Raw genomic sequence first — 134,422 nt, 5'->3', positions numbered from 1 at the left:
CAATTTTAGAGGGTAAAAATCTTATCTGAAATTTGAAATTCATATGAAATTTGAAATTCAGATTAAATTTATCTGAATTTTGAAATTCAGATGAAATTTATTGGAAATTTGAAATTCAGATTAAATTTATCGGAAATTTGAAATTCATATGAAATTTCACATTGAAATTTGAAATTCATATGAAATTTCATTGAAATTTGAAATTTATCTGAAATTTGAAACCGAAAATTTTATCCGATTATGAGATATGAATAGTATTGACACGTAGGAACCCGAAAATATTGTCCAAATTAATTATTTAGGTAAACAAATTTGTGAAAAAGGAAAAAAAAAAAAAAAGAATAGTGTTTGCCCTTTGCCATGGCAACTGCTGGAAACCAACATTGCTTTTTGTAAGGGCAGCTACTGTTCACCTGAATTGTAGCTGCCCTAGCCCCCCTTTGCCGTGGCAAGGGGCTAGCTGCTGGAAGTGCTCTTATGGAACACTTTCACGTCAACCTCTGTGTAGGGACACAGCCCGTATCTATTCTGTTAGGTTTGGACATTAGGCCCACATAGTTTGGGCTTGTAGTTTTGAAATCTTAAGGCCTGTTTGATAATCATTTCTTCATTTTTCAAAAACTGCAAATTTGTTGGGTAACTAATTTCAATTTTCAAAAAAATTTGAAATAATGAAAACTAAACACAAGTTGTTTAGTAACTAATTTCAATTTTTAGTTTTATAAGTAACTTGGAAATTAAAGTTTTTCGGGTCACATTGTGAATTTGAGATCATAAAATGAAAGTGCATGTTACAAAGATTTCGTAGTATTTTTTTGTGAATTTTTGGAATTGGAATGATTTTTTGTGAATTTTGGAGATGGAGTTCCCGAGGCTTGGATTAGGTCTATAGAACACAAGAATCGAGCGACCAGGTCCAAGTCGGGAGGTCCCAAATACAAAATTATGATGACTGTAGTGCGTTTCATGTGTCGTGATGTAAAATTAATGAATGAATTAGGAGTGCAACAAAAACAAAAACAAAAACTGAAAAATGAAAAACACTTTCAACTTGTTTTTAAAAAAAGGGTGATTTTGAAAACTATATTTCACTTTTTTGAAAATTGAAAATGAAATTTGTTACCAAACATGTTTTTAGTTTTCAGGTTTCAAACAACTAAAAATGAAAATGGTTATCAAACAACCCCTTAAGTTAACGTGTGGACGTTTATAACTAGTTTGATTGGTGTTACAATCCATTCATGTCATGATACCTCACTCATTATAATAAGTGAATTTTAAAATTTCCATTATGGCTCGTTTGATTATCATTTCAATATTTGGTTTCTAGTTTTCTATTTTAATTTTTAAGAAATTGAAAACTAAAAACCAAGTTTAGTTTTCTTTATTATAAAAAAATAAATAAATAAATAAAAAGGTTTAAAAGTTGTTTGGTAACTAATTTCAGTTTTATGTGGACCATGGAAATTGAATTCTTTGGAGTCAAATTGTGAATTTGAGATCATAGAATGAAAATGCATTTTACGAAGAGTTCGTAGTATTTTTAGTAGGGGTGGACATTCAAACCAACGAACCGGAAATTCGAGCCGAACCGCACCGATCCAAACCGGAAAAAAACCAAGTTGACCAAAAAGTCAAAAATCGGTCAAAAACCGAACCGGATTGGTTTGGACCGATTTTGATTCCGGTTCTGTCTTCAAAAATCGGACCGAGCCGAACGGAACCGGTCAATTAAAAAATATATAATTTTAATATTTATTTATATTCAATGCTATATTTTTAATCTCATAACTAATATTTATCCAAGTTCAATTTCAAAATATCTTTCTTTTCTAGTTTTAATATTTATTTTTATATGAAATTGAATAATTGTTAATTTTCAAGTAATAAAATAAAATTTCAGTTGAAAATTGTATTAAAAAATCATTTTTTAAAAATATTTTTATAATTCGGTTCAAAATCGAACCGGAACCAATTCAACCCGAACCAAATAGTTTTTGAAATTTTTTTTATTAAAATCGAACTGATCCAAACCGGATGAATAATACCAGATCGATTCTAATTTGAGGCAAAAACCGGTCCAAACCGAACCGTGCCCACCCCTAATTTTTAAGTGAATTTTTTGGAGTAATGATGACTCTTTTTTGTGAATTTTGGATATGGAGGTCTCGAAGCTTGAACTGGATCTTTGGCTGAACGCAAGAATCAAGAGGCCGGGTCCAAGTCAGGAGGTCGCAAATACCAAGTTTTGGTAGCTATAGTGCATTGCATGTGTGGTGATAAAAAATTGGTGAATGAAAAAGGAGTGGGAAAAAAAAAACTAAAATTGAAAACACTTTCAAGTTGTTTTTTAAAAAAAGGGTGATTTTGAAAACTATAGTCCACTTTTTTTAAAACTGAAAACAAAATATGCTACCAAACATGATTTTGAAAACTATAAAACTGAAAAGTGAAAATGAAATGGTTAGCAAACAAGCCCTTAACAATTTGAGTGACAAACATATGAAAATATTCCCACTTTAAATTCGTCATTATGGTAATCTTACTTATTTTCAAAGCCAATGAAAAAGAAAAAGAGAGTGTTAATAATGCCTAAAAGATAAATAAAACTAAGACAAACATGATATAATTCATTACATTTAAAACTAAAATTTCGGGTTCAGGCTTAAACATTTATAACTACTAGAGATTCTTCGGTCATGTTACAACTCATCTATATCATAACACTTGACTAATAAAAGAACTCAAAAAGTTTTCCTCAACAAATATTCCCACTTTGAATTTGGATATAAGGTGATGAGTTTATTGTTTTGACCAATCGACTTAACTTCTTTTGTAAATAAAGATGTTAATAATGTGTAAATAATAGATAAAACTAAGACAAACATAATATAATTCAGTATCTTTAAAAAAGAAATATAAGAAAAATAAAAGTCATTAGTTATGGGTACATAAAAGCCTAAAACAAAAGTATGTGGTGCCAACGAGGGTTGGTTCAGTTGGTAAAGTTCGTGCACTGTGTTGTACCCCCACCAGTGTTTGAGTTCCGTTGCTAGCAGTCATCGTTGGTGCGCGATCTGTAATTTCCAACTAAATCCATATCAGTTGTAGCTGGCAGTTAGGTGCCACCCATAAGTCCTTCCGATTTGAGATTATGGATTTACCCTAACGCTGGTGATGAGAGCAGCCAAACTCCCCCTAAACTTTCTTCATTAAAAACAAAGATACGTGGTCCCAGAGACATAAAGAGAGATTCCACAAAGTGGAATTCCAACTTCCATTTCCACCCTTCGGACGTCACTCCGATGACGCAAACACCTCTCAATGATATGGCATCAGTCAGCCTAGCCATGCCATCTTTGATTCTTATTTTATAAAACAAAAACAAAAACACAAAGAATAATCTAAAGTCAAATCACGCTGTCCAATATAAACACTCTCAACCGTTTGTATGCAAAATACACAGAGCCATCCACAAACAATAAACTTACGCAAAGCAACCTTGTCTCGCGTTGTCGGCAGCGCTGGTACGGCGTCGTATTGCCAGATTATCAGACCATGGATGGTGAAAAGCGAAAGCAGGATGACAGGAGCGGAGTAGAGGCGAAGAAAGCGAAAGTGGAGGGAGATCATCGGGAGACGGTAACGGAGGAGGAGGTGGAGGAGTTCTTTGCCATACTGAGGAGGATACACGTGGCAGCCAAGCACTTGGGCAAAACCAACGACAGATTGACGTCATCAATGAAATGGAGGCCCTCTTTCGAAGTGCAGGATTTTGAGGAAGATAACATTAATCTTATTAAAGATCATAAGGATGGAGAGAAAAAAGCGGAGGGGGATTTCAGTTTGGATCTCAACTCACATCCTGAAACTGAAAGCATCGGTTGAGTTTTTTCTTTATATTTGAAATTTAGTGGTTATTATGTTATTACAAGGAAAATTGAGATCGGAAATGGAGAAAATGTGGGATTTAATGTGATCTGTGATGCGTGTTCATCCCAAATTTACGAAAATAACCGATTGGAATCGGAGTTTTTGCATCTGAATTAACGTGTATGTTGTTTTTTTGTTTTTATTTTATTTTTGGGTATTTTATTTTAGAGATTTTCTATTTAAACCTCACACTTCTCTTAGTTCACCCCATGTTCTAAGTTCACCCCATCTTTTAATTTAAATTTTCACAATTTCTAAGAAAACCCCACTATCTTCCCAAACTACCCTTAAATACACCCCAAACTGAAAAAATAAAAAATAAAAGAGATTTTCTATTTAAACGCCACAATTTTCTTTGTTCCCAGCAAAAAAAACACAAACAAATAGAACTCTAAACCCGAAATTTAATACTTTCTAGAGAAAAAGAACAACTTTACCTCTCTCCAAGAACTGTAACTGGAATTCCAACACTTGGGTATTGTTGAGTTGATAATCAACAAGCCTTTCCATCAACTCTCACGCACATTTAAAGAGTAATATGGAAATAAGATGTAGAGGAGTTTGTATTTTTCTAAAACTTGATCTGAAGAGTTGTCGGGTGTGTTGGGTGTGGGGTGTGTGTATAGATGTACTAGGGTTAATTATTAAGTTGGATGACCTTTTTTGTCTTTTTACACAATAATAAAATTTACAGTTTAATGATTTAAGTATTGGGGTGAACAAAGAGAAATGCGGGGTTTAAATAAAAAATCTCTTTATTTTATCCATGTGAATTGTGAAGCTTTATTATTATTTTATAGTAATTTTCTTTTGTTTATGGCAGACTGGGGTTGACTGGACCCCTCAATTTGTCGCTTGGGAAAGAAAATAAATTTGAGTTGTTAGGCAAAGACTTAATAATTTTGCCTTATTTACCGGGGCACCCTGACTTATGCTTGGGTGGTTGGTGATTCTTAGGGTTTTCGACCGAAATGGTCCCCCAAAACTCAAGAGCGAGGGACCCTAACACACTTTATTTCTTTGATTTGGTTTTCATCCAATCTTGTCCCCAAAGTACATCAAAACCAGCAAGCAAAACAAGGCGTATCGCAAATGCTCGACCACTCTAATGCCTTTGGGTTAGGATTGAGTCTCTGTTTCAAGCCGGTCCCCTAGGATGTTGAGAACCCATTTGCAGGCCCCACCAAGTGAGGTTGCAGCTGAGGAGGCGCCACATGGGACCGTAGACAACGGAGAAAACAAAAAAAAAAACATATTATGAAATATAAAAAACATAAGGAAAAAAAACCATAAGAAAATAAAAAATTGGAAAAAAAAATTATTCATTCAAACTTGGAGAATATGGATGGATTTGCAGCAAGATTCAAGAGCACACAAAGCTTCGTCAAGAATCAAGACTTCAACGCAAGGCATCCCCTTGGTTAAATGGATTCCAACTTGGACTCCAAGACCACGCTCTTCCGTTCAGGTTTCATCTCTCTCTTTTCTCTTCTTTTTTTTTTTTTTTTTTTTTTTTGTTGCCAAAACAACGTCATTTGGTCAGGACTTTAAAAAGGAAAACACTCTCAGCACATCATCACAACAAAGAAGGGAACATGTCGTTGGGTTGCTTGCTGAGGCATTTATTCGAACAGGTGGTGGGCACCTCAAAGGCATGGCAAAGGGGCTTACTTCGGGGACTCCAAGGCTTTTTCCAGCGAGGGGAGGTGAAGTTGTTCCTCCTTGCGTCTCTGTAGATCCGTTACTGTGGACAGGTGTCAAGATTTTAAGATGATGGTGATGGCATGCCTCAATAAATTTCTTTTTGTTTTATTTTATTTTTTTCTGGTGGAATTTAGGTAAGACTGTATGTTGTAATCTTCAAATAAGATGAAGCAACACTTTCGTATGAAAACAAAACAAAAATAAAACTTTCGTGGGTATGTGACATGGATGTGATAATTATTATAAGAAGGGTAGCTCTGAGAAAGCAGATGAATGAAAGGGCCCCTAAGTACATTATCTGGGCTAACATCCAATGTATTGGGCTAACTCTACCCAATAGATAACCCCCATTTTTGTTTCCTTTGCGTTGTGCATGGCCCAAAAGCTATCGGCATGTTGAATTGAAAGGGTTGGTTAATTAGGGTATAACAACTTAGGCCCCGGCGGCTCTACAATCATTGCCTCCACTCCACAACCATCCCACAACCATCGATGCCGCCTTCCCCCGATGACAATCGCCACCCCCATTATCACTTTAACACTAGCAATCCTATTAATTGCTCTGTAATGACAGACGTTAAATTTTGTATCTAAGTTCCATTATACTTTTAGGTTAGTTAAACAATATACTTCACAGTTTCTAGAACTCTAAATTCTGTAGTACTCTTAATCTCCCCTGTCCAATAACATGGTTACTAATTAAACTTTTATTAAACTTTTATTTGATAATTAAGTAAATTGAACTCTACCCAGCAGACAAAATAATTAAGAAGTATATCTTAAGAAACAAATGAAGGAAAGGATTATGCTTTGCCGTAGTCACTCCCCAAGTTATGGTGTGGAATCACCACTAAAGTTTAAAGAGGTTTTGTATCACTAGTACTAAAGTCTAAAGTCCAAAGAGGTTTAGTATCAATTGGTAAGGTCCTTCACTAGTGTTCGAGTCTTCATTGGTGCGCGATATGTAATCTCTTACATAAATCCATACCAGTGGCAGCTGGTAGTTGGTGCCACGCATAATTCATTTCGGGCTCGAGATTGTGGGTTTACCCTTGCGCTAGTAGTGAGAGTAGTCAATCTCCTCCTAAACTTTTTTTTAACCCAAAAAAGAAAAGAAAAAGGGTTTATTACCAAATATGTAATTTATAGGGAAAAAGAAAGATTAGCCCACCAGTCCACTACAACAAATGCTTGTTTTGACACTTCCACAAAAACAAACTTTACCAATTAGAATGTCGACAGATGCACAGCTAGATAGCGTAAAAGTCAGATCATGTATCCATTGTTCTCTCCGATGTTTGGTTTGTTGTCTCATATCTAAAAATCATACAAAACAATCCATTAATATATATATGTAATTTGCCAGTTATTGAGACAGTTGTATATAAAATAGTATAATTGTACCTTTCGATCTCTGTCTGCACGTTTTATACAAAACAAATGGAAATGGAACATCACAGAGAGAAGCTTTGTGTGGAAAACGCTTTGCTATGCTATATACGTTGAAGAATTAGATAATACATTATACATGTAAGCTAAGCATGCACCCACTTGAAGGATGACGACGACGACTCCTTTAGCAATCCTTTCCTTGTACGGATCTGGTATGGCCAAAACACGATAAGGAAGGAAATTAATTTATTAATGAGATGAGAGACGTACACAGCTACAAAACTGCAGCCAGTACAGCTAATTTAGTGAATTTTGCTACCTAACAAGGACGATGCTTTAAGCAGTACGCGCGTCTAACTTTTGTCCCTGCATTGCATGTGATGCTCCATGTGGTGGTGGGGACTTTATGCTCAAGGCATGTTTATCTTACATGACCTAAGTTTGATCCTTTTCTTTTCTAGCTAGTGGTTCGTGTCTACATTATATTATTCATTGATTGGGTTGGGCGATCTGCTTTTTTAGGTTTCCCATTTATTTTCCAAGAGTGAGCTTGATGCAGACCTCAACCAATATTTTCTACACGTTTTCATGAAGCAAGAGTAGGTGGTGGGAAGAACGAAGAAAGGGGCCTCTCTTTTTTACATTTATAACTTGATATACACGCATAAATGTAAAAGAGTGATGTTATTTGTATCACATTTATTGACCATATTGTTAATGAAGACGAGAAAGTCCAAATGGAAAAATAATTTGCCCATGATCAAGACGAGAAGAAAAACAAAGTCATCCAATTTATTTATACAAAAGAGAGTCTAAATTACTCTAAACTATGAGGAGAGAGACTCGAACTTGGGTGAATTGAGGTAGACCCACTTTCATGACCAACTCACATTTGTCAAAGTAATCAAATTCAATGTGAAGCACTGTGCACGAAAGTAGTTGTAACATTATTTCAGATTAGGGACCTTGGGCAATCGTTTTCCTATTAGACTAGCTAGGAATATTAGATGAAACTTCTTAGAAAGAAAAAAAAAAGATTAGAGTCAAGTCACCTAACATATTAGTAAAAGAAATAAAGTAGGAAAGATAAGTGGGAATTTGTACCTTGCCCACTCCTAAAAAAAGAAGAAAAAGAAAGAAAAAGGGCATTATAAATGTAGATATGAATTGCTTTCAAGGAATTTTCGTGATTCAGAAAACCTGTAGAGGGGAGGACGACATTATCAATGCAGCCATGGGCCACCACGTCTCCTTTTGTGGGACACTGGCGTTTTGGGGTTAGATGGAAATTCCAATTTTCTTGAAAGGCAATGCAGAAAATGTGACCAGTCCATTGGGCAAAGTCTTCCCTCCTATTGGATATTGTCAATTTCTCAATCCTGAAGCCACCATCCATGTTGGAAACAGGAAACCCATCAAAATTGTCACCCTGATTAAACATATTAAGGTGTGGAAAACGTGTTTCTTCGTTTTTTGGTAACAAGACGTCTGCATAGAACTGGTCTACACGAAATTATTACTTGAGTGAATTATCTATATAAATTATTCCATTCAGTCGTCGACAAACATAATAACCTAAATTAAGTGCCCTGACGCATATAATTATAATAAAAATTAAATATTTTAATTTATACAGAAATTGTCGGTCAGCCGAATCCGATGTCGTTTTTGGAAACAAAATACACCACTACACAAAACCGGCCTTTCATTTTCTTTCTCATCTTGGTGTTATTTTTAATACAAAAACGTTTTGTTGTGGCACTATGTCACGATGTGTGAATGGTTTTATCAATGACAAGATTAAAAAGATACTAAACAAGATTAGACAGCAGCCTCCTCTCAAGTAAACGATGGGTCGCAGGCCTTTTATTTTTTATTAATATGATTAATTCCTTATTCAAATAATGTGTGCAAGTTTCTGTCAAGCTTGTGTTGCTCTGCAATCCAACAAAAGGTTTGATTTCAAAATCTTGAATTGAATAGTATAATATTTAATGTATATTTGACTTGTACAATTTGAATTTTATTAATGCGTCAAAGAGAAGAAGCTGGAAAAATTAAGATCAATCGGATCAGAATCTTCAGATATGTTTATTATTCACACCAATGAAACACGACAAATCGAATTCATCATAAATATATATATAAAAGAAATCTCTTTTAACAAAATGAAAACAAACACCACAATAGCAATAATTAATTAATCTAAGCGTATAGTAGTTAAGTTCATTACACATCTTATAGAAATCAACACAAATATTCACCAAGTTACAAATTCACACTATGACAGAGGGATAGGCCACGAGTGTAATAATTTGTATCTTTAAAATGCTTTTACTTATATATTAAGGGGTCGTTTGAGACTGCTTCTTTAGGAATCACATATGCTCATACACGCTTCTAGTAAAAGCGCTTTTATTATAAATATATTGAAATTTTCATAAGAAAACCAAATGCTTCCTAGAAAAACACATAACACGTGCTTCTTCAGAAAGCGCTTTTATAATACAGAAGCACTTTTAAACTTTTCTACCAAACGCTATCATAAGCATTTTTGATTGTCTGAAAGCGCTTTTAGCCATTTCAGAAGCACTCTCAAATAGGGCTAAATCACAAAAAGAGCATAACCCAATTGATGAGAAATGCTTAACCAATTTTAACATAAACTCCTTACCCAAAAAAAAAAAAGGGAGGCTCTCTCAATTGTCTAATTTTTTCAAATAGTTATTTACACTAACACCCCATGAGGTTTTAATGTTTTCATAGAACCACTGAAGTTTCCAAAATTATAGAAATACCCCATGCAGTTTTATATTGTTTTCACAAACTCATTTTCGTTGATTGTTTGTCCAAATGTTGATGATTTCATTAAAAAAAAAAAACTTATGCAAATCACAAAATTATGTCATTTGGATATTTTTTATATATATAAAAAAATCATTAATTTCTTGATAAATAATTAATAAAAATGAATTTTATGAAAATAATTTAAAATTTTATGGAGTGTTCATATAATTTATAATATCTCATGAGATTTATAAAAAAAATTCAGAATGTGCTAGTGTAAATAACTCTTTTCTAAATGTAATGTAATAATGGGCGGCGAATGTTGAAGGAAATTAAGTTGTTGCGCACTAAGGAACGGCTGTGTCCGATAAGTCCTCATCTAAATCCAAACTCCTCCTCCTCGTGAAGGGTGAAAACCACGACATAAATAACGCACTCTGATTCAGGTTAGACCCCTTGCCCCTGCCTGAATCATGTGATTGCTTTTAAAACCCACCAGTGCTACACGTGGACCCCCTTCTCTTCTGCCCGACGACGCATCAGCTTTTCTAGATCTCCCATTTACATAATTGACAAGACCAGAAAAAAATAAAGAAGACCGAAATCTGGCGCCAAACAGGAAGTAAATACCAAGCACTTGTGGAAAAGTGGGCACGTGTAAACGTGGAGGCAAAGCCCAAACGACAACTTGACATAAATAAAAAAACAAAAAAAAAAACTAATGCATCAATCGAGGAGCGGCTTTAAAAACAGCGGCTAGCTGGCCTACTACGTACGTTTAGACTTGGACGTGTCACTGAATAGACTGCATATGCTTTCCCACGCACAGCCAGCTGGAGTCGGCTCACCGTTTGAGCCACCGGCTTTACTTTGTCCCCACAGCATAAGGTGGGTCCCGCGTGAGAAGCATGGGATGAGGGAAACGTTGGCCCGACAGAGTGTGTGTGAAAGAAAGAGTAAAGGGAGGGAGGGGGTTGGATTGTAAGGAGGGGAATTATGGACGGATGAGGTTGTTTGTCGTCCACCCAGCGGATATTTTTTGAATTTTCCTAGAAACAACCATCAGGATGCTTCGTTGACAATCAAATTATGCTAGCTAAACTTATTTTATTAGCTTAATTTAGTGGTGTTATTTGGTATATTTATTTATTGGACATTTTGTTGACTAAACATTTTGTTGAAGATGAAAACTTGTAATCTTAAAAGGTGGTCTTGCATTCTAGAGGAAATAGTATTTTACGGAGTACATATTTTCCGGTGTGCTCCATGACTCAATCAATTATTGAATTCTTAAATCTTTTTTAACAAGGTATATTGACTTTTGTTGGATTTTATGGTATATTCTTTTTTCTAGTGTAGCACATTACTTACATCCATGGTATATTTATATTATGGGCGGCCATATATTAATATGCTTGTAATTATGGATGGTGCTCTCAAATCTTATAATCACCTTTTTTATTTATTAGAAATATTGCAAGAGTTGCACTCCAACAAATCCGCACCAAGCAACATTTCAATCCACAATCCACAAAAGCCAAAACATTTATAAACAATTTAATTTTAATGATCATTTGTATATGTGAACTAGGTCAATTGGCAAAGACCGATTGCACCCAAGTTTAAATCCATCACTTTGTAAATTTTATTAATTTTTAGAGTATTTTAAACAATCGCTTGGGTGTTATAGTCGCATTGGAAATGAAGGTACATAAGGGTGGAGGTGGGCAGTATGAGTAACAAGGGGTCTCATTTATAAGCTTTATGTGAGTTTAAAGATGAGTTTGTATGATCTTCAAAATTTGAGTATCAATTTAAAATTATCCCAAGAATTCAGAAGTTTTGTGTAACTGGTCAAAAAATTTAATAATCATTTAGTCGAATAACATTTGTGCTGGATGCCCATTGCCTTAGAAAGAAAGAGCAAAGAAATTGTTTGATAAAACATGCTTTTAGTAGTTAGGATAGAGAGAAATTAAATATCCATTAGAAATAGGAGAGATTCCTGGAAACTACTACCACACCATTTAGGCAAATTCATTTGCTTTCAGTGCCCATCAACGTCATCAACCACCCATTAAGCTATTCCTTCCAGAAAAATACGTAATCAATCACCTACAACTTTTCTCTTCACACCCACACCAGTCTCTTTTCGATAAAGTCAAGCTCACCGCCCCGTCAAATCCAAAATCCAAATCCACCTTAATCAAACCCAACCCAACCCAACTCAACCCAATCCGATCCATTTATTCTCATTCTTAAAAAGCCAACCTAATTTACCATAATACCCTCGCACTCCCACAATAATTTCATTCTCATTCTCCCTCCCACCCATCACCAAACAACGCAAACCATAAAATGCTTTACACTTTAGTCAGCCGAATCAAGCCGACCCGAGCCAAAAATAAAAGAAAAAAACCCAAGAAAAAGATAAACAAACAAATAACGCCGTGATTGACTAGGACGAGTTGGTCCCACACCTGACCGGACTTGAGCCCGGAATTCATTCCAATTAATAGAAAACAAATCTGGAAAAAGAAACCACCCAAAAAGAAGCAAATAAATAAAAAGGAAAAAATTTGAAAAAGATTGGGCAAGGAGTCCGTGATGGACTAAGTATTCGATCCCACGCGCCCGCGTCACATCATTACACACACTCTCTCTTTCTCTCTCTACTTTCTCTCTCTACATTGTCCCCCTATATAATGCTTCTCTCCTCACTTTGCCACCACAACCACATCCTCACGTACAAATCTTCTAAACTCTCCTCGAATTTGCGATTGGTATATGTTATGGAGGACCACACCTCAAATAGTAAGAAGCGGATCCGAGACAACTCCGACGACTCGGAGCATGACTCGGCCGAGGTTAAGCGACTCAGAGAAGACCTACTGGGTTTCCTCGACGACTCGGAACCCGACGCGGCCACTCAGGACCTCGACTCGGTCATGAAAAGCTTCGAGGAAGAGATTGCATCCGCCACTTCTTGTCCGACGTCGCCTCGTCCTTCGCCGGCCACGCCGTCGGCTCCGGTACCGGTGGTCGATCTGACGTCAGATTCCGGCGAGTCCAATCCGGACCTTGGTTATCTTCTAGGAGCCTCGGATGATGAGCTGGGTCTCCCTCCGTCGGAGAACTTTAGCGAAGTGCTGGAAGAAGGCAGAGAGACCGAGTTGGTCCGAGTTTCGTCTGACTCGTCCGGAATCGACGAGTTTTGGCGATTCGACGATCACCCTCCGAGTTACGACTCGTTCGAGTTAGGAGGCCATGTTCATGACAGTAGTACCGAGTACGTGGCGTTCGATGGACTGTTTGAGAATTCCGACGTCTACTTCGATTCGTCTGATTACACTGATTTTTCGTGGCGTTTCGAAACACTACCGGCGCAGTAGTACGAAACGAAACGGGAAAGTTTATGTCGGACGGAATATATGATACTGCACCGATTTGTAAATTTGTTTCTTTAATTTTTTTAAAAAGACATATTAGGTAAATTGATTAGCATACTGAATCGGGAAAAGACATATTAGGAGGACTGTAGGACTAGGCTCATATGAAAGGTGCGTATATATGGTCGCAAGGAAACTGATTCGCGCCAAAAAGAAAAAAAATGAAGAAGAAAAGAATGGTTCGCTTTTTTTTTGATGAATGAATGGTTCGCTTTTTTAATAGCGGTCATAATATTATTCATAATGAACCCCTCGAGGCAATCTATTCTTACTAAAGAAGTAATCCAAATTTATTTGGTTCAGTTTAATTATGTATCAGAAGTATTGGGAAAATATGTGGAATCCGGTGCAAAATATTTTGTGCAACCTAAATAATTCAGATGTTTGCAGTATGAGGGCATGATTTTTTGGCTTCAATTTTATTGTAGAGATGAAAAATTCCATCATCCCGCATATAAAAACTACCATATCTTTCAAAAAGTTTTGATATTGCAATTTATTGTCTAATAGTAATAAAACTATTATGAAAAAACGAATGTCTAAGTCAATCATGCTAATAAAATCGAAGTAGTTGTGGCTTATGGGTTGTCTGTTACATAATACGAGATCGAGATCCATAGAAAAAGGGTCTTATATATGGCTCTTAAGTGAGGCCATATCTCTTACGACCTTACCTAAGAGGCGCTCATTGTAGAGGGCCTTTAGAAAATCCTGCCTAAGAATAAAAAGCCTGTATGCCGTTTATAAAATCCTGCTTAAGAATAAAAAGCCTGTATGCCCCAATAGCCCAATGGGCTTGTATATAAGGCCCAATGATAGCTTGTTCGGCCCAATTGGCCCACAAGTCGATTCCTTTCCTCCAATGAAAATGTTTGCCCAAATGTAAGCCTTAGAGCTGTCTATAGGCCCAAAAGCTCTGTGCACAGAGGGATACCGTACAAATATCTTTGGACATAAAAATTGTAATATATTTTCTCATGAGCTATATGACAATAATACTCCCAATCGTAAAGGACTAAATAAATAGGAAAAATATAAATTTATTTTTAGTCGATAAAAGAACTGAATAAATAGGAAAAATATGAAAAACACGGAGTTGGGCCCATCCCATCCGTACATCCCATACTCCAATCTCTCTCTTCTTTTTCCGCACGTATCATAAATTCATTTGACATAGTATGTGGTCCTTGATCTCACCGATGCTTTAGTGAAGATAACTTTATTTTTAGTTGGAGACGAATTACATATAAATTTTAGGCTTATTTATTGTAGTGTCCCTGAAATTTTGGTCAAATCTCAGTTTACTCCATGAAAGTTAAAGTGACCCACTTTAACTCCTTGATCAATGTTTTGCATCTCACTTTGGCCCATACTGTCAAGTATGTCAAAAATTGGGAGCATTTTTGCTCACCACTTTAACTATAGGTGTACTCTTACCACAATCTTCAATGCTTGACACGTGTTCATAGGTATAATCATGATTCCATAAATACAAAGCAAAAATTAATTACGGTTATGTCTATGAACACGTGTCAAGCATTGAGGATGATGATGTAGCACCAATGGAACCCACAATTTTGATAAACTAGGTGCCACGTGTGCAAAAAAAAAAAGAAAAAAAGATTTAACTATTAAAATAATAATAATACTTTAAAACCAAAAAATATCCTATCAAAAACCAAAACACAAAAAACATCCTGAATACCCCTCATCCAACTTCATTATCCCTTCCCAATCAGTCTCAAACACCGCAACCACACCCCCTCCTCCTGCCTACTCTCTTTTCCTCTCTTGCAGACCCAAAATCCAGCCCCTCCCCAAGCCAAAACCATGGCCCCATCTCCTAACCCAAATCATCACCACCCTTCTCCAACCCAAAATCCCATTGTGCACCATGACCACCTCTCTCTCTCTCTCTCTCTCTCTCTCCCCTTTTTGACCAGTGAAAAATCCTTGCATGATTGAACTAGGTCCTTCGTTTTGAGAATCAAAAATCCAAAGGCAATAATGGAAACCCATTTTATGGAATTGGGGATGGGTCTTCGATAGTAAGGTCACCAAGCTTGAAGTTCTTGTAACTTACAAGCAGTAATCCAATACCCCTACCTCCTCTCCCCACTAGAGAGCAACCAACCCAACATCCCATCTTCCCATCCTCACACCATTATTTCTCTTCCACAGCGGCAATTTTCCAAAACCCACATAAGAAATATTCTCAACAATCAATCACTAATTTAGGTCAAAATTTCAACAAAAAGTTAAAAATCTCCCTAACATAAACTGAAGAATTACTCAAAAACTCAAATTGAGCACAACCCATAAACTCAAACTCAAACTCTAACTAGCAAAACAAAAACAAACCCCCAAATTGAAAACTGTAGATTGAGCACAACACGGAAACTACAGACTGGCCCTGGAACCACCAAAGGGGGTCTGAAGGCTTGGGGGCGGCTAGTGTGGGGGAGATTGGGGTTGGATTTGGTTGGAGAGGTGCCTTGGGATAACGGTGGGACTGGGTGTGACTTAGCCTCATGGGTTTTGGGGGGTTGGCGGTGCGGGTTTGGAGGATTTTAGTTTTAATTTCTTTTAATTTAATACTAGCCTCTCTGCACGCGCTTCCGCGCCTGCGAGAGGCTTTTTTTTTTATAAATTTAAATTTATTTTAGAATTAAAAAAGATAATGAGTAGTTGTGTTCCATAAAAAAGGATCTATTATCTGATTTTTCTTTTAATTTTAAATTTTTTTAAATATGAAAACATGTGAATTTACCATATTATCCTCATTTAATTAATAATTTCAATTCTTAATGTTTGCATTAATCAATGACATTTTTTGGTATTTTGAATGTTTCACTATTCTCTGCCTTTTGCTTTATATATATAGATTATTTTATATGTTTTATTTAATTTATTAATTTATTTTTAAACATAAAGAATGTTTTATTAAGTTTCCATGTGTAGGTGGGTTTCCCTTTGCACACATGGCACTTAGTTTAGCAAAATTGTGGGTTCCATTAGTGCCACTTCATCATTTGTAACAGAGTTTTTGACATACTTGACGGTAGGGCTGGCAATGGGTCGTGTTCGTGTCGGGTTTGTGTCGACCCATTTATTTCCCGTGTCAATTTCGGGTCAACCCGCTATGACCCATTTAATAATCGTGCGGGTTTCGTGTCGACCCATTTATTTCCCGTGCGGATTTCGGGTTAACCTATTAACCCGCTAACGGCGCTAAGTAATAGAAAATTTAAAAAAATAAAAAATTCTAAATGTTGATAATTTAATCAAGTAATTATATTTTTTAATATATAAAATAGTTATTTCATTTTGCCTCTCTCTATATATAAAGATTGAGAAAGAGAAATTAAAAAATTAAAAAAATGAAGAAAAGGAAGAAGGAACAAAGAAAATAATTATTGCATTTTGAACAATGCCATCAATTGTTTTTTTAGTGGGAGAAATCAAAGAGAGAACCTAGTGTTTAACTATTATAAATAGCCTTCTCCAACAATTCGGCAAGGATGACCATGAACTTATTTGGATTTTATTTGTGTATTCTTCACATATCAATGCATCACATACTTATTGGGGTTTTTGCTAAGCTAATAGAGTAATGAAATTATTAAATATCCTCACTAGTAACATGTCCTTGATTAATTTCGTTTGCAATGTTCACAAAAGGATGTGTTACATGTCCTTGAGGGTTTAGGATTTAGGGTTTAGAGTTTAGAGTTTAGGGTTTAGGGTTTAGGGTTTAGAGTTTGGAGTTTATGGTTTAGGTTTTAGGTTTAGGGATTAGAGTTTAGGGACTAGGGTTTAGGGTTTAGGGATTAAAACATTAAACCCTAAATCCTAGATACATAATTAACTCAAATTATAAGGAATAATTACTAACAAATATAATTTAGGGATTAAAATGTAATAATTAAGTGCTCATCAGTTTGTAAAGACATTATAAATATCAAATGTTGTAACATATAATCACAAAGTTATCAGCACCAAGATGGATAAGGTGCAAGGAGAGGTGGAATTGGCTGGGGTTCGAAACCCATTGGGTGTGCTGAAGCTTCAATTTCTTTAATTTTTTTCGCGGGTTGGCAGGTATTAAACGGGTTGACACGACCCGTTTAATAAACGGGTTAAACATGTATTTAATTGGGTTGATGGGTTGACCCGAAACCCACCCGTTTATAAACGGGTAAAATTACCCATTTATAATCGTGCCGTGTTCGGGTCGTGTTTTTCCCGTGCGGATTTCGAGTTGTGTAACGGGTCGAGTCGGAAATTGCCATCCCTACTTGACGGTAGAGGGCAAAGCGAGACACAAAACATCAGTTAAGGGGGCAAAGTGGGTCAATTTAACTTTTAGAGGCCAACTGAGATTTGACTAAAGTTTCAAGGGGCACTAGAGTAAATAAGCCTAAATTTTATTAAAGAGAACAAATTGAGATGACTAAAATTGTTCTAGATATCTATTAATGCTATAAATAAGCTTGTTAAATTTGTTTAATATTAGAGGTGGGCATTTAAACCTGTAAACCTAGTATAAAAAAAGGGGGGGGGGGGGGGGGGGGGGAACCGAATTGACAAAAAAAGTCAACCTAGACTCAAAAATCAAAACTAACCGTTTTGGATCAGTTCCTATCTAGGTTCTTGTCTTGAAAAAAATTAATCTAAATCGAATCAGACCGGTTATGTTAAGTTTACTTATTCATTTATATCAAAAATTACCAGTAAGACTAATTAGTATTCAAATCAAGCACATTAGTAACACCATGTAATATCTATATATATTAGCCCAATTAATATCTAAATGTCTTTGTTCCAATTTATACCCAACTAAATAACAACTCTAGCCCCCACTTCTTTTTCTTTTTGGCGAACCATACCCGTTATTGTTGCGCTTACCATCTTACTCTATTTTCCATATTTCTCATCCTCCTTATCTCTTCTACCTCTTTCACTCTTACTTTATCTATTTCTCCTCTTCCTATTTCTTTCTTCTTCACATCCTCATATTTATTTCATTCAACACTGGAAATCGAACCGAGACTGCATATGTCTTGTTTGGTTCGGTTCTTATATATATTTTAAAAATAAAAGTAAATTTGAAACGAATCGTATGTAATTTCCAATTACAATTACATTTCGATGGGAAAATTGGACCAAACTAGACTGCACCCACCCTAATTATATATGTGGCCTTTACCTTGTTTGGAATAAGGTACCAAAACGTCTCATCAAAAAAACAAAAAAAAGGTACCAAAACGTCAAAATAATAGTTGGGGTCCTTGAAGGGTCCACATCTATGGTGTAGGACTCAATCACAAAGAGTTCTTATCTCAAAAGTCCTTATCAAGATAAGAACTTACATGTAAGGAAACAACACTATTTTGTTATCTTTAACTACGAGTGGTGATTTCCCCACTCCAATTTTATCCACTTACACTCAATTTTATAACTAAAAAAAGAGTATAAATGGATAAAATTGGAGTGTGGAAATCATTATCCTTAACTAATTATGTACTGTAACATGGAATTAATATCACACGCGGCAAAATGTGAATTGTATTTTTTATTTTCTGTGTAACAAAAAAAGATGTACTACCTCGCCCAAACTCCGAAGCGAGTTCTGAAGAGTTAGTATGATCGCATCCAAAACAGTGTTATTAGTGTGATACACAAAAATCTAGCTCTTCATATTCACCCGTCACCAACACAAACCACGCGCTCCCTTAACCAATACAAACTACATGCTGCCATCTGAACCGCTCATCTTACTTAAACACGACGCATTTTTCAGTGTGTGTTTCTCGCCTTCTCCCTGTAGCGCGTATAATTGTGAGCCGTCATCCCTCGTATATAAGCCTGCAAATTTGGGGCTATTTTCCTCTTTTCTTGCTTCACTTTACTTGCGCATTCGGTTTCTTTCTTTTCAACCCTCTCAGCAGATCACAGCCTTCGAGAGTGTAGGGACGGCGATTCTCCGACTAGTAGAAGATGAAGATTTTTGTCAAGACTCTCAAGGGCACTCACTTCGACGTCGAAGTGAAGCCTGAGGACACGGTTAGCCTCAATCGTTCTGAATTCAAATTTTTAAAATTTTTAAATTTCGTGTTATTTTTTTTTATAAAATTTTCAATCGCGCATTATGATCGTAATTGGACTGTTTTCTAGGGTTTTGGTATCGAATTTCTGTTTGTTTCGTAATTTGGTAAAGACTTAATGTGCAAGCTTTAACAGGTTTTTCTGTTTTTGGCTTGTGCACGTCAATTGGACTTAGGTTTTTGCTTCTAACACGTTGTATTTTTGGTTTATGGTGGAATTGGAGTCTTGGAATTTACGCTTTCCTTGTTAAATTACTTGTTCCTTATTTTTTTTCTTTCTTTTCTCTGTTTATCGCAATTTTCAAGTGCTACGGTATGGCAGACTTTGCTTAATTATAGAGTACATTCAGCTTTCTAGATGCAGGAATTGTAGTTCGGTGTGCTTATAAATTTACTTTGCTATAATTACTGACTACTTTGTCTAAATTACATTATTGATGACTAACCACTACTCCTTCCAGGTTGCTGATGTGAAGAAACAGATAGAAACTAGTCAAGGTGCAGATGTATATCCTGCTTCACAACAGATGCTCATTCATCAAGGAAAAGTACTTAAAGATAGCACAACATTGGATGAAAACAAAGTTGCTGAAAACAGCTTTGTTGTGATAATGTTGACAAAGGTATTTTTATTTTTGTATTTGATGCTTTAGAGTGCCATTTTCCATTTAATAATAATGGTCTAAATCTACCTTTTAAAAATAACACTTGACCTAGATTTGTAGGAAAAATGTTGTATATATCATGTACTTGTTTTGGATTATGTTGGAACATAGTTTTAGCTTTAGGAAAGAGGGATCAAACCAAGAATATATTGGTTACAAATGAGAATTCATACTGGCACCAGTGAGCTTATAAACCATGTTGAATTGAATTCTTGATAAAGTAGTCACAATAGGCGAGCTTGGAAGTAATAAATAATACAGTGGTGACAGTAATTATGCTTTTATTATAGCTAATGTCTTGCTAAACAACCATCATGGAAACGGAATTTATTATATGGCATTCACTACTTTTGAAATTTCTATTTGGTGCTAATGTCTTATTCTTGTATTGTGATTTCCCTGTTTATTCACGTCTGGTTTAAGCCCACCTCCTGTCATTCCCTAATGTACAATTTGTTTTACTTGAAGTTGGTGATGTTGTTTTGATTGCCCTATTTGGTTTGCATCTGATTTATGCCAACTATTTGTGGTGTTGAAATTCCTTCTTCCACCAGATAATGTTGCTCAATCTTCAATTCTTTGTTGGTTTAGAATAATGACAAGTTGTTTTGACTTACTTTATATACCTAAAAATGCTAGAGTAAGAGCTCGTCTGGTGAAGGTTCAGGTGCATCAACTGCTACTACAACTAAGGTAAGACATATTTTTTTCATTGTTTTTTCAGTGATTTGTTTTCTCTGTGGAAGGTGCGTGGATGTTACCACTTGCTTTGGTTCAAATTCTTGGGATTCATCTATAGTCTTATGTTAATTTCTATTCTTCACAATTTATCTTTATAATTAGTTTTTCATTCAATACAAATTGGATTACTTCTGTTATATTTTAGTTTCATTAGAGCTGAGATACTGTTAAATGTAGAGTTGGTCCGTGTATATACTTTGATTTGCTTGTTTGACTTTAGAAGAAAAATTATGAGCCTGAGATTATAAAAAGAGAAAAACCTTACACAGACTTAGTGAAGTAAACAAGCTCAATAACCCAGATCTATTTGCATGCATGTCTGGACGAACTAAAGCTTTCCTTTTGTTTTATGTTGGGCTGTGAGTGTAGTTACCGAGTGTTGTTTTTATGTGCAGGCACCACAGCCAAGTGCACCTTCTGCTGCTCCAACTGCGACATTAACAGCACCTCAGGCTCCAATACCAACCTCAGCACCGTGAGTCTTGTTTTGTATAAGCTTTAGTTGTACCAAAAGTATGATATTCATCTTTCATTATACATATTGTGTTTGTAATTTTTCTTGATTTCTCAGGCCTGCTTCTGTTACCACACCTGCTCCTGTCTCTTCAGCTACCACAGAGTGAGTAATTTTGTTCCTTCCGATGATGCTTTCAGTTTGAAATCTGTAGCCAATGCCTCCCATCGCTTCCTCATTAAGTTCTTCATTGGCTTTATATATTCTTTTGTTTCCTAATACAATTCTTTGTAATTGTTGAAGCAGGGTAGAATCTGATCCATACGGCCAAGCAGCATCTGATCTGGTAGCAGGAACTAACTTGGAGGGAACAATTCAGCAAATTCTGGATATGGGTGGAGGTACTTGGGACAGGGATACTGTTGTACGTGCTCTTCGTGCTGCTTTCAACAACCCAGCGAGAGCTATTGACTATCTTTATTCTGTAAGTGGAGATATTATTATGAAAAATTCAGGAGTTGCTTTGCTCTCTTAGTTATATATCTTATACATCATGATTCTCTGTCAAATTTTCAACAATGGTAACAATGTTGAGTAGTATTGTAGAAAAAAGAGTTGATAAGAGTGGTGATTTTCAGAACCAAAAAGCAGTGGTTATTCCTGCTCTTTGATTATTATTGTCTCTTCCTTTTGATGCCAATTTGGTATTTCTTGAAGGGTATCCCTGAGCAACCTGAAGTTCCACCTGCAGCCCGTATTCCTGTGAGTGGGGAAGTTGCAAACCTTCCGGCACAACGTCCACAATCAGCACAACCAGCAGCCACTCCACCAAGCGGACCTAATGCCAATCCTTTAAACCTTTTTCCACAGGTACTCATCATGCAGAATCTGGAATTAATTATGGTGGAATAATTTTTCAGTGATACACATGCCTTTTATGGAAACAGGGCCTTCCGAACGTGGGTGCTGGTGGTGCTGGTGCAGGCAATCTTGATTTTCTTCGTGACAGCCAACAGGTCATTTATCTCCCTCTCTCTGTCTATATGTTTGCATGTGCATGTGTGTGTGCATTCATGTATGAATGAACCCACACTTAAACATTGTGGTTTTTTTAACTCTCGATTTGGTGTTGTTTGTCTCAGTTCCAAGCCTTGCGAGCTATGGTGCAGGCTAATCCACAAATATTGCAGGTACTTCTTCCCAACCCAAATGTTGTTTAGTCAACCTGTTCTTTTGGCGATAATTCTTCTATTTTTGTTACAGCCTATGCTTCAAGAGTTAGGGAAACAAAATCCTAATCTTATGAGGCTAATTCAACAGCATCAGGCTGACTTCCTTCGCCTGATTAATGAACCTGTGGAAGGTGGAGAAGGGTAAGGAGTTTACTATCTTACCTTTTATGTACTCTTTTAGTCTTTGGGGTTTGTTGTTGGTTATGTGTATGTTACATGATTATGTATGTTTATCTTGCTCATTTGTCACTTTGTTTTAGGAACATATTGGGCGATGCAGCGGTGCCGCAGTCAATAAGTGTCACTCCTGAGGAGCGTGAAGCTATAGAACGTGTAAGTTCTCCCTTTTTTATATAAACACTATATTTAATACATGCAATGCACCTGAAATGTAGCTAAAATCATGTGTAATAACAAATTTGAACTTGATTTGAAGAATACTTTTGAGATGAAAACAGGAAACACTGCCTAATCACCTCATTGAACAAAGTTTATTAAAAATTCATCGAGTGAAAAGTTTATTTGTGATTTCCATTTAACCAATACCCTTGGAAGTATCTGAAAAATGAGAAAGAAGGGAGAGATCTAGAAAAACTTGATGAATGTCCAATCATTTGTCTCGAGGGTTTGAAAGTCTTCAGTTTTGGTCCAATCATTACTGATTTAAAACAGTGATTTTCATGAACTGATTTAGCTTTATGGTTATGGTATCAGTGTTATGCTTTGCACATTTGCATTACATGTGTTTTAATTCTTGCTAACAACTTATTACCTCCCAAGGAGTTGTGTGTATTGGACCTTAGAAGTTTTAGTTTGCTTATTGTGGTTATTTTGTATCCACTTTTTTCGTAAGGGACTTGTGGTTTCAGTGGTTGTAAGAGTTCTAAATATCTATGATTTATTCCTGTTGTTCTTTGAGCGGACAATTTGCGTTCTTATTGATGATATGTTTATGCTTGCCAGCTTGAAGCAATGGGATTTGATCGAGCAATTGTATTGGAGGTTTTCTTTGCCTGCAACAAGAACGAAGAGTTGGCTGCCAACTACCTCTTAGACCACATGCATGAATTTGAGGAATAATCTATGGAATATCAGCCGTCCAACCCCCTGTTAAATAAAAAAAGAAAAAAAAAAGAATATAAAAAACCCTCTTCTCATGGCTTTCTTTTGAATTTTATTGCAATTTTATTTTCTTTCACATTTAGCCTTTTTTAAGTTTGGAGTCTGGATTATGTGGATTGTCTATAGTTTACTAGAAATGTCAAGTCAGAACTTTCTTTCCAAATCCAATCTTTCATTTCCCAGGTACATGCAATTTATTTTTATTTTTATTTTCGGTCGATTTCTTATGTTGTGAATATGATTAAGTTTTTAACCAGCACAATTTCTAGTTATGATTTGGGTGAAAGTCATACATCTTTTCCTTGTCATTTTTATCACCGCATTTTTGCTTGGAAGCATAGGGATTGAAGTAGAGCAACAATCATTGATCTGGATGAAGGAGAACACACATATTTTGACATGGACAAAGGACTTGCCTGTTGGTGGTGGGCTGGCTTTCTCCACCTTAATATTTACAGACTGATGACTTCCCTCCTTTACCCACAAGGAGGAGGAATCCTCCTCAGTCCTTACCTTCTATCGTGACTCAACAAGAAAGTGGCATGTGTCATTTTAAAAAAAATTGTCAAAACAGTTTTTTTTTTTGTCTGAACCATGAGGTGGTCCTGGATGGGCCCCAACTATGGGTGACACCTTTAAGCCTTAATCACAACCCAGACTAATCCCCACTCACACCGGGTCGGCCCATAAGGGGTAAAGTGTTGGCCAAAGTGGTGATTCCGTAGTCAAAATAGTTTTTTAACTTTTACTGAACCCCTAGCTTTTCATTTCTACTTCGATTTTTCTCAACCATTAAAAAATAAAAATAATAATAAATCCTTACTCAGTTAAAATTTTAAGTCTTTGTGGCCCTTTGTTTTGTTTTGGTAAAACATTAAGGGCTTGTTTGGTACACAGGACTATCCTGGCATGGACTATGCTTAGGGACTGTCTTGGCTTGGCTTGGTCTAAGTTGGATAACACTTATCCTGCTTTTGGTATATGCTTGGACTATGACTAGATTTTTTTATTTTTTCAAAACTATCTATGTATATGTATATATGTATAAATACATATATTATGTATGTGTACATATGTATTTTATAATATATGTGACATGTATGTGTATATACATGTATATATGTATATTATAAATAATATAAACATATGTATGTATATATATATATGTACACATACATGTATATACATATTATAAAATACATATATATATATTATATTATATTATAAAATACATATATATATTATATTATAAAATATATATATATATATATATATAGTCTGGGCCAGTACCTGGTATCAGAGCCAAAAGTCCCTAGAAGAGTGGTTAAGTTTAAGGTTCAAACTAAGTTGTTGGTTTAATCTTCTGGTTTTTCTGTCAAGTTTCCTTTACTCACTAGTCATCGAGTTGTCTAGTTGTCAGATAGGCTCATTAGCCGTTGCCCGTTAAGCTAAGGCGTTGAGAGACCTAGGCAGGGACTAGCAACCTTGAATTAGGAGGAGAACAGAAGGAAAGCATAAAATCCAGAATTTTAAAATGGCAAGCCTTAGGAGAATGTTGTCTATCCGTTCTTCTGGAGAAGCAAGCTCTAGTAACAGTCCTAGCCATAGAACCCTACGAGTTAAAAACTCTCAAGAAATAATCATGCGGGACGTAGAAAAGGAGTTGTGCAACTGGGATATACCCAGAGTACCCATCACTGATATATACTATAAAGGATCTTTCAAGTTCAGATCTGATTACGCAATAAAAACTGTTGAAAAAACGATATCTGTCATTGATAAAAAAGATAGTTTTCAGCTATTCACCCAGAGTCAAATCGACCAGCATCTGGAGAGAAATTATAACTATTTGCACATAGGATTGGTGCAGGTAGCGGTGAAACCACTTACCAGAACAGGATTGCCCAGTTCAATCTTGCTTTGTGTAAGAGATGGAAGACATAGAAAGTTCACGGATTCCTTGTTAGGAATAGTTGAGTCAACCTTAGGGGAAGGTCCGATATACTTTAACTGTTTCCCAAACTTTTCTGTTGCACTTTCCGACGTAAATGTCTTAAAAGCTTTAACATTAAATATTCAAACTCAGGGTTATGATATGGACCCAGGATCCCAAAATCTAGCGATCATTTATAGGGTTTCATATAAGGTTATGAACACTGTCTGTCCCAAAGCTAAAGATTTAGACAGCAAAGGTGAAACTACCTTGTTCCAAACCAACCTTGAAAAATCAAACGTGGCAGTCCCAAAAATGATAAAGTGGAGTGATATAACCCTACCAGAAAAGTGGATTTTGGATGAAATAGTCCCAAAGAAGCCCCTTGAAAATCAAGAACCTACTCGGATCTCCCAATTCGCTGATGGAGAGGTAGAAATACAATTCTCCAACGCTAGAAAAACTAGGATTGATCTAGCGCCCTTTGGATCTAACCTAGAACCACATAGGTCGAGTACCTCTAGGATTGATCTAGCACCCTCTAGATCCAACCTAGAACCCCATAGGTCGAGCACCTCCTCTGATATAGCTTACGATCTAGACCATGACAGAATGATCTTGGCAGGTCTTAGGAGAACCCAGGAACAGACACAAAGGCCAGCCTACAGGTTTGAGCAAACCCTTCCAAACCCAGGAAATATATATATATATATATATATATATATATATATATATATATATGTATGTATTATACCCATGTATATATGTATATTATATATGTATGTATGTATATTATATATGTATGTATGTATAATATACATATATATACATACATTATACATATATAATATATGTGTATATAGGTGTATATATGTATATTATATATATATATGTATAATATACATATATATACATACATTATACATATATATTATATGTGTATATAGGTGTATATATGTATATTATAATATATACATGGGTATAATACATATATATATATATATATATGTATTTTATAATATATGTACACATGTGTATACATGTATATATGTATATTACAATATATATAATACATATATAATGTATATGTGTATATATGTATGTATATGTATACTATAATACATACATGGGTATAATATATATACACATATATACATGTATGCTATTATTATATATATTATACCCATGTATGTATGTATATGTATATATATACATGTATATATGTATATGTATATTATATATATTATATATGTGTATGTATATACACATATATGTGTATGTATATATATACATATATACATATATTATATATTTATGTGTATATACATGTATATATGTACATTATAGTATATGTGTAAGTAAGTTTAATAATAATAATATATGTTATTAATTTTACAATATAATATATGCATTTTATACATTGGTGAGCATTGAGACTAACTAATCCTCCCTTTCCACATGGGATTAGTAGTCCCCTCCTAAGGAGGTGTTTTTGGTGGGCCCGGTATTAGCAATCCCATCTAAGACTAGGATTAGATAAAACAAACATGGTACTAAATTTAGTCCAAGCCAGTCCAAACCAATCCTATGTACCAAACGAGCCCTTAGGGTTTCAGTAAAAGTGAAAAAAAAAAAAAGCAAGAAATTTTTTGACAATTCAAAAAGAGAAGATACATGTCATTTTGTGATTGAACCACAAATAGAAAGTAAGGAAGAGTTCTTTCCATAAGGAGGGAAGTATTTGTCATTAATATACTTGTCATATGCTTGTATTCGATAAGGTTCACATCGGAAGGTGTCGCGAAGGGTTATGAACCAAATCAATCCTTGGTTATGGCAGTGGTCAATGCATTTTGTTTACCATACAAAGATAAAACACGTAAATTTGGTTCCACACTTCAACCAAATGAGAAGTAAAAGTAATACGAACAAGTTCGATTTTCTAAAGTGATGTGAAGGCTCTATTGACCTTAATTCTTTTGGTGGATTCCATTCAATTTCTCTTCTTTGTTTCTTCAATTTTTTTTGTCCGACCTACTTTTTTTTGTTTTAATTTTGAGGGCATTTAAGTCTATAGAAGTGAGTTTTGGCCTTTTTTGAATTTTTTATATTAATAAAATTGACATTTTTAAAAATATAGGGTAAATTTGGGTTTTTTATTATATAAAAAATAATAATAATAATAACTCATGACAATACTACTCCAATACTAAAATAGACAATTCTTTTAAAATTGATGTTGTGTAGATACAGCTGCACCAAAATGGGTTCAACTGCATCCTCAACTTGTGATACTCGCAAGTGCACGAGCCGTTCGGTAGTATAGCGTATGTAAGTGCAAGGTCGATCCTACGAGGATTGGTGATTGAATGATCCCATTCATTTCTCCTACACAAAATAGAAACAAAAACAAAGAACATAAATAAAACAAAGAAGAAAGAAATAACTAACTCAAGCAGATAAGTTCCCAAGTTCAATTAGATTAACGGATTGATTCTAGCTAATGTATGATTAAGCCATGGTGTGTGGTCATAACCTTGTGTTCCTAATTCCCTAATTTGATCATTTGTTGTCTAACCTAAAATTAAGCATTAGGAACCCATTAAGCATAGAAGAACATTTTAAACAACCAAGTATGTATCTAATCCCTGTTGTCGAATGTCCATACATACTCTTCCTATTCATAGTTCAATTCGAATTAAAGCATGGTGTCTACTCTTAATTCAAACCAAGATAGCTAACATGCAAGCCTAAATGGTGATCAATCATTCAAACTAGCATATTAACTTATAAGCATAATGAATAAGAACAAAAACCATAATTGAAACTTGGAAACTAATCAAACTTGAAACTAAAGAAAAGAATTTACATAACAATGAAAATTAAGTAGAACTTGGAAAAACTTAAGGAGAATTTCAGCACAAAGATCTCATTATAACAATTGAAAACTAGAAAGAGAAACTAAGAGAATTTGAGGGAGAGAAGGGAAGGGAGCTCTAGAGAAGTGTTTGAGAGCTCCCCCACTTGGGGTGTGTTTACAAGCTTGGGAAACCTCACTATATATAGGCCTAAGGAAGCTGAAAATCTGAATTAAGTATGGCTAATGCATACAACACTTCCATTATAAAATCTGAAATGGTTGATGCACTTCACTAATAAATCCCACCAGCAGCCCTAGCTCATCTTCATGTCACCATGACCAAGCTTCCAACCAGAAATAATAGGTCATCCTGAGGTCAGCATGACCAGCAACTTCAAGGGCTTACGAATTGGGCTTCCCTTAAGCAAATTAAGACTTTAAGCACTCAAACTTGAAGTTCAGAATGTCTTCTTTCCAGCCATATATCATTTGGGCCAATCCAAGGTCGGAGGAGGAAGTTAAGGCCAAAACAAATTGCTAACTCATTTTGCGCGCTGATAAAATCCATCCTGAGCATGGCTCTGTGTTTGCTAGGTAACAGACTCCATATTTATCCAATGGGGCTGAAGTTTGGATATGTTATATTACACACCCATTGGAACAACTTTCATGAATAATGTGGCCTCATCCGAGCTATGTAGGTTGCTGAAACAAAGCTTGCAATATGACCTACGAAACTGGGCTGGCAGGGGACTGTAGCCAAAATTGAGTTTGTCTTTAAGCTCTTCATCCATTCATCCAAATTAGGCCCTAACATGCATGGATTGCATCATTTACTATCCAAAGCCCTCATTATTACCTAAAGCTCAATGAACTGAAAGATAAACACAAAAAGGATTAAAAGCACAAGTTTAACTCAAAAACATAACCAAATCATAAGCTAGAAGGGTACAAAATGATATGTAAATATGCACCGATCAATTGACAACAACAAAAAAACATAATAAAGAGGAAAATTTCGAAAAACATGGAGGAGGACGAGCAAGTTGGGCCAACCCCGCCACCCCTACACCCTATACTCTCTCTTATTTATTTCTTTGTTTCTTTCTCTCATCATTTTCTTCACGTGTGACGAATTCATCTGTTATGTTATGTGGTCGATGATTCACTAGTCCTGTAGTGAAAAAACTTCATAAATTGTCGTACACCCCCCAACTAGGACCCCAATCGAACTTAACCTCTCGAACTAAAAAGTCTGCCAATTTAACACTCGAAATAATTAAAATTGCCAATTTAACCCTCGTAGTTAAGTTTTGTGAATTTCGGGTAAAAATGTATTTTCGATTAAAATAAATAATAAAAAAATCAAACAAAAATAAAATAATAAGAAAAAAACAAAAACAAAAACCAGCCCCATTCACATCTCTCTCTCTTCTTCATGTGTAACAAGAACATATTGGTTCTCTCCATAGTCTAAAATATCGATAATATCAACGAAATATCTGTTGGAATTTTAAAAGGTTTTAAAAATTTAACCGTTTTATTTATTTATTTATTTTGGCTATTTTATTTTATTTATTGTGGGGGTTATAAATATTTAATATTCATGTTTTATTTCTGGTTGGTGAATGCCTTAATTTTTTGGTTGGTTAACTTTTATGGTTGGTGAAGGTTACATGTTTTTGGATGCCTATAAAAGGCCACTCCTCCTTCACATTTGATACACACACAGTACACCATTAGAATATCACATACCACAATCACCACCATAAACTAATTCTTTCCTTTTCTACTTTTATATATATTCTCTACTTTATATTATTATTTTGGCAATGGTTCTGTGACTTGGATACCCATATCCGTCTATGAACGTGCTCATAGCGGATCTTGAGTTTGTATACAAGGGGTCGTATCTTGGAGTCTTGTAGACCGTCAGTACCTTCACGTAGGGAGGCTACAAAGGCTTTAGGACAGCGTCTTTGACGTGCTTCACCATACCAAACTCACTTTCTTACTTATTATTTATTTTCCTTTTACTTACCTATTATTTTGATTTCTTCAATTTCATTATACCTTAAAAACTTTCCTATTTATTTATATGTTATTTATAATATAATATTTTTTTGTGTTTGGCTTTACAGAAAAGGAAAACTATATTTTGTATATTTTTTATAACAATATCGAGGATATTATCATTTTTTCGAGTCACCGATATTTTGGAACGTATCCATACACATATCGTATAAATATCGACAATATCGAAGATAATATCGGAAAATATCGATATCGATAATTTCGCTCACACTTTAGCAATATTTTGTCAAAATATCGCTATAATATCGAAAATATCAAAAATATCAAAAATATCGATGTAATGGAAAAAATGAAGAAAAAAAAACACACACACACACACGCAAAGGTGATTCAAACCCTTGCCATTTCACTCCTGCAATGCCTTAACCACCATGTTACTTATGTTTTTTGTGATAATATGCTAAAATATGTATACTTTTCTTGTTTTGTTTTGAACTATTTTTGCAAAAATCAGATTTTCACATGAGAATGTGAGTCTTTGACATTTCCCTTTTGGGATGGAATCAAGGGGCTCATGGAAAGAATCTGAGACTCAATCTTCAAATGATTTTGCTTATGTACAACGTCAACCAATCTCGGATCCATATGGGTGGCATGTTAACAATTACATGCAAAACTATTTTGGGGATTTATAATTTGATAACTAGTCTTCACAATACACTTACTCTACACATAGAGATGATGAAGATAGTGAAAAATTTGAACCTCATAGGAACTTTATGTGGTACTAAATCACTCATGTATCTTACGATGCAATGTATAAAGTGTAAAATATTATAGTACATCATTATATATAAATGATTATGGTGTGTTTAATATTCTTTCATTAATTACTACATACTTTCAACACTCACAGTGTTTGTCAGCTCGCTGTATAACCAATTTAAATCAGTTATACCCATCATGCAATGCATTTCCTTCCAATTTTTTTGTGATAAACTAATATATAATTGGCTAAATAAACATCCTCCAAAGTTTCAATAAAAATTTCCAAGTTTTTCTTACAATTTCCGTGGTTTTTATTCAATTTTTATCGATATCGATAATATCCCGATAGTTCCATCGAAATTTCCGTATTTTTGGACTACCGATATTTTCGATATCATCGATATTTTAGACCTTGGTTCTCTCCTTGATGTAACAAAAATAGCTCGGTCTATGAGTTGTTATTTACTTTTTTTAGTGTAGCAATCTTCAACCCATCAATTAATTCCCAATCGAGTCATCATTATAATCAATTCCCCATCGGGCATCAAGACCAGCCGCCCCATCACCCTTCACATGAAAGTATGACGCTGATGCCCACTCCCATCTCTACCGCCTTATCCTCCCCTCCAATTCTGATTCCTATTTCGAGCCTCACGAGAAGTCTCTTTCACTCCAAGAGATTCAGGCCTACATTAAGGCTGAAAACATGAGCTTGGAGGAGCCTTGTCTCTTCTCCGCCGGTTGGCTTTTGGAGGGAGGATGTTGTGGGGGTGGGACTGGGTAATCTGTGCGTCGCCGGAAAATCTAGGTTTTGTAGGGGCTCGGTAATTTGGTGTGAAGACCCGTATTTTGAAAATATATATTGGTTATATTTATGTGTGTAATTATCTTGGTACGTATATGTAAATATTGTTGTTATAATTTTATATTAATTATTATGAATACTATTATAATAATACTTATATATTTATATGTTTATGATAATATTTAGTTTCTTTGATTATTAAACAAATTTGTTATTCATGTGTCGTCCACTTCATGCATGTTAAATGGCTAAGTTCAAAGGTATAGTAATCCTATTACATTTGCAACACCTCATACTATTACATTTTATACATGGCAGTCTTATATTCATTACATGCATTATCACCTTGAGTTCATCTATTTACTTTGCAAAGCATGAGACACCTCATGCTATAATTTTGGGTTGCTGGCAACCTTATCTTGTTAATATCATGCCAAATTGACAACATGATATTTTGTTAGCCGCCATAGATTAGTAGCAACCAACTTTCCCTTAATATAAATAGGGCATTCTACAATTGAAATGAGAGTAAGAAATGAGAAAGAAGAAAGAGAGAGAAAGAGAGGAGAAAGAGAGTGTAGCTTGTGTTTTCTTAAAATTTTGAGCTAGCTTTGGAATAGAGGTAGATAAAAGTAGAATTGTTAAGAAAAAGAGTGGGAGACAGAGTTTGTGAATGCAATGGAAAATTGGGAAACACCTTACATTTCTAGCAAAAGCTTTGGTGTCAAGGTAGGGGTTTCTTGGGGGCCTTTACAGAAGATTGATTTAATTAAATTTCGTGAGCTCTATGTTATGTGTGATATTATAATGGATATTCTTGAAATTGTATAATGTTCTTGATATTGGATGTTTACGTATTGTTAACTATTTGGTTAATGTTGGCATAATTATATATACATTGGTGATGTTTTAAATGATTACATTGTTGTGAGATACATGGGATATGTGAAAGACATAATTATATCATGTCATGGAAATTGGTTGGAGTTGTTGGGTTAAGAAAATAATGATGGAAAATAGGGTAATGGAAATAGTCTTTTGTGTAGTTGAGTTTAACTCTAGGCAGGTACCAGGTCTCATGGATCCCACAGTGCACATTGCTTTTATTGGGTGATTCGGGATTGGCGACAGGGAGTTAGACAAGATGACTAACAAAAGGGGAATTATGGGATGATTGAGATGAGCGTTAGTTCATATAAATGGGCATTCGGGACCAAGTGGTATAAGGATGGTATGGGACGTGCAGGTCTACTTGTCCAGTTATATGAATTAATGGGATTAGATGAAGAGAATTCATGCATTATTATTAATAATGTGATATTTGGCTGTGTGATTGTATGTCACTTAATTTAATTATATCAATTTCATGTAAACAAGTTTATGTCCCTATTGAGCTGTGGTTTTGCTCACCCCCTAATAGATTTTGCAGGTACCGAACCTGAAATCTAGAGCTTGTGATGATTTTGGCATATCTATAGTGTATTGTGTACATAGCTTGTGGATGAATAATGAGCTACTCTTTTAGTGAATTCTCGTGTAGTTCTAACTTGTAAAATAATGTAAAAATTTTAAGACTTCAGATGTTCTCATTTTCGCTGAATATTCTACGTGAAATATTTACTTTATTTATTTAAATGTTTCTTCACATTTTAGTTATAGTCTTTATTAAATTCTAGGCTTTTTATCACAAATGGTCCTTCAGGTTTGCGAAATTATCATCTTTCGTCCCTAAGGTATTTTTGTGACACTAATGGTCCTTAACGTTACCCTCCACACATCAAAACGGTCCTTGCCGTTAGCTTCCGTTAAATTTTATGTTAAATTGATGACGTGACACATATGTGGAGCCTACACATACAATAGTATATAGCCACATGGCTTTAAATAAAATATATAACATTTTTTAAAACTTAAAATCCATATAAAAATTTTAAAAAGAAAATTAAGTCTTTTTATAAATAAAAAAAATATTAAAACTAAAAAACTAAAAATCTTGCAGCCATCCCCTCATCGCAGACCCACTCATCAAGCACCTTAAGCCAAGGAATTCCAAGAGCTCCAAGTGTTCAAGAAGGAAATGGCCTCTCGATTGGCGGATTTTGAAGCCAAAGAGTTGAACTTTAACTTGGTGATGAGAACTAAAGCCAAGGAATTGCAGGGCATTGTACAGGAGGTTGAGCCAAACAAACAAACATTGATTGAAGAATATGACAGATAGATGAAATCCAACGAGCAGAAACTTGGTTCGATTCAGAAATTAGTGCTGGAGTACTCGAATGCATTTGAATCGAAAATAAAAGATTGTAATTTGCTTGAGAGTGGGTCTGCGATGGGGGGAGGGGCGCTGGGAGAGGGAGAACGCAGAGGATGGCTGTAGGTTTTTTAGTTTTTTTATTTATAAAAAGACTTAATTTTCTTTTTAAATTTTTTATATGGATTTTAAGTTTTAAAATATTTTAAATATATTTAATATTTTATTTAAAGCCTCATAGTTCTATACCATTGGATGTGTGGGCGCCACATATGTGCCATATCATCAATTTAACAGAAAATTTGACGAAAGCTAACGGCAATGACCATTTTGATGTATGGAGGGTAACGTTAAGGACCATTAGTGTCACAAAAAAACCTTAGGGACGAAAAGTGATAATTTCACAAACCTGAAGGACTATTTGTGATAAAAAGCCTAAATTCTATAATTAAGATGTGAATCAAGTCTTAACCTAAGGTTATGTAAATTCGTGGGTTGGGACGTGACATCTGGGTTCGAGGGGCAAGGTAATAAGTGATGAAAAGAAGTTCATGACCTTTGCTTTGTTTTGCTGATTTTGATTTTGCACTCTTAAATGTGATCTTGCATGTTAATTTCTTGTAGAATTGTTGAATAATTGGAACACGCAACCTATAAGAGCAGTTCCAGCCGTTGCTTAAGGCAGGGCAGGAGGGGGCCCAAGCATGGTTTCTCACTTCCAGCGGGCCTAAGCTGCTTGGGCAACAACTGGGTCCCACGAAACCAGGCTAGCCCAAAGGCAAAACGAGCCCGTGCTCTAGCCTGGGTTTACTGATGTCAATGATGACGTCAGCAACAAAAAAAATCTTTAAAAAAACTAGAATTTTCAGAATTTAAAAAAAAAAAAAAAACTTAGTCATATTCTTCACTTCCCACACCAAAACTCCATACAAATTCCTCTCCTCATATCTCATGTGAATTGTGGTTGCTATGGCAATAGATGGAAACTCCACAAGCCTTTTGCAAGGGCTGCCACTATTCATGTGAATAGTAACAGCCCTTGCCTTGCCTTGCCCTTTGCCATGGCAAATGGGTGGAAGTGCTCTAACAGAGGAGAGAAAAAGACGGGAGGGGGAGAGAGAGTAAGTCACCTTTTTGTTTCTTTTCATTTATTTATTTTTTTAACTATTTTAAATTTTATAATAATAAAAATAAAAATCAAATAGTAAGTCACGTGAATGACATGTGATTTTTTTGACGGAAAAATGGATAAAATTTTAAAAAAATTTTAATGACAAGGGCTAAATTGATGATTTTTAATTAATTCGGGGCCTAAATTGATTGATTTTTTTTTTTTAACTCAGGGAGTTAATTTCTACAAGGGTCATAATTCCGGAGGTAAAACAAAAAATTCTCTCTAATTGGAAGGAATTACATATAAATTTGATTAACGAGATTAACAAATGGACAATGCTTGGCTCTGATACCTCAGGAGTCGTTCCTCCTGCACATACGACGTGACCTCTTTACAAAAAGACACATGTTTTTTTTTCTTTTTTTCTTTTCCTTTTTTCCTTTCAACTCTTTTAACCCAAGTTCTAGTTTAACTCAGGTCACCCTCTTTCTCTCAGAGAGGCCTTTTCTTTTGACAACCACCTAACTCCGATTATCGGCAACATAAACCCTCATCTATTAGCCACGTAAATATCAGGGCACCGACAACATAAATCTCCCGTGAACTTATCCCACTATTTGATTAATTCCCTTTGGGATGGTTAGTCCAACAACAATATTTCCCTTTCTTAATTTCTCTTTTATTTTTGGAATTTTAGTTTTCATAATTCCTATACATGGTAGATTCTTCATATTGGGGGTTGTTTTTCATAACCATTTCCGATGAGTGGATTTCTTATGTTTATATGGTTTATCAAAGTAGCCTACTTGTAATGAACTTATGTTGATAAATATATAAAAACATCTATTTGATTTGTAATATAATCTTATCTTTCTCCTTGTAAGCTAATATAATCTTATCTTTTCTCCTTGTAATATAAAAACATCTTTTTTATGAAATAAATGGTTATAAGTTGCAGCGAATCTGTTTGAAGAAATGTCTAAACCAAGTTGTGATCTTGTTTTTTTTTTTGTTTTTTTTTTCTTTCTATTTTTGTGATTTCTATTTTCTTAAATGATTTTAATTTTTAAATATGATTTAGTGGTTCTAATTGGTAGTAGCAATAAGCAAAGGTCTGAGAGTATAAGGGCATGTTTACGTATTAGTAATGGGTATGGAAAGAAAGGGAATAATTTCCATTCCTGACTTCCCTGCGTTTACTTGCAATCATGAATGAAAAAATAAGTGGGCCCCACCTCAAAATCTGTAATCACATCCCCTCAAAACTAGGTATCAGATCAACTAGGGGGGGGAGTAGTCGATACGATTCCCATTCCTGTTTTCTCTTATTAACTTCCAAAAATACCCTTACCACTTTATCATAATTCCAAAACACCCCAAACCCTAAAAAAAAAAAAAAACTCACTCTAAGAAGTTCCAAGACACTCCAACTTCTTTTTCATGTTAGCGTTGCAAACACAACCTCTCAGAAGCATCAGCAACGCCTTATGCTATGTAAGTCATTCTATCTATCTATCTATCTATCTATCTATCTAACTTCTTCTTCTTCTTCTATCTTTTGTCTTCACATTCATCACAAAACAAAGTACGGTCATGGATGAAGACTTTTGTGGAGATTATATATCTTTTTTTTTGGTAGTATGAAGATTACGTATTTAATTGTATGAAGATTATGCAGGTTATTATTATTGGATTTGTTTACTAGTTACGTAGGTGAAAGATGTACATTTATTGGAGTTTATTTTTTTCATTTGAAATTGGCTCTGGACAAATGTGTTATTAACATTATCATTGAACTGGGCTCTTGCTGTTCATCTTGTTCAGCATATTGAGTCCTCATGTTTACACTGCCTTACTGGTTTGCTGGATTAGTTTGGTCTCCTTAGCCAATTTGAGAATTATATATGTGCTGTGGTGAAAATGTGCAGGGCATTTTAGTAATCAAATTAATTTGGATTCTAATTTATGAAAATTAGTAAACAAAAACAATGGGAATCAACCCTATTCCTTTGCTAATTCCATATGTTTAGTAAACAGCTTAATGGAAATGATTTTTCCTATACTGATTCAGTAGTTCTCTGATTCCTAAATTCTCTGATTCCTAACTTTCTCCATTACTGATATGTAAAAACAAAACAAAAAAAAGAAAACATGTGTCTTTTTGTAAAGAGGGCACGTCCTATGTGAGGAGCCGAGCATTGTCCATTTGGGCTTTTGGAAGGGTCCGCATCGGCGGTGTTGGAGTCAATCACAAAGATGCTTCTTCCCTTGGATATCAGACGCAAAAATCTAGCTCGCAATATTCACCAGTCACCAACACAACCACGCGCTCCCTTAACAAACGCAAACTACAAGCTGCCATCTGCACCGCTCATCTTAAACCCAAACGCAATTTTCTTTTTTTTTAATGAAAAAAAGCCAACGCATTTTTCATTCTGTGCCATCTGCGCGTATACATGTGAGCCGCTAGCCCTCCTATTTAAGCCAGCAAATTTGGGCTTTGTTTTTCTCTTCTTTATTTAGTCTTGCCTCACTTTACTTGCGCATTCGGCTTCTTTCTTTAAACCATTTCAGCAGATCAGTGCCTTCGAGACTGTAGGGACGGCGATTCTCCGACTAGCAGAAGATGAAGATTTTTGTCAAGACTCTCAAGGGCACTCACTTCGACGTCGAAGTGAAGCCTGAGGACACGGTTAGCTTCAGTCGTTTTGAATTCTTTCATTTTTTTAATTCCGTGTTTTTTTTTAAAATTTCAATCGCGCATTATGATCGTAATTGGAGTGTTTTCTTGGGTTTTGGTGTCGATTTTCTATTTGCTTCGCAATTTGGTAAAGACTTAATGTGCAAGCTTTAACAGGTTTTTCTGTTTTTGGCTTGTGTACGTTAATTGGACTTAGGTTTTTGCTGCTAACACTTGTCAGTATTTTTGGTTTATGGTGGAATTGGAATCTGGGAATTTACGCTTTCCTTGTTAAATCACTCGTTCAATTTTTTTTTTCTTTCGTTTCTTTGTTTATCGCAATTTTCAAGCTCTACGGTATGGCAGACTTTGCTTCATTATTGAGTACATTCAGCTTGCTTTATGCAGGAAATGTGGTTGGGTGTGCTTATAAATTTACTTGCGATAATTACTGGCTACTTTATCCAAATTACATTATTCACAAAAAACCACTGCTCTTTCCAGGTTGCTGATGTGAAGAAACAGATAGAAACTAGTCAAGGTTCAGATGTATATCCTGCTTCACAACAGATGCTAATTCATCAAGGAAAAGTACTTAAAGATAGCACAACATTGGACGAAAACAAAGTTGCTGAAAACAGCTTTGTTGTGATAATGTTGACTAAGGTATTTTTATTTTTGTATTCGATAGTTTAGAGTGCTACATTTTCCATTAAATAATAAATCAGTGACAGTAATTATGCTTGTATTATAGCTAATGTCTTGCTAAACATCCATCATGGAAATGGAAATTATTGTATGGCATTCATTTCTTTTGAAATTTCTATTTGGTGCTAATGTCTTATTCTTGTATTTTGAATTTCCTGTTTATTCACGTCTAGTTTATGCCCAACTCCTGTCATTCCCTAATGTAAAATTTGTTTTACTTGAAGTTGGTGATGTCAATTTGATACCCCTATTTCGTTTGCATCTGATTTATGCCAACTATTTGTGGTGTTGAAATTCCTTCTCCCACCAGATAATGTTGCTCAATCTTCTCTTCTTTGTCGGTTTAGAATGATGACAAGTTGTTTTGACTTACTTTATATACCTAACAATGCTAGAGTAAGAGCTCGATTGGTGAAGGTTCAGGTGCATCAACCGCGACTATAACTAAGGTAAGACATATATTTTTTTCATTGTTTTCTGTGATTTGTTTTCTCTGTGGAAGGGGCGTGGAGTTTACCACATGCTTTGGTTCAAATTCTTGGGATTCATCTATAGTCTTATGTTAAATTCCATTCTTCACAATTTATCTTTATAATTAGTTTTTCATTCAATACACATTGGATTGCTTCTGTTACATATTAGTTCCGTTAGAGCTGAGATACTGTTAAACATAGAGTTAGTGTGTGTATATACTTTGATTTCCTTGTTTGACTTTAGAAGAAAAATTATGAGCCTGGGATTATAAAAAGAGAAAACCTTCTACACAGACTTAGTGAACTAAACAAGCTCAGTAACCCTGATCTATTTGCATGCATGTCTGTGGACGAACTAAAGCTTTCTTTTTTATCTTTTTATGTTGGGCTGTGAGTGTAGTTACTGAGTGTTGTTTTATGCGCAGGCACCACAGCCAAGTGCACCTTCTGCTGCTCCAACTGTGACATTAACGGCACCTCAGGCTCCAATACCAACTTTAGCATCGTGAGTCTTGTTTTGTATAAGTTTTAGTTGTACCAAAAGTATGATGTTCATATTTCATTATACATGTTCTGTTTGTAATTTTTCTTGATTTCTCAGGCCTGCTTCGGTTACCACACCTGCTCCTGTCTCTTCAGCTACCACAGAGTGAGTAATTTTGTTCCTTCCGGTGATGCTTTCAGTTTTAGATCTGTAGCCAATGTCTCCCGCCCCTTCCTCATTAAGTTCGTCACTGGCTTTATATATTCTTTTCTTTCCTAATACAATTATGTGGAATTGTTGAAGCAGGGTAGAATCTAATCCCTACGGCCAAGCAGCATCTGATCTGGTAGCTGGAACTAACTTGGAGGGAACAATTCAGCAAATTCTGGATATGGGTGGAGGTACTTGGGACAGGGATACTGTTGTACGTGCTCTTCGTGCTGCTTTCAACAACCCAGCGAGAGCTATTGACTATCTTTATTCTGTAAGTGGAGATATTATAATGAAAAATTCAGGACTTGCTCTACTCTCTGAGTTATATATCTTCTAAATCATGGTTCTCTATCAAATTTTCAACAATGGTAACAATGTTGAGTAGTATTGTAGAAAAAAGAGTTGATAAGAGTGGTGATTTTCAGAACCAAAAAGCAGTGGTTATCCCTGCTCTTTGATTATTCTTATCTTTTCCTTTTGATGCCAATTTGGTATTTCTTGAAGGGTATCCCTGAGCAACCCGAAGTTCCAGCTGTAGCCCATATTCCTGTGAGTGGGGAAGTTGCAAACCTTCCAGCACAACCTCCACAATCAGCTCAACCAGCATCCACTCCTCCAAGCGGACCTAATGCCAATCCTTTAAACCTTTTTCCCCAGGTACTTATCATGCAGCACCTGTGATTAATTATGGTGGAAGAATTTTTCAGTGATACACATGCCTTTACGGAAACAGGGCCTTCCGAATGTGGGTGCTGGTGGTGCTGGTGCAGCCAATCTTGATTTTCTGCGTGACAGCCAACAGGTCATTTATCTCCCTCTCTCTATCTATATATTTGCATGTGCATGTGTGTGTGCATTTATGCATGAACGAACCCACAATTAAACATTGTGGTTTTTTTAAACTCTCGATTTGGTGTTGTTTGTCTCAGTTCCAAGCCTTGCGAGCTATGGTGCAGGCTAATCCACAAATATTGCAGGTACTTCTTCCCAACCCAAATGTTGTTTAGTCACCCTGTTCTTTTGGCGATAATTCTTCTATTTTTGTTACAGCCTATGCTTCAAGAGTTAGGGAAACAAAATCCTAATCTTATGAGGCTAATTCAACAGCATCAGGCTGACTTCCTTCGCCTGATTAATGAACCTGTGGAAGGTGGAGAAGGGTAAGGAGTTTATTATCTTACCTTTTATGTACTCTTTTAGTCTTTGGGGTTTGTTGTTGGTTACGTGTATGATACATGATTATGTATGTTTATATTGATCATTTGTCACTTTGTTTCAGGAACATATTGGGCGATGCAGCGGTGCCGCAGTCAATAAGTGTTACTCCTGAGGAGCGTGAAGCTATAGAACGTGTAAGTTCTCCCTTTTTTATATAAACACTATATTTAATGCATGCAATGCACATGAAATGTAGCTTAAATCATATGAAATAACAAATTTGAACTTGATTTGAAGAATACTTTTAAGATGAAAACAGGAAACACTGCCTTTAATCACCTAATTGAACAAAATTTATTGAAAATTCATCGAGTGAAAAAGTTTAGTTGTGATTTTCATTTAACCAAATACGCTTGGAAGTATCTGAAAAATGAGAAGGAAGGGAGAGATCTAGAAAAACTTGATGAATGTCCAATCATTAGTCTCGAGGATTTAAAAGTCTTCAGTTTTGGTCCAATCATTACTGATTTAAAACAGTGATTTTCATGAACTGATTTAGCTTTATGGTTATGGTATCAGTGTTACGCTTTGCAAAATTGCATTACATATGTGTTTTGAATCTTGCCAACAACTTATTACCTCAAGGAGTTGTGTGTATTGGACCTTAGAAGTTTTAGTTTGCTTATTGTGGCTATTTTATATCCACTCTTTTCGTAAGGGACTCGTGGTTTCAGTGGTTATAAGAGTTCTAACTTTCTATGATATATTCCTGCTGTTCTTTGAGCGGACAATTTTCGTTCTTATTGATTGTTTATCCTTGCCAGCTTGAAGCAATGGGATTTGATCGAGCAATTGTATTGGAGGTTTTCTTTGCCTGCAACAAGAACGAAGAGTTGACTGCCAACTACCTCTTAGACCACATGCATGAATTTGAGGAATAATAATCTATGGAAGATCAGCCGTCCAAACCCCTGTTAAATATAAATTGAAAAAAAGAATATAAAAACCCCTCTTCTCAGGGCTTTCTTTTGAATTTTATTGCAATTTTATTTTCTTTCACATTTAGCCTTTTTTATAGTGTGGAGTTTGGATTATGTGGATTGTCAATAGTGTACTAGAAATGTGAAGCCAGAAGTTTCTACCCAAATCCAATCTTCATTTCTCAGCTGCATGCAATTGAATATTTTTATTTTTGGTCGATTTCTTATGTCGTGAATATGAATAAATTTTTTTGTTTTTTGGTCAATGAATATGAATAAGTTTTGAACTAGCACAATTTCTAGTTATGATGCAGTTGGGTGAAAGTCATACATCTTTTCCTTGTCATTTTTATCACAACATTATTGTCTGGGAAGCAAAGCGATTTAAGTAGAGCAACAATCATTGATCTGGATAAAGGAGAAGATATATATATACCCTTTAAGGTTCCTTCCAAACCATCTATTTTTTAAGTCTACATTAATAGATCATTCTTGTAAAAAATTAGACAAATCAAAAACCGTTTCGATATCCAATAATGTTCTACAAAATCAATTAACACAGTTCTTTAAGAAAGTACTAAAATTTCAATAATTTAATTGAGTGGTCAAATGATATCTGATTCAAGTGATTTTTTGTAGAGATGATTTTTGAATGAGTACCTACAAAATAGACGTAGGGATGGCCCTGAGGGTGTGCAAGTGGTGCCACCGCACAGGGCCCCCAATTTTTAAAGGCCCCGAAATGTTTTCACGTGTATATTACCTATATTAATATTATAAGTGTTATATATATATATACTTGAGTGTGCAGGAAAGTAACACAATTGTATATTTGGTTGAGTTGGAATTCATCCCTTTGATTTTAATAGGCAAGTTGAGTTCGAGTTCATATTGTGTCATTTAGTAGTTTAAAAAAAAAAAGTTCACGTCTTCTTCCTATATATATATATTGACATGGACAAAAGACTTGCCTGTCGGTGGTGGTGGGTTGGCTTTCTCCACCTCAATATTTACCGACTGATGTGTAGAATTGGGTTGTCTTTTTAAAACACTTGTCGTATGTTTGTATTCGATAAGGTTCACATCAAAATGAAAAGTTGTGAACCAAATCAATTGTTGCAGAAAAGAGTTTGAACAATGCACGGAATGTTCCTGAAGCTCCTTGGTTATGGCACTAGCGGTCATGACTGTCAATATAATCTCTTCAAGTTTTATTTCCTTTTTCTAAGAGTGGGGGTGGAAGGAAAATTTGAGTGAGTAACATGAGCATGCTATGTATATCAAATTATCAATCGAAGTAGGACACAGCAAAGATGAGCACGACATCAACCACTCAGTTTTACCTTGTTGATGGATTTACGCGTCCTGTTAGGCATATGACGTTGAGACTTTGTTCTCCAAAAATAAAGACAAAATAATGATTTCTCTCAAGAAGACAAGAGAATCATGCGGGGCAAGATGTTTAGTGGGAACGCATGCTTTTTGTTTGGGGGCTAATCGACGAGAAGACATGTAGTGGTCACGGCGCGGCTGCCTATAGTCTTAGCTACTGGGTTAGCAGACAATAATTTACAACCGATAATCAAATTCTTGGATATACACACCCGTGATATCTAAGTTCTACTTCCCTAATCGGTATAACATGTATCGAATTGATCATTCGTACAGAAAGAGGTAGGCTTTATGAATGTATATGTTGTTGTTCCAACTCACCGAAAGATAGAGATTGCCATCAGAAATGCTCCAGTCAGGTCACATCCACGTTTGTCCTTAGGCCCCAAAGCCAAAAAGTTAAAAGCTCTCCCGAAGGATGTCGCATGGTTTGCATTTTTATTGTTCTTTTACATCGACATGATGTGTGTGCGCTTCAATAATGACATGTTCTAGAACCACACGTAGAGGAATTTTGGGCCGTTAGTTAGGGTTTGTTTGGCAGGAGAAAGATTTTTATGAAACGATCCTGACCAATAATTTTATGATATACATGATAACTTTTCCATGTATTATAGCATTATTCGAAAAGTATAAGGGAGTCAAGGACCACACGTCGTCATGGGATTTTCACTTTTCATCTCTCAAGATTTTCTGGTTTTCTTTCATGTCAGCCACTTGCCATACAAGGAGTAAATTAAAAAGAATCCCAAGAGTTGGAATAATTTATAGGAAAACGTCATCACTTTGCATATCATGCCATTGCCTTGGTTAATTATTATATGTAGTCACATGCATATATACAGTGACTTATCATTTGGATATATTCTGAATGAGAGTGTGCTTTTTTGACCGTGAAATGAAATCGACTTGTGCTAAGTATAAATACAAGATTGAAATTGATTCCTAACAACATATATATCATAATGCATAAAGAATTCCACCCTCTCTTTCTGCTAATCCTGCTATACAGCTGCAACTTAAACGCCAGAGACAAAAAAGATAGAAGAAACTCACCACCTCACTTTTCTCTGTGTTTGGTTCATTGACAGATAAAGTAAAATATCTTCTTATTGGCAAGAGTAGGCAGGAATTTTAAATACAAATAAATTTACCCTATTTGTAACTTGTAAGAGACTTGATTCATTAGATTTTATCTCGCTAGGAGACAATCACAATGATCATAGATTCATAGTGAGTCAGCAGCTTTAAAATTCTGGTTATATTTTCTTCTTCCCAAATTCTTTGTCTGCTGAAAATCATATCTACCTATCCATCTGTACAGTCGCATTACATATTAAAAGATTGAAAGCTCCTTAACCATGAATACATCGATATCCATCCTTGCAAGTTGCAGCCATGAAACTTGACATCTTAGAAAATTCTTCCGAAAGCTCTTTAGGCCGATCGATCACGTTAGTTAGGTGATGCACTAAATATATATATATATATATCTCTATTGACTCACAGAACAATCACATTGATTAATTACCATTATCAACACAAAATACAGCTCTCATCAATGGAAGTTGGGGGGGGGGGGGGGGACCTCCGCTATTGCACTGTTGCATTGCATGCCAATCATGTAAGCAAATTGGTGGTGGTGGTGGTGGCGGTCTCCGATGAGTCACCGAGTCTTATTTCAGTAGTACACGGGAAAACTGACCTAGCCCACCCAACTCATCTTTGAATCACAATCATTATTTGGGTGATTTATAAAGAGTCATAGTCACGCTGATCCCAGTCAAATCATGGGAGGCTCACAAAGTCCTCCCCATTTTATTAGTAGGACACGTGTTGGGTACGTAATGAGTGATGATCATCGACTAACCCTTTATTACTGACAAAAAGCGCAACATTTACGAGACAATACAATGAAAATACCTTATTTGTTGTTAATGATTTTGATTTGTAGATTAGTGGTTTTATGATTCGAATCCTATGATATTGATACTATAGTAATGTGTGTGTGTGAGAAATCTCCTTGTCTTTGCAGTCTAGATTATCGCTTGTATTGTTACAAATAATATGATTCTATCTCACTGAAATCCATTGATTCATAAGTGTGTTTGTTGTTCGGGTGAATTTTAAGTTGTCAGTTTTCAGCAATTCACCACCTATTGCCTGCGTCATGCCTCACGTCAAGCACTGATGAATAAAGTTGGGGGGGGGGGGGGGGGGGGACCTATGTACTCACGGCCTTGTAAGTTGTATGATTTGGCTACGGTTTTCTTAATTTGTAGTTTTGCGTTTGAATGTTTATTGCTTGGCTGACTGCATTGATCTGCATTGATAAATTGGAATATTATTATCTCCCACTCCCATTAGTGTCATAGTGATGAGGAATATATCAGAAGAGAAAGACTTGCCTTTGTTTAATTAATGCACTTCCTTATTCAGCATTTCCAATAGTTATGTTTGAACTAGTCTTCTCTCTTCCTTCCTCTCTGTATTTGGCAGAAACGTGTTCATATTGATTTATGGCGCACGGCCACGACACAAAAGCCAATCCAGCAATTCTAGTTTGTTGATATATAGCAAAAGGCATAGAATGGTAAAATATTTAAAATATCATAAAATGTCCTTGATTAATGCAAATATTAAGAATTGAAATTATTAATTAAATGAGAATAATATGGTAACTTCACACTTTTTCATATTAAAAAATTAAAATTAAAAGAAAAATTAGATAATAGATCCTATTTTTATGGGACACAACTAGTAACTACCCATTTTTTTTTTTAATTGTAAAATAAATATTTTTTTTTTTTTTAAATCTCTCACAGCGCGTACAAAGAGACTAGTATATATATAATCACATTTTATTTTGGACCAGACAATCTCCACCGCACGAATAAACCCAATATATTTTTTTCCCCTCATATGTTTGTATGTTTAATTAGTAATTTTCAATTTTCCCCTTAGTTGGTTTGGTGAAACAAATTAATGGGGCGTTTAATTAAATGGTAATCTTATCTTTGGCATAGGCTAACAGCTGCTTGCCAATAATTTTGCCAGTTCATCCCGCATCAGGTTTGCATTATTTCAGCATTACAATAAGACAAGTCTATAAAAAAAATTGTAAATATCAATATTAATTACTATACACATACCTGCCTGCCTCCTACATATCGTATATTGGTTTCGATGTCTTATTATAGGCCACAATTTGCCTGCCCCACACACTCTCTCTCTCTCACACACACACACACAGAGCCAAAATAAAAATAAATGATGTGTGTGGATGAAACAGTAAGCGTAACTCAAAGTTAAGTTTTACTCTGCTCTATCCTTCCTTATTGCATTTGCCCTATAAATAATGGGAGCTTCGTGGGTCACTTAAAACTCAAAGCAGATGGAAAAGATGGAGGAGAAAGGCAACCATGTTGCGAGGAAAAAGGGAGGCTTGGTCACTATGCCCTTCATCTTTGGTAAGCTAATCACTAGCCAGCGGTTTCTTCTTCTTCTTCTTCTTCTTCTTCTTCTTCTTCTTCTTAATTTAATTATCTCTTAATTATTTTGTTTGTTTGTTTTTGGGGTTTTAATTAGTTGATTAATATACTAATGGAGATTGTACTGTTGTTCATGACTTGGTGGTTGTAGCTAATGAGATTTGTGAGAAGTTGGCTGTGGTGGGTTTCAATGCTAATATGGTTAGCTACTTGACAACACAACTTAATATGCCATTAACCAAAGCAGCCAACACCATCACCAACTTTGGTGGCACTGCGAGCTTGACCCCCTTGCTTGGTGCCTTCCTTGCTGATGCCTACGCTGGCCGCTTCTGGACTATAACTATTGCTTCCATTATTTACCAGATTGTAATTCTCCACCCTCTCTCTCTCTCTCTCTCTCTCTCTCTCTCTCTCTCTCTCTCTCTCTCTCTCTCTCTCTCTCTTATAGACACATAACATAAACATGAAGATTAAGAGTATAGAACATGTGAATGAAACACCAAAAGGAATATATCTTATCAATCATAGTGAGTTATATGGCTTATCGAGCGAGTCATTTTCAAGATCAACTACAGAAAAAAGAACATAGAAATTTGTTACCTTTTAAATGATTTTTCATAAAGGGTTTCCAAAAGAAAACAGAGAAAGTTGACACAAGCGGACAAGTTTAGTTAAGATTATTAATAGTGCATGTCCAGTATGATTGAGCTCAATTTTTAATTAGTGAGTGACATACATTCATCACTATTGTCACAATCAAGCTTGCAAAGAATTGATACACCAGTCCATTTCTTTTGTTATTAATATTATTAATCAAAGACTAATTCTTATTAACATTTGTATTTTCGTACTTAATTAAACAGGGCATGATTAGCTTGACAGTATCAGCAGTACTTCCCCAACTAAGGCCTCCCCCGTGCCAACACAACCAAGTGTGCAAAGAAGCCGACGGGGGACAGCTTGCAATTCTGTATGCATCTCTTTTACTAGGAGCACTCGGGTCGGGCGGGATCCGACCCTGTGTCGTGGCATTCGGGGCGGACCAGTTTGACGAGGCGGACGAGAAGCAAACCACTAAGACATGGAATTATTTCAACTGGTACTATTTTGTGATGGGGGCATCTATATTACTGGCTGTGACAGTGCTTGTGTATATCCAGGACAATATAGGATGGGGTTTGGGACTTGGAATTCCAACTATAGCCATGTTTATCTCAATTATTATATTTATAGTTGGGTACCCGCTTTACCGGAACTTGGATCCGGTTGGGAGTCCGTTTACCCGGTTGATACAAGTGTCCGTGGCTGCCTACAAGAAGAGAAAGCTGCCTTTGGTGTCTGATGATAGATTGCTGTATCAGAATGATGAACTTGATGCCCCTATTTCTCTGGGTGGGAAGCTTTTTCATACTAAACACATGAAGTAAGTCTTTCTTTCTTTTCTCTCTGTCTCCCACTGAAGTTGCATGCATATTTGTGGCTTATTAGCACTTTCACACATGTTTTCTCACATAATTATCATAATTGGTTTTATTATAAATTGTCACATAAACCAGACTTGGAAATTTTGGATAGCTCAGAGGGTTGCTTTTTTCACCGTCTGGCTAAATTGGCACAGAAAAGGAAGATCAAATATATATATATATATATATATATATATTTAGTCATATATCCATTCTTAGCACTAAAACTATAAATAAACCCTACATCATTTAATTTCTATAAACAAACTCAAAAGAAACCCAAAAAATGATAGTTGGCCCTGTTGAATTTAATTTTGATTATTAAATTACTTTGATGTCCTATTGAGTGTTTTAGGCTTTTTTACGAGATTTTGGGGTTGGGTTTGTTTTAAGAAATCAATGACAATTTTGTAATTTAAAAGAAGTTAAAAGCTTTTTTATTATGTTGTAAATGGGTTTTAGGTGTTTTTCTATAGTCCATTTCATATATGATTTTTTTATAATTGAGTATAATAGGCTCTTATATTGGGTATAATAGTGAATTCCCAAAAAAAAAATCTCTCTAGTTTTGAATTTGATAACAGATAGCCTGCATTATTATCAACACCTATTTTTGACGGGGCAATATTATAAATTTGTTAAGGTTGTTTGTCGTTAAGTGAAAGCATGTTGCAGATGATGACAATCATTTTGTCCATGCATTATTGATGAATTGAATACGTAGGGTCCACACTCCTCTGATCTTCTTGAGCAGCACCACACCACACACTTGGTTTGGTTTCTATTGTAGAAAGCTCGCTTCCTCTAGCAATATGAACGTGCAATCTAGTCACCTATGACTGCTTTCCAGAGCTTGGCCTGCTTTTCCCACAGCATGCTGGCTTACCTTTTTTGCTTCCCAGGTGTCACTGGCTTAATGGGTTTCTCATACACCAGATCAACGCTAAACATATACGAGCCCATCATTTGGCCATCACCACAATATTGGATAAAATTCTTAATCCCCAAAACACACACACACAAGAACTATGCAATTAAAGTAGCTATTAATTGAAGATATTGTATGCTAAATTAACCCAATTCCTTGTCAAGGACGACAACATAAGTCTTATCATGACGATTGGGATAGAACGTTACCCTAATATACGTATGGTGAAATATATATGCAGATTTCTTGACAAGGCAGCCATTGTGACTGAGGAAGACAATCTCAAGTTACCAAACCTATGGAGGCTGAACACCGTTCATCGTGTGGAAGAACTCAAATCTGTGATTAGAATGGGACCTATATGGGGAGCAGGGATACTCCTCATCACAGCCTATGCCCAACAAAACACTTTCTCACTCCAGCAAGCAAAAACCATGGACAGGCACCTCACAAAGTCCTTTGAAATCCCAGCAGGCTCCATGACAGTCTTCAACATAGTCACCATGCTGTCCACAATCGCATTTTACGACCGCCTCTTCATACCCTTTGCCAGGAAGCTCACAGGGCTCGACAGAGGCATCACATTCCTTCACAGAATGGGAATTGGCTTTGTCATTTCAATACTGGCTACACTGGTTGCTGGGTTCGTCGAAACTAAGCGAAAAAATGCAGCTTTTGCTCATGGGCTTGTAGATCAGCCTCATTCCATGATCCCCATTTCAGCGTTTTGGCTCATTCCTCAGTATAGCCTTCATGGGATGGCTGAGGCATTTATGTCAATTGGGCACCTCGAGTTTTTCTATGACCAGGCACCAGAAAGCATGAGGAGCACTGCTGCTGCGCTGTTTTGGACTGCAATCTCTGCTGGGAATTATGTGAGCACTCTTTTGGTGTCCCTGGTGCACAAGTTTAGTGCTGGGCCTAATGGATCAAATTGGCTGCCAGATAATAATCTAAACAAGGGGAAGTTAGAATACTTCTACTGGGTGCTCACATTATTGCAAGTTATAAATCTGATTTACTACATATTCTGTGCCAAAATGTACACTTTTAAGCCCATTCAAGTCATCAAGAAAGAAGCTGCTGAGTCTGAAGAGAAGGGCGTAGAGCTTGTCAATCGCGTTTAGTTGGCTTTTTAATTAATTAATTAATCAATTAGTGCTCAGGTAGGCAGGCAGTCACCACTGGTTATGGTTTAGTGTATAGAAAATGAGGAGACTGTCTATATTGAATAATAAATTATAGATTCTCTGAATCATCCAGCCTGTATGATCAATTATTTGTATATTAGATCTTGGAAGCATACGAAATTCAAACATGTGCTTCTTACTCATCTTATCCACTAAAGCAAGGCCTCTATTTTGCTCTGTTTTGCAGAAAATTAATTTTATGGTAAGTTTTACTTTACTACCCAGAAGTTTATCGGTGAAAAAAAAACAAGGCTTAATACATAAAGACTGGATTCAATTTTGGGTGATCTTAAAAAGGCCATGAACTAGGCCCAGTTTTATCTTTGGGTTTGGGACCTGACCCAAGAGGGAGTAACCAAGGCCTAATAAAATGGAGATCTTATAAAAAGAAGAAGAGGAAAGTGGTGTTAAGAAACCTTGATGAACAATCAAACAAGAGATTGACTTTTCCCGGATGGTCGGTCTGATTGTGTTTGACTTTTGATGATCCCATTCCCATGTAATGTAAAAGATAAAAGTGGTGGTTTCCTTTACCTTAGGCAGGCCGCATCCTTAGCGAAGCTTCAAACCCTATAGCCTTACGTTATCGGTTGCACCCCTTTTCAACACAACCAACAACAAAAGCAACAAAGGCAACTGCCTTGCATCTTGAGGACCCTAATTATTATTAACATTATTATTTGAAGGTTTTGTTTGTAAATTGTAACTATAAAGAAAGAAAAAGAAGGAGAAATCGTTTCGTTGGGGGTAGGGTTTTATTTGTGAATGATTTTAGGGGTGAAACGCAGCTGTAGCGGAGCCATGGATGGTATGGCAATGGCAGAGTCGACGTCCACGCCTCCTCTAACATCCATTGTTGAAGCCTTTGAGGAGTTGGGCAAGTTCCTCCAATCCCAACAACAACAACAACAGAGGCTAAGTTTGGATACCTTCTGCCAGGCCTCTTCTCTCGTCTCCATCCTCTTCAGTTGCCTTGGCCTCGCTTTCAAGTTCGCCGAGATGGAGTACGTCTCCAAGGTTCCGTTTCTCTCTTCCATCCATCTTCTTACTTTTCAAATTCAATCTAAATTGTGTGCTTTTTTATATAGATTTTCAATTTGTTTGGGATCAAGATACGCTGCATTGATGATTATGTTGTATATAATATGCTGCAGAACTCCGTTTGTTGCTGATCATGTATGATATATGCTTTCCATCCTGCATTCCCATTCTGCTTGCAATTTTGATTTCAGATGTCTATGATATCTGGCCCTTTCTGATCAAGTTTGCCTTCTCAAGTTTGTTTGTTTCTCAATTCTTGCATAATTCATACTCCTAATGAGGCTCTGTTTCTTACTCGTTCTTGGTTGCATTTTCAATCCAATTGACCTTCCTGCAGGATCTCACACTGTGTTTGGTTCATTCAGGTTGATGATCTTGTGGAAGCATCAAAGACTTACGACACCTTAGATAGTCTAATTGATATTGATGTTGCAAATGACACAGTAAAAACCCCGGGAAGCCACTCACGTAATTTGCGCCGAGTTAGGCAGGGCCTTGACCTCATCAGAGCTTTATTTGAACAATTTTTGTCAACCGAGTATGTTCAACCTCCTTATGTCTAATTGCAGACTGCAGTTATGTATCATTCTGCAGGTATTTTGGTTTTGTTCTACATCATGATATCTAGCTCTCTCTCTTGCTTTTTTGGCCTTTCAGTGACTTTTCTTTAAGGGAAGCAGCTTCTACAGCTTATGCCCAAGTTTGTGCGCCATACCACAGTTGGACAATCAGGACAGCAGTTGCCGCCGGCATGTATGCTCTTCCGTCAAGGGATCAACTTCTGGTGAATCTCGAAGAAACCCGTAAGTGTAAAACTTTTCTCTATCCAGCCAGCATCTCTTTCAAATGTGCTATTAATTCTTAATTATGATCAATTTTATTGCAGACCAGTCAGCAGAGAAGAAGATGAAAAGGTACATCCGGGCCTCACGTCCGGTGATCGAGTACATCGACAAGCTATACCTTTCTAGGAGTATCACCTTGGACTGGTGACTTGAGTCTTCATCTATTATTGTGTATGCAGCTCTAGTTCGTTAACAGCACTTCTTTTACTCTACAATGGGCCTGTACATAAGTGTTATTACCGTGCTACAAGAGACCTACATGTTTTATAGGAGGCTATTATTTAGACTGCAAGATCAAAAAAATTATCGCGTGGCTCAAGGCAGTGCTGCTGCAAAAGTTATTAGTTAAATGATGTTTGCTACCTATACAAAGAAAGGAACTTAAAAGTCACTCCACTTTCTAATCACTTAATCCACTATAAAATGAAAGGTTTCATGAGGTGCTTAACAGATAGAATATGGTAAACTTGAATGCCTAAAATCACCAAAGTTCATAAACAACCAATTCATGTATAGATTCTATGCCTGTCATAGATGATATTATTACACAGCCATTGGGTTTTGAACTTTCCCACCAAGCATTGTTCTTATCAAAAAATTTCAAAAGTTGCTGTTTCCCAGTTTCAAAATCTTCTCAACAGTGACTAACAAAGCATTGCAATTTCTTAAAGGAGTTCAAAACAAAATGAAGTACAACACAAGCAGAAAATGCTAGAAATTACTGCAAAAGCGTGTTCCTTAGTTGGACACCCCGTTCGAAAGAGACGTCATCCTTTTTTCACTGATGAAAATTAGAGGCTTAGGGTCAAAAACATTTTATCCTTGGGAGTCCTGAAACACCAACTACAATGTGAGGCTCTCTGGGTTCTCAACAATCTTTGCAAATGTCTTGAGGAAGGCAGCCAAATCAGCACCATAAACAATCCGGTGATCAGCTGTTACATTTACCTGTAGAAAGATGCACATTCCAACTAAATTAAGTATCTTTTCTAAAAGTTTCCAACCACAAGAGAAGCTATAAGTTTCAGATTCCCTGTTGTGTTCAACTGACAAAATTGATAAGCAGATGAAGAAAAATATTCACAGTGCAGAGAAACCTAGTTATTAGATCCAATCAACATTATAAAATCTTGGTGCTTCTGGAAATTGGAGTCAATAGATCAACTACAAAGAAAGTGATGTTCCCCTCCCTTCACATAGAGGTGCATGGAGGTGTTTGCATATAAGGCTCTGTTTCTCTCCCACAAGATTAGTTGACATGCATAAAGAACTGAGTAAGTACAAATAAATCCTTGATATTTCTGGAGAACAGCTAATTTCAGTCAAGCACAACTCTTGCCAAATTTATATATAACTTCTTTAACATTCTTTTCCTCACAGAAGAAAGTAGCGGGTTACTATGCATTGTGTAGCTGACATGGAAAATTCGGGAGTACTAGTAACAAGAAGTGTATGCTGTTGAATTTTGCATTTGCGTATGCTGTTGAATTTTGTTTAAATGATTGTTACATATGTGTGAAACTAAACTGACATCATTGTAAAGTTCTCCAGCACATCAACATTAAGAAACATAGCACACATTATGAAGAAAACTCGATGATACTCACCAGCATTTTACTTTTTACACTGAAGAACCCATCTGCATCAGCCACAACAGTTGGCTTTGAAGCTCCAACAGCCATGATAGCCCCCTGATTATTAATAAAAAAAATTGAGCAAACAGCGAAATAATAATGAACATAAATTATCAATTCACGAAACCGAAAATTCTTATCTTTAAGGGTTAAAACTCACCTGTCCTGGAGGAAGAATAGCATCAAATCTGTCCACTCCAAACATGCCCAAATTGGACAAAGTGAAAGTTCCTGTATAGAATTCGATGTAACTTAATGAGTACAACAGAAAAGCGATGAGAATAGAGGTAACAAACACAAAGAGTTTCTAGAATTTGTATAATAAAGACCTGAACTGTACTCATGGGGCTGAAGTTGCTTAGCACGGGCCTTCTCCACTAGCTCTTTCCATTTCTGGGATAACAAATACAAATCCAACTGCGAAAACAAATACAAATTCCCCATCAATATCTAAAACTCCAACTATCAAGAGCAAAAACATATAATTTAACTAACATATCATTCAGAAATCACAGACCTTATCGGCATCCTGAAGAACAGGGGTTATAAGGCCACCGTTGATTGCCACAGCAACGGCGATGTTTATGCTACTATTATACGTGAAGCTCTTTCCGTCTTTGCAGCTGGCATTTACAACCGGGTGCTGAGCGAGTGCCAGAGCAGCAGCCTTGGCCAACAATGCAGTCATGGTCACACCCTTTGGCTTCACCTGTACAAAAAATGTCGATAAATTCAGCTCAAAGTCCCAGAATTGCAAACGCCAATCAGACCCAATAGGCATTCCAAAGGCAACAACCCAATTAAATCAAACACTATCCACAATGTACCTTCTCGTAGAGGGCATCGAGCGCGTCGGTGCTGATTGGATAACCAACGCGGAATGTTGGCACCGAGAGACTCTCCAACATGTTCTTCGAAACGGCGGCCTGCATCGTTGTGAAGGGCACCACCGTTGAGCCAGGAAGCAGAGGCGCTGATGAAGCCGAAGGAGCAGCAGAAGGCTTGGGTGGAGCAGCGGACACGGGAGTGGGCTCGGCGGCGACGGTTTTCTTGGGCTGGGCAATTCCGGCGGCGGCCTCCACATCAGCAGGTGTAATTCGGCCAAATGGGCCGGAGCCCACCACGGAGGCAATGTCCACCTTGTGTTGCTTGGCTAGCTTTTTGGCAAAAGGCGTGGCCACAGTCTTTTTGGGAGTGTAAGTAGCAGGTGGAGAAGGCTGGGCGATTGCTGGAGCGGGAGTGGAAGTAGCAGGAGGAGGAGTGGGCGTAACAGCTTCAGCAGCCGGGGAAGAAGAAGCGGGGGAATCTGATGAAGCGGATTTGGCTTTGGCTTTAGCCTCGGGGACTTCCTCTTCGGTCTCGGCCAGTAGTCCGATGGCGGCTCCGACAGGGGCGGTCTCGCCCTCGCCGACGACGATGGCGGCGAGAATTCCGTCGTAGAAGGTCTCGACGTCCATGTCGGCCTTGTCGGACTCGACGACGACGACGCTCTCGCCTTTGGAGAGGACGTCGCCTTCGGATTTGACCCAGGAGACGATCTTTCCCTCGGTCATGGTGGAGCTGAGGGCAGGCATGAAGATCTCCCTGATCTTGGATTGGACGGTCAGGGTTCTCCGACGGGGTTTAGTGCGAAATGCGGTGGAGAAGGAAGGGGAAGAGTGTGAGGACCGCCAGGGAAGAGAAGTGGAGATGGAGGAGGAGAAGGAAATGGTGGTCTTCGATAGAAATGGAGAAGACGCCATTCTGGATTTCGGAGAATTGGAGGAGATAGAGAGAAAGAAGGGATTGGGGGGTGTCTGTGTGAGTGTGATTTAAAAGAAGAAGAATGTTAAGGTGATGAAGAAAGTGGGCGGAGAAGACGAGGAGGAGTTGGTTGGAGGCTTTGAGCTACCCTCAACTCTGTTTAAATTGTTTACATCGCCATTCGCCTGGCACTTGGCCATTCCCACTCTTCCTTATTTACTTCTTAGGGATTTTTTTATTTTATTTTTTCTAGTACAAGCTATTGACTGAAGTTTACGCAAATATTCATTGAATTCTTAGGGAATTCCAATCTTTGCTCTCATTGATGGAGATGGAAGAGCTAAATCAATTGAGTTATACCCAGTGATATTTTTTTATTTTTTTATTTGCAAATATGAGATACCTAATTTTTATACTAGTCATCAAAAAATTTATAGTTCAAATGGTTAAGTACAGTGACTCATGCACTTGAGATCAATCTTGTGTTTGAATCTCCTTCTACCACAATCGATTTCGTTCAGTGTTTGATTCAAAGAATTGCGCTTAGCCCCCTGCTCCTTCCTCAAAAAAAAAAACCTTAAACGTTATCTTATAATTAGCCTTCTAGTTGATAACATGAAACTCTCACTTCCAAGATCATGTGTCCAAATCCCCCTCCGACATTTTTTTGTATTAAAATAAATAAATATGGGCCAAAGGTAGGGTTTGATTGTGGGCATTATTTTACGAAGCTCACGGGCTACACCTTGTAGCTAGGCTTGTTGAATAAACCCAACCCAAGAACTTGTTATGTAGATTTGGGCCAAGAGATCCAAGAGCAACCCGCCCATGGAGTTGAGTTGGGCCTAAAATTGTAATCTTGTCGTACCAGTCGGAAACTATTGGGCTGTGGTGATAAAAGATTCGTAGCCAAACAATTAGTGTCAGTTTTGTTGATCTCTGACACAGGAGCTGATAGATGCTGCATCAATTAATTGCTTTTTTTGTTTCATTCCAATTCCAACAACTAAATTATATGTTAATTTGGAGATCCCTGGATATTCCTATGAGCTTACACTAAATTCCAAAATCATCATTTCATGACGTAAAGTTGGTGAACCCCACCACCCTTGTTATCAATATAATTACATTCTTTAAAAGCATTTCATTGTCTATTCTAACAAAATTATATATATTAACAATAATTAATATAATATAAAAAAACACTCAATCATTTATGCCCATGTTTTTAAACTTTCACAGCTAAGTGGTCGACATGTTTGCAAATGAGGCCAGCCAAACTAGATCTTTGCTATTAAAGGTATGTTTTTCTTCTTCTTTTTTCTTTTTTTGGTTTTATTTATGGGCCTATTTAAGTATTTATTAGTTTTCCATTTCTGCCCCGGAAGTTGGCCCGAATTCATGACCCTACCAAAACGAATCATCGAAATGGACGGTTTGCATTTAAAGGAGGCAACGGCTCAGATTCAGTGTCGCTTGTCTTACAAGTTAAATATCCCGCTTAACTCTCCCGCCTTCCAGATGCAGCCCAATTTTGGGGGCCGGCTTAGCTGTCTTTTGGAGCCATTTCCGATGCCCTACCTCACCTATTTATTCGCGTCCTTATCCTCCCTTTTTTTTTCATTTATTATATTTTCCAATGAAAATTTTATCTTATAATTTTTTAATGGGGGTGATGATAGAGTGCTTTGCAGCTGTATTTCTGGCGATGCTGTTGAGGACCGCAAGGACCGGTCTGTTTTGCACCGTCAGCAAAGTTTCCGCGTGTAAATAGAATCGAGCACCTGTCGTTTTTAGCTTTTTTCTCTTTTTTTTTTTGGGTTGGGGACCTCTTGTGTTTTTCTCTTTTTTTTTGTTTTTCAAAGAAATGTAACTTTATTGAAACAACAATGTTAGAAAAATACAGGAATATTAAGAATTGGGCTCCAGTAATGTAAAACATATGTGGCCTCATTAAAATTTATCTTTAAAAACTCTTTAATGAATGAAAATTCGGTTTTTTTTATATAAAAAAAGTATCATTACATCACAACATGCAACAAACAATTCTATTTACAAAATCAAGAAAATAAACTGTCAATCGGGAAAACATTACAAACAACCCAAGTCTCTAGACCGTTGAAGAACGTTACAGTCGGTCATGGGGCTGGCTCCTGCATCATATAGTTCAGTCCACAATACATGGTTTTAACCAATGAATAGTTGAAGTTCAAATAATTAATTGGAAGTAATAATATGTCAATTCTTATGAGAATTTATCTTTTGCATATTATTGTGAAACAGTAAAAATGAAATCTAATTTGAACTTTTTTTTTCCTGCATATTATTATAAAATATGAAATATATCACTTGCATGCAAGTAGTATAACATATTTTTTTTTTTTACCTCTTTTTTTCCAAAATTTTTTATTTTTTATAAAAAAATACCCTATATAAAATTAACTTTAAAAACACACCCAAAATCAATTTACAACATAACAAAAAGGCTTTTAACTTCTTTTAAATTACAAAACTGCAATTGATTTCTTAAAACAAACTCACCCAAAACCTTGTAAAAAAGCCAAAAACACTCAATAAGGCATCAAAGTAATTTAATAATCAAAATTAAATTCAATAGGGCAAGTTGTCATTTTTGGGGTTTTTTTTGTGTTTGTTTATAGAAATTAAATAGTATAGGGTTTATTTATAGTTTTAGTGTTAAGAATGGGTATATTACTAAATATCTCTAAAATCTACACCATTGTTCATATTGGAGACAGTTACATTATACAACAGTGTCTATATGCATTTTGAGTTGGAGATCTAAGATGCGTGATCAAGATAAATATCAAGCGCTTATAATTTAAGTAGTGAAGAATATTTACCTATGTACTAAAGTGTTGTATTCAATTCTACCATCTCATATTGCTTGTATGAAAGATAATGTATTTATCACAAGGCAACATGGTAGTTGATATCTTGGCAAAGAGAGGACATGAGTATAATCACTCTTGTATCTGACTTAGTAACTTACATGTGGATGTTAATTATAGATGTTTTGAATGCATACTAATTCCCAATAACTTAAGTAACTACTATATATCTCGTAACATAGAAAATAACTCAAAATGTTGAATTTGAAATCTCATTAAATATAAATTGTTGAAGTCGTACTGGATAGCCTAAATGTCTTACTTAGCAAGGGACTTATAGCTCAATTGGTTAAGATCATTTATTCATGCATTTGAGGTCCTAGGTTCGATTTCCTCCCCCAATATCAATTGTATATAAGGAAAAAAATTATCTTACTTAAAGACTTGCAAGCATATGTTTTTTAAACGAATGATAGAACCATAAATCTAAAAGTTAATTTCTTTTAATCATTATAGGAGTTTTTTCCTTAATGAACGTTTGTCAAATGAAATTTGAAGAAAAACAATTCCTTGCAATGCAAATCAACCTCGTTTGTTTGTTTTTTTTTATTTAAAAACTTTATCCATTTGTCTTCTTTTATTTTGAACCTTTCTTCAATAAAGAGACAAATATATAAGATGGTGGAAACAAGGGCCAGGGGATTTTCAGCTGCATTTACACGCAAAAATATGTATTAATACTGTCTATTAAACTAAGGAAAAGCAACCCCCATAACCTGCAAAAACATTCAAACATATTTATCTTCAAGCTTTCGCGTACCATATTAGGGAGTTTTTTCCTTAATGTGTAATTGTAATTTTCGTTTGTCAAATTAAATTTCAAGAAAAACGTATCCGGGATTTGTACCCCCAACGAGTTATGGTGTAAGAGTCTTCACACATTTGTTTGAAAAAAATAATTGAAAAAATAAAATAATAATTTTTTCATTAAAGTATTTTTATTCTAATTGCTTTCCTAGCCATAAAATGAAAACTAAATTTCATTTATTTTTCCCTCTTTGATACCCTAGCTATCACATATCAAAAAGCCATCAAATATGCCCAAACTCTATCTATTGCGTATCAATAAAACATCAAATATGCACATATGGACTAATTTCATGGGGTCAAGGGACCCCAAATGGCCCCAATGTGCATACACCAGTGATTGTATACCATATTAAGGATGAGCATCAATCTCGACCAAACTGATGAAATCGGCTGATCCAAATAGTAATTATCGGTTTGGTTTTATTTTGACAAAAAAAAAGTCAAATGGTTTAAAAATCAAACCGAACCTTACATGGTTTGGTTTGATTCAATATTGAGCTTTTGTAAGTCAACCTCAATCGAATCAGACCATCTACTTGTATATTTATTTATTATACACTTATAATACTCTAATTATATAATAACTATATATGGATGTTGAATTTGAAGTATGATGGACCCTTGGAGTTATTGATATTTAAATTGTAGCTATATTGGTTATTGAAATTTGAAGTTTTAATGCATGTTGAGTTTTATGATGGTTTGATAGTCTAGAAAATGAAAAAGTATGTAGCAAGTTGTGAATATTTGTTTTTTTATTGTAATTAGGCTTAGACCCAAACTAACTGAACCAAATTGTTTTAAATTGGTTTAATTTGGTTCGGTTTCCTCCTTAATTTTTTTCAAAATTGAACCAAATAAAACTATTATATTGTAATTATTTTATGATGAAATTGATCCAATCCCGACCGTACCCATCCCTATACCAGACCAAGAAAAAAAAAGCTTCACAAAAAAAATATTTTCGCAACCATAATTTATTATCTCAGTAACTAACAAAAAGTTACTTCGCAACCGTAATTTCTATTTATATTTTACATGGCCCTTTTTATCTGAAAAAAAAGAAGACAATTTTTCAGACAGCTGGCAACCAGAGTGAGCGAGTCTTCCCTTTCTACACCGGCAATTGCGGGCACCACTCTCTCTCCCCCTCCTCAACTTGTTCCTTGTCTCGAATGCCCAATTCCAACACGTACATAACAAAAGCCAGCAATTTCCAAACTTGACCAGGGGTATTTCCGGAAATCCAAAACCCCCTTAGATATCCCCGCAATTTCCTACGACTTTCCTGCGTGTCACGCTCGTGGGCGCAATCTCAACCGTCTATCTCAATTCACATCCCCAAGCTCGAAACCCTAGCTCCCTCCTCCCCTTGAATAATAAAGTTTAAAATTTGCATTCAAACCCCTTTACCATTCTCATTCCGAGAGAAAGATAGATAGAGAGAGAGAGAGTGCCTCTGGTTCGCGTATTGCTCTTCGTCTCTGGTTCGTCCTCCTCGGTTAGGGTTTTTATGCAATCAATTAGAGCCATAGCTGCGTCGTTATAATCAACTAGGGGTTTTAATTATTGAACCTTGAGGGAATGGATAGATTGGCGGAGGCGGCAACGACGGCGTTTGGGTTCGTGAGGTGGGATGAGGTTTTTGTGTCGAGCGACAAAGGGAGGAGAGAGGTCCATTACTATCTGAAGCGAAGCGACGGGAGCTCAGATCTGGCTGTGGTAGGCAAAGAGAAGAGCTTGCGGCACATGTCCTATCATTACGCGTTTCGAAGCCGATCCTTCTTCTCTATGTCTTCGCTTGTTAAGCTCAAGTCTCGCAGGGAGGTCGTTGATTGGCTCAATTCCGTCGTTTCAGGTAAATTTCGCCCATGTTTAATTTCTTGATGAATTTTGACGACCCTCCCTTTCTTGTTTGTTTTTGGATATTTTGGGGGTTTTCAGTTTTCCTTATTGGGAAATGGAATGTCTTTGGTATTTGTCTACAATTTGTTCGTCTAGGATTGTTGGGATTTGGCTTTTGTTGAAGAGATTTTCTGGATCTGGATGGTTTTGTTGGAGGCAGACATAGAATTACTTGGGTTGTGTTTAATTTATAATCGATTTATTCACAAATCTATTTCTTTTGTTGCCATTTTCATGTGTATATTTTCACTGATTTGTGGTCATGTGAGCTTCCCAACCGGTTTTACATGGGATATCACCATCAGAATTTTGTCGGAGACGGGTTATCTGGTTGAGAGGGCGGAGGGTTATTGGGTTCACCTACAGGCCAAATTCAAGGCTTTTCCCTTGTTAAAGTTTCAAACTTTGCCATCAGACGAAAGTTTTGTGATAACCTGGGTTTGTTTTATCTGTCAAAATCCGATTTCCTTTATCTTTCAATTTCTAGATTCGTCTCTGGCAAGAGCGTTTGTCCTCCAGGTTGGCCTGTCTTCCACTCCTTTCCCTCTTTCAGATCTCCACTTATGTCGAATTCTTCTTTGCATGAGGAAAAATCCCCTTGAACAAAAATTCTTCCATTCATTTCCATGTAAAATCTATTCTTTTTTTGGGATCGGTCTTGCCTCTCTTTATTTCTTGGAAATTTACTCAACTTATAGCCATTCTATTTGTTAAAAACACGAACGCCTTAAAGATATATCGTCATGTTCTTTCATTGAGCCGCCGCAGGCTTTTTTTTTTGTTCACTAATGAAGGACCTTACAGGTGGTATTGCCTGTTTTATGCGTATTCTTACTTTTACGGTCTTGTCTTTATCTGGCTTTCAACCTTGACCATGCGCTGTTCTTCATGGTATTGCTGGTGTTCCTGTTTTTGTGAACTGACTATGATCTGGGCTGCAGGATTTTTAATTAAATTGTAAAGAGCTGGTTGAGAGCATCGGATCCTTATGCCCTCAAAATCTCTAGGTCAAGACCCTTCATGGCCAGATTTATTATTATTTTCCATTATGATCTTTGGTATATGTGGTAGTTTATGTCTTCAGGTTTTTAGTCTCTCTGTTTAATGGATCCATCTGTTATGGATACTTGTCCTTTGCACAGCTTGTTTCTGTTTACACATTTCTTTCCGTTAATATTCTTGGGTTGTTTTTGTTTTATGTTTTCATTTATGTGTCCTGATTGCTGATATATCTGTCATTCTATTTTCGTTATTATTTTTACTGTAGTCCACGTTAAATGTCATATTAATTTGTTTGTTTTATGACTCCTTCAGATACATCACCTCACAAGTCACCTGATTTGGGTGGGAGTGTGTTGGATGATAAAGATTCTTGCAAACTGGGGATTGAAATCCATAAGGTAAGGATGATTACTTATGACTTTTATTTACCCCCTGCATGTTTTATGCTTCAAATATTTATTACTGAAATATGCTATATTTATTCTCCATCTTTCTCCTAGGATACTGTATTGCGGAAGCTGGGCCACCATACTACAGAGTTTCTGTGGTTAGGTTCTCCTTGGACATGCAGGAAAAAACGGAGGCATTATCAATCCTTCAGCCGGAATGGTGTTGTAGTTTCTGTAAGTTCTATTCTGTTGCCTTTTCTTTATATAAAAAAAAGTTCCCCTTTGTTTCTTGAACATCTTACCTTCAATTGTGAGTTTGCTTTTGAAGAATATTTTCATCTGACGTATTCATCTTCTGTTGTTCCTCTTTCCAAATACTTTCAGGTTCATGATTTTGTATTTGTTTTAGCAGAGGAGGATAAGCGTCTTGTTGCATATTTAGAAGACATGTACGAGGATTCTAGGGGCAACAAGATGGTTGTGGTACGATGGTTTCACAAAGTTGATGAGGTTGGTATTGTTTTGCCTCACAATTTTAATGACAGAGAGATTTTCTTTTCTCTGTGTCTTCAAGATCTCAGTATTGAATGCATAGATGGATTGGCAACCATCCTCAGTCCCCAGCATTTCGAGAAATTCCACAAAGAGGCAACACAAACTCATTTGGAACCCTTTGTATGCCACAAGCAGTTTGATAATGATGATTGCAAGCCCTTCGACATTACTCAAGTCAAAGGTTATTGGAAACAGGAGATACTTAGATATATGTGCACAGCTTCACCTTCAAAGGTTCATGGGAGTTCTCAACAATCAACCGAGGGGTTGGAAATGGAGGAAAATGATGATGCCAATGGTATCAGACCTAAAAAAAGGCATCATTCAATGAAAGGTGATGATATGTGCTTGGACAACAATGACCAAAGGGAATCACTGGATGCAGTATGTGTGGATGTGGGGAATTTAAGTAAACATGGGACTGATTGCAGAAGTAAAAGCGAAGCCTGTGGTTTTGGAAGAGGGAGTTCTGATGCTACTTTACCTAGTAAAGAGGTGAAGAAAACCCTACTGCAGCATTTAGCACTGGGCTCACAAGTTGAAGTCCTCTCACAAGACAGTGGCATTAGAGGATGTTGGTTTAGAGCTTTAATTATCAAAAAGTATAAAGAGAAAGTGAAGGTGCAATATCAAGATATCCAGGATGCAGCTGATGAAGCTAAAAAACTGGAGGTATGCATTGGGGCCATTTCTGTCATATTTTCTTTTGTACGAAACTTGTGTCAAACCTGTTCTTTGCTTATAGCTTGCTTGAACTTTATGATTTTCATGTTGTAGGAATGGGTTTTGGCATCCCGGGTTGCAGCTTCTGATCAATTGGGTTTTCGGATTTGTGGTAGGCCAAGTATTCGGCCGTCTCCACAGTCTAATAAATGCAAAGTTTCATGGGCGGTTGATGTTGGGACTGCTGTTGATGTCTGGTGGCACGATGGGTGGTGGGAAGGGATTGTAGTTCAGAAGGAATGTGACAAAAGACTTCGTGTGTATTTCCCAGGTTTGCAAAGACTTCCTTTCTTTGAAATCTAATAGTAACAACGAAGTTCATGAAAATCTGTTAATTTTCTATTTTGTATTTTTGTTTACTTGCTTAAATATCTTAATTTGCTTACTCTCTCTGTGCAGGAGAAAAGCGGGTGTTGATTGTCGGTCGTGGTGAATTAAGACATTCTCAAGAGTGGTTGGGTAGTGGGTGGGCTCAAATTAAGGACAAGCCTGAACTTGTTAGCTCAATCACGTGTAGTTTAGAAACAAAGCAAATTGCGGGAAAATGTTTAGATGGCATGTCATCACAATCTGCTATCTGTGATAGCAGGGCCTCGAAGAAAGATGAAACAGGGTGTAAGGATTCTTGTCTACTCTCTAAAAAAGATAAGGATGAAAAGGTTAAAGAATTGGGTAAGGTTCCGGATCTTTTGAAGGATGATGTACTTGCCCAGCTGAAGTGGAAGTCGTCAAGGAAGAGAAGACGTAATGGGAGCTCTGTCCAGAAGGTGCATTGCATTGTTGGTGACGGTAAAAGCACCCGTGGCTTTGTGGGATCTGGTACTTGTGAAAGATATATGATTCCGTCATCCCTGAAAGTTGATCATGAGAACTGCAAATATTTAGGGGATTCTCTGTTCAGTTCTTCAGTGGCGCCTCCACTAACAAGCTTAGTTATGTAGTTTATTCATCCACTAGTATATATTTGCTCTGGTGCATCTGTTGGATGCCGCTTTCTCTTTAGACCCTCTAATCTCAGCAATGTCATCTCTTGAAGTGTTCATTTGAGAAGTCATGGCATTCAAGTCTCTCCATGTACGCATTTAACTATTTATGCAACAATAGCCTGAAGGGCCTGAAGCCCTGCAAATGTCAGGCAGAAATTTTGGGCGCAGTTAGAAATGACCTTTTTAGTTCTTCAGTCTTCTTCACATTTGGTAGCAGTTGGATGTAATTTGTATATCGTTTTTTTATTTAATAAAATTTTAACTGTCACTCTTTTTGGTAGTCAAAAGTTTTGAACTGTCACTTACATAATGTTTGAGCTGGTCCCCCACTCTGGAAGGAACCCTTGGGATTTGTAATTGACTGTATGCCATTCTGAACCATGAATGAATTTATTCTCACACGAGGATTTTAGTGCATGATCAGGCTCTCGTCGTTTGTGATCTGATCTAATTCAACTTAATGATGTTTAGCATCAGCAAGTGTCCGTTGGTCATAATTTAGGGACCAGCCTTTTATTTTGACTTGGTCTCACCTTTGAACAGAACAGCTACATGACAGGGATCCTATCCTACGTTCTTTGTAACGTTACAGATCTAAGATAATATCAGCTCTTTTCCAAGTTGGCTTTGTTTACAAATAGAAATAGAGTTTTGGTTGGCCAAGGATCCTATGTCACAAATAGTTGAAAACTTGCAAGAACAGACCAAAACTACGACTAAAACCTGTTCTTTAATAGATAATTTGACTGTTATTTACAGCTGTACCGCACTTAGCATACTGCACGACATCATTGTCAAGTAACTTCGGAGGAATAAGTATGGAGAAGAAAAGTTTGTGTGCCAATGCTACACACTAATGCGATCGTGGGGCTACCATTTGTGAATGAAGCATCGTTGTCAACTAAAGACCTTTTCCTTTTCCCATTTGCTGCTTTAACAAGTTGTTTTTTCTCATTAATCTCCGCTCCCTTTCTCTCCAACAAACGGTACTCAAGGACTCAAAGTACCTCAAAAAGTAGGTAGGCTCCATCAGGACAACAGTAGCTGCTGCTAGATCATTTTCTACTTGCAAGATGGGATTGAACTTCTTACCTTACTGCTCTGTGTGAGATTCTTCTTCATGCTCTGTTTAAGCAACATAACGAAGCCATGGCTTGCAGTATTAATGGCCTAACAAGGAGCTCTCATGATTTGGAATCAAAATGAAGTCAAACACTTCATCACTTTCTCCTGGAATCAGTCTTGCCTCTGCTGAATCTTTATCCATGCCTCTGGTTTGTACACACACACACACACACACTCTCTCTCTCTCTCTCTCTCTCTCTCTCTCTCTCTCCTGCATTCATTTATATTCAGACCTTAAGTTATTGTTGGTTTTTTGCTCGCTCAAACCAGTTCCAGGAAGTTGTTCTCTCTGCTGATATAGGATGTACTGAATGCCAAGAGAGACTTGCAGACATGATGTCAAAATTGGGTGGTAAGATTCCTATGCAGCCTTCATTCAGATGCTTTGGATTATCATGGCAAATTAGAGACTGGACTTGTAAAATTTTCTTTTATTTCGTTGGTTTAAAAAGGGACCCTTTTGTCTTTGTTCTAAATATCAGTACAGTCTTGATCGATTGCCTGCCTCCTATACAAGATACTGCATGTATGAGTTTTTGCCTTGATGAACTAATAGCATTTGATTTACCGGTTAAAAAACAAATTAGAACATTTCTAGGGAGCATGGAACATCTCAGATTGAAATAATGCTGGCCTTTCTCGAGTAATTTACCAAAGAGTTCTGCCTCTGGTAAAAACATTTACTCTGTTTATGCAAAATGGAAATGCATGTGCTCTGTGGACCCGTGGTGGGTAATTTATCATCCCAGAGCTGTGAAAACTTTGGCTGCAGTAGCAAGTAGAAGGTAACTTCTTTAATGTTCTTGGCCAAGAAAGGGTCAAATACTATAAAGCTGCTCTATGCTATAGTATAAGTATGGTATGGTACATATTCCATGACAGTTGTACATGATTGTCTGCTAGTCAAGTTCTTGGCTTAGGCCTTGGAGCTTCCTCTTCCCTAATGGGACCACCTGCATGTGTTTTCATCTACTTTCTTTTATTAGCACTGTAAACATGTGATGTAAACATGTTATAACATGTTTACATGATTGAGCAGAGATAGAGTCTGTTGTGGTGAATGCGCTGGAGAAGAAGGTTACACTCATTTGCAGATATCCCAGAGTAGCCAAAGTACCGGCCGGTCGGCTAGTTGCTGCTGTTTACAGGAACCCTCTAAACAAATTTGCCTTGATTAAGCGGATATTTCGTTCTTCCTCAAGTTGATCAATTCCAAGCCAGATTGAGAAGTCCAATGTGCTACGGGAAATTCATATCAGAAGTCTTCCTAATTCCTTCAATTGGATTGGACATGAATATTAGTTTTTCGCTCTGATTATCGATGATTGGTACGTACTTAAGTTGGTGGTTTGGTTCCACTTTTTGTAAATGAATTTTTATAGAAACGTATAGTAAAATAAGTGGGACATATTGGTAGATTGATTGGGCAAATCCTTGACTTGTTGTTCTGTTACTGTGTTTGTTTGAAAAAGAGATGGTTGGAAAAACTGGATCCTGAGAGGGGCCTTCAATTTTCTTTAATAGAAACCTTTGAGTTCAAGAAAGAGATGCTTTCTAATGTTGCTATACAAAAGTGATGCTTAGCCTTGCCATTGTGACAGGAAACAGGCAAATATTTATAATGAAGTTAAGGATATATAATAAGCCGCACAGAAGAAACAAAAAGCCTCTTTTTCAACTTCAAGCATAGTCAGATTCCAAAACGAAAAGGAAGAATTTCCACGGGATGATTCAAAAGTAGAATATCAATTGGTTCACAATCTTTCATATTCCCAATATTCCACAGCTGCCTTTTCCATTTACCTTTCTCCAGTCATCAAAACAACCCAAAATTTCATCTCAGGTCCTGGCATTTCCAACTTCATGGCAGGAAAGGCAAGTTCTGTGGCATCTTTGTCTGTCTCTTCCTTGTCAAGCTTACATAATGTCTCAAAGGTTAAATTTTGTCTTTCCGGAAAAAGAAGAAGATTTCTGATGGGGCTATATATCTGTTTTTGGTTTTTTCTTGGGTACAATTGCAGTATTTTTGCATGGTGATGAGGCTCAATATTGACTGCAATGGATGTTGCAGGAAAGTAAGGAGAATACTTCTAAACATGAAAGGTAAGATATCCATAAACGTAGGCATCAAAGTCCATAAATTTAACTCTAAATATATATTCCAAAACTAACCATCCTCTTTCCGTTAATATGTTGAAGAAATAGAGACACATTTGATTGAGAAGCAGCAGTGCAGGGTAAGTGTGTGTGGGAGATTTGTAGCAGCAGATGTGGCAATAAAGATGAGAAAGAAGATGAACCGTCGAGTTGAAATTCTGGAAATTCAAGAGCTCGATGGCACCACTGAAGAAATGGAGCAAAGGGCTATGATTGCTACTTGTAAAACACACCAATTATATTGTTAGGGTAAATTTACTTTACCAGGTGATTTTTTTTTCCTTTTTAGTGTGAATACAAAATTTACCTAGCAGTTAGTAATACATGCCATTGTTCTTGAGAATTGAAATTGATAATAGAATGCAAATAAGTGAGACATATCCAGGAAATCATACTTTTCAATTCGATAATTTTTTTCTTTCATTCCCTAAGATATTTTCAGAATGGTTGATAATTTTTATTTTGGTTACCGAGAACAAAACTTATTGGACACATAATAAGAAGGATGCTACTTTATTCACACTTACCCGATGGTAGCCTTTTTTTTTTTTTTGGTTTTTTTTCCTTTGAAGCTGCTTCGTTTTATCCAACCTATAGGTTGCCCTTTCTGTGGAATTGGGCCCATTTGCTGCATGAAACCATACTTTGATACCAATTATTAAGAGTCCATGGGTAAAACTTGCTCTTAAAAACCGACTTGTAAATTGTAAGAAATCAGTGCCCAAGAGCTGTTAAGTCATTTAGAATATGTAATTTTTCCAATGTGGAAACTCGAGTCCTAACATTCCATCACGCTTTTGTTAAGTTCTTTGATAACAATTTTAATTTTTTATTTATACAAATGAGGCCAAAAAGACAGATATTTGAATATAAGAACACTCTAAATTTTTAACCAAAAAAAGGCACCCTAAATTCCAGAAATGGAAAGCAAAATATGTTAGTTTGGCACAGTAAGTGGATAAGAAAAAGAAAAGGTTTTTTCATAAATACACACATTTTAACATGATATACTCTTATAAAGCTTATTTAGAGAAAAAAATTCAAAATTAACTGCTATAAATTTTTGAATATTTCTTTCTAAATAGGCTCTGCACACAAATACATAGAGCCACCGTAAGCCTTTTTTTTAAAATTAAAAAAAAAAAAAAATCGTTTGGCACATGAGCCACCGTGACATTGGAGCCGAATAAGGATATACATATGTCACGCTGTCAATCTCAAACTCGAAGTATTTGATTTTCTTCAAAAAGTCATAAAACCAAAAACCATTCTCTCTCGCTCGCTCACGTAATTTAGACTCTCCTCGCAAAACCCAAAATCAGAAAACGACAAAAAACAAACCCCTAACCCTAGATTTCCCGGATGGCCAGCGACGCCCAAGACTCGCATCGGAAGCACCGCCGGGCCTCTTCCTCCGACGACGAGGCCGAGAAGTCGTCGAAGCGCCATAAGCACCGTCACCACCATCGCCACCACCGTCACCGTCATGGCAGCAAAAAGCGCGAAGACGAAATCAAGGCCGCCGTTGACGATATTGAAGCTCCTCTGGCGCCTGTTCTGTTATCTTCTTCAGGTGCGAATAGTTCTAGGCCAGATGAAGACGTGGAGGAAGGCGAAATTCTCGAGGAGGAGGGTGTCGGTGGTCACGACGACGGCGTCTTGAAGACGACAGCCGGCTCTGATGCCGAGTCTGGTGAAATTGAGGCTCTTGGAGTTCGCGATCAGTCTGATAATCGAAATCTGGTGTGTTCTGAATGCCCCGTATTATCTTCTGGTTTTTCATTAATTGGGCCTCTACTTGCTGTTTGGTCGCTAAAAAGAGTTTGGAATTTGGAAATTCGAATCTTTAATTGTTTCTGGCTAGTTTTCATGAACTCTTTAACTGATTGGTTTTCAAACTTATATAGTTTTTCTTTTTCGTTTCGTTTGTTTGAGATTCAAATCGCTGAAACTTTTGGAAATGTATTTAACTGTTGTTCAGTGGACAAACTATCTTTATCTTTCTATGCGTTTTGGACTGTGTGATGAAATTTGTTTGGTGAGAACTTGTTCAAGCTGAGTCAAAGCCATTGTTTCATACATATGTAAGAACCCGCTCTTGCACTAGCCGAACATGAATCAATTGCAAAAGAAGTTTCCCTAGGCGTTTCAATCAATGAAGGCTGATGGCTTACTTTTAATTTGTAAGAGTTGGTTACATTGCATATTAAGTAACTGTTATTTTTTTATTGTGTTTTGCCTGGATTAATGTTAAGTACTGCAATTTGTTCACTTACTTGATTTTCCTTGGTGTGCTTGGCAGGGAATTTTTGTCGATAACATTGATAATAATTCAAAAACCATGAGAGAGCACTGTAGTGACGATGATACTCGAATTCATGTTCATGGTAAGTCTCGGGATGAGACTGGGTTGCCTAGACATTCCAGTGTTGAGCCTCAAGATGATTTAGCTTCCAGATTAGGCATAGAGGATCATGCCAATGGCGATTCCCACCGGTTTCACAAAGAGGAGAAGAGGCGGCACAGGGAATCTAGGTTGCCTTCTAAAGAAAGTGATAAGCGAAAGCATTACTATGATGATGAAAAAGTGGATGATGATAGAAGCAAAGTAGCTAATCGAAAAAAGACATCCTCTGGAAGTAGTGGAGACAAGCACAAGACCTTGGTATGTTCATCATCTCATGATAGGTGCGGGGATGATTTACATGGTAGGAGCAGATCAAGGTCATATGATCATGTGAGGGAGAGATCATGCTCCCGCAGTAGAGTAGAAGAGGAGGCCCTTTCTAAAAGGAGACGTTATCATGAACGAGACACTGCAGTATCTGTAGAGAAAAGTAAGGCTACGTTCGACTCTGGTGATGAAGGAATGGTTCGGAGGCATGACAGTGATGATTTGGCTAGGGATGATGAACGAGAACAGAGTATTAGTTATAGTAGATACTCTGTGTCCGATCGTACCAGAGAGAGAGAGAGGAGTAGGGAGAGGGAGGTGGATAGGATTCAGAGAAGGGAGAAAGAACAAGAAAGGAGCAGAAATAGGGTTCGGAGAAGGGATGGAGAAAGAGAAAGGAGTAGTGACAGGGATTTGGTCAGGGACAGTAGAAGGGGAATTGGACGAGACGATAGCAGGGAAAGGAGAAGGGAAGAGCGACATAGGAGCAGAGACACGGAGAACAGGGACAGAAAAAGGGAGGAAGAAAACGATAGGAGCAGGGACCGGGTCAAGGCTGATAGGGACAGAGATATGGAGAGGGATCGAGATAGGGACAGAGTTACAGACCGGAAATGGGAGAGGCGAGATGATAGAGACAGGGGTAAGGGCCGAGATATGGAGAGGGAGAAATATGAAAATCTTGAAGACAGCTATGGAAATCGAGATAGGAATAAACATTCTGGTCGATCAAGGCATGATGAAGAAAAATACAACCAGGACAGAAGAAGAAAAACTGATCCAGCAAAGTTTCAGAGTTCAAACAATTATGCTGGGGAAGGGGTTGAAGACAGACCAAAAAGGTATTTGCTTGGTTTAACAGTTGCTCCCTTCTCTCTTGTTTGTTTACCTCTTGATGCTTATATTCCAGTTCTTTTTTGTAGAGGTGAAGATGAACAAGAAGACAATGAAGAGAGGGCCACTTTACAATTTGCTGAGCAGGAAGAGGAAGATCTGAACAGGATCAAGGAGGAGAGTCGAAGAAGAAGGCAAGCAATCTTAGAGAAATACAGAAATCAGCAGTCACAGCAAACAAATGAGTTACAAAAAACTGAGTCACAGTTACAACAACGAATTGAGCCTCAGGCTCTTTTGGAGGGTGTGGAGAAAGGTACTTCTAAATTTGTTTTTAAAGTCATTGATGTTTACCTAAGCTCGCCTTTCCTTTTAAGCGCATCTGCCCGCGATTTGTTGCTATTTTTATGTTTTTTACTACTGTTTATGCTATTCTGGGTACTTCAGGGTTATGTCCTTACAATATTATTTATTTATTATAATAATAATATAAACTAATATGTTAACCAGACAAAGATCCTCAAGTTCATGCAACCGAATCAGCTGGTGTTGCCAAATCTGGTGCAGAAACTGATGATGGCAGGAGTGATGAAGATGTGTCTCTTGCTGTATTTTCCATTTCACCTCAGCAGAATGGTGATGCTGCTTCTAGGATGACGTCTGGTGCCACTGGGCTTGGAGAGGGTACTCCAAAGGTGAGTCTAGCCTTTCCAAAATTCAGAGTACCCACAGTTTGCAAAGTCTTGTTTATTTGATGAAAACTTAGATTTGTTTGTTGTTGGGACCGTAATTTTTGGTATTTTTATGTCCCAACTTGGCTTGAAGCGCATAGGATTTAACTGAGATTTGTGAATTTGTGAATTTTTAATTTATTTTCAACTTATGCAGAGTGAAAGATCTGATGGCATTTTCTGTGATGATATCTTTGGTGAGACCCCAGTTGGAGTTAGAAAATTGGTAAGTTCATATGTAAGTTACCCATGCAGTGCACCTTTCATTCTTACAATTATGGTGTGCATATATGACATTTTAGATATTGATAGAGTTCGTGAAATAATGTTTATACATCCTGAGTAACTTGCATTTAGTTTGGCTGGTATTGTCTTGCATGGGCAACAATGGGAAATCATTGACCTTGGTTCATGTTGTATGTTACTTTGCATGTCAGTTTACATATGTATCACTTTTCATTGGTTTTTGTAATTTTTGTTGTGGATTTGTGTGCAAGAATTGCAGTTTGTTTAATGCCTGTCTTCCAGAAATTTCTGTCCTCTCAGCAGAGTTTCACATGGGCAGTATCTGCAGGATGCAACATGAATGATTCTGTGTAGTCGTTTTTCTTGTTATTTATATTTTTATCATCACATACTCAATAACATAAAAGTTTTGATAGTTTGTGTTTAGAACACTAAGAGTGATGATTAGTCATGTAGCGTGCAGCTAGACTTAGGTCTTGTGTTTCTTTTTCCTCTGCAGGGCAAAGGGGATGGTGTTCGAATTGAAAGGAGTGGTCTTCATGACAACTGGGATGATGCAGAAGGGTACTACAGTAAGTGTATGACCAATCTTTCACATTTTTTTAGGCTTGTAATGGTCCCTTTCAGGTAACAGTTGCAGTTCCCTTCCTCCCCTCCCTCTTCCTGCAGGGTTTAAAAAATCCTGCATCTCCATATAGCCCAACTCATGCTCTCTCTTATTGGTGGAATTAATTTCTGCCAGATTGTCCCCTCTTTGTATATCTTGGTTGTAATTAGAATTTTCATACAAAATAAAATAATTCATTTTCTTAATTACCTAGGTTGATATCCTAATATAATTTTTTTATTTTTCTACTGTGTATTCATTTCTTTTTCTCATTTAGTATGTTGTTGTTTTGAAGGCTACCGGTTTGGGGAACTACTTGATGCCCGATATGAAATTGCTGCTGCTCACGGAAAGGGTGTCTTTTCAACCGTAGTTCGTGCAAAGAACCTTAAAGTTGGTAATGGTGAACCCGATGAAGTGGCAATTAAGATTATACGTAGCAATGACACTATGTAAGTGATTATGATACCAGTTACGTTGGTGCTGGTTTTGGTTATATCTGATTGTATATGCATTATTTGGCCTTTTTTCTTGAACTTATTGCTGCTTTTATGTAGGTACAAGGCTGGTATGACGGAGTTGGCCATATTGAAGAAATTAGTAGGTCAAGATCCAGAAAATAAGCGCCACTGTGTTCGTTTTCTATCAAATTTCAAGTATCGAAATCATCTTTGTTTAGTTTTTGAATCTCTTCATATGAATCTCCGTGAGGTCTTAAAGAAGTTCGGGCGCAATATTGGTCTTAAGCTAACTGCTGTGAGAGCATATGCCAAGCAACTTTTTATTGCACTGAAGCATCTAAAAAACTGTGGTGTTCTTCATTGTGATATAAAGCCAGATAACATGCTGGTAGGTTGTTGCTACTTTTTCATGATTGGATTTATTCCGAGTCATTTATGTTACTCATAATATATCTATGTTCCAGGTAAATGAGGCTAAAAATGTGCTGAAGCTTTGTGATTTCGGTAATGCCATGTTTGCTGGAAAGAACGAAGTTACACCATACTTAGTCAGCCGCTTTTATCGTGCACCTGAAATAAGTAAATTTTCTTCTCTTTTCGTTGAGCTATCATTCAGTTTAAAAAAAATATATCCTTCTTGGTTAGCATGTTCCACCTGAAATTTTGATCTGGTCTTTGATATGTCTTGGTTGCAGTTCTTGGCTTGTCTTATGATCATCCATTGGATATCTGGTCAGTTGGTTGCTGTTTGTACGAACTCTCTACCGGAAAAGTTCTTTTTCCTGGTGCTACAAACAATGATATGCTACGTCTTCACATGGAATTGAAAGGTCCATTCCCAAAGAAGATGCTTCGGAAGGCATGTATTTGGTTTGATATTCATCAACAATTTTTTTTGGAAGTAAAAACATATCAGTGCAAAGCAAGGAACATAAATTCTTGTTATTGGTTCTTCTGTATGTTTTATATGCTAATATTACATTACTGTTTTAATTGTTCTCCATCTAAAAACTATTCTTTTTGTTAATGTCCTTTTTGTCTTTTGTTTTCTACTTACAGGGAGCATTTACCCATCAACATTTTGATCAGGATCTGAACTTCCATGCCACAGAAGATGATCCTGTTACAAAGAAGGTATGCATCTGTTCTCCGGCTTGTTTTTATGTATGTCCAGCATGACATCTTGAGTTGTCAAGTATTAGAGTAATCTGGTTTCCTATCAAGTTTATGAGTTTTAATTTCTGCTTATGCAGACTATCAAACGGGTGATTCTCAATATAAAGCCAAAAGATATTGGATCGATTATTACAGGTTCTTCTGGTGAGGATCCAAAGATGTTAGCTGATTTTAAAGATCTTTTAGATAAAATGTTTGTGTTGGATCCAGACAAGAGGTTGACAGTATCACAAGCTTTGAGCCATCCATTCATCACTGGCAAGTGAACCCTGTTGCTGATTTTCTGACTCCAGAATTCCTGTTCCGCTAGATATTTGTACATTTTGACCTAATTCATACAGTTTCTAATCTTTGGGCATTATCTCTCTTCTCTGTGATGGCCTGAGAGCTTTGACACAGTTTTGGCATGGTTGAAGTCAAAAGGGGTGATGTTTGGTCAGGAGTACTCATTACTGGCGGGTTCTTTCAGTGGAGTGTACTGTTTCTATTGTAAGACAACTAGCCAAAGGCGTCTTTTCCCCCTGTAATCATTCATGATTGGCCAATGTGAAAATTATTTACATCTATTATAATTTTCCATCATGATTATATGTGTACTTGGAACATGGTTTCTGCAATTCAATCTGTTGAACAACAGAGGATATATTTATCTTCATGGGTTGTTTACAAAACATAGTTGAGCCTTTGCCAAAGTTTTGGGTTATTTTTTACCTGTTTTACTTTGCTTCCTTACTATGTACTTTTTGTATATTTTTTTTTTCGTTGTTGCTTGTATTGAAGTTCCATTGTTAAAAAATAATTGTGGTATTTAGGACTTATGTTATGATTGGTCGAAGGTTTGTTTAACATCCTTCCCTTTCATGTTCTTTTTGTCAGTTGTATCTTTATTGCCACTTTATTTTAAGTACTTTGGTTCTGGAGATTCTAATTTAACTTTTCATTCAGGATATGTGCCATTGCTTTGAGGCAACACTCCAGTGCTTAGATGCTTAAAAGGAACCCAGGAGAAGGTACCTTGGTTTGTTTATTGGGAGAATTTTGTGAGGGACTTGAAAGTAGATGTCACTGTGTTGCATGATTTGTCTTTATGTTGTTCCTGCATAAAAGCTTCGTTGTAAACTTGGAAATTTATTCGAACTGAATCTAACAGTGTCACTGCCGTAGATTTGATAACTTTTTATAAGTCTTTTTTTTTTTTTTTTTTTTTTTTCTTCTTCTTTTTGGTGTTTTCTATTTGGTTTGCTTGTGAGATTGTGAGAGTTGTTAATTTGTTTATTTACTATAGTATTAGTTATCTGGTTTCAGACCAAAAAAAAAAGGTAGTATTAGTTATCCGGAAAGTGTAGGTGCATGTACATGCATTCTGAAATATGCTGTGCTGTGGGTCAATTGATGACTTGTACCCCACCATGTTTGTTTTCTTAGATGTCAAACTAAATCCATGTAATTGTATTCTGGCATGTATGTTTTGTCGGTCTTTGTCTGTGCTTGAGGGTTTTCTATGCTACTTCTTTTTGTTTGTCTTACATTCAAAATATGCATATCCTAATGAGATTGCATTGCATCTGATCCATGGTCATTCTGGAGGCTCTTGCACAGGAGGCATGTGGCTGCTGCCGGATCTAAAAGATAAGAGTAAGTAATTTAATCTATGAATTTAGTTTCGTCCTTGTGGGCTGTGTATTTGATTAAGATCTGTAGTTTTAATCTTGATTTTTATGTTTTAGGGTATGGCCCCCATGCTCCTGCACTACTTGTAAGTATATTCAAAGCATAAATTTGTCTATTTGGGTACTTTTTGTGTTCATTGTGTCTAGTGTAATTTTTCACTTCGTATTCTTTGATTGGCTATTTACTTATTGATTTTTGCTAAATCCATAGATTGCATTCTAATTTGTGTAACAAAATTCTTTAGACTTGTGTCTGGTGCCTGTAATGCTGAGATATTCTGATATGATCAATCCATTGAGAGGTTGTATACCCTTATGGCAGTGGGAGCAACCTTTTTGGGCTGTGTCTGTTTCAATGAATGGGAATATAAAATACACAATAATTTAAAGTAAATAGGGGCCTAATATAAACATAATTTAATTTGTATAAATAAACTAAAATATAGTTAAAGAAAGTAATTTCCTTTGAAACTAATGTAGTTTGTGGATGTGCGCGTAACCTTTTTATTTCATGAAATTGTTGTCCAGCACTTTCGAACAGCTGTCTTCAGGTTCCTTCGATAGGCTATTTTTGTGTTGCATCTGTTGGCTTAAAAAATATCTGGATACTTTCTTTTGGAAAGTGTTACTTGTGCAGGTGTGTTTTTATTTTCTTGACTTCTCCAATACATTGGTTTTTCTTACCACCCAATCATCTGTCTCAAGTTCTCAACCTTCTTATCTTCAGTATGTGGGAATGTTTTTTTTGTTTATTTATAAAGAATAGCTGCTCTATTCAAATTTCTAATTTCTCTGTTCGCTTATTTGGTATTCTTTTATCACAAAGGATGTCATTGGCTTGTGTTTCGTTTGTCTATTTGGTTATGATTCATCCTTTTATTTCTGCCATTTTTCATCATTGAATTTAAAAGAACTTGAAAAAGTCAAAGACTAGTTTTGTTTTTAATCAAAATCAAGAGACTAAGATGATGTGAACCCTTGAAACCATAAGAAACTTGCATATGACCTACAGCCGTTCAAAATAACTCAAGAAAATAACATAAAAAGACAAAATCCCAACTAATAGGCTGCTAGAGTTCTGGAACAGTACCCCAAAAATCCATAAAATTGTCATCTGCTATACTGTTGGGGGGCATGCTTCTTGGTTTGTCATTTTGCCCCATGGAATATGTACATATGATATCTGTTAGGCAGGTGTTTCTGCACCCAACAACATTCAAGGATCCATAAAATTTGATTTATTTAGCAATTGGCACATATGTTCCAGAGTGGAAAATGTTAGGGTAGGACGCCTGACAACTGATTGAAATTCAGTGGTAGGATCCCCAGGGGGTGGGGGGAACAGTATTTGGCTTGGATTGCTTTTGTCTGGAGAGCAGTGGCATACTCGCCCAATGGGTCTTTTGCCAAATTCATAGAAAATGAGGCGTGTTTTAATCAATTGCAGGCTCTGTTTCTTTTTGGTGATGGGCTTCTTGGATTTTAAAAAAAGCTACTGCTGTGTGTGTCCATTTCGGACCCAAATATTGTAACTTGTTATATGCCGTGCCCATTGTTTTCAATTATTACTTTTCAGTAGGAGCTTTTGGAGTCATTGATAAACCCGATTGTTATATCAGAAACGGGTGTTTAGCTTATGGTGTAATAATTTGGATTGGTATAGATAGTAATTTTGTTCTTGAAAATCATAAACGTCTGCTGGTCTAATAAATAACAGATGTATTCTTGTTCTTGTTCCATTTGTAACCTCAGATCAATTCTTTCCATTATATATAATGGTAGAAAAGGAAAGGAAAATGCCCTTGTTCTAATATGATTTTCTTTTGATATCTTGCCCTTGTACAATAATAACTATCCACAACCTGTATCTTGGATGAACTTTCATCTTCAGTATCCAATGTCAATTAAACTACCATGAGTGTCAAGTTCCACCGTCTCTACACCATTATACCATTATATTTTAGAGGGTTCTGCCTTTTTTCCTTGCTTGATCAACAAGGAGACTTCTGAAGAGACTTGTTGTGGAAAATAACAATTTTGTATTAACGCGTATGATTCCACAAGTCTAATGTAAAGTAACCAAGCGGGTTTACACGAAAGTTAACAAACTCTGCTGTGAAAAAGATATATATATATATATATATATATATATATATATATATATAGGGCTTGTGAGTACTTTATATTGCGTGATCTGTGCTGCAAAGACAACTGTATATCATTATGCAGCCTAATTGTTACTTTTTATTATAGGCTTAATATCGCAAAACATCCCTAAGGTTTACGAAACTATCAGATTGGGTCCTTAATGTTTTTTTTTGTGTCATTCGTGGTCCTTAAGGTTAATATGTGTGAATACAAATGGTCCATATCGTTAGGTTCTATAAAAAAACTCCGTTTGTTTACTGACGTGGCATTTATATATATATATATATATATCACAAAACATCCCTGAGGTTTACACACCTATCGCAAATGGTCCCTATGAATTTTTTCTATTTTTTCATTTAAAATTCATAAAATTTAAAAATGAAAAACGAAGAGTTTATGGTTCATAAATGGTCCTCAAGGTTAAAATCCTTCTATAAATGGTTTTTTTCATTTTTAAATTTTATGAATTTTAAATTATTTTTAAAAAACTTCATTAGTTTGTTAATGTGACATATATGTGGAGTCCACATCTTCAAAAATATAGTGTCATGTGTATTTAAAATACAAAATTTTATGAATTTTAAATAAAAAAATAAAAAAAAATTGTAGAGACCATTTGTGATAGGTGCGTGAATCTCAGGGATGTTTTGTAATATATACATGTCATGTTAGCAAACTAACGGAATTTTTGACGAAACATAATAGCAGAGACCATTTGTGATCACATATACTAACCTTAAAGACCATGAATTGCACAAAGAAAATATTAAGGATGCAATCTGATAATTTCGTAAATCTTAGTCACATTTTATGATATTAAGCCTTTATTATATTCAATCAAATCTAGTGTAATGATATGAATTGTGTTTAAAATTGTCGTGAGGGAATTGTAATTTTATATGCAGCTCTTGTCGCGTCGCGTGATTCATATAACAAAAGAGAAGAAAATGGTAGAATAGAGCCGCCTGCCATTTTTAATAATATAATGATTCGATGGTAACATGCTACCAAAAGCCCTTTACGCCAGTGGTGTTAAATTGTCAATTACGTGGGCCACGGGCTTTGATAAGTTTACTCTTCTAGACTAGTTGGCAGGTTCTGTGGTCAAAAGGAGATTGAAGAATTCAAATTAATAGGTTTCTTGCAATTTTTGGGTTCAGTCTTATAAGAAGCTTCCAATTCACATCCATTTGTCCTCACATGTCACCAAGACCACACTCAAAAGTGCCCTAAGCAATCGCCCTCCCTACTAACTTGTCGGGTACAGGCCTTAGAGGATAATCCTAGATGGGCAAATATTATTTCTATTTTGTTGGTTGTGTTATTCATTTGGCCACTGCTAAGTAATGGGTCCACTGCTAATACGACGCCTAACCGAACCACCAAATTGGGAAGATTAAGGAACAACGTGTTATTCATTTAAGAATTACAGCAGAGTGAACATTCATTAGAAATTGATTTCGTCTTTCACTTGCCCTAATTTGACCAAAATCCTCCTCAATAGGCAGAACCAGCACCAGTTTGTCCAGATCTGGGAAGCACTCTGCATAGTTGCCTAGCCACTAGAGCAAAACAACAAGCTGTTACGTACCATAAACAAACCCATTCCATAAAAAGATTTCATTTCGTCGCGACTGTGATCCACGTGTCCGAAGTGCGTCTGACCAACTGGATGCTTTCTGGCTCTCTTCGCAGAAATTGTCCATCTAAGACTAATAAGCCGCGTTTTACTAAAACCACGTCTACATTTGCATCATCTCCATCTAGAGACTTAGCCCTTAAGCCAAAAATTCTACAAAAACACATAAACAAAACACGTAAGCAGCGAAGAAGCTCCATGTACTCATAGAAAGTCGTACAGTCACCGAGTCATTCGTTCTTTCTCTCATCGTCGTCATCTCGTAAAGGAGCAAACGATCCAGGGCTCGTTTGTTGGGTTGTGCCTGGAATTATACAGAAGAAAGAAGGCGATATGGGAAGAAAGCTCGATGCTTTGCTCGGAAGGACTTACAAGACCTCCAAGCTCAAACCACTTTTGAATCTTGCTCTGTCTCGCCTTGCTGTCCTCAAGAACCTGCGCCAGGTCAAGTTCTCCCAAGCCCGCTCTGATGTTCTTCACCTCCTCCAACTTGGTCACCATGAACGAGCTCTTCTTCGGGTAGGATTTATATTTTCTTCTAACTTTGTGATCAAATATTTTTCTGGGTAACTTATTTTTCTCGTTGACTTTGAGACTCAAGAGGGTTTGTTTTGTTGTTGGCAGGTGGAGCAGGTGATTAAGGAGCAGAATATGTTGGATGTGCTTGTCATGATAGAGCGTTACTGCAACCTCGTGATTGAAAGGGTTCACCTCATTGAACAAGAAAGGTTTGCTAGTGATCTCATTTAATTACTTTTTGTGGTGTTATATTCATGCATATATATAGGTTTGCTAGGCTGATCAGATTAGCTTGTGGTTTGGTTTATTTACAGAGTATGTCCTGATGAACTGAGGGAGGCAACGTCGAGTTTGCTTTATGCGGCTTCAAGATGTGGGGATTTCCCAGAGCTTCAAGAGATTCGTATGGTTCTGACCTCTCGTTTTGGCAAGGAATTTGCTGCTCGTGCCATTGAAGTGCGCAACAATTGTGGAGTCAACCTTACGGTATGTATTTCCTTTTTTGGGAAATGAATATATGAATTTGTGAAATTGTTCAATGAGATAAAAGAAACACCAAATATGAGATCTTGTTCCTTTTTGACATTAAAAGAAGAAAAAAAACAAAAAGGAAAAGTCTCTGACTACTTTTGCCACTTTTCCATTGTTAATAATTGCATATTTTTGTGTGGATATTGGGTTTCTGTAGATGATGCAAAAACTGTCAACTAGGATGCCAGTTTTGGAGATCAGAATGAAGGTGCTCAAAGAAATTGCTGCAGAGAATAGCATTGTTCTGCAGCTGGAGGAAACTACTTCTGTTTCCACTGAGGTATGCAACTTGAAAACAAAAACAGGAATTACAAGAAAAATAGAATGGAACTGTCATTTGCTCTGAGACTTTGACAATTATGTATTCATGGCATGTGGTTTGTTGTGTGTGATCAATAATGCAGGAGAAGTTGGATGTGAACAAGAATCAAAACCAGGCTGCACCAAACCCACCGGCCAGTTCAAGTGGCACAGCATCAGCGGATAATTTGCAGGCTTTCGCACAAGAAACAGAAAAAGATGATAGGTTCTCTGGTTCACTTAAGAGCAGGAAATACAAGGATGTAGCTGATGCTGCTCAAGCAGCTTTCGAGTCTGCAGCTTATGCGGCAGCAGCTGCAAGAGCAGCAGTGGAACTGTCTAGGTCTGAATCTCATGATCCTGATGATCAAAATAGTCCTGGTAGTAAACGAGGAAGGTTATCTGACAGATATGAGTCCTTTAAAAGTGAATCTGAATCACAAAATGAGCAAAATAGAGGTGAAGAGTTGAAGAGGTCAACATCTTCTTCAAGTTTAGATTCAGATGGTGATGCCATAGTCCATGCCAGTCTTTCAGGGAAGAATATAGCTTTTGATGAGAGTGAGAGTGACAATGAACAAAATGCCATGCCCTCATCTCATAAGCAAATTCCTTCAAGGTTTCAATCTGGGCTGAAGGTTGAGTCAGCACATGCTGCTGGAGGGTCTGGAAGGCAAAGCCCACCAAGATTAAACATAGAGAAGGCACCATTCTCTCTGAGGACAAGAGGGGTGCGTGGGTACTGAGAATCATTAGTCTTGTTTGTTGGTTTTGCTAATAAATTATGTCGTCTATAAATTTGATTGTTTCTTGATCTTTGATTTTTTTGTTTTTTGTTGTTGGTGGAAATGTAAACTTAGTGTGATAATTTTTGAAACATCGGTACTTTCAGTTCTAATTTGTTGATATTGTGAGGTCTCAAAATTGTAGTCTGGGAATTGCAGTGTGTTCTACTTGTACATGGGCATGAGTGCACAAATTTCCTCAACTTGAACTCCTTCGATTCAACACCCTTGAATTACAATTTGCAGCATAAACACAACCCCAAACAAATTCTTACAGGAAAAAAAATTGAGATGACACCGTCTAACATTCACTTCTGATAGTGTTCGAAAAAACGGCCTAGGCGCTAGGCGGGAGGACACCGCCGCGCTTTCACCCTAATCGTTAGGGGTAGGCGCCAGAGAATTACTTTTCTTTGTAGCTGCTGCTGGGCTCATCTTACTTCAAAGGCGCGCAAGAGGAGACACGATGGAGGGAGAGAGATGGGAGGTCAGGTGATGGAGTCCGAGAGATGAGAGATGAGTGAGGATAGGGTTCGTCCAAAAAAAGGTGAAGATAAGGTTAGTGAAACGCTGTGTTTCAATTATGGGCTGATATTTTAAAAAGGTTCTCTTATGGGCTTGGGCCCATATACTAAAGCATAACCTTATTGTGTTTTTTATTTCAACCCATTGCTTTATATCAAAGCATATATGATATGACTCACATATATACATTTTTTAAAATTAATTTCGGTATAAATATATAATTTATAATACAAAATAATTTCGGCAAGGCATCCACCTAGGCCCCCATTACTCCTCTAGGCGCTAGGCCCATTCGCACATATGGGAGAACTTTGTGTCTTGGGTAAGTATAGGCGCATGCTTAGGATGGGTCCTCTTTTTCATAAATTGGCTTATGCATCATTGCAAGTACGAGCTAGACACTAAAACTCGTCTTAAAAACCAATAGAGCTAGATAAATTGTATCATATTTATCATTTGTAAAAGGTTTCAGCATGTTAAATCAGTAAACGGTCGATTTATCAACTAGGATACATGACATAAGCCTAAATATTAATCTCCAGAGCATGCAAAAGATACATTACATACATTTGAAGCAGATCATCCTTTGCTAAGAAAGCCAGGCAACTCATTTCCAAATCGTTGACTATGCATGGCTTCATCAGAAAAAACTCACTGGAGTGGAGGTCGCTTTGCACACTGTTGTTGCAGGTCACTAGATGATCGCTTCTTGCCACGTTGTAGCAGGTCACTATATGACTGCAAACTCACACCAACATCTTCATCATATTCAACCCCGATCTCCTCCTGCAATAACATAACAGACTATTTACAACTACACCATAGCATAATGCCTAAGTTCATAAGAACATAGAAGATCCCATATAGGCAAACCTTAAATTCCTTGACATCTTTAGGTGAATTCTCAGTAATAGAATCCCACAGATCTTTGAACATCCTTTTGCGCTTTCTCCATTGACTTATTTTCTCATAGACCATTTGCTCAACTGCCTTGCGGTCTTCTGGCTTGACCAAAGTAACTCCTCCACGCAATTTTTCCAATCTGTCCTCCATTTCATTAACCTAATACAGAATTCAAAACTCCACACTTCATCCATATTCCTTATCCTCTTTTTCCCAGACACATATTTTGACTAATGTAATGTCAAACATATCCAATTAGCATACCTCATTTGTCAGTTTGGCTTCTTTCTCCCTTATTTGTTCCAGGGTCAAATTTGACTGCAAAGCTTTAATTTCTGCAACAACGGTGCAAAACGAAAATTCAAATTCACTAGGCAAAGTCTTAACCCGATAATAAAAAATGTCGACTACCACACTCAATTCTGGAAAACATGAAATGTAGTAAAGAATTTAACATGTACCTCCCTCAACCTCGCTAATCGATCTCTTTTGTTCACCCAACTGTTCTTGCAGTTTTTCATTTTCTTGCTTCATCCGGCTGAGCTCCTCACTGTTTGGAATGTCGAATTGGTCTTGCCGAGCAAGGTATACCTTCTGCTTACCATACTCCTTGAATGAAATCTTCCCATTATCAGCAAGAGTATCCAGAGCTTTTTGTATGGCTGCCTTTTTGAGGTTGTATTTTTGCAATGCATCCGCCACATTTTGAGAATTTAGTGGCCTATTTTGCTGGATAAAGGGAGACAAGTTTACATGAGCATTAGGGAGAGCACATACTGTGCCTAGTGCCTTCTGTTTGTTTCCCTAGAAAATATCTACACAACTTATTTAATTTCTTAACTTATTTTCTTTCTAGTAAAACTATAGGGAAACAGAGGCAAACAACAGGAAAAAGCAAATTAATCACAACTGGCTTGTGGAGGAAGCTCATTTGAGCTTAATCATGGAAATTCGATTTTCCCACCTCCCAAACAGCCAAAAATCGGAAGGGAAAAATACACATTTCATCAATTTAATAAGAAAAAAATAATTCGATCCAGAGAAAGTATATAATAATCGGAGAAACAAAAGTAATAAGACCTAAACGCAGACGATTAATGATAAGAAATTTGATTTTACCTCATTCAAGTATCTGAGAACGATAGCTGCAATATTTCGTAAAACCAAAGCAACAAGGCGTTTAACATTCAGTAAAACCAGATTGAAAATCAAATCAACTCAACAAAAAAGAAGCGTTCACGAATTTGGTTACCGTCGGTGCTATCGGATTTGGGAGCCATTGATCGGAAACAGTACGGAAAAGGGCGGGAAGAAGCTTCTGAAAGCTTTTGCTTTCGTTTTGAAATGGAACGGCTTTGCCTCCTAAAACTCGTAGGCTAATAATGGGCTTCCTTTTTCGGGACGGCGTCGTCTGCCGCTTTAAATGTCGAGTGTTCGATTGGACAAATTTACCCCCGCATCAAACACCGAATTTACATAAACAACAACTCGTTAATTTGGTGTCGTGAGGCATGCCACGCAATGCCGTTTCGTTCTCAGAAACGATGGCCATCATCAGCAGCACAACATCTCAGCCTCTGCTCTGCACCAACCGCCCCATTTTCTCAACCAAACCCTCCTTCAGCCCTCGTCCCAAGACCCATTTTTGCACACAAAGGCCAGTTTTTGCAGCACTGGACCTCCAAAAGTGGCCTTCACAACAATCACCCGCAACCCACAAAGGGGACTCTAAATTGAAAACACTTGTGTGCCGCGCGGCTCGTCGAAAACCCACAACCACTGTTCAACAGGAGAATGATGGCTCAGAGAGAGTGCTTCAGATTGTTCTGTGGGTTGCTGAGGCAGTCTACATTTTGTGGCTTTTTCTCCTTCCTTATGCTCCCGTGTGTAAATGTAGCCTTCTTTTTTACTTGACTAACATTCTTATATACAATCTTAGCTGATAAAGTTTTTTGCTTTTCATATTACAACAGGGAGACCCAGTGTGGGCTATAAGTTCTGATACAGTGAATTCTCTTGTGGGGCTCTCTCTGAATTTCTTCTTTATCTTGCCTCTTTTGAACTCTTGTAAGCTCAACTGGGTCATATTTGTTATTGATTTTCTGGGTTCTGCTCTACTAGACAAATACTGGTAAAATTCTTATTAATTTTTCTCTTGATGAATTCTGAAATGAACTTTTTGGCAGAGTAGTTACTGCTGGTTTGATTAATGCCCCAGTACTTCACCCGGTAAGAATTTGTCATTCCAAGTAGATGTGGTTTTTACTACCAAGTTTCATAATTTAAGCATATATATATATATATATATATATATTTTATCATAGGCCAATATTTTTCTGTTTATGTGTTTGAATTAGATGTCAGAAGGGCTATTCAACTTTGTAATTGGGTGGACATTCATGTTTGCTCCTTTGCTGTTCACGGATCGTAAGAGGGACAGATACAAGGGGTCTCTAGACGTCTTATGGGGCTTTCAGATGTTTCTTACAAATAGTATGCTTTCTTCCAAACTCTCGTACTTGAGGATTGAGTGAGTGTTGGATTAGCTTAACCATGTAGGTCACAAATGCAACTATCTTTACCTTCAATAGCCTACACAGAAAATATGTACAGAAAGCAACAATCTTTTGTTTGGCATATCATCTTGTTAATTTCTCAATCAAGATCATGCATTGCCCAACTGTCTAGGAAAGACACATTATATATGTGATTGTAGGCTAAAATCACTTTAATTTGATAATCTATGATTTCAAGTTTACTTTGCAATGAGCATGTTTTAGACTCCAGCTACATTTCCACCGACCCTTTCCTTTTTTGGTCAGATTCCACCGACCTTATGTCCTGATTGTTTCGTATGTGATGTGAACAGCTTTTTTAATACCTTACATGGCTATTCGGCTAAATGAGGCTGAGTCAGACTACACTCCGAGCAAGCGCTCACAACTTGGGTCTGTGATGACCAATGGTGCTCCCATTGTCGGACTTGTTGGTGGAGCGATATGTCTGATATCTGCATTGTGGGCTCTTTTTGGCCGAATTGACGGCAACTTTGGGAGCATTTCAGACAGATGGGAGTTCTTGATCAGTTATCTAGGATCAGAGAGGCTGGCTTATGCATTCATTTGGGATATTGGTCTTTACACTGTCTTCCAGCCTTGGTTGATTGGTGAAAATCTTCAAAATGTTCAGAGCAGTAAGATTGGTATTGTAAATTATCTTAGATTTGTGCCAGTGGTTGGCTTAGTTGCGTACCTTGTTTGTTTGAATCTGGATGAGGAACTGTAACTACACATTCGTTACCGTGCACAATAATAGCAATATAGCTCACTGATATTCCAGTGGATTAAATGTAGATCTGTAACTTTATTATATTTCAAGAGCAGATCAGGCTTCCTCTATTCATCCCAGGACAAAGACAGCAGTGCCAGAAATGGTACCACTACATGAAAATGTGAAGCTTCCTCTATTCATCTCAGGACAACAAGACAATGTACAAACAGAAAGACAAGGGAATGAAGTTTCCCCTCTATTCTCTAACGGGTAAAAGGCCATGGGGCCAACAATTTTTGCCATACATTATTTTTCACCAGAGGCAGAGTCATGCATGCTAGAATTACCTAAATAAAGTAAATGGAATATAAAATTGAATAAGAGTAATAATGGAAAATCAAATATATTTGTATGTGACCCAAATGCGGCACGGCCTACCATATTCTTTTTGTAAGATATAAACCACGAAATGCTTTGTCAAGTTGTCAATGATATAGTTTGCTACAATTAATGAGAAGTGACACTCTCTAGTGTGAGATTTTTCCTTCTTTTTTCTTTTCTCAACACTGAAGCATTTTGTTTTTGCCAAATATAAACCAATAAATTGTGTTTATTATTTTCCTCGCTTTTAGTTTTCAAGTTCTTGCTTGCTAATTTGTGGTACTCTGCTGTTTGTTGGGGCAAAGAAGAATCAGTCTACCTAATCTGTCTTTAAAGAACATGGAAAAGTCTCTTTTGGGCAGCTTCAAAGAAGATGAGTATGAAAAAGCAGAAAGCAGATGCACATGTTTCAATGTGATGAAGTATTGGAAAGATTTACTAGACTTTGCTAGTAAAGCATGGGAAATGGGCCGCTCTGATCCCAGGAAAGTCATCTTTGCAATAAAAATGGGACTGGCTTTGTCCATTGTTTCTCTGCTAATATTTTGGAAAAAATCATATCATGATATTGGTCAGTACTCAATCTGGGCTATCCTCACAGTCATTGTGATGTTCGAGTTTAGCATAGGTATAAACATTTGACTTCAAAATGTAAAGTCACAGTTCAGGCTTTTAGTTTTTCTTTTAAACGTAACATTAATCTTATTTTTTATTTCATGCAGGAGGGACTTTCATTAAGGGATTCAATCGTGGGTTGGGAACATTGTTTGCTGGAATACTTGCCTTCTGCTTTGCTGAGCTATCTTTGCTGGCAGCAAACTTGGAGGAAGTTGTAATTGTTATGAGCATTTTCATCGTTGGTTCGTACTAGTATTTGCAAACTAAAACCATATTTAAACTCAATCTCCTCAATCTCCTTTGAAATATTTGGTTTTTCCACTTTTCTAACTCTGATTTTTTGAGACCCTACAGGATTTTTCGCATCTTACTTGAAGCTGTACCCAACAATGAAGCCCTACGAGTATGGCTTTCGGGTTTTCGTGTTGACATATTGTATCCTCATGGTTGCTGGGAACAGAACAGGGTACTATAATGAGGCAGTTGCGACTCGATTGGTGCTTATTGCAGTGGGTGCTGCTGTTTGTTTGGTTGTGAATATATGCATATACCCCATATGGTCAGGAGAGGATCTGCATAACTTGGTAGTGAAAAATTTCAAGGGAGTTGCGGCTTCATTAGAGGGTATATATATGTTCAACAATGCATGCTTGTCCTTGTCTTCACTGAAAATTTTCAACTCCTAATTAGCCTTCCGCTCTATTAATTTATCCAACTTTGTTGCTTAGGCTGCGTTAATGGGTACTTGATGTGTGCTGAATATGAGAGGATCCCATCAAAAATTCTTACATACCAAGCTGCAGATGATCCGCTATACAAGGGCTACCGATCCGTGGTAGAATCTACGAGCCAAGAAGAAACTCTGGTATGATTTATCCGACTTGGACAAGAATTGGGTTTTGATTTTTCTAGCGCGGAAGCAGGGGAGTTGTTAATTACTTGACTTGTTTTCCACAAGTGCAGTTGGGCTTTGCAATCTGGGAGCCACCTCATGGGCCGTACAGAATGTTGAAATATCCTTGGATAAATTTTGTCAAATTAAGTGGTGCACTGAGGCATTGTGCATTTATGGTTATGGCTCTGCATGGATGCATTCTTTCCGAAATACAGGTGATTATGTTTATGTTTTTGTATATTCAACCAGTTCTTTCTCTGGTCCCAAAAAAAAGAGAAGCTTTTTATAAGATTATTGGCTTGTAATTTTGTACATGCATGCAGGCCCCAGCAGAAAAGAGGCAGGTCTTTTGTAGCGAGCTCCAGCGGGTAGGAGCAGAAGGTGCAAAAGTCTTGCGAGAACTTGGAAAGAAAGTAGAGAAGATGGAAAAGCTAGGCCCCGGCGACATACTCAAAGATGTGCACGAGGCAGCAGAGCATTTACAGAAGAAGATAGACCAAAAATCGTACCTTCTGGTCAACTCAGAGAGGTGGGAAATTGGAAGACGGCCTAAAGAGCTAGAAGAAGACCCTCAAGGGCTTTTGGATGCTAAGGAACATGATAACATGCAATTGGGTTTTAAGTCCTTAAGTGAAACTGTGCTTGACCTGAGGCCAGTTACAACAGCGTGCACATCTTGTGCACCACAAAGTGCTTCATCAGACAACATGTTTAGGGATCAAGCATCTTGGCCCTTGCCTCTCTCATTTGGTGGCCATGGAGTCATTAAGGAAGATGATTGCAGAACATACGAAAGCGCAAGCGCCTTGTCCTTGGCCACATTCGCATCGCTTCTGATTGAGCTTGTTGCCCGGCTCCAAAATGTGGTTGACACCTTCCAAGAACTAGGTGAGAAAGCAGACTTTAAGGTGCCTGTTCTTAATGCACCGCCTACAGAGAAATCCGGGATTTGGCCATGGTAGTGGCAGATTTGGTGTTTCAGGTACAAAACTTGAGATGGGTTTGGTGTTTAATTCAAACTGCTGGCTTCCATTTTCATCATCATCTTCCAATTACTGAAAACCTTGTGGCATTCGATTGCGTTATTACTTCAACCTAATGGGAAATGTTATTGAATTTGGGCTGACTGCTTATTTTATATAGCAGAAAATTTCAATCTTGAAAACGTAAGATCCTAATTCCAAAACACCCACGCAGTTTGTTAACTAAATTGAAAAGTTGCTCGTTAAGTTCTTTTGTTTAATACATTTGATTTGTAAGTTTAGATAACGCCTTGCATACACGACGATAACTTACTGGATGCACAGACAAAAATATGAGTCAAGTTTGATCAGATCATACACATCCAACACTCATCTATGAGGCAACATATCACAACACACAATTCAAAATATCTAAGAATGCTTGCGCTTGGATTTCTTTTTGGAAGGTTCACCAGATTCCGCAATATATGCTTCTGCATTTACATTCTCAGCCGAGTTTTGTCTTCCGTACTCTTTTGCCTTTTTCTGCAAATTAACCAGCGGATGCAATTAACAAAAAGGAGGGAAGATAGAAAGAAACCAAGAAGAGACCCATGTTTTTCTATTTGGATCAAAATGTGACCTTTCAGCCTGTCATGCCAATTTCGGAATGTATAATGGAGTTCTATAGATCATTTCAATCTACCTTTAAAGATATGGCCATGGCAGCCAGGTCTTTGCCACCATCGTCAGATTTGGTATCCTGAACTACAGGCTCCTGATTCAGAAAAAAAAAAAAAAGAAAGAAGGAAAATTAGTAATAGCTGGTAGGAAGGACAGAATTTAAAAAATACAGGCTCCTGACTAGGAGGATATAAGAACCTCAAAGCACATGATACAAACAAAAGATAAATTTCTAGGTGGAACTCATATGTCCCTACCTTTGGAGGGATGAAAGCAGCTTCTCTTTTTCGCTTGTTTTCTGCAGTTTTTTCAGTCTGCTTCTCTTGCCTCTCTTGCCACTTCTTTGCTGATTTCACTTTGTCATTCAAAAAGTATTCTCCAGTTTGCAATTGTATGTCAATCTGAAAAAGGTTTTATAACATTGCAAGCACATATTATTCACATATTTCAATTTGATTATAGAAAAACTCCTTATAAAGAGTGAGTGGACGTTAACACTTTCAAGTAGAATGATAACAATCAAGGGAAAAGGAAGAAAACAAGTAATCCAAGACTAATCATTTTTTCCACATACAAAACAAATCAATAAAACCTCAACAAACAAAAAAAATCTCTATACAAATTATCTGGCCCACTACAACCAATGATTCTAGAGAAAGTCTTCATTCAACAGAGATAAAGAAGCAACAGCCAAAATGCATCCGACCACTAAAAAGGATTTTCCATTCAAATTTAAATTAACCTGGAAAATGAAGAACATCAGGAAAAAAGAATGGATATTTAAATAGATACAAATCAGACTACAATAAAGAACTAAAATGGTAAAAATATCAACAAATTAGGCCTCTACCATTAACTATGACAGGGACTGCTTTTCATATTTTTAGGCAGATTACATGCTCCATCCATATAGACAAAGTAGCTTCAGAAACGTAGCAATTTGTTATGCTCATTTAGGAATATAGCAACCTTATTATGCTTCATTCAGAAATATAGCAACTTTATAAAAATTTCATGCAAAACCACAGGATGCAGCAGGACCAAACATGATAAAAACGGACACAACAGGACAAAGACTCCTTGCAGGAGGATAAAACAAAAAAGGGTCTGGTAGCAATCACTCACCTTACTAGGTTGTGGAGGAGGTGGGTAAGGTGTATATGGTCTCTTCTCTTTACTCTTAACCTTGTTTTGATTAATATTTTTCCTGGGGATAGAGAGAGAGAGAGAGAGAGAGAGAGAGAGAGAGAGAGAGAGAGAGAGAATAGTTCAAAATAAAAGTATTACAATTCTATGCATGCGCATAATTATGAACAAATGAAGTAGATGTCATACTTCTTAAACTTCGGAAGAAATCTATCCCAGCTCTCATGTGCTAGTGTTGGATCCTTTTCAAGTTCTTTCCTCACCATGAGAATCTGTTTACCAGGAGGGAAGAGATAAAAGGTACTTAAGAGAGATTCATTCATTCACAGATCTTCAGATCAAAAACAGTAACTTTGTCAAGTCAAAGAGCAATTATATTCACCTTGATATGAAATATGGGATGCATTACATTCTGCATGCAGTCTTCCACAATCTTCCTGACTTGCTTTAATGGTTTAAATGAACCCATTGCAGAAACAGTGTTTCCCTATTCATTTACAAGAAAATTAAAAATCTTTAATCCATAATTCCACTTCAAATAAAAATGTGCAAAATAGCAATCAAAATCACAAGGAATAGAACACTTACTTGGATCAGAATATAACAGCCTGTCAGTATTTCAAGTGCCTGTATCCAAATTATAATGTAAGATTAGAGAAACAGCACAAAGATTTAAAGATTTACCTAATGGAATGTGTAATCAAAGATATTTGCACTATAATTTTTCTTTTTCATTTTCTTGGGTGAGAGTAGTCAGTAAAACACAATATCTGAATCACTTTATGCACCTTTAAAGTGGACGAATTGGGGCCCATGAGACGTTGCCGCCGTTTAATAAATCGTTCCTGTACTCAATGGAAGAGATTGGAGGAAGTTGAAAAGTCAGTTCTTGCATATCTTAGCATTACAAAAGTTCCAGTCAGTACTTATTGTTGTAGCCAAGTCCTACCTCTTCCCTAGTAATAGAGGGGGTATTGGGTAGGGATTGAACCCAAAGGGTATGGAGGAGTTTGAGGAAAGTGGAGGGGTACCTCCTATCTTGTAGCCCATATATTGTACCCAAATAAGGGGAAATATAGGTTTGAAAATCATCCGGAAGCATTTGACATGTCAAAGCCACAACTCTACACTACAACTTAGAATTCTACACCACAATTCTATAATACAACTTAGTATTTGGCATCAAACTAGAAGGTCCTGCATTAGAACTACATAGAAGGTTTCCAAAAAATAAAATTAAAGTAAAAATTGATAGGAGGTCAATGACTTGGATCTGTTTTTAAGAAAATTGACAGTCCCCTGCTGCAAATAAAGGAAGGGAAGTTGAAGCAATACACACCTTATTTCTCACCAAGTTACTAATCTTGATGATGTCACATTGCATTTCATCATTCAGTACTTTTATTGCCTGAAACCAAAAAGTTGAGAACTTGAACCAGAAAATTAACACAAAATAGCTCAGCCCTTAAATCAGTTCCATGAAGAAGAAGAAAAAAGGAGTTTCCAATAGAAATTTCAGCATAAATATCATATATTATAGGTAGTAATATTTCTACTGAGCTTTTCACTGAGATACTCATATTCTGACATAGAATATAAAGTATATTTTTACTGCTGATTCTGAAACCAATATAATAGCCTCAATAGAGAAATGGAATTACATCGACAGAATAAAACGAAATACCTTAACAGCTACTTCAAACCATTTAACCTTTTCTTTTTTTAAGGTGTATAAGAATACAATCCATTTGAACTTATAGAAAAACTAATTCACAGAAAAGAATATAATCACAATAAAGAAATCTGACTTTGTACCTGAGGAGCAGGAACACTTCTTGACAAAAGTTTGATAAGATCCCTAGCTTTGACAACAATATATGGGTCCTTAGTCTTTCTGGTTGTAGAGACTGTCATGGAACCCTCAACCTAAGGACATTATAAATGTAACAATTTATTAGGTACTTCAAATCATACATGAGTTTGCACAAACAACAGTTATTGAGACATACCAGATTCAGTTCACATGAAATGCCATACTCTTTCAAAGCAGATTTCACTATAGGCCAGGCTTCTTGCAAATATTTTTCTGCAAGGCAATGCAAATGCACCCCATCAAACGTGACCCAAAATCTCAAGCACTTTTCTCATGACTAAAACTTAAAAAGTAAAAAATTTACATTTGTTTTCCCACAATTTCTAAGTAGCCAAACGCACCAAGAAGGAAGAGGAACAAGAAGAAGAGAGCTGGTACCTCTGTATTGAGGGAATAGCGTGGAGAATGAGGTTACTTCAAGCATGCCACCTTCGTTCCAAGAAGGGTCGAACTTCTCAATCTTCCAGCGGTCAATGTTTGGGTCGTCATCCCAAGGTTTTGGCTTGCGGTGCTTGCCCTTGTTCTTTTGCTTGGGCTCGACGCCGCCGTTTTCGCTGTTCTCCATCGTCGCTGTGTGGTATTTTGCTTCGTTGTTCGAAACCCTAGACGTATAGAGAGTGATACCATTTAAAAACCCATGGGTCGGCCCGTTTTATCTACCTAACCAAGTAGTGACAAAAAAAAGGACCGTTATTTTGCGGGGAAAATACAACAATAAAATAAGCATAGACATCTGATTTTACCCTCCAAAAAATAACATTATGTAGCAGGTTATTTTTTTGGCTTAAAATAATAATAACTTTGTAACCCAATTGTTTCAATAATCTCTTTAATCATTAATATAAGAAACACACTTACATGGGTGTGGCTCCAGTTCAGCCAACTGTATATATATCCTTGTGTTTTTTATATGATTACAATTTTTTATTTTATGAAATGTAAAGATAAGACTCGAATTTTAGATATTATAAAGAGATGTACCACTAGATTAAGAGCTAATTAAGTTATGTATGATTATAACTTCATAATTTTCTATCTATTTTCTCTTTGAATTGAAATTGAAATGTATACATGGGTTTAGCCAAATTGGTTAGAGTGGATGTGCTCCCCACTATAAATCCGAGTTCGGATCCCTCTCTCCTTAATTTAGATTATATTAAATTAGAATATTGCTAGTATAAAAAAAAAATAGAAATTGAAATCAATATAGTTGATTGGTGAAAATTTCAGAACAAATTAATACAATTTTGTTCAATGGATTGAATTTTGGTATGAATGGTTGATTTTGCTGATATACTTTTGTTATAAAAAAAATTAATCTTTTTGTCAATGATTGTTTAAAATAAATGAGCCTTTATAGATCATGTGACTGCCAATCATGAAAAATATAAACTTAACCATTTTTTTTCATAACAATATAAATTATTCTTTTCGTTTAGCAAGTTATGGTTTGCACGGGAAGAAAGACTCTCTTTTTCGTATAGCCTTTTCCAAGATCTCACAGGAAATTCATGATCAAATCTTCATCTCTGGCCATCATCTGGCGAGATTAGGAAAAGGAGAGAGATATAAGAAGAAGAAAAAAAAACATAAATAAATGCGGATATTACCACACACAAAAATTATTTAAAAAAGGATATGGGATTCGTTGACTGTGGTGGAGTAAGCTGTAGATAGCAACACCCTCCTGCACATGATAAAACCCCCTGCGGGTCGCAGCTTCAGTGGAGATGTCAATTCTAGAGCCAACCGGGTCGTAACACGTGGAGAGCCTGAACCTGGACGGCTGCAGAGCATAAAATCTTCACTATCCTACCAGTCCCCATTTTTATATTTGTATCTGTTTTCCGTGCGTTCTATAACTTTCTCCACGTCTCTCGCACGGTCGCACCACCCATTCAACCACCTCTCAAGCTCCAAACTTTTTCAACTGCCCAAACTACCAAACGACCAAACGACACCGTCTTTCTTATACATAGTAATGCATTATCATTTTTCACGGTGATGCGCCAATGTCTCCTTGTACTCATCATCCCCCTCCTGTACTCTGAGTTTTTTCCTCTTTCAATCTTATATCTGTCTGTGTCGAATAAATGGCGGCCAAAATTGGTTCCTTTAGGCACAGTTTTGCCGAGAGAAGCAAGGAGAGGCTGCTATCGAGAAAAGGGTACTCGGATTTTGGCCTCAACAGCTCTGAAACCGGCGATGAGCATGTCAAATGTGGATGCTTTCGAGCAGTTTCTGATGGATTTAACAATTTATGTAAGAATTTTCAGGATACTTTTATCAAATTGTATCAAATGGGTCGCTCGGATCCTCGAAAAGCTGTCTTTGCTGCCAAGATGGGGATGTCGCTGTCAATTGTATCGCTGCTCATATTTTTCAAGGAGCCCCTTAAAGATGTTAGCCAGTATTCCATCTGGGCAATTCTCACAGTCGTTGTCGTCTTTGAATTCAGCGTAGGTATTAGTTCTTCTCATCATGCTTATCGGCTTATGTTTGTCTAATTCAAGTTTTCAAGTCACAGAAAAGAGCAAAAGTATCAAACAAAGTTGATCCCTTTTTTGTTTGTTTGTGTGCTTAATGGAAAGATAATTGTCATTTTGTTGTTAAAAGGTGCAACCCTGAACAAAGGTTTTAATCGTGCTTTGGGGACGTTTTCGGCTGGAGGGCTTGCTTTGGGTATCGCAGAAGCATCTGTGTGGGCAGGCGATCTCCAGGAGGTTGTTATTGTAATCAGTGTTTTCATAGCAGGTATTAAGTTAGTTGATATTGATCAGTATCAGTAGAGAAATTTGACCTTTTTTTCGGTTCTTTACTATTTGGCACCTTGCAGGTTTTCTTTGTTTATGATAAATCCTTTCTCTGAATTGACTGTTGGGTTTTGTGGTATTAGGTTTTTGTGCTAGTTATGCGAAGCTTTATCCGCCAATGAAGTCTTATGAATACGGATTTCGGGTATTCTTGTTGACTTATTGTATCGTCCTGGTGTCTGGGACTTCATCATTCTTCCAAACAGCAATTTATCGATTATTGCTTATTGGAGTCGGTGCTGGCATATGTTTGTGTGTAAATATACTCATATACCCCATCTGGGCAGGGGAGGATCTCCATAAGCTGGTGGTGAAAAACTTCACGGGTGTTGCTGTTTCTTTGGAAGGTTGGTTCATTTTTGTCTTTAATTTTGATTGTCTCCTGGAGATATCTGCCAAAAACGACATAATGTTGAGTATATCTTGATTTATACCCAATTGCAGTTACGAGATTGATCTTGAGGTGTCATGTTTTGTTCTGTTATAGGTTGTGTTAATGGATATCTGCAATGTGTTGAATATGAGAGAGTTCCTTCAAAGATTCTCACTTACCAAGCTTCTGATGACCCATTGTATAGTGGCTATAGATCGGCTGTACAATCTTCAAGCCAAGAGGAATCTCTGGTGTGCTGATATTACAGTTCTGCTTCTATTCTTCAAAATTTGAACTGAATAAGGTCAGGAATTATTGATTGAACTTACTCAAATTTAACACTGTTTATGCAGTTGGACTTTGCAATATGGGAGCCGCCACATGGCCCTTATAAGTCATTCAATTATCCCTGGAGACACTACGTCAAAGTTGGTGGTTCACTTAGGCATTGTGCATTCATGGTCATGGCAATGCACGGATGCATACTCTCAGAAATACAGGTAAATATTTATCTTTCCTTTTCACTGTGGCTTTGCTGAATGTATATATCAGAAGAAGAAAAATGTCGACATTAAATTCTGAATCTCCATATATGAGTCCAGGAGATGGATCTTTTGGTTCATACTGTTCATTTGAAAATAAAATGAGCTTATGATTATTGTAACCTTAAATCTTGAACTTGGTTTTACTTGATTTGCACTGTTCCCTCAAAATAATTTTGATTTGTCATGCCAATTACACTACTCAAGAAGAAGGGATTCTAAAAATTTTGTTTTGACTTTGCATAGAAGAATAGCCTTACGTCCCATTTCTCTGTTTGCAAAGACAAGAAAAGATTCTGAACCATGCAACAACAGGTCCCTATAGTTGATTAAGATTCTAAGAGCACATATTTCTTCTTAATCCTGTGTTTCTTAGGTTACCAGTTCATAACTTATGATCCCCTTTTCCAGGCCTATCCATTTTCATAATCAGGTTTCGTGCATGTGTTTCTGTAGGCACCGCCAGAAAAGAGACAGGTTTTTGGCATGGAGCTTCAGAGAGTTGGTAACGAAGGTGCTAAAATACTTCGTGAGCTAGGAAGCAAAGTGGAAAAGATGGAAAAACTAAGTCCGAAAGACATACTTTTTGAAGTGCATGAAGCAGCAGAAGCGTTGCAGATGAAGATAGACGAAAAGTCATACCTTCTTGTCAATTCAGAAAGATGGGCACCTGAAGTACGGCCCAAGGAATATGAAGAACCTCAGCATTTTGTTGATAGAGAGAATGAAAATAAGCAGGTGGTGATTGACTCTCTTAGTGAATTCTGGGATCCTCAGAATCCTAGCGGGGGTGCCGATCCTTCCATGCGACAATGGATATCCTCGGAAAGCTTGTTAAAAAACCCAGTTTCATGGCCACGGCTTTCGTTTAATGCGCATGTTGTGCAACAGGAACCAGAAGAATCAAAAGTTTATGAAAGCGCCAGTTCCTTATCTTTGGCAACGTTTGCATCACTTCTGATTGAGTTTGTGGCTAGGCTTCAGAATCTCGTGGATGAATTTAAAGAGCTCAGTGAGAAAGCCAAGTTTAAGGATCCTGTGGACCCATTTGAAGTCAAAGAGGAGGTGGTGGTTGGGTTTTGGACCAAACTATTAAGGTGGTTGCGGTTGAAGAATTAAGAGTGTGTTTTTCAGTTGGCTAGATATGTGTTATAATTTTGACCCAAGAAATTGGAGGTCATCATCACTGGTGGTAACTCAAACGAGGTGACAAAGTGATTTCGGTTTAGCTCTACAGATGTATTAAAAATGATGTACAAAGGCAGAGAGTGAGGTTCTCTGTTTTGAACTCTTGATTTGATGCCCTTTGATGCAAGCCATGCTGGGAAATCCACATTTTCACAACAGTCCGGTTCATCACAAAAATTCTTATATGAGCAATTGATGGAGAAGGAAACAAAATTTGGATCCGTTTCAAGCATAAAAACGCATATGCCTTATTTGTCTCATTGTCATAGGCTATCATAGTATCATGTAGTTGTGTATAATAAGCCATGAATAAAGCGTTTTTTATTTATTTATTTGAGTAGCCTGAAGCCGATAAATGTGAAAATAACAATATGCTTGACTGAAGGAGTTCCAACTTCTCCACCTCCATTCCCATGTAGACTGTAGTTTAGACTATCAATTGTACTAAAAGAAAAGTTCCAACCTCTCCACTTCCCCCTCTCCTAATCTCATTTGGAAAAAAATGAAGAGTAATTTTTTAAGTTCCAAGCAATTGATAAGATGTAAGAAAATAATATTAAAAAGCGTTTCTTCTTATTAGTGTTAGGGTCACACCATCACATAATATTACTAATCTAAGTTTTATGATATAGGCGGACTTGATGATATTTTGTGGATCTATAATACAATATTAATAAATAGATACATATTATTATAATATGAGTGAATGCCAAATGATTTATCGTGAATATCAACATGTATCGATGGTTTATTGTATATGCCGTTTATATATTACTTGTTCTTATTATTTTGAAATTAAAAACACTTTCAAGAAAAGGAACAGAAGAAGCATTAAAACGCATCACTATTGGGCTAGGGCTTGTGAAGCCCCAACACAAGTTCTGTTCCTCAGCTCTAATCTAAAGACGCCTCGACAAAAAAAAAATGTGAAGACGCCCAAAGGCTAACAACTAGCTTCTGTACACATGGGCCTAAAAACAAAAGGAACCATAATACGATAGTCTATCGACTCTCTTGTCCTCTCTCTCTCTCTCTCTCTCCCTCCGCTATAACAGATTGTCGAATCAGAGGCAGCCGGCGGGAAGGGCACTGAGATCGGTAAGACTGTTTTCGCTTATAAGTTTCATCGATTTCGTCTTAGTAAATGCAAACATTTTCATAATTTCTTTTTTCAATCAATTGGGGTAACTTGATTTTTGGCATCTGTTTGTTTTCCGAGGAAACTAAGGAAAGTAAGAACCTCCCCCCCAAAAAAAACTGAATTAATTATTTTATGTTTTCCTTTCCCGGAAATGAAGAGTAATTCAGCTGAAGCAATGTCTTACTATATCGCTCGCACGCACGCACGCTTGTTTATTTTTAATTGTTATTATTTCCTCGGTCATAAAATAAGTACGCAGTTGTTGATTCATTTTTCTCATTTGGAATTTTAGTAGCTAAACAGAGCCTTAGAGTTACTGATTCTGGAATCTCAGAATTCATCGTCGTGTTTTTCATTTTCTTTTAAACGTTTTTGGTATTTTCTGGATTTGAATTCTAGGGTTTGATTTAGATCTCGCGGTGTTGATCTGATGCTTTTCTCAATTATGCTCCACTGAATACCTTGGGAATCATAGGAATCGAAGTAAAGAATTGAAACCGAAATGAAAATATAGTGGTTCTGTTAATTATTGTAAGATTATGCATTCTTTCTAGTTTCGCAGTTCCTGTGAACCCTGGGTGGGTGGTCATATAGACCGTTGGTTATATCTGCAAAGTTTGCTTCCTTTAAAATACTATTAGTTATACTTATTATTTAGAAACGCATTTGCATATGCCCATCTAATTATAAAGGTACTTATTGTTTTACATATATAATTCGGTAGCTGCATTGATGGGTTTTAATACATATCATTTACTTGTAGTACTTATGTTATTTTCTTTTGTTGTTTGAAGGTTCTAAAAAAACTTTGATTTACAATGTCTATGGTTGATGAACCGCTATACCCAATAGCCGTTCTCATAGACGAGCTGAAAAATGACGACATCCAGCTACGGTTGAACTCAATCCGCAGGCTATCTACCATTGCACGTGCTCTTGGGGAAGAACGAACCCGTAAGGAGTTAATCCCCTTTCTGAGCGAAAACAATGATGACGATGATGAGGTACTTCTTGCAATGGCAGAAGAGTTGGGGGTCTTCATTCCATATGTTGGGGGAGTGGAGCATGCACATGTTTTGCTCCCACCCTTGGAAACCCTTTGCACTGTCGAGGAAACCTGTGTGAGGGACAAGGCTGTGGAGTCATTATGTAGGATTGGGTCTCAGATGAGGGAGGGTGATTTAGTAAACTGGTTTATTCCTCTTGTGAAGGTTAGATAACTTATTTTCTTCTATGTTCAAAATTTTATTACTTTTTAACGTTCGATGCCTTGTTCTAGTTTTAACCTCTATTTCCACGTGCCTAACCACTGGGCTAGCGCTCAAATTATTTATGGAGAGATGTGCCTTTTGTATCTTTAAATCTATGCCGTGTGGATACTTTTAAGTGCTTTGCACTGGTGACATTGACATGAAAACATCAATTCATCAGTGTCCTGCACATGTCTATGTGCATTCATTACAATGCTCTGTAGTTTTCAATCCTTTCACCCTCAGCAAATCCTTTGTTCAATGCGTATTGTATTTTTTTTTTTTCATCAGAGGTTGGCAGCTGGTGAATGGTTTACAGCTCGAGTATCTGCATGTGGGCTTTTTCATATTGCCTACCCTAGTGCACCAGAGACATTGAAGACGGAACTGCGGTCAATTTACAGTCAGTTGTGTCAAGATGACATGCCTATGGTTAGAAGGTCTGCTGCAACAAACCTGGGGAAATTTGCAGCAACTGTCGAACCTGCTCATCTGAAGACTGATATCATGTCCATATTTGAGGATCTTACACAAGATGGTAATTTAATGCTCACCTTGTTTTCTCGCCATCTATATTTTGTAATTCTATTAATTTGGTTAGAGTGTTTTGTCTGTACTTTAAGAAGTTGGGTGTTATTATTTCTGTCTTCACATTCTCAGTTTTGTAATTCTATCAATTTGGTTAGAGTGTTTTGTCTGTACTTTAAGAAGTTGGGTGTTATTATTTCTGTGTCTTCACATTCTAAGTTTGGTAAATCTATCAATTTGGTTAGAGTGTTTTGTCTGTACTTTAAGAAGTTGGGTTTTGTTATTTCTGTGTCTTCACATTCTCATTGTCTCTTTGAGTTCAAAGTTGGAGTTCTCAAAAAAAATTTCATCTCAGATCAAGATTCTGTTCGACTATTGGCTGTTGAGGGCTGTGCTGCTCTTGGAAAGTTGTTGGAGCCCCAAGACTGTGTTGCACATATCCTCCCTGTTATTGTTAACTTCTCTCAGGTAAACCTATTATTTAGAATGTCGAGTTTTGGTTTCTGAATATTTTGTGCAGGTTTATGTCCAGAATTTGCTACTTTTATATTGCTAGTATGTTATATTCATCCTATTTTGTCATAAAAAGGCTGAATGGATGGTTAAGGCATGTGTTTGGAAGTTGTTGGTCATGACACTGTGGAGTGTCACTGACAGTTTTGTGTAACCAAAAATATATCAATGAATTTTGTGTATCTTGACATTTTTTCTTATCTCTGAACAGGATAAGTCTTGGCGTGTGCGTTACATGGTTGCAAATCAACTATATGAGCTTTGTGAAGCTGTGGGGCCTGAGCCTACGAGGTATTTATTGTCATACTGCAGCCATGTGATAAAGATAGTGGAGATCAGTTATTTGACCACACATTTGTCTAGCCAATTTTTGTTTAGCTAAGTCACACTTCCCATCTGTAGTGGCTTATTTATGGCCTTTGATGTTTTTTTTTCCTTTTGAAATATTTGATTTATGATGGTTGTGTTTGAAGGACGGACTTGGTTCCTGCTTATGTGCGGTTGCTTCGAGATAATGAGGCTGAAGTACGTATAGCAGCTGCTGGCAAAGTTACTAAGTTTTGTCGGATTTTAAGCCCAGAACTTGCAATTCAGCATATTCTTCCATGTGTGAAGGTATGCATGCTTTAATGAAATTTTTTTCCTTTCTTGGTGCTGTTTGCTGTTGGCTCCAATTTATACTTTCTTTTGTATTAGCTATTCAATATTTCTCAATGACCTTTGCAGGAGCTGTCATCAGATTCTTCCCAACATGTCCGGTCTGCTTTGGCTTCAGTTATAATGGGAATGGCTCTTGTATTAGGAAAGGTGAGAATGTTATGTGGTTAGTGCAGTTATTGTTTCCAGGGAAGAACTCCATAATTGATCATTACATACAATAATGGCGGTATATCGGATTGGGTTTTTTGTCAATTTAAAAAGAGTTTGACAAATCACTGAACTGGAGCTGATATGAGGTGTATATGACTTTTACATTAAATGAATATGTGTTGGATAGTCCATACATCTGTGAAGAAGTTGGGAAGAAAAAAAAGAAGAGATGTGTATCTGGTCCATATCTCAAATTTAAATTCAGCTAACTAAATGGTATGAGTCAATGAATCTCAAAATTACATTCTTTTCAAATTAAATGACATTTTTGAAGATTGACTCTGAAGTCTGCAGGCCGAGGAGGGCTGCATATAAACCGTTTCTCAGGTTTTTGTTATACATCGCATAGATTTGGCCTGCAAATTACCCCCTGAGATAGATGGAGTGTTCTTTCTGGCTTATGTTTTTTGTTTGTTTTTTCTTTCTTTCTGGTTTGTGCTTGGATGAGATAGTCAATTGGTTTAGTCTCAATCCTGCAATCAATCTTTCAATCTTATGATAGCGTTGTCTGATTAATTGCATTACTTGCATGCATCTCATTATGCAGGATGCTACAATTGAGCAGCTCCTTCCCATTTTTCTTTCGCTTCTGAAGGATGAATTTCCGGATGTGCGCCTTAATATCATTAGCAAGCTTGATCAAGTGAATCAGGTCAGTTCAGGACTGAGAAAGTAAATGCCGGTGCTAAATACAATTTTTTTGACGATTCTTTACATGCTTTTAAACACAATGTTTTCAGACCTTACCATTTGGGCCTTTTTGGCCGTTCCCTATCAAAAGACGAATGTTTAGACCTTTTTAAGAGAATGCTCAAGCATGTCATTCTTGCAGGTTATTGGAATCGATTTGCTATCTCAATCCTTATTACCAGCCATAGTTGAGCTTGCGGAGGATAGACATTGGAGGGTTCGGCTCGCAATTATAGAGTACATACCTTTGTTGGCAAGTCAGCTGGGCGTAGGGTTCTTTGATGATAAGCTTGGTGCCCTTTGCATGCAGTGGCTACAGGATAAGGTTAGTGTATTCCTACCTTTCAAATACATGTCAGTTCATGATAAGCCTTGGAGGGAAGTTAAATTGTTCGCTTTTTCCCTTCAAGCTCGCATCTGTATCAAGTTTTATCAACTCCCTACCCACCTCATCTCTCTCTCTCTCTCCACCAAAAAAAAAAAAAAAAAAAGGAAGGAAAAAAGGAGAAAGAACTTGTATATGTGCATTAGTGATTTTTGTTTTTTTTTAAAAAAGCATTAGTAATTTCGATCCAATCTTGGTACATATTTCTCTGTTTTATCTTCTTTGACATCTGTTGCAAGTTTTTCTGTCTAATTATCATATTTGGAATCTATTGCAGGTCTACTCAATTCGTGATGCTGCTGCTAACAATTTGAAACGTCTTGCAGAAGAGTTTGGCCCAGAATGGGCAATGCAGCATATTATTCCACAGGTTTGTTTATTTCTGGTGCCCTACCACATTTTTAACTTTGCAGCTTTCTGCTCTTCTAGTTTTAAGTTGTGTATTTTATCTTTATACTTCTGACCAAAAAAAAAAACTTTATACTCAACTCTTTATAAGAACTGGGAATTTACGTCATTTGGGCAGGTTCTGGAGATGATTGACAATCCACACTATTTGTATCGAATGACAATTCTACGTGCAGTCTGTCTCCTTGCCCCGGTTATGGGTTCAGAAATCACATGTTCAAAACTGCTGCCAGTGGTTGTCAATGCGTCAAAGGACAGGTATATATACTCTATGAACTGTGCGTACCAAATATTAGAGAGATGATTTAGCAGAGTTATTCTGTTTGCTGGCCTGAATTCTTATGTTTCCCCTTCAGAGTTCCCAACATCAAATTTAATGTGGCAAAGGTGCTGCAGTCCCTTATCCCCATAGTTGATCAGTCTGTAAGTATCTACACCTGAATCTTGACAATTTCATTTCTGAATGTTTTATGTAATTTGTTATTCCAATTTATGTTTCTTCTTACTGGGGCATGAAAATTGCTGTGATCCAGGTGGTGGAGAAGACAATTCGGCCCTCTTTGGTTGAGCTGAGTGAGGACCCAGATGTTGACGTCCGATTTTTCGCTAACCAGGCACTTCAGGCAATTGATCATGTCATGATGTCAAGCTAGCCAGGATTCTTTACACTCTAGGAGATGTTGATTGCATATGTTTAAAACGAAGGCATCATTTCTGCATATCATGAGAGTAGTTTATATGTCCTTTGCTGGAGCGTCTGAGTAAGTGTGCTAGTATTTTGTGCCTAACATGAGGGACCGTTCTGTGTTGCCTAAGTTTATGCAATATTTAGTTCCCGTCGTATATGGGGAAAATGTGTAATATTAGCTTCCAGATTTTCTTTGTACTGTTGTGCAAATTGTTTCTTGTCTTCATCGGTAGGAAGATAAATATTGTCGTAGAATTGAATTGAAGAACCGTATTATTTTGTTGGTGAATATATTCCATATTTTTTTTCTTCCTAATATTTAATATTTGTTGGTGCTTTCAAAACGAGATTGGGTACTTTCAAATCTCCGTTCATCTCAGTTAAAGAGAAACTTACCTATTCTTTGTTTCATATACCTTTTTCTCTATCCTGTTATGAGAGACAGAGAGTTAGGTTTATGAAACATGTTATGTACAAGTTTTGCTCGTCTGTTAGATTGGTATTTGAAGCTTTTCTCAGTATCGTGATTGATAGAAAATAATTTTAATTGGATTCGGTTTAAGTTTGATTGTCAACACACAATTACGAATTTGCGATGATAGGAGCGAACCAAATAGGACAAGGACAATTCCTGTTTATTTCATGTTGATTTGATGAGGGATGCTTTTTCGGGATGGTGGCAGTGGCAGTCTAAGCTGCCAACCCACGTGAAATGGTGGACTTGCGGCACTTGTCTTGTGTTTAATTCCTCCACGGCTCTCCATGATGCAGACGTAAATGGAATATCATGTATCTCACCAATACAAAACAAAACAAAATTATAGTGTTGCTAGCGTTCCCCCCTATCCCAGTTGCCATCAACCTTTTCTCTTCTCTCTCTCTCCAACAACCCACCACCTTGTCAACGTCCACGCCCCAGCCACTTTCCCCACCCACACCTCAAGACCCCGATTCCCTAAGCCAAAACCCACCACCCCACCCCACCCCGATTCTCTCTCTCTCTCTCTCTCTCTCTCTCTCTCTTTATTTTTTCAAATGTTATGTTTTAATATTTTAAAGTTAATTTCAAAAAGGTTTATAGGTTTTTTGAAAGCCAAAAAAGGGCTTATAGTGTAAATTTAACGGACTGGATCACATTGGCTAACGGTTCTAAACACAAGCACTAAATTGGCTAAATTAAAAACACATTGATTAAATTGACCAACGCGGTAAAACATAAGGACCATTTTGACATTTAGGCCTATATTTTTTTAAACCTATGTAATACAAAATAATCTTTGCATAATGTTCTCATGAAGTCGGGTAAAAAACCTATGGAAATAAATAAATAAATCAAATCCCGTTCCTATATTAATACTAATACAAAGAATGCAAGCTGGTTATCTGTGGAGAGAAATTGTTAATGAAATATACTTGAGCACTTTGTTGATAAAAAAAAGAAGAAGATAAATTGCATGTATATGTTTTTAATACAAACAATAGTTTAAATTATAGGGGAATGGAGTTTCTCATACACACATTAACTAGCTGCAATAGGAATTCAAATACGAGAACATTGATCTGCAAGTCAAGATTCTTTTACCACTAGAAGCGATATATTGCATGGTTATAACTTGAAGAAGAAAAAAAATTCAAAAATACCCACGCATTATCGTATGTGTCTATCTTGCAGGGTACTATAATATAAATTTTGGTAAATGAATTGATCAGATACAGCCGTAAAAGTTAAATATGGGGGTTGAAGCATTTGCAACCTATACGACCGATGGTTCGCACCTGGTGCCCCCCAACCCAACCACCAAATGAAAGCTTCGTTTTACTGCATATAGCTAATTAGCTAGCTGCTGGGTTGGGTGCACATGCAATTGCGCATATGATGGAAGCCTTATAAATACAGCCATAAAACAAAACTATATATTACATTTAAGCTTAGCATTCAAGTCCAGCTTTCCATACATGATCTTCGCGATATATGGAAGTAGCAGAAGAAAAAGTAGGAGAACGAAAGAGAAATATGCCATTGCCATCCAAAACTCAGGTATTTCATAGACATATATATGATGTGTTATGTGTACTGTATAATTAATTAATAATATAGTATTGTCTCTGCGCTAGCTACATGATTAACTACCTTTTTCTAGCATTGAACCTAAGGAACTTACATTATTTGTTTCTGCAGAAAAGGATTGGGCAGTAATTTCATGTGGAACACTCATTTGGGCAAGAATGTATCACTAATTTTAATAGACGGAGGGCGCCATCTGCAGCCCCATGAAGAAACCTCAACCAAGAACCTTCACGAGAGGCCATCGTGGGAGAGGGCATGTATGGCCTTCGTCAATCACTTATACACTTACACTTTCATGCTTAAGAAGAAATTATTATATAATTTGTTTTCATCAGAATATACAGGTTTTGGTGACAAACAAAGTATGTATGTATGATCCCCAGCTAGCAATAGGGTGACTTCATAAGCTCATGCTAAGAACGCATACCAATTGATACTTCAATTAAAATAGGTCATTTTACTTATGCACATTTCAGATTGTATGAGAAGTATATTTCATTTCCTTTTCTGGTTGTAACCAAAACATTACAAGGGATCATCGATATTTTCCTAATTTACGCATTACCATTACCATTTGAGAATCATCATGAATTAATTTTTCAGTATTCCATGTATGAGCATTAACATTATGAAAATGGATAAGACCCCAAACATAAGAACAAGAATTTACATGATAAGCCCTCCTAGTACGTACTGATTTAGATGACAGCTAGCTAGCAATGATCTGGTTTCTTTGTCTTTTCCCAACGTTTTACACAATTCTTTCTGATAAGAAGAAGAAAAAAAGTAAAAAGCTTTTACACAAATTATTAATTGCCCTTCGATTTCCTTCCACAGCTAGGAGAGAGAGAGTTATATACATATATGTATATATATATATATATATATATATATATATATATATCTACTAATTATAATTAACAAAGGCCTTAATATGAGTTATCATTTCATGGGATCGAGTTTTCGAAAGCTGAGACTTATCTAGAACCTGAAATGCATGCCCAACACCTTTGTACACCACACACTCCACCTTCATCTTACCAGCTCTGTTGCTGTTATGATCCAATGCACAACAAAACTCTAAGTTTCTATCTTTTAATATATCCATCTCTGAAATGCAAACCATGGTAGCCCAAACAGCCCTTAGAGAGCTAGCACTCTTCAAAGGGTTGCACCATGGATGGTCGCGATTAGCGCCACATGGCAGCGCCAATCGCCAGTAAGTATCAGAAGCTGCCAAGCTCAACGCAGACCTAGGTTGCTTCACCATATAGTACTTCTCAGAACTTGTTCTTGCCTCTCCCCCAAAAAATGGTTGCAGCAAAATTGTACCCTTAATAGTTAAAGGCTGAATTAAGCTTGAAATGATCATTTGTTCATCACATGGACCGTCAGAAATAATATTGCAAAGTCTTGTGCCCACATTATAGGCTATATTGGCACCAGCACTGTCCCCCATTAGAAAAATTCTAGAAAAGTCACACTGTCTTGACCACCATTTATTATTAGCCCCACGTTGACCTAGAGCTTGTTGCTTTAGCCACAAAAGGGCCTTCAACCCATCTTCATATGCTGCTGGGAGAGGGTGCTCAGGGACCAGTCGATAATTCACAGACATGATTAAGCAACCGGCTTTGGCTGCTAGCTTTGCTAAGAATTCATGGTAACAACTCCAAGCGGCTGAGCCAACACAAAACCCACCTCCATGGAAATAGACTAGCAAAGGGAGCTTGTTGTCATTTCCATGGCATTTGGGAACATAGAAACGTGACCAAATGTTTGTGAACTTGTCAATGACCACATCCCTGGATGTCACGCCTAGCTCGGGAGCCACTGCGGTTGTGACACATGGAACAATATGGGGTCTCTCCACATGTCCATCTTTGTACACTTTAATAAGCCCTTCAATTTCCTCAATCACATTCCCATGTTGTTGGTCATGCTCATGAGGGTTGGTTTTTGGGTTGAAACTTGGATCTAAGGTGATAGCAGCCATTGATCTCTTTGCTCTCATATGAAGAATGTGAAAGAAAACTTTGGAAAGCTAGCACAAAACTTTGAATAGAGTTTTGGGCAATTAAGGAAACGTTTGTGGCTCTGCGTTCCTTAAATAGATGATGAAAATGCGAAAATGATAAGGCAAGGAAACCTATAGTTGGGGCAGCTAAAGAGAGGAAGAGAGATCAACCCATCTTATCCTGCCAAGTGGGCAATTGGGTCACTGCCACATGTCTTCACGTGGATCTAGTGTAGTATAGGGGCCATGGGAGTGCCTTTTGGTAACCCAGTTGATTAACTAAATTGTCAGATTAATCAAGTATTAATTTTCTTCAGTCGGTAAGTTAAGTCATAAGTGCAAATTGTAAGTGACCTACCCATTAATCAGATGCATATTAAAATTAATTAGTTGGGTTTAATTAAAATCAATGAGAATAATTTTCACATAAACATCATATGTTTGACCTTTGATCATAATTACACCATTATGTTTTCTTATACAGCTGGGCTTGGAAACAGCTTTTCCTTTTAGAATATGTGCATGACATTGTTAGACATTTTAAAGCGACAATGCTGCAGCATTAGGGACTTGAGTGGAATCAAAGCACTAGCTAGCTAGAGGGACCTCACTTTTGGTTGCCTCCCAATACCATCTTTTCAACGGCACTGTTTTTGGGGCCATTATGCTTCCACCAAGGCAAAAGTAGAACCAGAGCATTATTAATCTTGAAAATTAACTCCTCCCATTTCCATATATGTTAGAAGCGCCCTCCCCTGTGTTTCAGGACGTCCATGGAACATGCACCTTGTAAGTCATCAGTGGATGTGGATCTTTCCATGGTCAAAGGCTTTTGGCTTGTCAAATGTCAAATAAATTTTTATTATGAGACCCACTTTGAAAAGGATCTTAATGGGAAATATCTGAAGAATATGGTACATGAATGTTGTCAGTTTTTACAAACAATCAGGGAGCATCAGTTGGGGATAAGAGAATAATTGCACTAGCTGGCTGATTGTTCTTGATCGAGCTATTGTACCTTCCTACTACCTAACGTGTCACACCAAAATTTGTACAATATTCCTTATTAAAACAAGAATTAGTAATGTTGAGTTGAGAATACACCACCTAATTATATGTCACACCAAAATTTGTACAATATTCCTTCTCAAAACAAGAATTAGTAATGTTGAGTTGAGAATACACCGTTCGAGAGTAATGTTACAAACACAAATTCTTTTAATAATTTGTTGTTTACCAAACCGATAATGACATAGGAATTCATGTCATGTTACAAATTCTATATTTCAATGCGAATATCATTGAGAAAATTATAGGCAAAATTAAACACAAATAAATTACTATTACAAATTACATTAACAGTATAACAATTGGCTTTGAATCGCAATTTGCTGTGGGTCTAGTTAGCGCGTCATTCCAGACTGAAGCTGTGGAGGCAACGGCGATGGCGATGCCATTGTTGCAGCTAGTCGTTTCTGCCTTTCGACGTTGCCATGCCAACCTATGGACATGTCAAAGCCCTGGTTCTGAAGCTGCCTATACTCTTGGCACAAAGCACATTCCTCGCAGCAAAAATGGACGCAACAATCTGTGCAGGGCTTCTCCTCCACCAAAAATTGCCCTCTCAGTTTGGATCGATAGAAGCACGAATACAAGCACGAGCAACCCACCAAGCACAACATCAAACTGTAAATAGTCCCGCTCACTCCACAAGCTGCATGCAAATTGCAACAAACACATATATTTATTTATATTTCATGGTATGGTAGAGATAAAATTAATAAAGGAGAATAAAAACTTACAAGTTGATCCCCTGTCCACAATTTCTGCAATGCGTCCAAATGTCACACATGGACACCAACACGTCAAGCAACCTATACACAGAAAAAATTGATAAACTATTATTATTGACAAACATCCACTAAAGTTTTACTTTGGAAGTAAAAGATAAAATGACAAAAATGCGACATGGCACTTACAACTGCTAACATCTTCACAACAGTTGCAGAGCCCAGTGGACCAAGGCACTGGGGAATGAGGAGTATTATTGCTGATCATGATCGGATCAACCGGAATGCCGGTGGCTGTGAGAGGAGGCGCTGACGGGGCCGGTCTGGCCGGAGTGACAGACTCTTTCTGTAACTCAGCCATGCCCATATGCTCTTAAAGATAGATGATCTCCACATATATATAAATACAATGGATCAAAGAGATATATAGTTTCATAATTAACCAACATGCCTCTTCGTAATAAACGGTTAATGGATGAAGAAGGGATACGTAAGTTTTCAAAATCCCTGATTAATTTTCCTATTAAGCACTACTAGATTTCGGTAGTTTGTGATTTTTCTTAATTAATTACGTGCGTTAATGATTAATTAACAACCTCCAAACAGAATTAAGCCATCTGTACTGTTTAACTTCAAGAACCGTATTGCCCAGAAAAACATCTCAACTTGGAACAAGTCATCTAAAACTCATTTTTTTTAAGCGTGGCATTTTCCTGGTACATACATACATAGCACAACCTCTCTCTTAATGGTACCATCCTTCCTCGTTGACCAAATTAATCTATGTTTCATTTCCATTAACGTCTCTTACTAAACTTTTGAATTTTGGATCTACGTGGTGAGGTGAGGTGTGGTCAGACTTCTAACCTTTGATATGATATATTATCTCTAACTTTCGCACTAGTTTCATATCTTTTTCGTGTTAGAATTATTCACCTTTCATTTTGTTAATTTATTTCGACTGATCAAGAAGAAATGAAGCATAATAATTTCCACGAAATGAATCCCCTTGTAATACGGTGTAGTACGTTGGGCTCTTCGTAGTGATAATCTCAACCCCATTTTTTCTTATAAATATAAAGTGCCATAGTATATAGATAGGTCATCGGCCATTCAATTCAAGAATTAAGAACACATTGTTTTTCTGGCGCTAACAATGACTTCATATAACTCCAATTCCAAATTGGCTCAACTTGAAAGGCAACTTCCTCAAGGGCAATGGTCCACTGGCCTTTTCGATTGTTTGGACGATCGTTCTAATTGTACAAATTTTCCTACCATGGACAAATTTTTCTTTTTCTTTTTCTTTTTCTTTTCGTTTCGCTTCTTCGTGATTGACATTTCTTCTTCATATTTCATTTTTTTTAAGGTCTTCTCACTTGCTTCTGTCCATGCATCACCCTTGGGCGGATTGCGGAGATTGTTGACAGGGGGACTACATGTAATTAATTATCAAAAACCCTACTCAATATGTTATATGTTCATTAAAATGTTTGATTAAAAAGAGTGACTAATTAAAGTAATATATACTTGGCATGCAGCTCGTAGGATGGCTAGCCTCAACTCCTATGCAATGGGGTCTATAGGTTGTGGGTGGCTATATTCTGGAAAATATCGAGCCAAGTTGAGAGCAATGTTTTCACTACCGGAAGAACCATGCGGTGATTTTGTGCTCCATGGCTGCTGCTGTATCTTTTCTCTTTGTCAGGAGTACAGAGAACTAAAAAATCATGGAATCGATCCCTCCATAGGTAACTCACAATTCACAACCCTATTTAAATTCAGAAATTGATATATGGGCTCAGAAGAACCATCTTTTTCAAATTTGGAAAAGAGTTTCTGAGTATTTGGGCTTGGACCCTCCTCACTAGTTGGGCGTACGAAAACTAACCCCAGGCCCAACGAACACTGGGAGCGGCTGATTTAGGTTCAGATAGGAAAACACACACAAAAAATAATTAATAAATAAAATGGTGTCAAATTTTCCACATTTACAAATGATCATGAATCTTATTGTTGTGCATGGTTGTTTTCAAGGGTGGCAAGCCAACGTTGAGAAGTGGAACCGGGAAGGGATCAAGCCTCCAATTGTGGAATCGGGCATGGATCGTTAATTCACCGCCGTCTTGTGTAAAAAATATGTCATGGGTTTTGTTTAGGGTTTGTTCATCAGATTGATTGTTTACGAGTACGTATTTATGTTCATTCTCATTACGTGACCGCCAAAAACTTTCGTACATGTATTATTTATTATGTATGTATTTAATTTATGTGCTTCTTTTTTGTAACTTTATGTGTCTTAAGCTACCCATTTATGTCCTTTTGTTCTAGATATCAGCAAAAGCAGGGCCTTTGTTTACGTGTGCAAATTCTATGAATCACCTTTAATGGAAAACTTTCTAATTTTAACGTTAAACAAAATAAATTATCCCAAGTCATTATCGTCGACTTGCATGAACAAGGCAGAGGAATTTAATAAGCATACAGAATGGACATGTGCCGACGTACGGACAGAGACAGATTCTTGGACTTGGATTCATTTGGAGACATGACAGATATGCTGATTATATTCATCATTATTGACCGCAAACAAAGTATTTTCTGTTGTCCAAATTCTTCTATATATAAAATCCAAAAGTTACTCTTTTTCTGCAACAACCCAACCCAAGACACCATTCATTTCCTTCACAAATATCCCAACTTTCAAGTTTTGTCACAGAATCTGATTTCTGTCTTGAAATTCAACATGGAGGTGATGAGCACAAAATCCAGTCCTGAATTTGATGATGGTGGTGCTTATGTTGATGACGATGTATTTTTCGCCGATATCACACGGCAGATTTTGCTCTTGACCGCAGACAATGAAGATTTTCCTAAGACCAAAACCACAAGCTCATTTGGTACTAATGTCACCAAACGTAGCTTTGACATCCCAGCTCTTGATTCATCCTCACTTGGGTATATCAGTTGGTTGGGAAATAAGAACACTGATTGTTCAGTTCCAGCCTCGCTTTCAAAACTATGGGAAAACAGCAATGGGACTGGAGTTTTTATCCCTCAGGCTGTAAATCCAAGAAGCAATTACAAGCCAAGTACTTGTTCTCATCCTTTCTTATGATTTTTCTTTTTCTATAAATTTTTAAATAATAAAGAAAATTGGGTTTTATTTAATCAATTGATTCAGTTCAATGACTAATGTTTTTTTTTTGTCCCTAGCAGGAAGGATGAATAACAACACAAGAATTTACAAGCGGGTGCAGAGCAAGCAGTGATGAAAACAAGTTTTTCCCTTTTCATGGATCCAAGAACCTCAGATAGATACTGTCTCGCCCACTATGCTTCTACTAACAATTCAAAAATAAACGGAGCACAAACATCATATTGTATAGAAAAGTGTAAGGTGACAATCAAATTTCATTGTATTGAGAAATTTAATATTATTTTATTTAATATTAATTTTCTATTTAAATGAAAATTAATAAAGACTATTGGATTAAAAACATAACTATTGGGTTATTATAATGGCCTATCTTCAAATGGGGGATGACACTCATTATATATGTCTGGAATCCTTCAGAGATCTAGGGATGCATTGTTTGCCTTTTTAGATTGGGATACCTTTTTGGAAAGGGTATTTCATCATCTATAAATAGAACAATCCTCCAGCAGTCATTTGATTCAATTAATTCACTACATATAGACTTCCATATATAAAGAGCATTAGAGTTTTCATATTCGCAAAGAGAGGTTCTTGCATAATTTGGTTTAAAGTTCCTTATGAATTGCAATGCTTCTTTCACAAGGAGGGGAGTCATTGTATCCTAAGAGGCAAACGCTAGTAAACCATAAGCACCAGTGTGGGGCGTAATTCGTCTTAAGATCAGAGTGTCCAACACTTGCCTTGACTCAATTAAGGTTCTTCTAATTCAATTATCCTTTTGCAAAATTTTGTTCTGTTTGTAGTATTTATTTATTTTATAGCAATTTAGCACTCATTTTTCCAACAATTGTATTATTTCATTCATTTTATAGCAATTTAGCACTCATTTTTCCAACAATTGTATTATTTCATCTTCATGTTAAGTACGAATGAATTGTAACTTATTCTTTATATTCACCTAGTCTATCTATTAATCAAGTCGTATGAGCTAAACTCGAGTGATAATGATACAATTTTTAAGGTAAGGCCATGTTTGGTTCTTGGGAAAGGAGGCTTGAGGGTGGGGAAGCAATTGCTTTTCCATGTTTGGTAAGTCCGAGCATGAGAAATCATTGCCTTACACATAAGAAAGTAAGGGGGAAAGGGACCCTTTTTCTCATAGAAAAGTTTGGGAACATGAGCCAACATTAAATACACATTTTTCATGACCATATTGTCCCTATTAACAATTTAGAATTACAATATAGTATTAAATGCATTCTTTTTTTTATTTGATTTCATATGGGTATAATTGAAAAATTAAACTAACTTTGTTTTACATTCCTACACAAACCAAACATGTGAAATTAAATAAAGTGGTATTTCTTAATTACTTTATTAGTATTACCAAACATGGGAAAGGAATCTCCATTTCCCATCATTTGAGAAATGATATGAGAAATGATTTCCCCTCAAATCCGTTTTGTGAACCAAATGGAGCCTAAGATTTATCGAAGAATTTGGCAACCACAAATGCTTTCAGTCCCCTGACTATCTGATAGGATTAGTATTAGCACATAGTGTGAAAATGAGTATACATTTCCATGCCCACGAGCAAGAGGGCATATACTTCAACTTAATTACATGTTAGAGAACGGCCACTCGGATTTCATTAAGTCGATGACTGACGTTTCTATAAGCCAGGATGCAGGGCCTAACCTGTGACTGATAAAAGAAAAGCATCATAAGAAAAATGGGGCCTCAAAGCTGAATCTGCATTTTCTTAATTAACCATCTTCGTGGTCTCAGCACTACAGCTGGTTTACTAATAGTGGGGCAATAGCAAATTCTTTTTTCTTCTACTTTTTTTGCAAGTCCTAAGGCCGGGTCAAGGTGAAAGCGAAAAAACATTAGTCCCTAGGACGTGCCAACCATAAAGAACTGAGTGCTCGGAGACGAGAGAAGTAGTCACTGATGACGAGGAGGGCACGAGCTGCTTGACGAGTGGTCAGAATACGATGCATTTGTTGTAGAGTTTGCTGTCTCAAAAGGTCAGCCTAACAAGTGAGAAGGTATGCACATTATTTATACATATCCAACATATATGCACAAAGACACTACAAACAAATCACAAGAAGAAGATAATTCGCAAATCCACACACTTGTTACCTGGTGAAGGAAGTTCTCAAGTGTGGCAAGCTTGCCCATAGCAATTGCCATTTGGCCCATGTAGTCTGCAACATTGCCAGAACCAGCAAGTCCATGAGTACCTGAGGAAAGCGTGTCTACAAGAGATTGTTGCAAAGCTTCCATTCCTTGTGACAAGGCATCTTCAGCCTGTTGGGAGGATTGCTGCAGATTACATATGCCCATCAACTGTTGATCTGTCAAAGGTTCAAGCTGGTTCCCAAGTATCTGAATATCCAACAGTAAATTTTAAAAAATAATAATTAAAATAGACCAACTTGAATATCTATACTCGTCAGGCCAACGGGGCAAAGGGTATGCAATTTGGGAAAAATCAAATAGAAGATCACCTTGAGAAGTTCAGACGAACGGAATCCGCCCAACCACATAAAGCACCTTTCTGCAGGTGTTTTCCACATGCCAGAAAGCATGTGAAATACATCAGTCTTTGCAGCAATGCTCTTTAACCTGAATATTTCATCGTAATGGGTCATTACGCTATCAACAAGGATCCGCAATTCATTATCACCCATATGGGAATTCACAGCTGATCGCATATCATGGATCAGCCGTTGATGTTCGTCAAGCCAGCGTGCATACTCCAAGTCAAATGCTAAGGCCCCTGAAAAGTACAACCCGTTATAAGTTCACTGTCCGCTGTGTAAATTATGATGTTGATGTCTATCTTTATTTAACCTCTCTCTAGGCTTAACATCATATATTTACTTGTTTGCCTTTGTACATTCTTTCTACCAAACAGTTAAAAAGGACAATTTAATAATTGGCTAATATAGTATTACTAATTACAATTTTCTTGGATTTAGTCGTTTAGCAACTATGGCCGAGAATCCTTCCAAGGAATGAAGTTTTCCACACAAAAAAATAAAATAAAATTCATGTAGTTAAAGCAATTTACCATTTCCTGCCATTGAATGACCATTATCCCCAGAAAGTCCAGTTGCAATAAACATACCCTGCATTGAAATAGTAAACCTATAATGAAAGATGAAATAAAGATATATATATATTTTATGGATAGAAACTTTAAAGTCCTTCACCTGCTGCCGTGCTCGCTGAAGCTCTTGCTCTAGTTGTGAAAGCCTAAGTCGACTATTTTCCAGCTGCTGGACATATGCCTATCCAAAACCAAAACCTATAAATGATCCAAATATGTTGTATTCATTAACTTAAAAAACAATACAACTTTTCATTCAACAGACAAGGATTCAGGGGAACATCAATTAACTAGAAGGGTACCAAAGAGGTAAGCTAATTAATAAGGGAGCAGAACCAAAAGGGCACAAAGGGTAATCCAACCAAAATAGCACAGTGAATGAGAAGCATTTATAAGGCAAACCTAAATCATAGAGCTGACAGTGAATCTTCAGGGTAGTCTACACCAAGATTTTTATGTCTCAACATTTTCTGACATTATTATGTATAGAGCTAAAAGATCCAGAGCCCAGGTCCCAGGCCTAGGCAGATGAAACTTTAAAGAAAAAGATTTCCAAAAATGTGAAAATTACAAAGTAAATGAGAAAAGATGCATACTTTCTTCCTTAGACGACTCTTCCTTGCTGCTTCTCGATTCTGGGCCAGCCTACGCAGCGTCTGGAAATTAATTAGCCCAATAAGATCAGCATTCAAAAAAGAAAAATTACCATCCAATCCAAGCACATGACTTTGATAAACAATATAGATATATCTAACCTTTTGATCTCCACTTCTTTCCCTGGGCTGTTCCATTGAATCCACTACTGTTAGTGCTCCATGCGGAACTCCATGAAGCTAAAAAAGAAAAAAGAAATCAAATTTCATATTAAACCAATTCACTTTGACTCCATTCAAGAAACATCGCTAGCTTAGGTAGCTAAAATTTAGAGTAACATATTCGGTTTCAAAGTATATCAATTTAGAGATAGGCCCACCATTGATCTGGACAGAACATGTACTAATTGAAAGCGTTCTGGAAGCTAAAAACAACATGGATGGCAATCAAAAAATTCCAACTTTCACAAGATTCTAAATTCCAAGCTGACACCCACCCACCCATTAAAGCCTATGGATAGATTCCAATTAAACAGTGCATAGTAACACGGCATATGCTCATGAAACAGAGAGAGAGAGAGAGAGAGAGAGAGAGAGAGAGAGAGAGAGAGAGAGAGAGAGAGAGAGATGAAGGTACTTGGTTTTTATCATCGGTGTCAACGTCTGTGGAGGTATCATCAGTCTGCTGGCTGTTGTCAGCCATGGCTGAATCACCCCAATTCTCAAAGTGTCCGTTTCCCGACGACGTCGTCCCTTTCTGCTGGTGGTACATGTATTGGTGATGCCCTGTCTCTACACAGCCTCCTCCTGTCCCGGTTATTGTTGAGCCTATGTCCAAACACCCAGTGCTCTGCACACACAAACAAACCATCCCATAAGCCCAACAAGAAGACACTGAAGCTAAGCTACCTATATCATAGTGCAAGAGAAGAAAAAGAGAGGGACTTGGGTTGGGTTGAGTACCGTGTTCAAGGCCCCATAGTGCAAGTTATTAGGTACAACAGCAACATTGTTTGCTTTTAAACTGAACATTGAGCCTACGACACATTAAAACCACACATATAAATAACAGAATACATATAATACTAGAGAGAGAGAGAGAGAGAGAGAGAGAGAGAGAATACTTGGGATTAAATCAACAGCATCATCGTGAGGGAAGACAGTAGCGGACTGTTCAAGCTCTCCAAGATCCGTAAAACGCGTTTGGTTTCGGTTAGTGTCGTCTCCTCTGTTTTTGCACAGCACAGATTCACAGAAACAGAGGCGCTGGGTTATTATTTAGTGATAAACATAAATGTTAAGACTTTTTTTTCTGTGCACATAACCCATTTCTTATAAACTCTATGAACACCCAAAAAACCCATAACTTAAACAGAGACCCAGAAACCAAAAACAAAACCAATTAGCAGAGAGAGAGAGAGTGAGACAGAGAACAATAAGTAGACCTGAAATAGAAGGAAGAGTGGGAATACAATTCTGGGTTTGTTGAAGCTGCTTTGAAGCTCTGCATTTTTTTAAGTGACTTGGTGTTCCTTTCTACCTATATCTCCTTTAAAGCAAAGGAAAGATAAACATGATCCTCATAGGGACTTTTTTAAGTTCTCGAGTAGAAGAAGAGGAAAGAGGAGAGAGAGGAAAGAGGAAAGAGCAGTGAAGTGAAGAAAATCTTGATGTACCTTTAAGAAGAGGATAGCGTATCAGGACACCCTTTTTAATAATTTTAAACATCAGGCTTTTTATTATTGCTTTCTGACTTGGGATTTTAGCTTCCCAATACCCCAGCCCAACATTTCTAGCCCTCCCTCAGTCTCTCCCTCTGGAGCGTCTCGTTCACTCTCTACAATCCCTGCTCTTTCCTTTTGCAAATAATCAAAACCCAAAAACCAGTCTTGGACAAAACCCAAAATAGAAAACTATGTGATCACACAGTTTGAAAACGAAGAGGAGCGTGTGGAACAAGAAGTCCACTTGGCCCAAGACAAAAAAAAAAACGACCCCTATTTAGTTGATTCTCTGTTTGCTTCTGGATCGTCTAGGGTCTCTTCCTATGCTATACTGTGTAGTGGAGATAGAGAGACCTCTTTTTTTTTAGGTGAGACCCAAGGGTATCCACCACCGACAGTAGTGACTAATCCCTTTCGCTGTGGGAGCTCTCCCAATGGAGGTAAACGGCTGGCCACAAAATGCGCTCCATTCCCATGGGCGGGGATCGAACCCCCAACTTCATGGTTAAGGAATGAGGTGAGCTACCACCACACCACATCTCATCTCATGGCATTGATGCTCTCTCTCTCTCAGTCTCTATCTATCTCCCTCTACAGAATTATAATAATAATTTTACTAGTATCACTGTAAGTCTGCAGCTATATACGTATCATGGGGAAGAGTGTCTGCGCGCGAAAAATGATGGGATGTGAAAATCAGATTTTCAGTCAGATGAGGCCAAAAAGCAATAAAAGTATAATATAGATTGTGTATTTGGAGTTTGGCTTTTACCCTCTTGTCTCTGCGGATTTATTAGTACTTATTTTACGATGGAGGATTTTAAATGAGACGTTGCTTGAAAGGAACCTCTTGGTAAATGGCAAGCAGTTTCGGCCGCTTAGCCTCTGCGTGTGTGGCAGTGGCTGGCTCTCACAGCACAGCTAGCTCATCAGACAAACTGATAATCATCTGCATTGTTTTGTAATGTAAAATTAAAATATATTTGTCTTGGATTTGCATTTAGCATTTGGATTTACATTTATTGTGTGTGCCAAAGCCGAAAAGAATATGACGCATTTCATACGGCAATCGTACATATGATGGCGTGTCACTTTCCCTCTGGTGGTTTTTGGTATTTTCCTGTGTCTTTTCCTGGTTCTGCTTGCCTTTGGTGTCTGTGGTGATGAAATGTGTGAAGCTCACGTGACTTTGTGGATCTTGATTCTTGGATGACACATTACTAAACCCATCGCCAAGCCTTTCCTTTCCCTCTCTAGCTTATTTCCTGTACGTTCGGATCCTTCCTGCAATCTCTGAACTTCTGAAGTTTGCTGGGTTTGTATTGTTGTATGACTAGCACAAGTTTCCTGGCTTTTCTTTTGTCACTCCTTTTTCCTTGAGCCAAAAAAGGGAAAAAGGTAGCTTTAAGCCTGTAACTGATTCCCAAACTTGGACTCGGAAGTGTTTAACTTTTTAGACACAAGATATTTTACTCAATGGCTACAGAAAAATACAGAGAGAATCTGATAAAACTCATTCAATCTTTGATTGCATATGCATCTCAAAATGACGAACAATTGTACAACAATCAAATATATCCATGATTTGAGAAATTCACGAGTTACATATAACCAAGACCAAGACCCCCTAAACAAAAAACCCAAGTTACAGACAACAAAAACAAGTGATACCTCCAATGGGCACATCCTGTTACTGTAACTTGTAAGTATCAAATGCATCACAGCGAAACCCTTGGGAGAGCACCTCCAACTGAATATGGTGGAACCTGATCAACTTTCTTCTCTCTTCAACTCGAACCAACCCCGTGAGGGTACATGAACGTAGCTCTGCCTAAAGCCAATAACTTCAAACAAAGTTCCTACCTATCATGTTTTCCCTCTTTTGTGTGTGACAAAGATTATATATCCTATAACAAAACTCAAACCAAATAAAAACGATTCATATTGGATAAGTAACTAGCAGCAGTTAATTACATTGTACATTTTATAACACAGTTAACTTTTCAAGCAGGGAGTGTTTCTTGTGTGTGGTTATCAAAGCGATGGTGAGTTAACACTTCCCTCGCCCGCGAGCTCCTATGTTGAAGACGCTGGTGTAGCATCTCTGACATCTGGTTGAAGAACTCAGCATCCCACCTATGAATTAACAAGGGGTCTTCTGCGTAGCAGATATAAATAGATGTAACAGCACTTTCCACAACCACCATTGCCAGTCCCACCTGAAAATACATGATCCATGTTAAACATGCCCTATTGAATTGAAATTAAAAGCAATTTGTATGCTCTAAATCAACCAAAACTCTGTTTAGTGCTTAGGAATAGACAACCAAGAAGTAATCTAGTCAATATGTTACAAAATATGATGAAGGCATTAAGAAAATTACCAAGACCATTCCCATCAGCATTGCAGTGGACCCCACCATAACCACCCTGTCCCTATATTTAATCCATGTCCAGATCCCTGAGCAAGTACCAGTGATAAGTCCACCCAATAGAGTGCCCATCAACAAAACAGCACCTGAACAATCATAGGCAATGAGTGCCTCCACTCCCGTAGACTGAAATAACTCCCAGGCATCCCTCGCTGAATGATTAAAACTTTTTCCAGAAACAGCTATCTGTAGAGAAGGGTCACTGAAAAATAACTACGTCTACACAACTTCAAGAATACAGAGAGAACTAAGTGATAATCATTGAGGGTTTGAGATAGCACCACTACAAAACAAGGGTGATAAAATTTAGTCAAAAAGTTGTGTGCTTAGGAACAAATAGAGCGACAATCAAAAACCGACCACGATGAACTAGAAGTCTCACATTAAAACATGTTGCTGTTTTCTTTGCTAATATAAATATTACTGTTGTTAACAATTTTGCTGTTCCTTTTACAAAGATGCAAGGATTGGCAACTGTTGCTGATTTTTTTTTCCCACTTGCAACCCTTGTAAAGGTTATGAGGTATCTAAGCAGCCTTGCTCTAGGTGCAGTGCAGCAGATTTTTTTGGACAGAAACATGTTGCTTTAATCCATAAGCAATTATATGCAAAGTAAAAATGATAGTGGTTGTTAACGGAACACTCCAAAACTACCTGGACATAGGCATACTTGTTAAAGAAACGGACAAGAGTCTCCACTAGATGAAAGAGGAAATCAACACAGCAAAGTAGACACTCATTGTTGCCAATCTTGGATCGGAGTCCCCTGATCTGAAATATATTTCAGAACTCTAAGAATTAAATTACTCACAGTCAAACTAAACAGAGATATTAATGAACCGTCCCTTAGAAAATAAAACACAGGCATGTGTACCTTCCACCGAAGCGTCCGAATGGCAGCTGTGAAAAGTGAACCATAGCAGATGCTGCCAAAAGAAGTTGTGACTGCATACCGAAGAGACTTCATCAGTGAGTTCGGAGGCATTGATGATGCCTCTCTACCACCATGGATAAGTACAAGAAACACCATCCCAGAAACTATAACATGTACAGTATTACAGAGTACAGCACCCGTCCAAAATAAGCTTATAGAGAGAACCTAAGTACATGTGCGACAGCATTATTAGTGTCATTAGTTGAGGCATGTTGTAAAGTTTTACTGCATTTCATATCCCAATAACAACAGATGAAAGAAGAGCAAAACTTGCCAGCTCACCACAAGAAGCCACCAGCGTCCACCATCTCCAATGCTTGAAGCAACAACACCAGCTGCCCCAAAGGACCATATTCCCATCCATAGAAGCATAATAAGCATGAATGCATATGCTACTCTCATAACTTCACGTAGACTCCATACCATCTTGACAGCTGCTTGTAGCACCAGCATGGTAAATGGAAGTCTATTGATTAACAATAGAGTCAGAAAGACTGCCATTGGATCTGATTATTCCAATTCTAATTTATCTATAGATTTTGTTTGTCTTTGTGCGTAGAGTGAGTGAGGGACATGTGTGTGTGTGTGTGTAGAGAGAAAGACGGCGAGAGACAAAGACAGAAACAAAGACGCTCTATGATTGGAAACTACCAGGTTAGATTTGAAGAGAGATGGGACCGGTTATATAATAGGGCAAGCATAGACAGGGACAGAGAGAGAGGAGGAGGATAGAATAGAGAACAATTAAAGTCAATCGTGAAGACAAAGTCAACCATGCCTAAAAACAATACAACTGGAAAAAATTCCTTCAAAACCCAACTACTTGGGACGACCCACAAGGCAGATGATATAAGATTCCGAAAGGAACCCCAACCTCATGCCTTCATTTATAAAGATAGGCGTGTCAACCCTGCAATCTAGCATCATGGTAGAAATACCACAATGTGTATAATTAAATACATACATAGATTAACGAATATAAAATTTCAGTTTATCCCCTACCAAGTTTCATATGCATCTGCGCCAATAGCAGCCCAAAATACTTTGTAGTATGCAGATTCCCATTACTGAACAAAAACGTATATCATACATCCTCTTTTCCCTTTCTTCACTTAAGTTAAAAGAAATCATTTTCAAATTTTAAAAACAAAATTTCAGGCACAGTTCCACTGTAACAGTCTAACCAAATGAACAAGAGAAATCTCACCCTCATACCTGTCAATTACTGAAATAACATACAAGAACTGCAACACAGCACCAATCGCAAATGCAACGCCCCAGAAAAACTGTTCCATCCAAAATAATAGAACGCTAATCACAGCAAGATAAGTAGTCAAGATGTGAACCGCAACCTTCATCATGTGATTCGCTTGAGAACTGAGGAACAACAACCAAGTCCAACCAAGAACAGTCCCAACTCCACCGGCAAGAGCATAAAGAGGCCAATAGTTCTCCGTCAATCCCCTTTGATTTTCCAAAAAACGCTGGGTGTACCTATCTATGTTTAGCCTATCTGTTTTCTTAAACCTATTGAGCCCGAGAACCGTAAGTGCACATCCCATTAAAACCAATTGAATTAGAAATACTCCCAACCAGAAAATATCACGCCAACGACGCGAAGGCTCAGAAGCCAGGGTTTGACTACTGTCTGCACTCCTCCGACTTGAGATCACATTCTATAATCAAAAGAGATCATACAATAGCAATCAAATTCAGAAGCTTTGAACATGAATTGGAGTGAAGCCATCAAATTCAACTAAACTAATAGAACTTAGGTATAATAAAAGGAGTGAAGCCATTAAGAACTTTTGAGACATAATATATAAATTGAAACTGAAATTAACTTAGGTATAATAAAAGGAGTGATCCAACTCCGGCCAATGATCAATAATTACATTTCAAAAAGATGATCAATTACAAGATTGAAATACTATTCACTGGGTCGTAAATTGTACTGAAAATAGCCAAAGTGTGAGAGTAAAACGAAATTGAGTAAAAAGCTTTAGTCTTTGCACGCTGTAATGGATTCCAAGTTATTCAAAACTGAACGAATAAGGTTCAAGTCTTGCATAGTGAATGAAATGAAAGTGAAGTACATAATACAAGGAGTGATGTAATTACCGGATCGGCGGTGGCGACGGAGGCCGAATTGACGGAGGAGGACGAGGAAGAATAGGAGCTCTGGGAGATGTTCATGGTGAGAGGGAGAGAACGACACGCATTGTTAGAAAGAATGAATTTGAGGGTATTGTGGAAAGAGACCGTGAGGTCAATAAAGGGTTTAATAGTTTTTAGGGTTTGGTTTGGATTAACTTAAAAAGGAATAAATATTAAAGAATGGAAATTTGGTAAGCGCTGAGAAATGGAGGGGGAAGAAACTAAAGCTCAACGGCTAAGAGTGAAAAAGAATGAATATTTTTGGATTTGGTCTGACTTTGACCAGTGCAGAGGAGAAGATGCCAATGTCCTGATTTGCCATTCTGTGATTTGTGCGGGTGTTTTTTGTGAGTGTGGGTCAGGGAGGAGACCGGTCCTGCTAATCTACTGTGGCATTAATCTAGAAGCTTTCGGACGTGTTCATTGGTAACATAGTGGGCCTTTATTTTAATTTTATGAGAATTTGCTGGTATGCAACGAAGAAATTAAGCATATAGTAGACATAGTAGGAATTGCAAGTTTGGTTGTGCCACTAGCCAAATAGCTTATGGAACCATAATCAAAATGGGCAAAAGCTCCGCTATATGTTTTCTAGATGGGACATCGAGTACAAAAATAAATACTTTTAATTAAGGCTTTTTATCACAAATGGTCCTTCACGTTTACGAAATTATCACGAATGGTCCTTTAGGTTTTTTTGTGACACTAATAGTCCTTAACGTTTTGGATTTTTATCATAAATGGTCCATGCCGTTATAAATTCTGTTAAGTGTGACGTGGAAGATAAGTGGAGCCCACATGTCCAATCACATTGTGACATGTGGATAAAAAATAATTAAATAATTTTTTATTTATTTCAAGTTTTCATTTTTGTGGGGAATTGGTAAAAAAGTACCAGGTTGTAATTTATTCATCTCTAGTTGATGCAAATGGATTTGAAAGAAAAGATTTTGATAGTGATATAAATGATGAATCAGAAGCAATCTTAATGTGAGATTTTGCTATGTGTAGGGTTTTTGGTATCTGATAGAATGGCCTCCGATCTGAAAGCAGAGTTATCCAAGGAAGCTTTCTTTAATCTAAAGGTCTGGGAAGTAATTGGAATAGCTGTTGCATTATTTATCATAATTATCCTCTCTGTGTTATCAATGTGCCTTACTTCACGTAAGAAATTAAGGAAAGCTAGGGACAAGATTCCCCTTAGTCAAATCCCAACCGTCTCAAAAGAAATTAAGGAAGTTTGAGTGCAGCAAATATCTGCAAGTGAATTTGCTCCTCGTGATGGAATTCTTCTCACCATTCACGACAAATCCAGTGACAAAGAATCAGACAAGATCATACTCCATTTGGGTACGGGAAAATCGGAAAATGGAGAGAATAGCAGTCAGTCAGGTTCATTTAATCGATTAGAAAACGATGGTGGCCTGTACCAATATGGAGAAGAAGGGAGTTCCAGCACTGTTATAGTGTATAAGGCTTCTTCATCGTATCCAATAACTGCCCCGTCTCCTCTAGTTGGCCTGACTGAATTCTCTCACTTGGGTTGGGGCCACTAGTTTACATTGAGGGACCTTGAGGTGGCAGTGGGAAAGAAAAAAACAGAGGGAGAAGGAGAGGACAGGTAGAAGAGATGGAGAGCAAAGGGTGGAGATCGAGGGCAGAGGGGGAGAGAGACGGAGTAAGGAAAGGGATGAAAAGTTGCATAAAAAAAAATTGGAATTTTTGCTAAAAAATTATTTAATTATTTCTTATCCACATGTCACAATGTTATTGGACATGTGGGCTCCACTTATCTTCTACGTCACACTTAACAGAATTTATAACGGCAGGGACCATTTGTGATAAAAAGCCCAAACGTTAAGGACTATTAGTGTCACAAAAAAACCTAAATGACCATTCGTGATAATTTCATAAACGTGAAGGACCATTTGTGATAAAAAGCCTTTAATTAATTGAGCTACTTAACTTGTACTTTTCTTTACATTCAAGTTATCATTTTCTTATCTTATTTGATGACCAATTATCTTCCCAGAAGTCGAGGAAAAGGATATATATATATATATATATATATATATAAGGATGATAGTCGGATTTATGATTTCATATTTTTAAATTTTTTATGACAGTCAACTTGGAACGGTTCAAGTCAAAGATTACCTAAACAAGTTTTGACGGACCATTGACTTTGGAATACCTTGTACCCGGGCCTCTTTATGCCAAGGGTAAAGTCCCAAAACCATTTTCTGACGTATTATTATTATATGAACCGTAAGATTGGCGAACCTCCAAATTCCAAGAGTAGTTTACTCTCTCAACGACATGACGTAACCGTTGTATCTGCAGCTTCTGCCCAAATTTTTATTTTATTTTAGAGATTAAAAGCAATAGCAATTTTATTGATAACACAGAAAAAAAATACATAATAACCGTAATGCCAAAAATGAGTACAACATCTCCGGCGACCAAACAAAATTAAGCTGAAGCTTCACACTTCGATTTAATTAATCTACTGTATCAACGGCAGTACTATGCAACTAACCTCTAATTATAAGTTAATAAAACAACACCGCAAATTAAAAAAAATAAATAATAAAAAAGAAGAAGATGTAGATTTGGTAACATGGACATACAACAACTGAACAGGGAGGCAGGTTCCTAAAAACTATAATTAAAAAGAAAAAGAAAATGGTCGAAAACATAACGCCTAATTTATATGTCTAGCATTGGTTGGGGAAGAACCCAACCACCGAATTATCGATGTCGAAACCGACACGTGTCCCTTGCTGTTGGACATTCCCAATGATTGACAGCGAGGAGGGCGTGGGCGCGAACGCAAAGCAAAACGTCCCCTCCGAGTCAATCGGTATCAGGTAATTTTTAGCCGGTAATGGTAACACTTTCCCCTCCGCGAAGTGAAACGACACCGTTGGCACCTCAACGCTCTTCTTCGACGACAAGTCGTAACACACGTCGAACAGCGCCGCGCCTTGGGTGGACGTCAAATCCTTGGTGCCTTTCACGAACGCATCACGGAGTGCGTTGTAAGTGTCCGTCTGCAACCGAGTCACCGCCGTGCCCGAGTCGATGATGATTCCGCCGTTTCCACTGTCGTCTATCTGAAAAGCGGACTCGGGAATCGGTAGCAACTCGCCGCCTACGCTCAGTCCGGTTAGGCCGATATAGTAAAACGTGTCGAGCTCAGGGTTACGGCGTAACGGAGCCGTCACGGCGTTGGGATGGAGCGGCGAGTTAAACTCAAGAGTTGAAGCAGAGTCAGAGTCACGGTCCACGAGGCAGTAGGAAAATGACGTGGCATTGAGCTGGGAAGGAAACGACAACGAGCCGCCGCCGAGCCCTAGGAGCCCAGACGCGCCTATGAACAAGCCCTCGTTGGTGTGGCCACAGCCGATGGCTATGTCCTTCGCCGAAACCCCGCCGATGCTGATGGTCTCCGTGACGAAGTCGCCGACGGTGTACGAGCCGTCGCCGTAGGCCACCTCGTATAGACACGTGTCGTTGCGGCACTCGAACACGTCGAGGGACTTGCACCGTTGGTTTTCGCACGAGAGAGGCGAGAAGGAATCCGAGGAAGTCGGCTCGAAGATGGGGTCGGCTTGCTGATAGCAGTCGGCGCAGGGTGCGCACTGCACCCAGCTGACGTCACTGCCCGTGTCGAGCACCACGTAGGCCGGACTCGGCGGATTGCCGATTCCGACTCGGGAGAAGTACTCGCCGCTTCCCTGACTTGTCCCGGAAATGACGGGACCCTCAAAACCCTTGGCTTCCTCAAGCTCCAACCCGTTGCCCGTATCCACGGTTTTAAGATCCGACGTGGCAATGCCTTGAAGAGCCAGATCTAACCGGGTTGTGAGAGATCTGACTCGGGATGAGTCACGCTCGAGTCGAGCCAAAGTGAGCGACTTGTAGTCACTGTGGGAAGGCTTGTGAAGTGAAATTCGAGAATGTAGCGGCAGAGAAAGTGAAGAAGCAGCTGAGGAGCTCCGGTCTTGTTGGCTCAATGCCTGCGTGTGAGACTCCGACGACAGGGCGTTTAAGGTCGTCTGAATTGAAGCAGCGACGTCGAGCACTGTCGTTTTGGAGCTAAGCGGTGAGCTTCGAGAGTGAGCTAGTTGGAAAGTAGAGCAAAAGAAAGCAAGGAGAAGGAAAATGTAGGAGAGGAAACCCATTTTGGGCGTTGAGGTCTGAAAGAGAGTGTGAGGTGGGGAGGTGAAGTGTGAGATTTGAGGACTGTTGATTTATTTAAGAGCGGAGAAAAGTAAGCATAATTGCAGGAATCACGTAAAGGACATTGGAAGAAAACAAAGGCAAATTTATTGGGTGGAGAGGAGAGGAGGAGCTTTGGATGAGGAGACGAGAGGAGGAGCATACAGCAAATGGGTAAAGTCGAAAAAATGGGGAGGGGCCTCAAAGCATTTGAACGAAGGGGTTTTGTTTTGTTAACATTAAATTTGGAATTGTCATATGTTACTTTTGGATTTTTCTTTTCATTTTTGCAGAGTTTTGTTCGTGTTTCACTATCTTTGCATTGCATTGAATTGCAATTTGTTGGTTCGTGTGCTTGCTAATCTTTCTTCTTCTTTTCTGGGTTTTCCCTTATTTTGGGATTCGGTTGCTTGAAAGATAAAGAGAGCTTTTTAAAGTTAAAGATGTATTAAAGTTCACTCAAAGGCTTATTAGATGGGTGTTTTTATTGGGATTATGGGGATAAGCGTGATTCTGGTAATATAATGCTTATTTTCTCAAGCACTCTTTGTTGACCAATTTAAGGACTAATTTGATATATAAATTCTAGCCATTCTCTTCTTCTTTGAGTCACAAAGAAAAATTCCATAGAGAGGGGAAGACGAAGAAGCATCTTTGTCCCTCCTTCCCTCCTCTCTCTTCGCCTTTTTCTTTTGGTTTAATGAATAAGTCCACTAGAATGTTTGGAATAATAAGTCATTTGTGGTGATTTCTTATGAGCGTGCTCATATTGAAGTTCCTCATCACCCATTTTAGGCACTCTCAAACAAATCCTTCTTCCAAAACCCGTTCTCTATTACTGCTCATGTTCTCTAAATTTGAGTCTACATCGTCTTCGACGGAGGTTGTTGCAAATCAATCAATTGTTCTTTGTCAAGATAGTTGTTTTCGTTTATTTATTTGCTCTTATAAGTAGGTAGATCGCTGAAAACTATATTTTCCCGATATCTATTAAGGATGTGGTGGTTGATGTGGCTTAGGGACGGATTCAAGATTTTAAAATGGATTAGACTAGATTTACCTTACAAAAGAAACTCAACGACTCAAGCGAAATTTATTGATAACAAAAAAAAAGATATACCTAGTTACGGATGACATAATATACCCCTAAAAATGTATCTAATACATAAGATAGAAGCTTGTTAAAAAAAGAAAATAATAAATAAACATGCAATGTAAATACATAATAAAACTATTTATGTTGCACCATTCGAGTCTTTAAAGAATTAAAATCATTAATGATTCATTCAGTATCGATATTATCAGTTTATTTATTATTATTATTTTTAGTTGTGTGTAAGTACTACATCACTTTTTTTTTTTAAATTGAAAAAAATTTGTATGGGCTATAACATGGATTCGTCCCTGGTGTGGCTGTGACGATGCTTTTTCATGTGGTGGTGGTAGGGTTCATTTAGGTTCATAGGTTCTTTCAAGGTTTCTGTTATGTTGGGTATGTAGGCTTTGTTTAGGCTTATGGTTAATTGTAGTGTTGTGGGCTAGTAATTTTAGTGCGACCTTTGTCTGTTTTAGTTTTGTTTCCATCCTAGGATTGGTAATTTAAATGTCATGTTGATATATTTGATTATACTGTTAAAGTTTATATAATGAAGTTTATTTTTTATAATAAGAAAACATAAGGACTAATTTGATAGGTTCATTTCATAGTGCAGCTTGCTTGCCCAAGAGCAAATTGACTGGGACACGCATAACAATACTTCTGCAAGTCAAAAGGAAGAGCTTGGACTCATGTACCTGCCATGATAAGAATTGAAGCACGAAGAGAGAGGGACCCACGATTTAATTATGTAACAACCTAAGTATCATATTCTCAAGCATTCCGTGACCCTAATTTTTATTTTTTATTATTTTTTTGATAAAGGACCCTAGTATTATTATTGCTGGCTGGTTATTGATATTAATTTGGTCAAACTAAACATGGGTCCGGGCCTGGGTAGGGCCCAACTCCAACGATTTAGATTCTCCTTTTGGAAAGCAGGCCATGATATTGTCTGCCTAAAACGTGCACCAAATGATCGATAAAACCTTAGCCAGCTATGCAGCTGGTGCAAAAGAAAAAACAAAGTACACATGCGGCATGGCATGTCTTCCTCAAGCAAGCAATGCATGATCATGATGGCGAGAATTCTTATAAAAACAGTGGCGGGGAGGGAAAATCCAACTTCGCCCCACTGCTTTGTCATTCCTAATTAAACGAAACAAATACTAAAAAGCCTCAATTGGGTTGGAAAAAAATAAACTTTTTTTGTTTGTTCAACATAGAAAGTAGAGAGGATTTTAGAGGGGGTTTCTGATATTCATGTTTGGAAGCAAATACGTTGTGGATGGGATGGGGAAGCCAAACTGGTTGTGGTGGCGAGCGAGGTAGGGGCTCGATGTCGATTCGGTGATGAGTGTCGTGAGAGAGACCTAGACAGAGACATAGATGGGTCAACAACTCCCACTACAAGGAGATATACAATTAGCTCTTAACCTACGTTTAGTATCCAGTAATAGAGAAAGAAAAGAATGAAACTCTTTATCTTTCCATTGTTTGGTCATTGATGAGAATTCTCTTCAAATGGCGTATCACTTGAAAACAAAGTTGGCTCAAGTGCTCCTAACTCTAAAATTATCACTTGATTGTAACAGGTACTGTAAGCTCAAGTGCGCATTAGCATAACTAAAATTATTTGTTCCAACTTTCAATTGAAAGGGATTAAAAAGGAATCCAATCACACCATGAACAAAACAAATCAGACATTGAGGAGACAAAATGCATACCTATTCTCTTCAGAATGGGGATGTATTGAAAGAAACGTGTCGAGGACAGTAAGAGCTGCCCACATACAGAACACTAACCCTAAAAGCAATCCAACCACCACCTGCATTCCCCCAATTACCCTTTTAAGCACATAAACACCTAAACAAAACAATACCCATGTATAGAATTTGTTTTTGTTAAATCTTACATTCAATGGAGGTCCTGAAAAACTCTTCCTCCAAAATCTTTTACATTCTCCTGTCCGCAACCAATCTCAGAAGGGGATCCCGAGCCTCTGCATTTAGAGGCCTTGCATTTACCCGTATTTCGTTAAATCTAGATCATTCTAATAATCTAACCCTCAAATAAATGACACATCATCAAGCTTTGAGTTAAGAAATTTTTATTTTTATTTTCAAAAACTGAGAGTTACACTGACGTTAACTCAATTTCCCAACCGAGACCTTCCTCCCCACCACTACCACACCCTTCCTCTTTCTCTCACTTCTCTTCATCTCTCTATCTCTTATTTGCAGTCATAGATTTTATGCAATTAGATTTTGGATCGTGAATTGCCAACACCCAATTTCATGCTTTTGTAAGTTAATATTGAAGAACCACTTTCACAATTCGTCCTACTCGGATAGTGGTTGCGAAAGTTTCATGGTCGTAGTTAGTTTTTCTCAAAGCTTGGAAATCAAGTATTTTCTGTTCATAACTTGGGATGGAAAGATTCTAAATCGCTGTGCAATTTTGAGCTTTTGTTTAAATCCACATGTGTTTTTTATAGAATTATCAATGAAAGTCTTTGAAATATTTTTCTTTGGAACCACATACAGAAAGAGAGAGGTATAAGTGGTGGAGGACATGGGCGGTTTACCACTACCAAAAAGCATTACGACGTCTATGTTAATGTTTAACACATATACGTATATATTATCTAGAGTTTACATTGAACGGTTGAATAAGTTGCATGAGAGAGAATTATAACTCCAAGTCCAAGGATGCCAATCACGAATCCCAAATTCAAAGCCATTTTAGCTCCTATCTCTGTCAAACTATGGCTCCTATATCCGCTTCTATGACGTGCAAATGCAAGCACAAATCGTCATTATTGGCTGGCAGAACCAGAAAATTTTCACATCCAGGGCACTTCATATATTGAAATATACTTTTTCGTAGATGATAATTAAACAAATTTTTTACTTTAAGCAAAATCTAATTTTAATTTCTATACTCCATTATTTTACATATTACATGAACTATATCTACTCATTGTCCTAGCTAACAATCAAATGAAATGTACTTTATTACAAATACATACTACGAAAGGCACGTGAGAATGGTTGCCTCATTAGGGAAAATAAAACTTAGGTTCATCCGAGTTCAGTGCTGTGAGGGCCTGTGTTTTTTATTGTTTCAAGTTTATTTCGTTTTCAGCGATAAGACAGTGAGGGATGCTACTAAGCTTAAACAAGCGATAGAGCTCATGGTGCAGATCATCTTCAGGAGATTTGAATACAAAGAAAGAAAGAAAAGGGACTTTAAAATTTGGTTAAGAAAAATATTATTGTATTAATAATACAGTATAGCCTCAAATTTTCTTTGAGAGGGGCACATCTCTGTTGAAGTTAACTTTTCGCTTCGCTTTGTTGAAGCTGTAAAACAAAACACCAAAGCAGTGGCATGTCATGCAAGGTTTCATAGTTTTATAAGGATACTAATTAATTTCCTTGCACCCGACATTAGCATGGGTCAACTTGTTCAAGAAACCCCTATTTTTCAACAACTCTTCCACGCGGTAGATATTAGCACTTCATATTTAGTTTCCAAGAGAAATGGAGTAGAGGGTTTCGATTGCATCACAGAATTTGACCAAGCTCTTAACAACACAATGAGAATTGAGAGAGACATGAAAGGAGATGCGGATGAGAAGGCAAGAGATGAAGCATTTGCAAGAGAAATGGAGTAGAGAGTTTCGATTGCATCACAGAATCTGACCAAGCTCTTTAGGATAGTGGATTTCCCCATCCTAGCAATCTCATCCACCTTGTTTGCAGATGCGCCAAACGCCAGCATTCATAAAGA

General features: G+C 37.2%; 24 protein-coding genes and 3 long non-coding RNA genes across 37 annotated transcripts; 17 read left to right on the top strand and 10 right to left on the bottom strand.

Annotated features, from left to right (window-relative positions):
• Positions 1-2,870: 2,870 nt before the first annotated feature.
• LOC148297871 (uncharacterized) lies at positions 2,871-3,908 on the bottom strand. The gene is made up of 2 exons (XR_015836731.1): positions 3,492-3,908; positions 2,871-3,365 (listed from the first exon to the last, which is right to left on the bottom strand). It is a non-coding gene; the product is annotated as an uncharacterized LOC148297871 (long non-coding RNA).
• A 1,111-nt stretch (positions 3,909-5,019) lies between these two features.
• Positions 5,020-5,860, top strand: LOC110757184 (uncharacterized). Its single transcript, XR_002526761.2, has 2 exons — positions 5,020-5,401; positions 5,477-5,860. It is a non-coding gene; the product is annotated as an uncharacterized LOC110757184 (long non-coding RNA).
• On the bottom strand, positions 5,416-7,453 carry LOC148297870 (uncharacterized). Of its 2 annotated transcripts, XR_015836781.1 has the most exons (4): positions 7,349-7,453; positions 7,042-7,238; positions 6,862-6,954; positions 5,416-5,677 (listed from the first exon to the last, which is right to left on the bottom strand). It is a non-coding gene; the product is annotated as an uncharacterized LOC148297870 (long non-coding RNA). The 2 variants fall into 2 exon arrangements; XR_015836780.1 differs by lacking the exon at positions 7,349-7,453 and having other exon boundaries at positions 7,042-7,340.
• A 5,083-nt stretch (positions 7,454-12,536) lies between these two features.
• LOC110757169 (uncharacterized) lies at positions 12,537-13,682 on the top strand. Its single transcript, XM_021958729.2, has one exon. The coding sequence runs from the start codon at positions 12,609-12,611 to the stop codon at positions 13,206-13,208; it is 600 nt and encodes a 199-aa protein (XP_021814421.1). The 5' UTR covers positions 12,537-12,608; the 3' UTR covers positions 13,209-13,682.
• Positions 13,683-19,149: 5,467 nt separating this feature from the next.
• On the top strand, positions 19,150-23,749 carry LOC110757170 (ubiquitin receptor RAD23c). Its single transcript, XM_088247100.1, has 12 exons — positions 19,150-19,331; positions 19,834-19,995; positions 20,677-20,730; positions 21,174-21,253; positions 21,350-21,397; positions 21,539-21,716; positions 21,950-22,102; positions 22,180-22,248; positions 22,375-22,422; positions 22,496-22,605; positions 22,725-22,797; positions 23,428-23,749. Exons 1-12 carry the CDS (start codon positions 19,266-19,268, stop codon positions 23,542-23,544), a joined length of 1,158 nt encoding a protein of 385 aa, XP_088103226.1. The 5' UTR covers positions 19,150-19,265; the 3' UTR covers positions 23,545-23,749.
• A 14,110-nt stretch (positions 23,750-37,859) lies between these two features.
• LOC110757144 (ubiquitin receptor RAD23c-like) lies at positions 37,860-42,313 on the top strand. Its single transcript, XM_088247346.1, has 12 exons — positions 37,860-38,043; positions 38,536-38,697; positions 39,135-39,188; positions 39,638-39,717; positions 39,814-39,861; positions 40,003-40,180; positions 40,414-40,566; positions 40,643-40,711; positions 40,839-40,886; positions 40,960-41,069; positions 41,189-41,261; positions 41,892-42,313. The coding sequence occupies exons 1-12, from the start codon at positions 37,978-37,980 to the stop codon at positions 42,006-42,008; spliced, it is 1,158 nt and encodes a 385-aa protein (XP_088103472.1). The 5' UTR covers positions 37,860-37,977; the 3' UTR covers positions 42,009-42,313.
• A 4,436-nt stretch (positions 42,314-46,749) lies between these two features.
• Positions 46,750-50,657, top strand: LOC110757158 (Major facilitator superfamily protein). The gene is made up of 4 exons (XM_021958714.2): positions 46,750-46,909; positions 47,082-47,299; positions 47,797-48,356; positions 49,566-50,657. The coding sequence occupies exons 1-4, from the start codon at positions 46,834-46,836 to the stop codon at positions 50,449-50,451; spliced, it is 1,740 nt and encodes a 579-aa protein (XP_021814406.1). The 5' UTR covers positions 46,750-46,833; the 3' UTR covers positions 50,452-50,657.
• A 364-nt stretch (positions 50,658-51,021) lies between these two features.
• On the top strand, positions 51,022-53,197 carry LOC110757161 (Glycolipid transfer protein (GLTP) family protein). The gene is made up of 4 exons (XM_021958718.2): positions 51,022-51,531; positions 51,921-52,093; positions 52,213-52,358; positions 52,442-53,197. Exons 1-4 carry the CDS (start codon positions 51,280-51,282, stop codon positions 52,546-52,548), a joined length of 678 nt encoding a protein of 225 aa, XP_021814410.1. The 5' UTR covers positions 51,022-51,279; the 3' UTR covers positions 52,549-53,197.
• LTA2 (2-oxoacid dehydrogenases acyltransferase family protein) lies at positions 52,891-56,014 on the bottom strand. Its single transcript, XM_021958715.2, has 6 exons — positions 54,862-56,014; positions 54,552-54,743; positions 54,364-54,451; positions 54,195-54,265; positions 54,008-54,091; positions 52,891-53,348 (listed from the first exon to the last, which is right to left on the bottom strand). The coding sequence occupies exons 1-6, from the start codon at positions 55,774-55,776 to the stop codon at positions 53,244-53,246; spliced, it is 1,455 nt and encodes a 484-aa protein (XP_021814407.1). The 5' UTR covers positions 55,777-56,014; the 3' UTR covers positions 52,891-53,243.
• A 4,832-nt stretch (positions 56,015-60,846) lies between these two features.
• On the top strand, positions 60,847-65,346 carry LOC110757147 (Agenet and bromo-adjacent homology (BAH) domain-containing protein). Of its 2 annotated transcripts, XM_021958702.2 has the most exons (7): positions 61,221-61,357; positions 62,346-62,411; positions 62,719-62,804; positions 62,907-63,029; positions 63,180-64,022; positions 64,128-64,344; positions 64,473-65,346. In XM_021958702.2, the coding sequence occupies exons 2-7, from the start codon at positions 62,393-62,395 to the stop codon at positions 65,012-65,014; spliced, it is 1,830 nt and encodes a 609-aa protein (XP_021814394.1). In that variant the 5' UTR covers positions 61,221-61,357; positions 62,346-62,392; the 3' UTR covers positions 65,015-65,346. The 2 variants fall into 2 exon arrangements, with proteins under 2 accessions (XP_021814393.1, XP_021814394.1); XM_021958701.2 differs by lacking the exon at positions 62,346-62,411 and having other exon boundaries at positions 60,847-61,357.
• Positions 65,347-65,939: 593 nt separating this feature from the next.
• On the top strand, positions 65,940-67,728 carry LOC110757118 (uncharacterized). Its single transcript, XM_021958666.2, has 3 exons — positions 65,940-66,333; positions 66,455-66,536; positions 67,224-67,728. Exons 1-3 carry the CDS (start codon positions 66,262-66,264, stop codon positions 67,388-67,390), a joined length of 321 nt encoding a protein of 106 aa, XP_021814358.1. The 5' UTR covers positions 65,940-66,261; the 3' UTR covers positions 67,391-67,728.
• On the top strand, positions 67,423-68,753 carry LOC148297869 (Copper transport protein family). 2 transcript variants are annotated; one of them, XM_088246420.1, is made up of 3 exons: positions 67,423-67,512; positions 68,206-68,287; positions 68,384-68,753. In XM_088246420.1, the coding sequence occupies exons 2-3, from the start codon at positions 68,215-68,217 to the stop codon at positions 68,587-68,589; spliced, it is 279 nt and encodes a 92-aa protein (XP_088102546.1). In that variant the 5' UTR covers positions 67,423-67,512; positions 68,206-68,214; the 3' UTR covers positions 68,590-68,753. The 2 variants fall into 2 exon arrangements, with proteins under 2 accessions (XP_088102546.1, XP_088102545.1); XM_088246419.1 differs by lacking the exon at positions 67,423-67,512 and adding an exon at positions 67,928-68,059 and having other exon boundaries at positions 68,384-68,752.
• An 816-nt stretch (positions 68,754-69,569) lies between these two features.
• Positions 69,570-78,561, top strand: LOC110757190 (Protein kinase superfamily protein). Of its 7 annotated transcripts, none has more exons than XR_015837152.1 (16): positions 69,570-70,084; positions 70,644-71,857; positions 71,939-72,165; positions 72,360-72,544; positions 72,738-72,806; positions 73,326-73,398; positions 73,729-73,885; positions 73,991-74,282; positions 74,359-74,473; positions 74,590-74,753; positions 74,954-75,028; positions 75,148-75,559; positions 76,016-76,080; positions 76,658-76,705; positions 76,798-76,826; positions 78,188-78,561. XR_015837152.1 is itself a non-coding variant. In XM_088256046.1 (12 exons), exons 1-12 carry the CDS (start codon positions 69,704-69,706, stop codon positions 75,334-75,336), a joined length of 3,141 nt encoding a protein of 1,046 aa, XP_088112172.1. In that variant the 5' UTR covers positions 69,570-69,703; the 3' UTR covers positions 75,337-75,741. The 7 variants fall into 7 exon arrangements, 1 of the variants encoding a protein (XP_088112172.1); XR_015837150.1 differs by having other exon boundaries at positions 78,055-78,561; XR_015837149.1 differs by having other exon boundaries at positions 77,269-78,561.
• Positions 78,562-80,633: 2,072 nt separating this feature from the next.
• LOC110757097 (Regulator of Vps4 activity in the MVB pathway protein) lies at positions 80,634-82,788 on the top strand. Its single transcript, XM_021958636.2, has 5 exons — positions 80,634-81,049; positions 81,155-81,258; positions 81,364-81,535; positions 81,738-81,860; positions 81,985-82,788. The coding sequence occupies exons 1-5, from the start codon at positions 80,864-80,866 to the stop codon at positions 82,624-82,626; spliced, it is 1,227 nt and encodes a 408-aa protein (XP_021814328.2). The 5' UTR covers positions 80,634-80,863; the 3' UTR covers positions 82,627-82,788.
• An 852-nt stretch (positions 82,789-83,640) lies between these two features.
• AHP2 (Tat-binding protein 1(Tbp-1)-interacting protein (TBPIP)) lies at positions 83,641-85,616 on the bottom strand. The gene is made up of 6 exons (XM_021958710.2): positions 85,346-85,616; positions 85,213-85,238; positions 84,555-84,822; positions 84,358-84,428; positions 84,064-84,252; positions 83,641-83,976 (listed from the first exon to the last, which is right to left on the bottom strand). Exons 1-6 carry the CDS (start codon positions 85,371-85,373, stop codon positions 83,842-83,844), a joined length of 717 nt encoding a protein of 238 aa, XP_021814402.1. The 5' UTR covers positions 85,374-85,616; the 3' UTR covers positions 83,641-83,841.
• LOC110757152 (uncharacterized) lies at positions 85,610-87,489 on the top strand. The gene is made up of 5 exons (XM_021958709.2): positions 85,610-85,976; positions 86,067-86,160; positions 86,285-86,322; positions 86,451-86,586; positions 86,963-87,489. Exons 1-5 carry the CDS (start codon positions 85,638-85,640, stop codon positions 87,376-87,378), a joined length of 1,023 nt encoding a protein of 340 aa, XP_021814401.2. The 5' UTR covers positions 85,610-85,637; the 3' UTR covers positions 87,379-87,489.
• A 26-nt stretch (positions 87,490-87,515) lies between these two features.
• On the top strand, positions 87,516-90,427 carry LOC110757150 (aluminum-activated malate transporter 4-like). Its single transcript, XM_021958704.2, has 7 exons — positions 87,516-87,633; positions 88,050-88,372; positions 88,467-88,604; positions 88,717-88,986; positions 89,091-89,227; positions 89,326-89,472; positions 89,581-90,427. Exons 1-7 carry the CDS (start codon positions 87,524-87,526, stop codon positions 90,217-90,219), a joined length of 1,764 nt encoding a protein of 587 aa, XP_021814396.1. The 5' UTR covers positions 87,516-87,523; the 3' UTR covers positions 90,220-90,427.
• Positions 90,428-90,435: 8 nt separating this feature from the next.
• On the bottom strand, positions 90,436-94,550 carry LOC110757151 (RNA-binding KH domain-containing protein). The gene is made up of 12 exons (XM_021958707.2): positions 94,301-94,550; positions 94,059-94,135; positions 93,865-93,975; positions 93,389-93,457; positions 92,838-92,894; positions 92,638-92,676; positions 92,432-92,536; positions 92,239-92,321; positions 92,029-92,110; positions 91,161-91,304; positions 90,926-90,997; positions 90,436-90,765 (listed from the first exon to the last, which is right to left on the bottom strand). The coding sequence occupies exons 1-12, from the start codon at positions 94,485-94,487 to the stop codon at positions 90,652-90,654; spliced, it is 1,140 nt and encodes a 379-aa protein (XP_021814399.1). The 5' UTR covers positions 94,488-94,550; the 3' UTR covers positions 90,436-90,651.
• Positions 94,551-95,753: 1,203 nt separating this feature from the next.
• LOC110757174 (aluminum activated malate transporter family protein) lies at positions 95,754-99,170 on the top strand. The gene is made up of 6 exons (XM_021958735.2): positions 95,754-96,385; positions 96,539-96,676; positions 96,819-97,082; positions 97,223-97,359; positions 97,462-97,608; positions 98,107-99,170. Exons 1-6 carry the CDS (start codon positions 96,016-96,018, stop codon positions 98,767-98,769), a joined length of 1,719 nt encoding a protein of 572 aa, XP_021814427.1. The 5' UTR covers positions 95,754-96,015; the 3' UTR covers positions 98,770-99,170.
• A 603-nt stretch (positions 99,171-99,773) lies between these two features.
• LOC110757148 (uncharacterized) lies at positions 99,774-105,629 on the top strand. The gene is made up of 13 exons (XM_021958703.2): positions 99,774-99,936; positions 100,774-101,190; positions 101,521-101,767; positions 102,113-102,225; positions 102,482-102,561; positions 102,744-102,885; positions 102,997-103,077; positions 103,688-103,792; positions 103,973-104,155; positions 104,493-104,585; positions 104,742-104,881; positions 104,980-105,046; positions 105,157-105,629. The coding sequence occupies exons 2-13, from the start codon at positions 100,798-100,800 to the stop codon at positions 105,274-105,276; spliced, it is 1,764 nt and encodes a 587-aa protein (XP_021814395.1). The 5' UTR covers positions 99,774-99,936; positions 100,774-100,797; the 3' UTR covers positions 105,277-105,629.
• Positions 105,630-107,923: 2,294 nt separating this feature from the next.
• Positions 107,924-109,500, bottom strand: LOC110757119 (alpha/beta-Hydrolases superfamily protein). Its single transcript, XM_021958668.2, has one exon. The coding sequence runs from the start codon at positions 109,391-109,393 to the stop codon at positions 108,287-108,289; it is 1,107 nt and encodes a 368-aa protein (XP_021814360.1). The 5' UTR covers positions 109,394-109,500; the 3' UTR covers positions 107,924-108,286.
• Positions 109,501-110,589: 1,089 nt separating this feature from the next.
• On the bottom strand, positions 110,590-111,590 carry LOC110757093 (protein PLANT CADMIUM RESISTANCE 11-like). The gene is made up of 3 exons (XM_021958630.2): positions 111,376-111,590; positions 111,199-111,270; positions 110,590-111,110 (listed from the first exon to the last, which is right to left on the bottom strand). The coding sequence occupies exons 1-3, from the start codon at positions 111,551-111,553 to the stop codon at positions 110,800-110,802; spliced, it is 561 nt and encodes a 186-aa protein (XP_021814322.2). The 5' UTR covers positions 111,554-111,590; the 3' UTR covers positions 110,590-110,799.
• A 730-nt stretch (positions 111,591-112,320) lies between these two features.
• LOC110757197 (protein PLANT CADMIUM RESISTANCE 9-like) lies at positions 112,321-113,447 on the top strand. Its single transcript, XM_021958765.2, has 4 exons — positions 112,321-112,448; positions 112,556-112,627; positions 112,728-112,937; positions 113,224-113,447. Exons 1-4 carry the CDS (start codon positions 112,343-112,345, stop codon positions 113,298-113,300), a joined length of 465 nt encoding a protein of 154 aa, XP_021814457.1. The 5' UTR covers positions 112,321-112,342; the 3' UTR covers positions 113,301-113,447.
• Positions 113,448-113,825: 378 nt separating this feature from the next.
• On the top strand, positions 113,826-114,773 carry LOC110757194 (uncharacterized). Of its 2 annotated transcripts, none has more exons than XM_021958762.2 (2): positions 113,826-114,278; positions 114,403-114,773. In XM_021958762.2, exons 1-2 carry the CDS (start codon positions 113,933-113,935, stop codon positions 114,456-114,458), a joined length of 402 nt encoding a protein of 133 aa, XP_021814454.1. In that variant the 5' UTR covers positions 113,826-113,932; the 3' UTR covers positions 114,459-114,773. The 2 variants fall into 2 exon arrangements, with proteins under 2 accessions (XP_021814454.1, XP_021814455.1); XM_021958763.2 differs by having other exon boundaries at positions 114,406-114,759.
• A 1,071-nt stretch (positions 114,774-115,844) lies between these two features.
• Positions 115,845-119,763, bottom strand: LOC110757102 (transcription factor HBP-1b(c38)-like). Its single transcript, XM_021958643.2, has 11 exons — positions 119,506-119,763; positions 119,185-119,288; positions 119,024-119,097; positions 118,698-118,910; positions 118,223-118,300; positions 118,064-118,123; positions 117,571-117,648; positions 117,429-117,486; positions 116,863-117,134; positions 116,495-116,740; positions 115,845-116,382 (listed from the first exon to the last, which is right to left on the bottom strand). Exons 1-11 carry the CDS (start codon positions 119,568-119,570, stop codon positions 116,236-116,238), a joined length of 1,395 nt encoding a protein of 464 aa, XP_021814335.1. The 5' UTR covers positions 119,571-119,763; the 3' UTR covers positions 115,845-116,235.
• A 1,950-nt stretch (positions 119,764-121,713) lies between these two features.
• LOC110757100 (Plasma-membrane choline transporter family protein) lies at positions 121,714-125,595 on the bottom strand. The gene is made up of 7 exons (XM_021958639.2): positions 125,272-125,595; positions 124,366-124,826; positions 123,433-123,616; positions 123,091-123,315; positions 122,871-122,987; positions 122,169-122,402; positions 121,714-122,003 (listed from the first exon to the last, which is right to left on the bottom strand). The coding sequence occupies exons 1-7, from the start codon at positions 125,344-125,346 to the stop codon at positions 121,788-121,790; spliced, it is 1,512 nt and encodes a 503-aa protein (XP_021814331.1). The 5' UTR covers positions 125,347-125,595; the 3' UTR covers positions 121,714-121,787.
• A 2,285-nt stretch (positions 125,596-127,880) lies between these two features.
• LOC110757101 (Eukaryotic aspartyl protease family protein) lies at positions 127,881-129,904 on the bottom strand. Its single transcript, XM_021958642.2, has one exon. It carries the CDS (start codon positions 129,492-129,494, stop codon positions 128,025-128,027), a length of 1,470 nt encoding a protein of 489 aa, XP_021814334.2. The 5' UTR covers positions 129,495-129,904; the 3' UTR covers positions 127,881-128,024.
• Between the last annotated feature and the right edge of the window lie 4,518 nt (positions 129,905-134,422).

This window comes from Prunus avium, chromosome 1, assembly GCF_965620075.1.
Source record: "Prunus avium chromosome 1, drPruAviu1.hap1.1, whole genome shotgun sequence".
Classification (NCBI taxonomy): Eukaryota; Viridiplantae; Streptophyta; class Magnoliopsida; order Rosales; family Rosaceae; genus Prunus; species Prunus avium.
Note: the sequence above shows the minus strand (reverse complement) of the source record. Positions and strands in the feature narration are given on the sequence as shown.

Coding starts and splice junctions, on each gene's coding strand:
- LOC110757169 (XM_021958729.2), top strand. CDS start 12,609: ATGGAGGACCACACCTCAAATAGTAAGAAGCGGATCCGAGACAACTCC.
- LOC110757170 (XM_088247100.1), top strand. CDS start 19,266: ATGAAGATTTTTGTCAAGACTCTCAAGGGCACTCACTTCGACGTCGAA. Junction 22,423..22,495: donor CTAATCCACAAATATTGCAG/GTACTTCTTCCC, acceptor TTTTTGTTACAG/CCTATGCTTCAAGAGTTAGG. Junction 22,606..22,724: donor CCTGTGGAAGGTGGAGAAGG/GTAAGGAGTTTA, acceptor ACTTTGTTTTAG/GAACATATTGGGCGATGCAG.
- LOC110757144 (XM_088247346.1), top strand. CDS start 37,978: ATGAAGATTTTTGTCAAGACTCTCAAGGGCACTCACTTCGACGTCGAA. Junction 39,718..39,813: donor CCAATACCAACTTTAGCATC/GTGAGTCTTGTT, acceptor TTGATTTCTCAG/GCCTGCTTCGGTTACCACAC. Junction 40,712..40,838: donor TTCTGCGTGACAGCCAACAG/GTCATTTATCTC, acceptor TGTTTGTCTCAG/TTCCAAGCCTTGCGAGCTAT.
- LOC110757158 (XM_021958714.2), top strand. CDS start 46,834: ATGGAAAAGATGGAGGAGAAAGGCAACCATGTTGCGAGGAAAAAGGGA. Junction 46,910..47,081: donor CACTATGCCCTTCATCTTTG/GTAAGCTAATCA, acceptor TGGTGGTTGTAG/CTAATGAGATTTGTGAGAAG. Junction 48,357..49,565: donor TTTCATACTAAACACATGAA/GTAAGTCTTTCT, acceptor ATATATATGCAG/ATTTCTTGACAAGGCAGCCA.
- LOC110757161 (XM_021958718.2), top strand. CDS start 51,280: ATGATTTTAGGGGTGAAACGCAGCTGTAGCGGAGCCATGGATGGTATG. Junction 51,532..51,920: donor AGATGGAGTACGTCTCCAAG/GTTCCGTTTCTC, acceptor TGGTTCATTCAG/GTTGATGATCTTGTGGAAGC. Junction 52,094..52,212: donor GAACAATTTTTGTCAACCGA/GTATGTTCAACC, acceptor TTGGCCTTTCAG/TGACTTTTCTTTAAGGGAAG.
- LTA2 (XM_021958715.2), bottom strand. CDS start 55,776: ATGGCGTCTTCTCCATTTCTATCGAAGACCACCATTTCCTTCTCCTCC. Junction 54,744..54,861: donor TCGATGCCCTCTACGAGAAG/GTACATTGTGGA, acceptor TTTTTTGTACAG/GTGAAGCCAAAGGGTGTGAC. Junction 54,452..54,551: donor TTCTTCAGGATGCCGATAAG/GTCTGTGATTTC, acceptor TTGTTTTCGCAG/TTGGATTTGTATTTGTTATC.
- LOC110757147 (XM_021958701.2), top strand. CDS start 61,084: ATGGATAGATTGGCGGAGGCGGCAACGACGGCGTTTGGGTTCGTGAGG. Junction 63,030..63,179: donor GGAATGGTGTTGTAGTTTCT/GTAAGTTCTATT, acceptor AAATACTTTCAG/GTTCATGATTTTGTATTTGT. Junction 64,345..64,472: donor ACTTCGTGTGTATTTCCCAG/GTTTGCAAAGAC, acceptor CTCTCTGTGCAG/GAGAAAAGCGGGTGTTGATT.
- LOC110757118 (XM_021958666.2), top strand. CDS start 66,262: ATGAAGTCAAACACTTCATCACTTTCTCCTGGAATCAGTCTTGCCTCT. Junction 66,334..66,454: donor AATCTTTATCCATGCCTCTG/GTTTGTACACAC, acceptor CGCTCAAACCAG/TTCCAGGAAGTTGTTCTCTC. Junction 66,537..67,223: donor CATGATGTCAAAATTGGGTG/GTAAGATTCCTA, acceptor ATGATTGAGCAG/AGATAGAGTCTGTTGTGGTG.
- LOC148297869 (XM_088246419.1), top strand. Junction 68,288..68,383: donor AATACTTCTAAACATGAAAG/GTAAGATATCCA, acceptor AATATGTTGAAG/AAATAGAGACACATTTGATT.
- LOC110757190 (XM_088256046.1), top strand. CDS start 69,704: ATGGCCAGCGACGCCCAAGACTCGCATCGGAAGCACCGCCGGGCCTCT. Junction 73,399..73,728: donor TGATGCAGAAGGGTACTACA/GTAAGTGTATGA, acceptor GTTGTTTTGAAG/GCTACCGGTTTGGGGAACTA. Junction 74,474..74,589: donor TTATCGTGCACCTGAAATAA/GTAAATTTTCTT, acceptor TCTTGGTTGCAG/TTCTTGGCTTGTCTTATGAT.
- LOC110757097 (XM_021958636.2), top strand. CDS start 80,864: ATGGGAAGAAAGCTCGATGCTTTGCTCGGAAGGACTTACAAGACCTCC. Junction 81,050..81,154: donor ATGAACGAGCTCTTCTTCGG/GTAGGATTTATA, acceptor TGTTGTTGGCAG/GTGGAGCAGGTGATTAAGGA. Junction 81,861..81,984: donor CTACTTCTGTTTCCACTGAG/GTATGCAACTTG, acceptor TCAATAATGCAG/GAGAAGTTGGATGTGAACAA.
- AHP2 (XM_021958710.2), bottom strand. CDS start 85,373: ATGGCTCCCAAATCCGATAGCACCGACG. Junction 85,239..85,345: donor CAAATCCGATAGCACCGACG/GTAACCAAATTC, acceptor GAAATATTGCAG/CTATCGTTCTCAGATACTTG. Junction 83,977..84,063: donor AAGATGTCAAGGAATTTAAG/GTTTGCCTATAT, acceptor ATGTTATTGCAG/GAGGAGATCGGGGTTGAATA.
- LOC110757152 (XM_021958709.2), top strand. CDS start 85,638: ATGGCCATCATCAGCAGCACAACATCTCAGCCTCTGCTCTGCACCAAC. Junction 86,161..86,284: donor CTTGCCTCTTTTGAACTCTT/GTAAGCTCAACT, acceptor TTGGCAGAGTAG/TTACTGCTGGTTTGATTAAT. Junction 86,323..86,450: donor ATGCCCCAGTACTTCACCCG/GTAAGAATTTGT, acceptor TGTTTGAATTAG/ATGTCAGAAGGGCTATTCAA.
- LOC110757150 (XM_021958704.2), top strand. CDS start 87,524: ATGGTACCACTACATGAAAATGTGAAGCTTCCTCTATTCATCTCAGGA. Junction 87,634..88,049: donor TCCCCTCTATTCTCTAACGG/GTAAAAGGCCAT, acceptor GTTGGGGCAAAG/AAGAATCAGTCTACCTAATC. Junction 88,987..89,090: donor AGTTGCGGCTTCATTAGAGG/GTATATATATGT, acceptor TTTGTTGCTTAG/GCTGCGTTAATGGGTACTTG.
- LOC110757151 (XM_021958707.2), bottom strand. CDS start 94,487: ATGGAGAACAGCGAAAACGGCGGCGTCGAGCCCAAGCAAAAGAACAAG. Junction 92,677..92,837: donor CCAATTCGTCCACTTTAAAG/GTGCATAAAGTG, acceptor ATTTGGATACAG/GCACTTGAAATACTGACAGG. Junction 92,322..92,431: donor ATCCCATATTTCATATCAAG/GTGAATATAATT, acceptor CCTGGTAAACAG/ATTCTCATGGTGAGGAAAGA.
- LOC110757174 (XM_021958735.2), top strand. CDS start 96,016: ATGGCGGCCAAAATTGGTTCCTTTAGGCACAGTTTTGCCGAGAGAAGC. Junction 96,386..96,538: donor CGTCTTTGAATTCAGCGTAG/GTATTAGTTCTT, acceptor TGTTGTTAAAAG/GTGCAACCCTGAACAAAGGT. Junction 97,609..98,106: donor GCATACTCTCAGAAATACAG/GTAAATATTTAT, acceptor GTGTTTCTGTAG/GCACCGCCAGAAAAGAGACA.
- LOC110757148 (XM_021958703.2), top strand. CDS start 100,798: ATGTCTATGGTTGATGAACCGCTATACCCAATAGCCGTTCTCATAGAC. Junction 102,562..102,743: donor GTGGGGCCTGAGCCTACGAG/GTATTTATTGTC, acceptor TTGTGTTTGAAG/GACGGACTTGGTTCCTGCTT. Junction 103,078..103,687: donor TGGCTCTTGTATTAGGAAAG/GTGAGAATGTTA, acceptor CTCATTATGCAG/GATGCTACAATTGAGCAGCT.
- LOC110757119 (XM_021958668.2), bottom strand. CDS start 109,393: ATGAGAGCAAAGAGATCAATGGCTGCTATCACCTTAGATCCAAGTTTC.
- LOC110757093 (XM_021958630.2), bottom strand. CDS start 111,553: ATGGGCATGGCTGAGTTACAGAAAGAGTCTGTCACTCCGGCCAGACCG. Junction 111,271..111,375: donor TTGTGAAGATGTTAGCAGTT/GTAAGTGCCATG, acceptor TTCTGTGTATAG/GTTGCTTGACGTGTTGGTGT. Junction 111,111..111,198: donor TGTGGACAGGGGATCAACTT/GTAAGTTTTTAT, acceptor ATTTGCATGCAG/CTTGTGGAGTGAGCGGGACT.
- LOC110757197 (XM_021958765.2), top strand. CDS start 112,343: ATGACTTCATATAACTCCAATTCCAAATTGGCTCAACTTGAAAGGCAA. Junction 112,449..112,555: donor TTTGGACGATCGTTCTAATT/GTACAAATTTTC, acceptor ATTTTTTTTAAG/GTCTTCTCACTTGCTTCTGT. Junction 112,628..112,727: donor TGTTGACAGGGGGACTACAT/GTAATTAATTAT, acceptor CTTGGCATGCAG/CTCGTAGGATGGCTAGCCTC.
- LOC110757194 (XM_021958762.2), top strand. CDS start 113,933: ATGGAGGTGATGAGCACAAAATCCAGTCCTGAATTTGATGATGGTGGT. Junction 114,279..114,402: donor AAGAAGCAATTACAAGCCAA/GTACTTGTTCTC, acceptor TTTTGTCCCTAG/CAGGAAGGATGAATAACAAC.
- LOC110757102 (XM_021958643.2), bottom strand. CDS start 119,570: ATGCAGAGCTTCAAAGCAGCTTCAACAAACCCAGAATTGTATTCCCAC. Junction 119,098..119,184: donor TGCTGTTGATTTAATCCCAA/GTATTCTCTCTC, acceptor AATGTGTCGTAG/GCTCAATGTTCAGTTTAAAA. Junction 117,135..117,428: donor TCATTCAATGGCAGGAAATG/GTAAATTGCTTT, acceptor TGTACTTTTCAG/GGGCCTTAGCATTTGACTTG.
- LOC110757100 (XM_021958639.2), bottom strand. CDS start 125,346: ATGAACATCTCCCAGAGCTCCTATTCTTCCTCGTCCTCCTCCGTCAAT. Junction 124,827..125,271: donor CCGTCGCCACCGCCGATCCG/GTAATTACATCA, acceptor TTTTGATTATAG/AATGTGATCTCAAGTCGGAG. Junction 123,617..124,365: donor GTTATTTCAGTAATTGACAG/GTATGAGGGTGA, acceptor GTTAATCAATAG/ACTTCCATTTACCATGCTGG.
- LOC110757101 (XM_021958642.2), bottom strand. CDS start 129,494: ATGGGTTTCCTCTCCTACATTTTCCTTCTCCTTGCTTTCTTTTGCTCT.